The sequence below is a fragment of the Lemur catta genome, chromosome 11 (assembly GCF_020740605.2).
Source record: "Lemur catta isolate mLemCat1 chromosome 11, mLemCat1.pri, whole genome shotgun sequence".
Classification (NCBI taxonomy): Eukaryota; Metazoa; Chordata; class Mammalia; order Primates; family Lemuridae; genus Lemur; species Lemur catta.
The window spans coordinates 88,246,025-88,388,724 of NC_059138.1; the positions used below are offsets into that span (position 1 = coordinate 88,246,025).

Here is a 142,700-nt window from a genome sequence, read left to right on the forward strand (position 1 = left end):
GTGGCTCATGCCTGTAATCCTAGCACTCTGGGAGGCCGAGGCAGGAGGATCACTTGAGGTCAGGAGTTCGAGACCAGCCTGAGCAAGAGCGAGACCCCCGTCTCTACAAAAAAAAAAAAAAAATAGAAAGAAATTAGCCAAACAACTAAAAATAGAAAAAATTAGCCGGGCATGGTGGCACATGCCTGTAGTCCCAGCTCCTTGGGAGGCTGAGGCAGGAGGATCGCTTGAGCCCAGGAGTTTGAAGTTGCTGTGAGCTAGGCCAACACCACGGCACTCTAACCCAGGCAAGAGAGTGAGACTTGTCTCAAAAAGAAAAAAAAACAAAAACAAAATAAAACGTGAACCTTGACTGGACCTTGGTGTGACAGACTATCTGCAAAGATGGCTTCCAACAATTCCTCCAATCCCTGTAAACATATATTGCTCCTCCCATTGAGGGGTGGAGTCTATCTCCCCACCTCATTTAAATATGGACTGGCCCCTTGGATTGCTCTGACCAAATCAGTGCAGTGGAAGAGAAGCTATATGGCTTCTCAGCCTAGTCCATAAGAGATGTTGTAGCTTCCATTTTTCATTCTCTTGAAACCCAGGTTGCATGAGGTCCAGCCCACCAGACTGGATCAATCATTGGAATGAAACCATTTTGGGTCCTTCAGTCCCACTGGAGCTGCTCCAGCCAATACCACATGGAACACAGCTGAGCTATCCCCACTGAAACCACACAATGCAGTTATATAACTGGAAAAAAGTCAGACAGCTCTCTATGAACTGATACAGAAAGATTTCCAGGATATATTATTAAATTTAAAAATCAAGGTGCAGAAGAGAGTACATAATAAACTATCCTTGGTGTTTGTACTTGCATAAAAAAACACTGGAAGAATATATAAGGAACTAATATAAGTGGTCACAGGTAACGTGAATATTCAGCCGATATACACCAGTATGTTTGTGCTGGTTAAAATATAGAAATACTCTCCTGGTTGGTAAATGGCAACTACCAAGCCCCTGAATTCCTTCTACCTCTGCTCTCACCCTGGAATGGATACCAGATTGCCCGACGATCCAACAGGTAAGAAGTTAATCCCAGCAGGAAAGCGGTCTGGCAAGGCAACATAGAATGAGGTGGATGGTGACAGGGGTGAGGGACTTTCCAAATAAGATCTTTAAATGTATTTTTGATTCCTGAACCATAGAATGTTACTTACAAAATAAAATAAAAATTGAAAACAAAAGCAGTGCTACTGCCACTCTATCACAGTAGCCTGTTTTATGGCTTTCAAACTGTCAATTGCTACCTTGTTTGTTTACTCTAAAATGTCAGCTCCATGACAGCATAGATGATGCCTCTCTATTGTGTTCACCACTGTATCCCCAGCACCTAGAACCAACTAGTATAAATATCTGTGGAATTAATGCACAATGTATACTTTGATGAAAAAGCATACTGAGCAAAAGTTATGGGATGCAGTGAAGACAATGCTCAGAGGGAAATTTATATTTGTAAATGTCTACATTTAAAGAAGAAAAATAGGCTGGGCGCTGTGGCTCACGCCTGTAATCCTAGCACTCTGGGAGACCCAGGCGGGTGGATCGCTCAAGGTCAGGAGTTTGAGACCAGCCTGAGCAAGAGTGAGACCCCATCTCTACTAAAAACAGAAAGAAAGTATCTGGACAACTAAAAATATATATACAAAAAATTAGGCAGGCATGGTGGTGCATGCCTGTAGTCCCAGCTACTGGGGAGGCTGAGGCAGGAGGATTGCTTAAGCCCAGGAGTTTGAGATTGCTGTGAGCTAGGCCGACACCATAGCACTCTAGCCCGGGCAACAGAGCGAGACTCTGTCTCAAAAAAAAAAAATAAAAAAATAAAGAAGAAAGATAACCAAATCAATAACCTAAATTTATACCATGAAAAACTAAAAAAAAAACTGAACCCAAAACTAGCAGCAAATTAAAGTAGGGATAAGTAAAATAGAGACTAGAAAAACAATAGAGTCAATGAAAGCAAAAGTTGGTTCTTTGAAAAGATCAACAAAATTGACAAACCTTCAGCTAAACTAACACAGGAAAAAGAAGACACAAATAACTAATACCAAAAATGAAAATGGAAGCATTTAATGACCTTATGGAAATAAATGGGATAATAAGAGAATACTATGAACTGCATGCCTGTTAGATATTAGATAATTTAGATTAAACAAACAAACTCCTAGAAACATGCAAATTACCTAAAGGAACACAATAAAGAAAAGTCCAGGTATAGATCTCTTCCCTGGTGAATTAACACCAATCCTTCTTAAACTCTTCTAACAAATTGAGAGGGTGCACTTCCTAACTCATTCTGAGGCCAGCATTACCCTCATACTAAAGCCAGATAAAGACATCATAAGAAAAGAAAGAAGACCAATATCTCTTATAAATATAAAGGCAAAAATCCTCAAAAAATAGTAGCAAACCAAATCTAACAGCATATTAAGAAGATTACACATCATGACTCAGTGGGATTTAGCCCATGAATGTAAGAGTGGTCCTGCAACACAGGCTCACTGTGCACTGGTTGCCAGTTCGGCCCACCACACCTTGGGCTGCACTTTTACCACTTGCCTGAGTCCAGGGAAGCAGAACACTCACACACACAATATCTTACATGAAGCAAGTTCATTATTTATAAATAGGTAGTAAGGGACAACAGAAACCTAGGATTCAGGGTGAAGCAGTCCCCCGAGGCTCAGCAAAGGTGCTCAGGGTAGGTAGAGTCTTGTCTGCACTTGCCCCACTTGTACCACAGCTGAGGGACACTGGAAAGCAGTCTACCCCAGGTTTTATATACCAGAGGAAATATGACTTCCAGGGACAAAGCCTTGAAGGACATCCTGTTCCTAAGGGAAACTATAACAGAGTCAGGGCTGTTTGGGGTAGTTCACCCTTATCTCAGGATGCTGCATTTCCAGAACATTTTACAGTTATTCTTGAGAACTACAAGTGAGAAATGGGGGAGAATTGGGTCAGTTCAAGGTCACCTGGAGAATTGTCCTGCAGGTTCAACATAAGACAATCAATTAATGTAATATGTCACATTAATAGAAGGAATGGGGAAAACATGATTATTTCAATTAATGAAGAAAAGGCATTTGACAAAATCCAACACCCTCTCATGATTTAAAAAAGGACACTCAGAAAACTAAGAATGCGAGGGAACTTCCTTAACATGTGAAAAGACATCTATAAAAAAAAACCCATAGCAAACATCATACTCAACAGTGAAAGACTGAAATCTTTCCCCTACGCTTGGGAATAAGACAAGGATGCTCACTTTCACCACTGCTATTCAAAATTGCATTGGATGTTCTAGCCAGAGCAATTAGGTAAGAAACAGAAACAAAAGTTGTCCTAACTAGAAAGGAAGAAGGAAAACTATTTCTATCCACAGACAACTTGATCCTCTATATAAAAATCCCAAAGAATCCACAAGAAAGCTATTAGAGCTAATAAACAAGTTCAGCAAAGTTGCAGAGCACAATATCAACACCCCAAAATCAATACAGTAGTAATGAAATACCACAAAAGAAAATTAAGAGAGAAATTTAAAAATATATTGGAAAGAATAAAATACCTAGGAATAAATTTAACCAAGTAAGTGAAGGACATGGACACTGAAAACTACAAAACATTGCTAAAAGAAATTAAGGACAACCTAAATAAATGGAAAGACATCCTGTGTTTATGGACTGGAAGACTTAGTATTGTTAAGATGTCAATACTACCCACAGTGATCTATAGATTCGACTCAATCTGTATCAAAATTCCAACAGCCTTTTTTGCAGAAATGTAAAAGCCAACCCTCAAATGCATATGATATTGCAAGGGGCCCCTTGTAGCCAAAACAATCTTGAAAAAGAACAAAGTGGAGAACTCATGTTTTCCAATTTCAAACTTACTATAATGCTACAGTAATGAAAACAGTGTGGTACTGGCATAAGAATAGACATATAGACCAATGGAATAAAATTAAGAGTCCAGAAATAAACCTAACATTTATGGTCAACTTATTTTTAAAAAGGGTGCCAAGTCCATTCAATAGAGAAAGAATAGTTTTCAACAAGTGATGCTGGGCCAACTGGAGTTCTACACGTAAAAGAATGAAGTTGGACCCCTACTGAACAGTCATAAACAAAAATTTAACTCAAAATGGATAAATTATCTAAATCTTCATGACTTCAGATTTGGCAATGAATTCTTAGATTTGACATGAGCAACATCAAAATTAAAAACTTTTGACCTTTGGTGGGTAGTGGCTAACACAGAGGGAGGCCATGAAGGCCTGGGGTACACTGCAAGGGTATGAAGTGGTAGGGTGCTGCCTGCCCACCCCTAAAAGCTGCACACCAACCTTCTACTGCATACAAATCTTTGTGCCTCTGGAACTTTGTATCTCAGTTGAAGATGAAGCCTTCTGATAGAAATTGTCTCCAGTGGACAGTGTTGAGGGATGCTCCCCATTTTGGGTGAAGAACTTGGGCACCAGGCTGTGCCACCTCCCCAAGCAGCACCCACACCCTATACTGGGAACACATGGTCTAATCTGGCAGGTACCACCATTTAGTAATAGGGTGCTAGGCATGCTCCATTGAGATCATGAAGATGAAGGAGATTGCTCCAGGAAGTGCCATGGGCCAGTGGTCAATTCCACCATGCCATCATCAAGTTCCCACTGCCCCACCAGTCCTGCCATGAAAGCAGGAGCCACATACTTCACCACCAAGAGGCTCAACACCTTCTTCTAGGTGCAAGGCCCTCCCCACCCCAGGGACTGCCCAAGTAAACTCTTCAGAACACCAAAAAATTGAAAACTTTTGTTCATCAAAGGACATTGTCAAGAAATGCAAAGACTACAGTGGCATTAGATGTGGAAAGATATAATAAAAATAAAAAAGCAAAATAATAAAGATCTAAATTTAAAAAATAAAAAATACAAAAAAATAAATTAATTAATTAAATAAAGCAATGCAAAGACAACCTAGAAAATGGAAGACATTAGTTTCAAATCACATGTCTGGTAGGGTCTAATATCCAGAATATATAAAGAATTTCTACACCTCAACAACAAAAGGATAAACAACTGAATTTAAAAATGGGTAAATGACTTATATAGATAGTTCTCCAAAGAAAATACACAATGGCCAACAAGCACATGAAAAGATGTTCAACATCATTAGCCTTTAGGGAAATACCAATCAAAACCACAATGAGATAACACCTCACACTTACTAGATAGTTATGACAAAATTTTTAAAAAGAAAGTAACAAGTGTTGGCAAGGTTGTGGAGAAATTGGAAACTTTATAGTTTTCTGGTGGAAATGCAAAATGGTTTGGCTGTGGTGGGAAACAATTTATCACTTCCTCAAAAAGCTAGACAGAGTTCCCATACAACCCAGCAATTGCACTCCTAGGTATATATATACATATATATATATATGCAAACTAATTATTAATATAAATACATACCCAGATACTTATAAGCCAATGTTTATTGCAGCATTATTTGCGATAGCCAAAAGCTGGAAACAATCTAAGTGTCCAGCAATGGGTGAATGAATAAACAAAATGCTGTATGTATATATATATATATATATATATATATATATATATATATTTAATGCAATGAAATATTATTCAGCCATAAAAAGGAATGAAGTTCTGATCTATGCTACAATATGGACAAACCTTGACAATATTATGCTAAGCCAGAAATAAGTCACACACAAAATGACAAATACAGTATGATTCCACTTACATGAGGTAACTAGAGTAGTCAAATTTATAGAGACAGAGAGTACTAATGTAAGCATTAATGTAATAGAGGTTACCAATGGAGAGTGGAGAGCCGGAGGGGAGGGGGAAATGGGAAGTTATTGCTTAATGGTTGCAGAGTTTCCATTTGGGGTGATGAAAATGTTTGAAAACAGTGGTGATGGTTGCACAATATTGTGAATGTAATAAACGCCACTGAATTATACACTTAAAATGGTTAAATGGCAAATTTTAAATACATTTTACCACAACGTATAAAAAATGAAAAAAAAAAAGCATACTGAGGTTTGTTCCTTGGTCCTTTCATCGTCTCCTAGTCTACAGATCCTTGTCCCACACATCAGTCCAACTTTGTTCTTAAAAGTACTTACATTCTCTATTAAAAAAAAAAAAAGAAAACCAAAGAAAACACCTCTTACTTTGCCTTTCTCTTTTAGAAATTGCTCTAAGTCTATATCATACCGGTGGAGGGCTGGCATAGCCTTGGTTTAAAGACTGGCCCAGATTCAGATATCTGTGTCCTCTATGGGACTATCATGCTGGTCAGATTCCTGCCCCTTGTCACCCCAGTATCTGCTGCTGTGATACATGCCATAGTCCTTGTCTTTAAGTAGCTCATTATCTTGTTGGGAAAATATATCCAAGACAATATTCAAGGCAGGCTGGAACAGTTACCTTTTTTTTTTTTTTTTTTTTTGAGACAGAGTCTCCCTCTGTTGCCCCAGCTAGAGTGCCCTGGCATCAGTCTAGCTCACAGCAACCTCAAACTCCTGGACTTAAGCAGTCCTCCTGCCTCAGCTTCCCGAGTAGCTGGGACTACAGGCATGTGCCACTATGCCCAGCTAATTTTTTTTCTATATATATTTTTAGCTATCCAGGTCATTTCTTTCTATTTTTAGTAGAGGCAGAGTCCTGCTCTTGCTCAGGCTGGTCTTGAACTCCTGACCTCGAATGATCCTCCTGCCTCGGCCTCCCAGAGTGTTAGGATTACAGGCGTGAGCCACCGCGCCTAGCCTGGAACAGTTCCTTAATGCCAGTTATTTGGATGCCACCTTCCCATGCTAGTATCTACTTACTATTTTATTCAAATAGAACCACTTGTTACAAAAGAAAACTTTATCATAAGTGCGAAAACCAGTATCATGTGCCATAAACAAACTGTCAAATACCATGAAGACAATGCAGTTTAAAGTCTAGCTTTATATTATTGCCCACCGAAAGCTTTGAGCCTAAAGTCTGATCTATGTCAAAAAGGGAAAGAAGAAAAAAAGCGGAGTTAAAGACAGCAGGAAATGAGGCTTTCTCTTGGCTGTAACGAAGACCGGAAAACTGCAAGGAACTAAGTTTCTCAGTATGTGACTGAATACAACTTACCATATTACATCAACTCTTAGATACAACTTTTCCTTCAAATTTTAACATATTGAAATAGGGAAAAATCTATCAACAGGGTGTAGTTGGTTAATTAGCGTTTTATCTTTTTTGGTAGGTGGCTCTGGTAGTCAGAACAACCCAAGTGGGGTCCCAGCGTGACTTCTTGCCATCTGTAGACTGGAAATAGCAACATCCTTTTCACGGGTTGTTACACAATAGTGCCAGTGAAGCGCTAGTCAGAAAGAATGGAGCAGCCAGGCGTGGTGGCACTCTGGGAGGCCAAGGCGAGAGGATTGTTTGAGTTCAGGAGTTCGAGACCAGCCTGAGCAAGAGCGAGACCCCGTTTCTACTAAAAACATAAATTATATGGACAGCTAAAAATATATATAGAAAAATTAGCTGGGCACGGTGGCACATGCCTGTAGTCCCAGCTATTCTGGAGGCTGAAGCAGGAGGATCGCTTGAGCCCAGGAGTTTGAGGTTGCTGTGAGCTAGGCTGACGCCACGGCACTCACTCTAGCCCAGGCAACAGAGTGAGACTCTGTCTCAAAAAAAAAAAAAAAAAAGCATGGAGCAAAACAAATGCTCAGTAAAGCAGATTTTGTTATTCAAATTACTTATTTTGTTCGGTGAAAAATTTCTCATCAAGGCAACTATCACTTGATGGGTTCCTATGAGGTGTTGAACACATCTTAGTTTTATAAAATGATCTTAGAAGCCATAGGAAGTCCACAGACTAGACGTCCTCTCCGGCTGCGCAAAAAGGCGGGCTCTGGCTTGCCGCGACGCCCCCACCTGCGCGGTCACGCCCGGCGCGGTTCTGTGACGTCACAATCCCGCCTACAGCGAGATGGGCGGGCCATCTCCTCCGGGGTAGGGCTACGTGCTGACGCCACACGCCAGGGCGGGGCCGAGAGTTTGGTGCCCCGGAGTGGGGTGTCGGCGCCTCATTCGGGTGGAGCTGAGCCGGAGACAGGTAAGTGCGTGTTGCCGCCGATCCCAGCGCAGTACCAGGAGGTGCGGCGCTTGTCGGTCCGGGGTCGGAGTTCGTGGCAGAGGGCGAGGCCGCCGCGCCCTTGATGCCGCGGGCGCCGCGGTGACAGGGGAGTGGAGCTGGATGGAGCAAGGCTGACGGAGGGTGGTGGGAGGGACGGGGCCTGACGGACGGGCATGGTAGCCAATGGCGCGGCAGTGCCCGCCCGGCAGGCGGAGATTGGCGGGTACGGGCGCGCGCCGAGGTCGCGCGGGGCGCGGAGCGGGGCGCCATTGGTTGTGGGTGAGCGCGGGGCGGTCTGGGCGGCGGATGTGAGGGAGCGGGCGGCGCGGCAGCCAGGGTGACCCCAAGGGCTCGACGGGTGTCACGTGGCAGGCCGCGGTCTGACCGCGTCCTTCTCCAGCGGACCGCACCCTCCTTCCCGCCCGAGTGGTCCGCGTTGCTTTGTCCGTAAGACGCTAGCCTGCTTGGATTGCGTCCTCGCGTTCTGTGGAAGCGTCCAGCTTGGGGGTAGCCTGGCTTGGGGCCGCACGCGCGGGTTACGGCGCTGACCTTGGCGCTGTCCCCGCACCTGCTGGCCAGAGTTGGGTCAAACAGGTTGACTGAGATGAAGCCTATTTCCCGCAGAAACAGCTTTCAGGCATCTTTCCCCCTCTCGAAATTGTATCTGACTTGGATGTGAGTTGTTAGGTGCTGAGATTTAATAGAAAACTTTACGGCTGTGCCTACACCCTGACCTCAGTGTGCCCTACCTGCCGTCTCCGCCCCTTTCCCCAGAACAGAGCGCCAAGAGGACTCGGGATTTCCTTGTGCCTTGTTTTGCAGTCTGTACTTTGAAGTTGATTTCCAGGTACACTGCTTTGAGCAGCTGACCTTAGGATGGGTGGCCTGGAATTTGAAGCCTCTTTTGCAGGGCAGCTCTGTGTACCACAGTCAAACCATAGTTTGCTGTGCAGAATCACTTGATAGGAAAATACATAACACTTTTCAAGCTTTGTAAAGTAGCTGAGGACTGGTTCTTGGAAAGTTGGATAAAGATCAGTGTATCCTCATTTTTTTGAGAGTACTTTTCACATTTAAATTATTTTTTTCCCTTAAATAACAGCTTTACTGAGATATAATTCACATACCATACAATTCACTCATTTAAAGTGCACAGTTCAGTGATTTGTAATGTATTCATAGTTACACAGCCATCACTACAATTCACTTTTAAAGACTAACTTGAATCTCAGAAATACATACTCAGACATGAATTTCTGTTGCTTTTGTTTAAATTTGAGTGCACAGTTTGTTAAATACCAATGTTTACCTTATTTAATATATCTGCATCACAAAGGAGCTGCCTTTTTTTTTTTTTTTTTTTTGAGACAGAGTCTGGCTCTGTTGCCTGGGCTAGAGTGCCCTGGCATCAGCCTAGCTCACAGCAACCTCAAACTCCTGGGCTCAAGGGATCCTTCTGCCTCAGCCTCCCGAGTAGCTGGGACTACAGGCATGCACCACGGTGCCCGGCTAATTTTTCTATATATATTTTTAGCTGTCCATATAATTTCTTTATATTTTTAGTAGAGACGGGGTCTTGCCCTTGCTCAGGCTGGTCTTGAACTCCTGACCGTGAGTGATCCTCCCACCTCGGCCTCGCAGAGTGCTAGGATTACAGGCGTGAGCCACGGCAACCGGCCAAGGAGCTGCTTTTCAAACGATCTCACTCTTCACTGGCCCCATTTGAAAAAAAATACAGTACATCTACTTTTAAATTTTTCAGATAGTTTTTATTTTGAGATAACTACATATTATTGAGAAATTCATTTTGAGAATTGTAAAGTTTTAAGAAATTATACATAAAAATTTATGGCATGCAGTCATAACAAATAGTACAGAGAGATCCCATAACCCTTTACCCACTTTTCTCCAGTGGTAACATTTTGCAAAACTATAGTAAATATCACAATCAGATATTGTAATTAATAAGATACAGAACATTTCCATAACTTCAAGGATCGGGTCCTGTTGCCTTCTTATTATAGCCACACCCATGTCCCTCCTGCCCCCCCTCCCTCAACTCCTGGCAACCAGTAGTCTGTTCTCTATTTTCCTAATTTTGGTGTGTCAGGAATGCCAAATAAAGGGAATCACACAGCCTTTTAGGATTGGCTTTTTCCACTTAGCATAATTCTCTGGAGATTCATCCAGGACTGTTGTGTGTATCAGTAGTTTGTTCCTTTTTGTTGCATGCAGGCTGTGGATATACCACAAGTAGTTGGTTTTACTATTCGTCCATTGCAGGACATCTGGGCTGTTTCCAATCTTTGGCTGTACAAATAATGCTGCTATAAATGTTCATATACAGGTTTATGTGACCATAAATTGACGTTTCTCTGAGATAAATGCCCAGAAATGCAATCACTAGGTCCTACTGCCCTAGTGCATGCATCCTTTTTTTTTTTTTTTTATCTTTTTTTTTTTTTTGAGACAGAGTCTCACTCTGTTGCCCAGGCTAGAGTGCCGTGGCGTCAGCCTAGCTCACAGCAACCTCAAACTCCTGGGCTCAAGTGATCTCCTGCCTCAGCCTCCTGAGTAGCTGGGACTACAGGCATGCGCCACCATGCCCGGCTAGTTTTTTCTATATATTTTTAGTTGTCCAGCTAATTTCTTTCTATTTTTAGTAGAGACAAGGTCTCGCTCTTGCTCAGACTGGTCTTCAACTGCTGAGCTCAAGCAGTCCTCCCACCTCGGCCTCCCAGAGTGCTAGGATTACAGGCGTGAGCCACTGCACCTGGCCTGCATGCTTCCTTTTTAAAGAAATAACCAAACTGTTTTACCATTTTACATTCCCATCAGCAATGTATGTGTGATCTTGTTTCTCCACACCCTTGCTGGCATTTGGTCATGTTACTATTTTTTATTTTAGCCATTCTAATAGATGTGTAACAATGTCTCATTGTGGTTTTGATTTGCCTTTCCCTGATGGCTAATGATGTTGAACATCTTTTCATGTGCTTATTTGCCATCTGTATATCCTCTTGGGTGAAATGTCTGTCTGTATCTTTTGCCCATTCTGTGCTTGGATTTAGTTTTTTTTTTTTTTAATGTTGAGTTTTGAGAATTCCTTATATATTCTAGATACTAGTCCTTTGTTGGTTATGTGGTTTGCAAATGCAAATATTTCCTCCTAGTTGGTAGTTTGTCTTTCTTTCTTTCTTTCTTTCTTTTTTTTTTTTTTTTTGAGGCAAGGTCTCACACTGTTGCCCAGGCTAGAGTGCAGTGGCATTATCATCGCTCACTGCAACCTCCAACTCCTGTGTTCAGATGATCCTCCTGCTTCCCAAGTAGCTGGGACTACAGGTGCGTGCCAAGACGCCTGACTAATTTTTCTGTTTTTATAGAGGCATGGTATCACTACATTGCCCAGCCTGGTCTCAAACTCCTGGCCTCCAGTGATCTTCCTGCCTCAGCCTCCAAAAGTCCTGGGATAACAGGTGTGAGCCACTACACCCGGCCTGTCCTTTCATTTCTTAACAGGTTCTTCTGCAGAGCAAAAGTTTATAATTTTGATAAAGTCTGGTTTAACAATTTTGTCTTTTAGACTGTGCTTTAGGTGTCAAGTCTAAGCTCTTTGCCCAGCCCAAGTTCCTGAAGATTATATCCTGTGAACTTTTCTGAAAGTTTTATAGTTATGTTTTACATTTAAATTTGTGATTCATTTTGAGTTCATTTCTGTATATGGTATCAAGTTTAGGTTGAATGTTTCTTGGTTTTTTTGCTTATGAATATCTAACCAGTGCCATTTGTATGAGAAGACTGTTCTTCCTCCCTTGAATTGCTTTTGCACTTTTGTCAAAAATCAGTTGTCTGTGCTTGTTTTTGTGGGTCTGTTTCTGAGTTCCCTGTTCCATCACCAGTACCACACAGTTTTGATTACTACAGGTGCATAGTAAGTCTTGAAATCAGATTGATTCTTCCTACTTTTATTCTTCTTTTTCAAAATTGTTTTAGCTAATCTAGTTCTTTTGCATTTACATATATATGTCGAAGAATCTTCTACAAACAATTTTAGTGTTCACTGTTCTAATCCGTGAGCATTGTATGGCTCTCCATATACTTAGCTCTTTGATTTCTGTCGTCAGTGCTTTGTAGTTTTCAACATACAGATCCTGCCCATGCTTTGTTAGATGTACACCTAGGTGTTTCTGTTTTTAAAATTTTGCTTTACATGGGTTCATTGCTAGTATGTAGACATACACTTGGGTGCTGTATGTTTATCTTGTATCCTGTGACCTTGCTGAACTCAGTGAGTGTTTAGATTTTTTTCAGTTTTCTATGCATACTGTCATGTCATTTGCAAATAGGAACAGTTTTATTTTTTACTTTCTGATATGTATGCCTTTTGGTTCCCTTTCTTGCCTAATTGTACTGGGTACAATGTCTGTGTTTATAGGAGGGATGACGGTGGACATCCTTTCCTTGTTTTCTTAGAAGCATTTAGTCTTTCACCATGAATGTTAGCTACAGGCTTTTGTAGTTGCTCTTCATCAAGTTGAAGTTCTCTCTTCCTAGTTTCCTGAGTTTTTTTCATGGATTTATGTTGAATTTTGTCAAATGCTTTATTTGCATCAATTGATATTATCATTTGATTTTTCTTCTCTAGCCTGTCAATATGGTAAATTTTCTTGTTTTTTTTTTTTTTTTCATATATCGGAACAGCCTTGCATCTGTGGAATACACCTCACTAGGTCATGGTATACTAATTGTATTTATATATTGCTGAATTCTATTTGATAATATTTTGTTAAGTATTTTTGCATTTGTATTCATGAGGGATATTAGTCTGAAACTCTTTTGGTACTGTCTTTATCTGGGTTTGATAGCAGGGAAATAACTTCATAAAATGAATTGGTAAGTGTTCCCTCCTTTTATATTTTCTGGAAGATATGTAGAGTTGAAACTAATTTATCTACTAGAATTCATCTGGTAGAATTCTTTAATGAAACCATCTGAGCCTAGAAATTGCTTTTTCAGGAGCTTTTAAATTACAAATTAAAATTTTTTAATAATTATAAGGTTATGAATTTGTCTATTTCATATTGGATGTGTTGTGGTAGTTTGTGCTTTTGTTGAGTTCTATATCCTTGCTGATTTTATATCTAGCTATTCTATCCATTGTTAAAGGGGGTGTTGAAGTCTCCACCTATAATTGTGGGTTTTTCTCCTTTCACTCCTATCAGTTTTGTTCACATATTTAGCAGCTTTTTTGGTGCGTGTGCATTTAGGATTGCTGTGTTTTCTTGGTGGATTGACCTTTTTGTCATATAATGTCCCTCTCTGTCTCTGGTAATTTTCTTTGCTCTGAAGTCAACTTTATCCATCATAATATTGCCACTTTTGCTTTTATTTGATTAATATTTGCATGATATACTGCATTATTTTTTATTGTTTTACCTTCAATCTTATAGCATTATATAAGGATTTTTTTTCCCCTAGAGACTGCCTAATCTACTATATTATTATATTTGAAATGACTTTCTTATAGACAAGCATACAGTTGGGTCCTGTTTTATCCACTTGTCCATCTCTGTCTTCTAATTGGTATATTTATATCATTTATATTTAATGTAATTATTATTGTAGGACTTAAGTTTTCCACTTTATTCTTTGTTTTTTGCTCTGCTTTTAATTTTTCTGCTTTTTCCTGACTTCCTATGGGTTAGATGAACATATTTAGAATTTCATTTTCATGTATGATGTTTTTAGTTTTTTTTTTTTTTTTTTTTAGAGACAGTCTCGCTCTGTTGCCCAGGCTAGAGTGCTGTGGCATCAGTCTAGCTCACAGCAACCTCAAACTCCTGGGCTCAAGCGATCCTTCTGCCTCAGCCTCCCGAGTAGCTGGGATTACAGGTATGTGCCACCATGCCTGGCTAATTTTTTTCTATATATTTTTAGTTGTCCAGCTAATTGCTTTCTATTTTTTTTAGAGATGAGGTCTTGCTCTTGCTCAGGCTGGTCTTGAACTCCCGAGCTCAAACGATCCGCCCACCTCGGCCTCCCAGAGTGCTAGTATTGCAGGCATGAGCCGCCGTGCCCAGCTTTTAGTATATCTTTATACAGATTTTTTTAGTAGTTGTCTAGGTATTATATTATATAGATATAACTTATTAGTTTAATTAAGTAATTTTTCGAGATGGGGTCTTGCTATGTTGTCTATGGTGGAGTGCAGTGGCTATTCACAGCCACGATTATAGCACACTATGGCCTCAAACTTCTGGGCTACTGTGATCCTCCTACGTTATCCTGTGTAGCTGGGACTGTAGACATGTACCACCATGCCCAGCTACCCTCTCCCATTTAAAATTGTCTTAACTTCCTACGTACATTTAGAACTACATCAGACATGTTATAATTTTTGCTTCAGCCATTAAGCATAATTTAGGAGACTTGAAATAAGGAAATTATACGTACCCATGTATTTGTTCTTTCTGTTATTTCTTTCTTCATTGATGTTCTAAGATTCCTTCATTTATCATTCCCTTTCTGTTTAGAGAACTTCCTTTAGCTATTCATTTAGAGTAAATCTGCTGGCTACAAATTCCGTTAGTTTTTCTTCATCTGAGAATGTCTTGTTAGAGCCGGTTTCCCTCGGCCCCAGGAACAGAGAGGCAGAGTCACCAAGGCTGCAAAAGGCAAAGGAGTTTATTGGCTAGCTCGAGCTAGGGTCCAAGTCCCAGAGCACCAATGCAGTGGCCTCTCCACGAACTGGGACCCCGCCCTGGGGTAAAAATCAAGCTTTTATACTTTTCAGTAGGTTACATACGCTGGGCACACCATCCCCCCTCCCTACCTCAGTTCATTTGTCCCTTCAAGACTGGCTGACCGTGTCGGCTCCTGATTGGTTGGTTCCATGGTCGCGTTAACTCCTGATTGGTCGGCTCCAAGTCTCGGGATCCTCCGGTGGTCATCGGGGTCATTTCTGGGAAGGGGAGGGCCCACGCCAGGGAAACCGAAATTTAGGCCTATTCCAGGAAGCCTAGCCTGTTATGGAGTACCTTTGCTCTTACATTCCCCCCTTTTTCTTGTTCTTACAAGCATTGTTGCTTGTACATGGGGTCCCATATTTCCCCCATTTCTAGGCAGGAGTCACGACTCAGCTTGTTGGTACTGTTACCGCAGTACCATCAATTGCACGGTATTGACTCGCTCTTTTACAAAGGTCACTAATCTATTCAGCATACACGGTCCGAAAGTGAGGATGAGCAGAAGCACAGTTAGGGGTCCTAATAAAGTGGAAAGCAAAGTAGTCAGCCAAGGGGAGCTATTGTACCATGACTCAAACCATCCTTCTTTTTGTTCATGCTCTCTTTTTCACTTTGCCATTCCTTCCCTAACTTTAGCCATGGATTCTCTTACTATCCCGGTATGGTCAGTGTAGAAGCAGCACTCTTTCCCTAGGGCTGCACATAGCCCCCCCTGTTGGAGGAATACTAGGTCTAGTCCTCTCTGGTTCTGCAGCACCACTTTAGACAGTGAGGTTAGCGACTTTTCTAAATGGGAGATGGACTCCTCGATTCTGGCTATATCTTTATCTACGGCGGCCCTTAGACTGTCAAGCCACCTTTGCTGCACCGCTAAGGATGAGATACCTGTCCCTGCTCCTATTGCGCTCAGGCCAAAAAGGGTGGCTAAGGTTATTGCTGTAAAGGGCTCTCTTTTTTTCTAGCCAATCTGGCACCTTCTGTGCCCTTTGTCCATGCATCATATATTATATTTTCTTGGTGGTAAATAACCTTAGGGAATACTAGCACCATGATGCAGAATATCTCTAACTCCTCAAAGACAAACAGGCTGAGGCATGGTGTCAGACCTGTTTTAGAACAAATCCACCACCCACTGAGCGCCGGAGCAACCCATTTTGTTCCTCCAGTCCGGTCTACAGACGGGTGGACTCTGGCACAAAACTGTGCATGGCTAGGGGGCACCTTTCCGAGGCAGGTTCGGTTCCCTGTGACTGCCTGAAGCGTCAGCCCCGGGCCTTCACGATCCCACGTGCAGGACCCAGGGACCTCTTCTCTCGAACAGTGGAAAGGGGCATCCACTCCTACTGCTTCATAGAAAGGGGGGGGTCTGATATCATAGCATAACCAACAAGCTTCCGTAGCGTTGGGGTCAGATTGATTTAATGCCTCATAAGTTGCTGTCAGCATTTGCCATAGAGGATCTCCTGACTCATCTGTTCTGCGGGCTACTTGAGCTCCCGCCTCATCTGCTCTGGGGACTACTTGAGCTTCCACCTCTGTCATCGGGGGTTGTTGAAAGTGAAAGTGGGGCGACAGTCGGGCGGGGGCCATTTTGTTGTCCCCCTAGCATCTGCCCCAGCACCAGATTGGGTCCCACAACGCTTGAGATGGGAGTGACCCTTAGTTCAAGCTGTATCACTGTGCCAAAATATGGGCGCTGATAGAGTAAAACTCCCCAAGATAGTCCTGAGACCCACCATCTGTCCCTTTTTCCTTTATCTGTGAACCTTACATGTATCAGGTTACAGTCAGAGGCCTACCTGGTTTGTGAGCATGGCAGGACAAAAGACATTTCGATAAAAAGAGGCGGTACCTGCCATCTCCATGCCCCATCATTGGTGGTCACACACCTCCAGGCTGCACAGTAAAGAGACTCAATTCCCCCACATGTGCGTCTTATCTCCCCTGTCCTAAACCCAGGACATGCATAAAACCCATTTCTACTCATTGATACGCTCCGTTCCCTCATACCACTGCCACCTCCCCCATATGAGTTATTACTCCACCAGTCCCGCCCCAGTCCTGTGAATTCAGGGTCTTGGGGAATCGGGGCTATTTGTTCTAAATTGAAGTACAGATCTGGCCACCAGGTGTTAAGAGGGGCAGTTCCAAAGGTTCTGTTATAAACTTCATGGGTTTTTAGGCAGAGCCCCAGATTTCACTTTTGGTATTACAGGTGGAGGAGCACCGTATACTATCTCAAAGGGGGTTAGGCCTAAATGGTAGGGGGTGTTCCAGGCTCGGAACAGGGCAAAGGGAAGGAGGGTCACCCAGTCCCCGCCAGTCTCCAGAACCAATTTAGTCAAAGTCTCCTTTAGGGTTCTGTTCATTCTTGCTACCTGCCCCGAGCTCTGGGGATTATATGCACCATGTAATTTTTAATCTGTCCCCAGAGCCCGGGCTAGCCCCTGACTAACTTGACTTGACTTGTGAAGGCTGGCCCATTGTCAGACCCTATGCTCTCTGGCAGCCTGTACCTGGGAACTATTTTTTTCTAACATTTTCTTTGCCACTATTAAAGCAGTTTCTCCTTTAGTAGGAAAAGCCTCTACCCACCCTGAGAAGGTGTCTACCATGACCAGCAAGTACTTGTACCCATATTTCCATGGTCTTACCTCCGTAAAATCTATTTCCCGAAACAATCCTGGCCACCTCCCCCGTTTCCTGGTACCTGCATGGGTCCCTCTGATCGTCCCAGGCTGCGTAACCTGGCAGACACAACAGTTCTTGACAATGCTTTCTGCTATCTTTCCTTGTGATTTGAAACGGAGTTGCACAGTGTCTAGCAGCTGTAACATCTTCTTCTTGCTGAGATGCGTTGTCTGGTGCAAGTGTCCTGGCAGGTGGTTCCCCAAGGCTTTGGGAACTACTAGGCGGTGCTCTCCATCCTGGAACCAGCCGTCCTTACCCTGTGTCGCCTGCAGTTCTTCTCTGGCCCAGTTCATGTCCGTACTGGAATAGTCCAGTTGAGGGGGTATCTCTCCCATCCCCGGGGGCAGCAGGCTCAAGTGCAGGACATCTGTCAGTGTAGGTCCTTCTGCCACCCTCTTGGCCTCGGCATCCGCGGCCCAGTTGCCTCGAGCTTCTGGTGAGTCCCCCTTCTGGTGTCCCGGAGTGTGGACTACAGCCACTGCCTTTGGTAACAGGATGGCTTCTAGCAATTGAAGTAGTTCAGGCTTATGCTTGATTTCTTTGCCCTCTGCCGTGATGAAGCCCCTTTCCTTATAGAGGGCTCCGTGTATATGCACTGTCCCGAAGGCATAGCGGCTGTTGGTATACACCGTCAGCCTCTTTCCTTGGGCCTGGCAATGGGCTTCTGTCAATGCAACCAGCTCAGCCTTCTGGGCAGATGTCCCCTGTGGAAGGCATGTAGCCCAGATAAACTTGCCTTGTCCTTCTACTATGGCCACCCCTGCATACCTGTGTCCGTCCCGGACGAAGCTGCTCCCGTCCGTGAACCAGGTCAGGTCGCTGTTCGCAAGGGGGTGGTCTTGCAGGTCCCTCCGGGCCATCTGGGTCTCGGCCAGGATCTCAAGGCAGCTATGTTTGGGCGTTGCCGGCTCAGGATCTGGCAGAAGCATGGCCGGGTTCAGGATGGCAGGAGTCCGGAACTCGATACGAGGAGGGTCCAACAGAAGTCCCTGGTAGTGAGTCAGCCTCGCATTTGTAATCCATCGTCCTGGCGGCTGCTTCAGGATCCCCTCTATGGCGTGAGGGGTGGTAATTTGCAGACACTGACCCAGGGTGAGCTTGTCGGCATCTTTGACCCGCAAAGTAGTAGCTGCGATGATCCGCAGGCACGCCGGCCATCCTGCCACTACTGGATCTAGCTTCCTGGACAGGTACTCTACCGGCCACCTCCAAGGTCCCAGCGTCTGCATGAGCACCCCCTGTGTCTACCAGGAAACTGACTGGGCTCCCCTCCACATCTAAGGTTACCCTGGGCTTGGGGAGGGGGCCCGAACCCCATCTTCCCTATTCACTATCTTTTTTTTTTTTTTTTTTTTTTTTTAATTTTATTTTATTTCTTAAAAAATTAATAATTTTTTCTTTTTGAAAATAGAGACGGGGTCTCGCTCTTGCTCAGGCTGGTCTCGAACTCCTGAGCTCACACAATCCGCCCGCCTCGGCCTCCCAAGTGCTAGGATTACAGGCTTGAGCCACCGCGCCCGGCCCCTATTCACTATCTTCTCCTTGCCCTGCTAGTAAGACTCTCTTAGGCGATGCTCTCCTCCCTGGGCCCCCCTTTTTCTTGGGATATTCTCTAGCCCAATGCCCCCTTTCCTTGCAATATGCACACTGATCCTTCTCTAGCCTTCCCCTACGGGAGCGGCCCTTTCCTTCCTTGCTGAACTCTTTTCTCCCTAACGTGCTCCCTGTAGCTGCTAGAAGAATTTTGGCCATCTCTTTGCTGGCTTTTCTAGTTTCCCCAGCCTGGAATTTCCTATCTTCTTATCTAATTCTTTCTAGCCTTTCTTCCGGGGTCTCCCTATTATTGTAGACCTTTTCAGCCACCTCTAATAGATCCTGCAGTGTCTTCTCACATAATCTATCTATCTTCTGTACTTTCCTCCTTATATCGGGGGCTGCCTGGTTTACAAAGGCCATCATTACTGCCGCCTTGCTCTCATCCGCAGTGGGATCCATAGGCATATACTGCCTAAAAGCTTCCATTAGCCTTTCTAAATAGGCCACTGGGCTCTCCTCCGGCCCCTGGCAAACATCTCCTACCTTAGCCAAATTCGTCGGCTTCCGTGCCGCCGCTCGGAGACCGATCTTTAGAGTCTGGTGGTAGACCTGGAGACGCTCCCTACCTTCAGCCTCATTGTAGTCCCAGGGGGGTCGTTCAAGTGGTAATGCTCGGTCTTTGATCCCTGGGTTAGCGGTGGGTCTGCCGTCATCTCCTGGAACAAGTTTCCGTGCTTCCCTCTGTATTCTTTCCCTCTCTTCAGTGGTGAAGAGAACTTTTAGTAGTTGCTGACAATCGTCCCAGGTGGGCTGGTGAGTGAACAAAACAGAATCTAAGTGGTTAATCAGATCTTTAGGGTTCTCCGAGAAGTTGGCGTTTTGAGGCTTCCAGTTACAGAGATCACTAGTCGACCACTAGTCACTAGTGGCAATATTGGTCACTTACCAATATTGGTAAGCCTGCTCCCCATCTGCTTGCGGGGGCCCTATTGCACGCAGGGGAAGAGCCATCACTGGTTCTGGGTCTGGTGCCCTAGTGGCCTGCTGCCAGGTCCTGTACGCCGGGCCGTCCACCGGAGGAGCTGCAGCAGCTGGGGCTGGGGCCGCAGCGGGGTTATAAGGAGGGGGCGGATTCCACTCCTGGTCTATTAGGTCAGGATATGGAGTGGAATCCCGAAGAACAGGGGGCAAGTCCGAAGGAGCGCCATTTGTGGGTCCCGATTTGGACTCTCCTTCTTTCCTGGCACCCTTCGCTACCATGATCTTGCTGTGTCCTATTGGGGGCAGGATCTTCCTCAACCAGGGTGGGGGATCCTGGACTAAGTCCTGCCAGACAATGATGTACGGGATCTGGTCAGGGCGGCCATGGGACCCTTTATTGAAAACAATTTCTTTCACCTTACAAATAATACTAAGATCGAATGTTCCATCCCGGGGCCACCCAACCCCGAAGGGTGGCCACTCGGACTCACAAAACTTAATAAATTTGCCTTTCTTGATTTCTACAGAGAGGTTATGAGCCCGATCCCTGACTTCTTTAAAATGATCTATGAGAATAGACAGAGGCGTCGTCTGAGTCTGTCCCATTCCTGCGAATGTAAAAAGAGTTAGAATATTAGAAGGGGGGGCAGTTCTCAGCCACGCGAGGAGGACTCCCACTACGACCCAGTAGAAAAGTGTGAGAGCACACTTCTTTGGAGGTCCCCAAGATGGAGGTGTGACGGAGTATAAGCCGATACCGAATGCCAGAGCTAGTGAGCTAAGAAAGATAAGTTGCAACCAAAAAGCAGTAACTCCAGAGACCAAGGGGATCATCAAAAGGATGGCCTTAGGAGATGAGGTTCCGGGGCCTTGGTGGGGTCTCGGGCCAAGGACTGGGACAAGCTGTAGGCTGCGAAGGAGAAGGAGGAGTAACGGGATGTGGAGAATTATCAGTCCACCCTCCTCTGTCCCCTCTGCCACAAAAGGGACATCTAACCCTGTTGTTAATCAAGGAATTTTCGGGACCGGGAATCGTCTCTCTGCACATCGGATCAAGTTCGCAGTCCTATGAATGAAGAAGAAACATAAAACACAGACAAAAGCGACGAGGCGAGCAACAAACTGACACCAAAAACTCAAATACAGAACGATGATGGCGACAAGACAATAATACGGATCGACAATGACGACAAGACGTTTCACAAATCCCTGATTCTTGGCCCTGTGGCCAACTTGGTCTCCCTCCCAAATGGACCCTTATCGGGCCTGCGCCGGAAACCTACCGAGGGGGCGAAGGACGTCTCCCTCTGCTCCCAACCAGCGACCCTCCAGCTTGTCCGCCTAGGCCTTCTGCTGGTCACTTCCCAGGGCCTAGTTACCTGCACCGTATGGATTTTCAGAGTTCCAACTCCTCCTCGGGTCTGGATTCTGTTCCGGGGGTTTCGGAATTCTGGATGAGGCCCCAAAATGTTAGAACCGGTTTCCCTCGGCCCCAGGAACAGAGAGGCAGAGTCACCAAGGCTGCAAAAGGCAAAGGAGTTTATTGGCTAGCTCGAGCTAGGGTCCAAGTCCCAGAGCACCAATGCAGTGGCCTCTCCACGAACTGGGACCCCACCCTGGGGTAAAAATCAAGCTTTTATACTTTTCAGTAGGTTACATACGCTGGGCACACCATCCCCCCTCCCTACCTCAGTTCATTTGTCCCTTCAAGACTGGCTGACCGTGTCGGCTCCTGATTGGTTGGTTCCATGGTCACGTTAACTCCTGATTGGTCGGCTCCAAGTCTCGGGATCCTCCGGTGGTCATCGGCATCATTTCTGGGAAGGGGAGGGCCAGCGCCGGGGAAACGAAACTTAGGCCTATTCCAGGAAGCCTAGCCTGTCATGGAGTTACCTTTGCTCTTACAGTCTCGATTTCCCTTTCATTACTGAAGGATATCATTGCTAGATATATGATTTTGGGTTAACACTTCCTTTCCTTTGGCACTTGAAAAATGAGAAATGTTATGCCAATTCCTTCTGGCCCCCATAGTTTCTGATGATGTTGTTCAAGTGTTTTTTTTTTTTGTTTTGTTTTGTTTTTTTCTTGTATACAATGCATCATTTCTCTCTGGCTGCCTTCAAGGTTTTTTCTTTGTTTATTATGTGCCTTAGTGTGCATTTCTTTGGGTTTATTCTGCTTGGGTTTAGTTTCATGAATCTGTAAGTTCTGTCTTTTGCCAAATTTGGGAAATATTCAGCTGTTATTTCTTTGCATACTTTTTCAGCCCTTCCCTCTGTCATCTTCTGGGATTTTTTTTTGTTATAGTTCCACATTTCCCTAAGGCTTTGTTCATTTTTTTTTTCAATCTATTTTCCAGACTGGGTAGTTTCTTTTGTTCTATCTTCAAGTTCACTGATTTCCTCTGTCCTCTCCATTATTTTATTTAACCCATCCATCAAGTTTTTTATTTTGGTTATTGCATTTTTCAGTTCTGAAATTTATTTTGTTCTTTCTATCTTCTTTTCCTTTGCTGAAACTTTTTATTTTTCATTTGTTTCAGGCCTGTTCATGGTTGTTCATGGAAGCATTTTGATTATGGCTCTTTTGGAATGCTCATCAGATAACTCTAATATCTGTATCATTTTGGTCTTAGTGTCTATAAATTGTCTTATTTTCTTTGGGATCATCCTGGTTCTTGATGTGAGGAGTGATCTTTGACTGCAACAAGGTTGTTATGTTACGAGACTCTTGATCTTATTTAAGTCTCTAAGCAGAGCAGAGCAGCCTTACTTGGACTGCTGCTGCCTCATTGTTCCTGGGACGGGCTCCTTGTTACCACTTCATGGACATAAGAGCTCCCCATTAGGCATTGGTGATAGGCCTGGGAAGGGAGGGGTGCTGCCTCTTTACCGCTGGGTGCGGTTGGAATTCAGCCTCCTGACCTGGTCTCCACTGACATTGTTGTGGAGGAGGAGGGTGGGGAGGGCTTGTTATCACCAGGTGGGGATGAAAGTCCATAATGTCTACTCTGACATCACCTGAATGGAGTGAGGGTGGGGCCACAGTGTTTTCTGTGGAGTTTGGCTACAATAGAGCAATTATTTAAAAGTTTTCCATCTTACTGCCTTTTTCCTGGTTCTTTAGCTAGGGAGAGCAAGCTTTTGTTGTGGCTTTGTCTACACCTGTTGGCATTTCTAGGTTGCAGGCTTCTCTGGTACCTAGTCTGGGACATATGAAGCAAAAAGGAAACTGAGAATTCATACTCTTTCTTTGGGTCTTGAGGTCCCTAGCCAGTCTGCTTCCTTCTATCCACCTTTCAGAATCATCTTCTGTTTTGTTTTAAATGTAATGTCTCATGTTTTTAGCTAAATTTAGCAAGAACCAGAAGTCCTATATGTGCTTTAATAGCATGTTGACAAATTGGCTTGCTTTCCATGAAGATTTAATAATTTACACTCTATCAACACCTTTAAAAAGTGCCTGTTTACCTACACCCTCACTAGTCAACCTGTTCATACCAGTGCAGTCATGGCCACCTCTGATGCTGTAGGGCCACATCTAGGGAAGGAGCAAAACAGTCTTCAGACCTGTATACGGAAGCCTACTCAGGGATCTGACCTCGGCGGTGTTAGTCTCACCATGTGGTAAAGGCCCACAATTCATGAGCTAAGTGGGCTTCTGTGCTAAATGATGGAGACAGCCTACTAATGTTTCAGAAGTTAACAGTGACCGCTACTCCAAATTAGCTTAATGTTTAGATTTGTCTTGGGAACTTGAACTTTTTAGAGATATCACTAGTTGACCTTTTTTTTCCTGATAAATTGTAATTCTTTAGTCATTACAAAATACTTTTAGGTTTGCAAAATGCTTTCATATTTGTTTTGTAATTATAGAAAGACATTATGAAGGAATTAGGAGTAATTGCTGTCTCCACTTTGTGGCCCAAGAGACTGAGCACAGATCAAGTGTATGCTTAAGTTTCACACAGTGAGTTGGTGTCACACTCTATCAACACCTCTGTGCCTGCAGGCTCAACAGCTGTTTTCATGTAGCAACGACAGAATACCTTTGCAGATTATAAGTAATCCTCACTACCTCCCTATCCCTCAGCTTATGTTTAATGAGGTGTCATCAGTGAAAGATGTTAAATTCTTTGAGATTCTCAGCCAATAAAGGAGAATTGATACATGTACTCTGTCTACATATATTCTTTGTATTACTGCTAAAACTAAAATAATTGCAGGCATGAAATAACGGCCATAGGTATATAGCAAGCAGCAGGCATTGTGTTCTTGATTCATCATGAGCCCAAAACTGAAAACAAAATGGAAAATATTTTCAAAATGAGGTGTCCTTTAAAATGGTTGCCAGTCAACACACATGAGTAATGGTCACTTAATGATGCATGCCTTTTTCCCCTCAAAGACTCATTTGCCGAGAAACTGCACAGGCTATTTTGGCCTGTTAATTATCCCTCTGCTTAGCCTGTGTTGTGTTGATAGGTGTCAGTAATCAGTTTATTTCCCTCATTCTGTTTGTAGGGACTTAGAGGTGGCCCTGGGGTAGGGTGTTTCCTGCCCCACTGCGGAAATTCTAGGCACAGACCTCAAAGGCTTCATATTTCAGACAAAATCATACTTAACTATATCATTTCCTAAGGACAGGGCATTTAACACTGGAAAACAAATTTTCCTTTGGTTTTTACTTTTTTTTCTTTTTACATCTTGATTTTTTCCAAATGCCTAGGTTTATTCTTCCATCTTAAAATTAATGGTTACAACTGTGTCATTTTGTGTATTTTATTGATAATGATGGACTCACTTTATTTTCTCTTAAACATAATTTTTTATAAAACAACTTTATTGAGATATAATTCGTATACTCTACAATTCATCTATTTAAATTATACAGCTGCCTGTCAGGGTAAACTGCTCGTAAAAATATATATAAATATATGTAGAGAGAGAGAGAGAGAGATATGAAAGAAATAAATTATACAGCTGAATGTTTTTCAGTATATTAGAGTGTTGTAAAGTCGTCAGCACAATCTAGTTTTAGAGCATTTTCATCCCTTCCACCCCCAAAGAAACCCCCACATCCATTAAGAGTCACTCCTCATCTCTCCTCTTACCCTTCCCCAGCCCCAGGCAACCACTAATCCACTCTGTCTGTATAGATTTGCCTATTCTGGACTGTGATATTTTATATATATGTATCTCCATGGTTTCATGTTCATAACTCCCATAGTCCTTATTATTTCCTAAACAATAAAAACAGTAAGCATTATCTTTTGTTAAAATATTAACATTTGTCCTTTTGTCGTTAGTTCCTGAAGCAGCTTTGGAAGAGTATCAGGGTGATAAAGGTAAAAGAGTCTTATAATGTTGGGGCACTTCAGGTCCTACAAAGTAGGCCTCCTCCCCTCCTTTCACCTCCTCCGTTTTCTCCCCAAGGCAGGCCATAGAAACTAAAAAAAGGCTCAGATTTTCCTCCACCTTTGTGACTTGGAGCTGGCAGTAAAGAGATTATCTGACCTTGTCTGATTATAGGTCACAGGACCCCCATCTCAGGGGTGGTGACTCATACCGGGGAGGAAGGAATGCTTCAGAGAGGCCAGGAAGAATCTGAACTGACAGGCCTTGCTAGGTTTCCCCACTCAATCTGTTGATATTAGATCATACCCTTTTTGTCTAATCACATTTCTACATGGTTGTTCATGCTTCAGTTATGCTTATCCAGTGGAGTCTCCGTAAAAGGCCCAAGAGGACAGGGTACAGAGAGCTGGGTAGCTTGGGCATGTGGAGGTTCCTGGAGGGTGGTATGTGTGGGAAGGACACCTACACTATCTCCAGGTAGACAAGGTCAGAATTGAATTGGAGGATACCAGCTGCCGTCTTCTGCAGAATTGATTGCTTATTGGTGGGGAGGAATAGCCCTGTGTTTGGTTACAGAAGTCTTCTGTATTGATTATTGTGATGTTAGAGCAGAGGAAAAACAGTTTTGTTTTTTCCACATGCAGACATTTCATATAAATGGAATCATAATATGGGTCTTTTACATCTGACTTCTTTCACAGAGCATAATGTTTTCTAGGTTCATCCATGTCGTAGCATGTGTCAGTACTTCATTTGTTTTTATTGCAGAATCCTATTACATTGTGTGACTATACCAAATTTTGTTTATCCATTCATCAGTTGATGGACATTTAGCTTGTTTCTATTTTTTCGCTTTTATGAATGATGCTGCTGTGAACATTTGTGTACACATTTTTGTGTGGACATATGTTTTATTTCTCTTGGTTATGTACCTAGGAGTAGAAATGATGGATCACACGGTAACTCTGTGTTTACCCCTTTGAGTAACTGCCAGACTGTTTTCCAAAGTGGCTGCACCATTTTACATTCACACCAGAAAATGTATGAGGGTTCCAGATTCTCCACATCTTTGTCAACACTTGTTATTTTCTTTTTGATTACATGTAGTGAATATGAAGAGGTATCTCCTTTTGGTTTTGATTTGTGTTTCCCTAATGACTAAAGATGTTGAGCATCTTTTTATGTGTTTATTGGCTGTTTGTATATCTTCTTTGGAGAAATGTCTGTTCATATCCTTTGCCTATTTTTTGATTGGGTTGTGTTTTTATTATTGAGTTATGAGTTCTGTATACTGTATACAAGTTCCTTATCAGATAAATGACTTGTGGATATTTTCTCCCATTCTGTGTCTTCTCTTAATGAGTCCTTGGAGGCATAAAAGTTTTTATTTTGATGAGATCTTATGTATGTTTTTTCTTTTGTGGCTTGTATTTTTGATGTCATAACTAAGAATCCACCATTGTTTGAACCATGGTCACAAAGATTTAGTTTATTATAACTTGAAAGTTATAAAACCTCTAAGTGTGTCTTATAGCTTGAACTCTTTTTGATTTTTGAGACGGATTCTCTGTTGCTCGGGCTGGAGTGCAGTGGCACCATCATAGCTCACTGCAGCTTTGATCTCCTGGATTCAAGCAATCCCCCTGCCTAAGCTTCTTGAGTAGCTAGGAGTACAGGTGCATGTTATCATGCCTGGCTAATTTTTTTTTTTTTTTTTTAAGACACAGGGTCTTGCTCTGTTGCCCAGGCTGGTCTTGAACTCCTGGGCTCAAGCGATCCTCCCAGTTCAGTCTCCCAAAGTTGCTGGGATTACAGGTGTGAGCCACTGTGCCCTGTGAGTTCTTGCATTTAGGTCTTTAATCCATTTTGAGTTAATTTTTGTATATGATTGTACAGGAGTCTGACTTCATTCTTTTGCACATAGAACTCTGGTGTCCTAGCACGATCAGTTGAAGAGATTATTCTTTCCCCACTGAATGGACTTGGCACCTTTGTCAAATAGAAATATTCTTTTAAACCAAAAATCAAAACACTTGGAGTTTTTGAACAGCTCAAAGCTTTCATGAAAAGTATTTGAACAATTGAATGTCTCTACCAAATGATGTGTTATTCTTAAAGTTCACTTAGTATCAGTTAAAGAACTCTAGAATTGGATTTCAAGACCTAATGTCGACTGGCCAACAGCCTTCTTTTAAGAGAGAAAGGTTAAGGATGGGCTTTTTACCAAAGTGCAAATGTAAGTTAGTGTCAGCTCTGTGGGTCTGTCAGAGTGTGAACAGCAGACAGCTGTCCTGGCCATTCCTGGGCGCAGGGGGATGTGGAGCCATCTGCTGAAGGGCAGCTTTTCTGATGAGTCATCTTAAGGGAAGTTTAGAAATCTCTAGCTTTGCTGATAACTGTGTTGGGCAGCACTAAATTATTTATTAGATTCAGTGGCTGCAGATAACTCAACATTGTGATTTAGTAAATAGTATCATATTGAAAGGACCACTTTGGGAAGAACAGTTGAAATGGGCATTTTATGGTTGTTAGTGCAGTGCCTATTAATCGGGTTATTGCAGCAACTGAACAATAATAGTTAATGAACGTGCTGCTGTTGTTTTCTAGGAGAAAAATCCAACTCAGATTCAGTTGGGTGTTTCATGCTGCCTAGATAATGCCATCAGAGGGAAAAAAATGAGTGTTTTCCTTTGGACCTGTGTAATAAAAATTAGCATCAAATGCAGCAGTGATGTTATTTTTGCCATCAATGTTAGAGCTCTTTGCCTTAAATTTATTAGTAGAAAAATTTAGAGTATAGATGAAAGTGGGAAGAACTACTAAATTAACTTAAAACTTGATTTCTAAAATAAAAGAAAACCCAGGGGTTAAGATTGCATTCTGTAGTTATATCTAGAATTTATTGCTTGTTCACCTTAATTTGCAAGTTTTTGTTAGTTGTTTAGTTTGTTTTTAAAGAATCTATTCTGCTTTTATTCTCTTTTGCTGACCTATCTTTTCTTGGTGGAGGAGGACAGAAAAGAATGCAGGATACTCTGACCCCTCCCTCTCTGTCACTCTTTCTTAGGCATATTCTGTACATATTTGGACCAAGAGGAAGGTTCTAATGCACAATATAGAAGATACTTTTATGTTACATTTATTTCTGGGTAATTCACAGCATGTTTCAGAGCTTGGATTTTCTTCAGGTAGTTGTGGACGTGGGGCATAATTCCAGCTTTACAACCACGACACTTGCTTTGAGGCACATTCATTATCAAGTAAGCATCAGGCCAGCAAGCAGCTTTTTTTAACAGGCAGTGTCCTTGTGGGACCTTACTCCTTGTGCCATCAGGGAGATCAGCTTGGGATCTCTGCTACTAGCAGCCCTGTGACCTTGGGTGAAACAGAACAGAAACCAAGGCCATAAGGCAGAAAAGATCTACCTTACAGGGAATGTGTGGGTTAGGCACGAGTCATGTGTAGAGTAGCTCACCGTCCAGGGCACTTGGTTCACTAACACAGGCAGGTGTTACTGAACAACTGCTCCAGGTGCTCTTCTTTTCAATCTCTGTGGAACCCACGTACTCTCTTGTTCTGACTTGGCTCCCCATGGCTCATAAAAGGGGGATGAGTGCCAGAGGTGGTGGGCAGGCCCTGGATGAGGCCCCTCCCTAGCTTTTCCTCATTCTTCCTTCCTAGCACCAGAAGGTTCTGGCTCTTCCCATCTCTCTGTTTCTCCTGTGGGTCCTTCCACATGCAGTACCTCCTCTTCCTTCCTTCACATCCATGGAAATGCCCCCACCCGGAAGGAGCCCGTCCTCCCAGGGGGTTTGTTGGCATGTTCTGTGCCTCTCAAGCACTCAGTGCTTTCTCTGTAATATATATATTTTTTTTTTTTTTTTTTTTTTGAGACAGAGTCTCGCTGTGTTGCCTGGGCTAGAGTGAGTGCCGTGGCGTCAGCCTAGCTCACAGCAACCTCAAACTCCTGGGCTGAAGCGATCCTATTGCCTCAGCCTCCCGAGTAGCTGGGACTACAGGCATGCGCCACCATGCCCGGCTAATTTTTTCTATATGTATTTTTAGTTGTCCAGATAATTTTTATTTCTATTTTTAGTAGAGGCGAGGTCTCGCTCTTGCTGATCTCGAACTCCTGACCTCGAGCAATCCACCCACCTCGGCCTCCCAGAGTGCTAGGATTACAGTCGTGAGCCACCTCGCCCGGCCTTGTAATATTTTTTTATATTTGTTTCTCCTCTGCTCAAGGGTAAATTATTTTAGGGTAAGCAAGGTATTTTTCTAATTCTCTGTATTTTCTAGAATACCACGAGTACAGCAGATGCTCAGTAGTTTCTGGATTGATTAGACAATGATTTTCTCATTCTGCATTTAATCTTATTCCTAAATTAATCCTTTTTGCCTTTGTAATTGCTTTATATGATGTATACAAATAGAACATCAGATGTCTATAATTGTCTTACTCCTTAAACTAGATTTTTTAAAAAATTTCTTTATAGAGATGGGGTAGAGACTCAGGCTGATCTCAAGCTCCTGGCCTCAAGCGTCCTTTCCACCTCGGCCTCCCAAAGTGCTAGGATTACAGGGGTGAGCCCCCACATCCAGCCTTGATTTGAACATTTAAGTGAAGATGGTAACATCTACAACTGTGCACCAGCCTTCCCTGGGCTAGCGCAGGCATCCTGTCAGTTTGACATGGTCATGGCTCTGTCATGCTCTCAGGCACGTGAACTAGTGGCACCTAGCAGGTAGCACAGTGTTGCGGATGCATTTACAGACTAGAATCTTTCTCTTCAACCATGAGAGTTGGGCAAGTTTTTTTTTTTTCTAGTAGCCTTATCTCCTAAAATGCTCTTTTTAAAAAACTTTTCTTTCTTGTTTTTTTGTACAGGCAGTCGTGAAAGACTTAAGGACAAAAATGTTTCATTTAAGGACTTGCGCTGCTAAATTGAGGCCGTTGACGGCTTCCCAGACTGTTAAGACATTTTCACAAAACAGACCAGCAGCAGCTAGGACATTTCAACAGATTCGGTGCTATTCTGCACCAGTTGCTGCCGAACCCTTTCTGAGTGGGACTAGTTCGAACTATGTGGAGGAGATGTACTGTGCTTGGCTGGAAAACCCCAAAAGTGTACATAAGGTAAGGCTTGCAGGGCCGTGGGTCCACCTCGTGTTGGTGTGTTGGTCTGTGCTGACTGGCTGCCAGGTAAGTGCGTGCAACCTGAGGAGTCGGCAAGCAGGCAGGCAGCTGGAGCCCTGCACCAAACACCAAGTCACCTGCATCAGACCCAGTGTGGCCTCCGCAGAAACCACAGTCATCTTGCTTGGTGTCCAGCAACAGACACAGTGCTTAACCCCGCAAGGACATGAAGAAGCACGTGCATGACCCTCCAGGACCTACCCAAGGGCTGCTTCAGGATGAAGCCTCTGAAGAAAGAAAGAACAAACATGCATGGAAAAGAGCAGCGCTCAGGAAGCTCCTCCATCCCAACTGTCCCAAGCAGACACTTTTATATTTGACATGCTTTGAAGTCACCTCATGTAACTTCTGTATAAATGGCTGTCTAGATCATTATGTTCTTGTTTTTCTCCTGTTTCTTTTGAATTTCTCTGTGCTACCTATAAGGGTTCTTTCTAACCTTTTCTCCATATGTTTGATGATATAAGCCATGCCTATTGATGGAATTTCTTTATTCTGTTTTTGGCCAATGAATATGTATAGGTTTTGATAACTATTTCTTAATTTTCAGGGCAGGCAACCAACCTAATGCAGGAGTTGGGAAGGCAGTATAGGACAGTAAAAAGAGGGTAGATCCCAGAGTTCCTAACTTCCTGTGCTTTATCTGTAGGATTGTTGGGAGAATTAAATGAGATGATATGGGTAGGGTGGGCAGCATCTACACAGAGGGAGTGCTCAGCCAACATTGCTTATCCTCATTGTCAATTTGGCCTTTTTCCTACTCTTGAATCTTGGGGTCTTATCACCAAAAGGCAGTTTGCTTCCCTTAGGCTCCTGTGAATAAGCTCTCCCTTCAAGTGTTAGTGACATTTAAGAATGGATACATACCTGTGACTGCTGGGCCTCTAGGTCCCATTTTATCAGGAATGCCACCTTTTTGTCTCAGCCTCCTTGCTCAGCAGTGGAGGGGTATCTAGCCCAGCCCTTCCATTTCCATGACAGTCTGGGAGCTGCATTGCTCCTTGAGCCAGCTGAGACCTGGTTTCCTGTAAGAGATCTTGTGGTTTATTTTTCTAGTCTGTAAACAGATTCCCCAGAAAGAAGTGCTATGTGAAAATGGCCCCTGCTTTTGTTGCGTTGCATGTTTCTGAAGACTGTGGCTGCAGATTATTTCTGGAATAAAACTTAGTGCAGCATTTCAGAATCAAGAGCTGTCATCTGTGCCCAGGCCTGTTCCTTTGCGTGCCTTTTCTGTAACATAACCTTTTTGTGGAACCAACCAAGTTATTTTAAGTTATGTTTGCATTAGGAGACAATAGCTTCTGAATGACAATGCCTTGTGTATGAACAGTGAAGACCTGGACTCAGGGTTGTTTGTGAAGGTGTGGTCCTATGAATGGTTTGTAGATAAGAGGTGCACACCATGAGCTGTGTGGCCACAGTGTTGTGGCCACTGGTCTGACACCATCATAGCTGCTCCTGCTGGAAGCTTTTGAAGAGCATTTTTGTGGAGGCATGGTGGCTTTGTGTTTTTATCCCTGTTTCTGTTGCCAGTAATCTTCAGGGAGCACAGCATGGAAATCACACACATGCTCTGCCCTCCCAGCTGGTAGAGGGGAGAGGGCAGGATGGCTAAATCAGTGGATTTCCCTTCCAGCAATCCTGGTTGTCACTCCTCCTCTGCCATCCCAGATGGTGAGGTGGGTCTTCTTCAAGTAGGATTAAGTCCAATACATGGTGTGTGCACATTTTTCAAGGGAGATGATCTATAACTTGTGTCAGATTTTCAAAGGCATCTGTGACTCACAAAAGGTTAGCATCCACAGTCTTAGAGATAGTTCACTTTATTTGTGCTCTTGTTTTAGAACACATAATTTAGGTAGAGGTAATAAAATTAGAAGTGCTGTAAGATTTAGATAGATAATCTGTCTTATCTCTAATTTAAACATCAGAAATGTCCTGAGGTCAGATTCTGTAGTCGTTTTCAAAGAGCTTACAGGGGCTGCAAGAACCAAACTTTTCATATCCAGAAGCAATGGAACAAACTCAGCCTCTCTCCCTCGTGCCCTTCTACACTGCTTTCCTATGATAAGTTTTAAACTTTTTATTATTATAAATAATACTTTTTATTAATATTATTTTATTATTATTATTTCAAGCATGGATAACAGTAGAGAGAAGAGTAGAAAATGAACCTCATGAGGAGACCCATCACCCAATTTCAATAGCTGTCCACATTTTACCAATTTCTGAAAAAAATCTATTCCCTGCCCCACTTGTTTTTTTGTTTGTTGGTTGGTTTGTTGGTTTGTTTTGGGTTGGGGTGGGCCACTGGAATATTTTAAGGCATATTACAGACTTGTGTTAATTCTGGCATTAATGTATCAGTGTGACTGATGAGGAAATGTTTTCATAATCACACTTAACAAAATTAACAGGATAATTCTGTAATAGAATCTAATTCTCAGTCTATATTTAAATATTTGCAATTGTTTTAAAGCTGCCTTTTTACATTTGGTTTATATATATATAAAATATACATATGTATGTTTTTGTTTTTTTAATTTGAGGCAGGGTCTCTCTCTGTCACCCAAGCTAGAGTGCAGTGGCTTGATCATAGCTCACTGCAACCTCAGACTCCTGGGCTCAAGTGATCTTCCTGCCTCAGCCTCCTGAGTAGCTGGGACTATAGGCATGCACTACCACGCTGGGCTAATTTTTCTAGTTTTTGTAGAGTTGAGACCTTGCTTTGTTGCCCAAGCTGGTCCCAAACTCCTGGGCTCAAGCAATCCTCCCTCCTAGGCCTCCCAGAGTGTTAGGATTATGGACACGAGCCACCGCACCTGGCCCTATTATATATTCTAAATAGAAGTCGCTTATCAGATATCTGACAGTCTTTTAGATTATACTATAATTCTTTTAAATGAGACTTACGAGGTAAATTTTTATTCTCCTTGGAGACCTCCTTGTAGGTATGTGGGGTAGTTCAGAGAGTGATCTGTTGCCCAACAATTTCTACGTGGAAGGCCAGGCCCAAGAAAAAATGCTGTAAAGAACCTGTAAGGAGCATTTTAAGACTTGAAAAATAAAGCAGGAGGAGAGAACTTTATATAATTTGTCCATTCCCTATTGAGTTTTGTCTTTTCCTTATTGGTAGGAATTATTTTTGTAGGGATATTGAGCCATTGACTTAGATATGTGGCAGATATTTTCAGTTTATTTAGTTATCTTTGTTTTATAGTTTTTACTATACTGTTTTACATTTTTGTGTAGTCAGTATTGTCAATCTTTTTCTTTAAAAGGATTCTGGGTTGTAGTTTGGGATGTCTTAAATTATAGGTGTTCTAGAAACTGATGTAGTAGTTCCCTGGCTAGAGTGACATGCCTGGTATTATATTTTACCCTGTAGTGTTCATTGTTTCAGATAGTGATGCTTCCCTCTGTACCTTGAAAAATATGCTATAGTCTTCTTCAAATTTCTTCATTAAATTTTCTTTTCTTTTTTTTTTTTTTTTTTTTAGACAGAGTCTCGCTCTGTCACCTGGGCTTTAGAGTACAGTAGTGTCATCATGGCTTACTACAGCCTCAAACTCCTGAGCACAAGTGATCCTCTTGCCTCAGTGTCCCAAGTAGCTGGGACTACATGTGCACACCACGATGCCCAGCTAATTTTTCTATTTTTAGTAGAGACAAGGGTCTCACTGTTGCTCAGGCTGGTCTTGAACTCCTGGCCTCAAGTGATCCTCCCACCTTGGTCTCCCAAAGTGCTGCGATTATAGGTGTGAGCCACTATGCCCGGCTGGTTTATACTTTATAGTTACTTGTTATATCTATATTTTGAAAGAAAACTTTTATTTTTAAAATGTTTAATTGTGAGAATTATATTTGTGGTTAAGTATTTGAGCAAATCAGAGCTGCAAGTCCCTTTTTTACCCCAAGCCCATTCTCCAGCGCAGTATTCAGTTAACAGGCTGGCTTGGGGTCTGCCTCTGCACTGGGCCCATCCATTCCTCTTCTCCTTTTTGTTCCTAAATTTGGTCTTCTAGACTTCTGTCACGGTTCTGGTCTGTCATGTGTGCTCCTCACTGATCCCTCTTAGGAGCCTTTGGCAGTGGCCTATACTGTCAGCATGTGAAACCCTCCTCATTAGCAGCTCAGCATTTTGGGGTCGTGTCGAATGGTAACATTTTAATTTATGTTTTAAAAACACAGTCAAAACTAAATTATCCTTGTTAATATTTCAGACAAACAGGTAATTGAGACGTGCTAAGCCCCTGTCAGTCTGGATGTTGGTCTCATTTTGTTTTGTAGGGACAGGTGCCCACCCACAATTGTAGCATGGTATCTAGTTCCTCTGAAGCATCCACCAGGTTCTGTCTGTGCTGCGGAGGACCCAGGGTTTGGTCCTGAGGGGGTGCGCGGAGCTGGGGCCTATTCTCCTCCTCCACTCAGTGCCTCCAGCACCTGCTGTGGGGTGGCTGTTGCTGGCCCTGCTTTCTTTCTGGGCCTGCCTGGCTGCTCAGCTTTCCCAGAGCTTGCCCTGTACCTCAGGGCTCTTCCTCTGCCCTGTGCCTTCCTCTGTGCCTTCTTGTTTGACCTCTGCCCACTTCCTAAAGCCTGCCTTCCTGTTCTTATTAACTGATGTCCATTTCTTGTTGGTCTTTTCTTCTTGTGACTTTCACATGTCAGCTCCTAAAGTGTGCACACAGTCGCTGTAGGAGGGAGGGCCTCTGCGGATTCAGGGTACAGGTGCAGGCTATCGGCCTCACCACTGAGTCTGGCCTCACTTCTCTTCGGCCCAGATCATTCTGCTTCTTCCTTCCGTGCTCAGGAAATGTGCTGATATTTTCCGTGAGTGAACCAGCCAAGTGGAGGAAAAGCACAGACACACATACTGTCCCATTATGGGGCAACCTGGTCCTTTTCACTCTGCAGTATTGAAACTGCCTTGGCTGCACCTTGAAAAATCATGGTATGCCGGTTCTGTCCTGGCCTGGGGCTCCTCCTGGGGCAGGAGCCCTGCTCCAAGTTACCCTCCCAGCCACTGAGTGCTGGCTGCAGTGCAGAGGCTTCTCATAGTGAGTACGTGGAGGTCTGATGTGCTCACGTGACAAGGAACAGCTGTATTAAAAAATCTGAACTGAACTCTGAGCAGAACTCTTCAGTGCTGCTCAAGTGATTTATTTCCTGGAGGAATTCAAAAGGCAAAATTTTAGGTAATGACAGTTTGGTGTTTGGAATACGTTTTGAATATTTTTTATGTAGTTGATTTATGAATGACTTATCAAAAAAATACATTCAGTTATCCCTTGTTATCCCTGGGAGATTGGTTCCAGGACACCTCTTGGATACTGAAGTCCTCGGATGCTCAAGTCCCTTATATAAAATGGAGTAGTATTTTGCATATAACCCATGTACATACTGTCTTTAAATCAACCCTAGGTTAATTATACCTAATACAATGTAAATGCTATGTAAATAGTTGTTATACTGTGTTGTTTAATGACAGAAAAAATGGTTGTATGTTTCAGTACAGATAAAAAATGTTTTTTCATGTATTTTTAATGCATGGTTGAATCCATGGATAAGGACAGCTGACTGTATACCTAAAGTGCATGGTCTACTTAACAGGGATCAGGGATCAGGGCTTTGAAGTTATCCCTCGATGACCATCAGCTTCCTATGTCAGGAGCAAATCTCAGCATTGTGGCTTTTTGTGTTAAATCAGCTAAACCAGCTGAGCGTACCTTTCCCAACTTTAGCACAGTGTTTTACTCTTAAGGGTTTTGCGTTTATGGTTTAGTTAGGGAAATAAAATGAACTCCTTTGAAAACAACAGGAAACATGAAGCAGTGCCTTCACTAGCATGGCATTTTGCAGTTCTGGACAGCTTTGTGCCAGAGGAAAAGCAGTCTTGCCCTGTCGTCCTTAGGATGATTAGATAAGCTAAGTGTCAGACTGTGGAAAGAACCCATTGAGCTTCTGATGAGCGGTACATTATGCTGAGCTGTGAAGAGTAGGAAGGGGCCTGGCCAGGGAAGGTGTCTGGTCTTAGGCAAGGGCAGACAATAATGAGGGGCCCTGTGGGGGCTCATGGTGCTTAGTAGGGTGATGGGGAAGGGACTCTGGGCCAGAAGCCAAAGGCAGCAAGAGAAGACTAAAAGTTTGTGTTGTGAAGTAAATGGAGGGGTTCCAAGATCAAGCCAAGGGGCATTCATTTGTTTTGTTACCTGCTGTGGGAGTGTGGACCCCCCGTCAGCAGGTAGGAGGAGAGTGAGTTTGGGGGAGTTTGGGGACGGGGTGGAGGAGTCAGGGTCCCAAGAGCAGGAGAGGCCAAGGACAGCGTGGCAGACACACGCGCTAACTGAAGCTGGTGGGAGGACAGAGGCCTACTCTAAATGAGGATCTCGGCCTCTTTTGGAGCACGATATTTTCCATGATTATCCTTTTGTATTGTATTTTAAGCAAAAGTAATTTTTTTTCAATGTCAGCAATTAAATGAAGGAGGAGAGAGATCAAAAAAACCTTCACGGGAAAGTAGACACCAAGAGTGAAAAAGGAGAGAATTGTTTTAGCCAGTTCCATCCTGGAGCACAAATAGCCAGAAGCACTTGCCCCAGGGCCGCCTCTTTTTCCTTTGAGGAAATGAAAGAGCCACACCTTGCAAGTCAAAGGGGTGGCTCAACCTCCACAAGATCTGAAGCTGGGTGGCAGGGAGGAGGTTACTAAAGGATTAGTGCCAGTTTTTTAAGTGAACATCACGTTATAAAAACCCTGTAGCAGCTGCTTTGCATAGCTGGGCTGACGTTCCCCTAAGTAGGGCTGCACAGTTACTGCCTTGGAGGACAGAGGGGATTGATACTTGGCTGCAGGTGAGGCCCCAACTGGGTGACCACAGGTAACCACAGATGACCGCCCTTGTTCTTCCCAGCCCCCCTGGCTAGTTCTGATTCTGAGAGCCAATGAGGTGTGCCATCAGGTGCGGATCTGGCCAGAGTGCTAAGTGCCCTCATTCTCTGTCTCTCCCCCTTTTTTTGGAGGGGGTGGGATAGAGATGAGGTCTCACTATATGGCCCAGGCTGGTCTCGGAACTCCAAGGCTCTCAAGTTATCCGCCTGCCTCAGCCTTCCAAAGTGTTGGGATTACAGGCATGAACCACTGTGACCAGCCAAGTGCTCTCATTTTCTGAGAAATGTCAAAAAGACTGTGTAAGGGAGTAGTCACAGGCATCTTGGATATAATCTTTTCATGCAGTAAAAGTCAGGTTTCTCTGAGCATTTGTGTAACAAACCACCCCAAAACTTGGCAACTTGTAGCATTTCTCATGATTCTGGGGGTTGGTTGGGGCTCCCCTACTGGCTCTTGCAGTGGGCTCCCATGCAGCTGAGGCTTGGACCAGGCTGAAGGCCATGGAGCCTTCTGACATATCTGGCAGTTGGTGCTGGCTGTTTGCTGGGCCCTGCCATCCTCCGCTAGGCCAGAGCGATTCTCACACAATGCCTCAGGTTATCTCCAGACAGGGAAAAGAGAGGCTGTGGGGTCTTGGAAGTCTACGCCAAGACCACAAGCTGCCACCCCTACCCATTACGTTAGTCACAGCAAGGCACTGGGGGTGGGGGGCACAGGCAGCCATATGGGAAGGGGAGATCATGTGGCCACTGGATGATCCACCATAGTCCTTTCCATAATGATCTGATAGAGTGGCCACCTTTGGTCTAGTGCACAGTCCCAGCAAATATCATTCTAGTATCAGCAGGTTCCATAGGGCAGAGCTGAGGCAGCTTTTCTTTGCTAATCTTGGGTGTTTTTTTGATGTTTTATTTACACACCCGTACAAAGAGAAGATAGTAGAGATTGGTTTTATTGGTGGTGGTGGGTTTTTTTTTTTTTTTTTGAAACAGTCTCACTTTGTCACCCAGGCTAGAGTACAGTGGCATCATCACAGCTCACGGCAACCTCAAACTCCTGGGCTCAAGCAGTCCTCCTGCCTCAGCCTCCCAAGTAGCTGAGCTGAGAGTATAGGGATGCACCACCATGCCCAGCTAATTATTCTTTCTTCTTTTTTTTTTTGTAGAGATGGGGTTTCGCTCTTGCTCAGGCTGTTCTCAAACTCCTCAAGTGATCCTCCTACGTCAGTCTCCCAAAGTGCTAGGATTATAGGCATGAGCCACTGCACCCAACCAAGATAGTTAGACTTTTTAGAAATATTCTCTCTCCTGTAGTGACTAAAGCATTGCTGTAATGGAGCATGTATTCGTATGATTTAACTGAGGAATATCTAAATAGAACCCCGTTCTCCCATCCAAGTACTAACCAGGCCCGACCCTGCTTAGCTTCTCAGATCAGACGAGATCAGGTGTGTTCAGGGTGGTATGGCCGTAGACAGAAGCCCATTCTTAACTGGCTTCAGTATAAACAGTTTGTGGTACAAGTCATTGGGTCTGGATCTCAGTGCACCATTGTGATTTTGCTTTAGGGGCAGAATGGTGGTGGGCCATGCTCTAGCTTGGGCGTGGTTGGAGCAAGGCCAGCGTGGATGGAGGGTCCAGAATCCAGCTCTACCATCCTGTGCTCTCTCTCTTTGGAGACTTTTCTTAGCCCAACAGCAAGAATTGTTTGCTGAAGGCTCTGGAGGTGGGCAGTCCATTCACAGTTTTCCCCCACATGAGATGTCCTGTTTGGACATTCAGGGCGATCATACATTTGGGTTTGAAATCTTGTTTTTGGGATTTTGAGGAAAGGATCAGACCCACAAGTTAGGACAGTTTCATGGGCAGCATTAGAAGGAGTGGTAGAGGCTGTGCAGGCTGGCCCTGCCTTGTGCGCAGCCATTCAGCTGCATACTGTGGCTGGGAAGGGGAGATCTGCCCCTTAGAGTAGCGCCAGGCACCCTCAGGGCAGGGTGGTCACAGGGTGCCTGAGATGCTCAGGGAGCGGCTGCCTTGTCCTCCGTTTGGCTGTGTTAGAATGTGAGCCGAAAGGAGGGCCATGCATTGGTGTTCCTGAGTCACTCATAGCCCTGTAGTTCATATTTATAGCAATTAAAAAGTATTTTTAGTGTCAGAACTGAATAATCTCGGTTGCATAGATAAAGCTGTGCAGGGTCATTAACTTATCAGCTGTGTGGCCTTGGAGCCTGGGTGCAGCTCCATACAGTGAGGAGACCAGAGCTGGTCCCGCCCGCTCCCTGGATCTACAAGTCCTTGGCATGCACTCAACAGAGACAAGGTGGGGCTAATGAGATGACCAAGAGTGGCCATGTTTATGGGCTGGGCTGGGCTTGTTGCCTGGCTGAGGTGGAAGGTGGGGGGCAGCTATAGAAATGGCATCTGCAAGGGGCTGTGGATTAGGGGAACTGGTCCAGTCGGTTCAGAACCACCTGCACTCACAGAGTTACCAGTAAGCTCTTGTAACCCGATGACTGAGGATCTTTTTGTTTTTGTTTTGAGATGGAGTCTCACTCTGTCACCCTGGCTAGAGTGCAGTGGCGTCATCATAGGTCACTGCAACCTGGAACTCCTGGGCTCAAGAGATCCTCCCACCTCAGCCTCGCGAGTAGCTGGGATTACAGGCATGCGCCACCACACCTGGCTAATGTTTAATTTTTTTGTGGAGACAGTCTTGCTATGTTGCCCAGGATGGTGTCAAACTCTTGGCTTCAAGCAGTCCTCCCGCCTCAGCCTACCCAAAGTGCTGGGATTACAGGCCCAGTGGCTAAGTTCTGATGCCCTCCTAATGTTCCTCGCCTTCTTGAACAAATGCAAGTATATGTGCACGTGCTTTTTAAATTGTAAGAAGCTGTACAGAGTTTTATCAAATAGTCTGTGCTTGAGACTTTTACAGATGAGAAAAACAGGCCAGAGAGCTGAAGTGACTTCCCTGATCCTGATGTAGCCCGTGAGAGGCAGACCTGGGACTTGGGGACCCAGGAGGTGACAGCAGGCAGGCCTGCTATTGCCTGTGAGAGTGGGCACTCGGGGGCTGTAAAGAGGTATCCTGCATGACAGTTTGTGTCAGTGACAGTTGGGAGAAGGGGTATTGGATGGCATGTTTGCTGCCCTCAGAAATGGGAAGGCCTTTTTGAAGGTTTTCTTTTGAAGACTTCACAGCCAGGGACTTTGGAAGAGCTTGGCCCTCGGGATTCTCCCTCATCTCTGCTGACTCAGAGCAGAATCTGCCACATTGAGCCACCAAGCATGTGGGAACAGACAAATGCTCCTTGGTTAGCAGTCCGACACCTGTTGAGGGCAGTGCCTCTGTTGCAGTGAGGGGCAGCCCTGGACTCAGGCTTTCAGGGGTGGGACCCTGCACTTGTCAGGCTGTTCCCCCCAGGAAGGAGGCTGAATACCGTCTGGATTTATTTTGGCAAAGGTTAGTTGAGCACCTGCCATATGCAGAGCACTCAGGTATCTCCAGCCTTTCAAGCACTTCCTCTAATTGGGAAGAAAGAGCACTGGCCACTGTGAGGAATGTGTGTTGTGGTCACATGGAAGTTTGAGAGTTTGGCTGGGCACAGTGGCTCACGCCGGTAATCCCACCACTCTGGGACACTGAGGCAGAAGGATCTCTGGAGCCCAGGAGTTTGGGACCATCCTGAGCAAGATTGAAACCTTGTCTCTACAAAAAATAGAAAAATTAGCCAGGTATCGTGGTGAACACCTGTAGTCCTAGCTACTCAGGAGGCTGAGGCAGGAGGATCACTGGAGCCTGGGAGTTTGAGGATGCTGCAAGCTACAATGACGCCACTGCACTCTACTCAGGGCACCAGAGCGAGACTCTGTCTCCAAAAACAAGAAAAGAAAAAGAAGTTTGAGTTTGTGGGGAACTGTGACTTGGAAAACGGAACTTCATTTATTACAGCTAAGTGCTTTCAGTTATCTGAAATTAAAGTAGGAGTTCTAATTTCATTTCAATCAGAATGTAAAAATTATTTACACCTGAAATCTGTCATATTTTGGTTTAAGTCATCTCAGTAATAAGTTGACCTTAAACACACAATCTCCCTGATTTCGAGCGACCCTCCTTCTCTTGCCATTTGGTGGCAAACAGTGGCTACTACCCTGGTCAGGTCCTTTCTCTCCTCCCTAATCTCTTGTGTTCCTTCCATCTGCCCTCGGCCTGGTCCCAGCCCACCTGCCCCGTCTGGCTTCTTACCTTCTGCACATTCTGCATGTGGCCGTGTCATGGGTCCCAGTGCATGGTAGGTGGGTTGTGGCTTGGTGCTCCCACTGTCTGTTCCCTTCTGCCCAAAATGCCTTCTCTTTCTTCTTCAGGTCCCACCCGCCCTTCATGGCTCAGACCATAGGTCCCCTCCTTGAAGCATCCTCACTCCATATTCCACCCCGCATGTCTTATTTTTTCATTTCTCAGCACTTGTATCCATTCTGTGAATTTATATGTTTATTTGTCTTATCCTTCTTGGAGAGTGAAAAGCTCATTTTAGTCATTTTCGTATTCACAGACCTTATAGCACACTGTGTATTTTAATAGGTATTTGTTGCATTTTTTTAAAAATCATATTCATTTTTTCACATGATATAATATATCCTGCACATATCTGAGTCTCTTTTAGTAAAAATGGTTATGTGTGGTAAGAACTTTACTGGAATCCCATAGCCCCTTGCTGGGCGCGGAACTTGGCCTTCTGGGAGTGGGGACCTTCCCACACTCCTCCTCTGGTCTGGCCTAGGACCCCTTACTCCTTGAGGCTCACCTTTTTTGTTTTTGAGACATGATCTTGCTCTCTCACCTGGGCTAGAGTGCAGTGGCGTCATCATAGCTCACTGCAACCTCTAACTCCTGGGCCCCAGCCATCCTCCTGCCTCAGCCTCCCGAGTAGCTGGGACTACAGGTGCAAGCCACCATGCCCAGCTAATTTTTTTCTAGTTTTTGTAGAGATGGGGTCTCACTCTTGCTTAGGCTGGTCTCAAACTCCTGACCTCAAGCAATCCTCCTGCCTCAGCCTCCCAGAGTGCTAGGATTACAGGCCTGAGCCATCACGCCCGGCCTGAGGCTCACCTTTTCTGCCAGCTTCCTGCCCCTTGAACGTCGTTTGCAGCCATGCCCACCTACTTTAACATTTTAACCTTTTTCCTCTTATCACTGACATCATCTCTGGTGGTCAAAGAATTGACTTCATTCAAGGCAAGGCAAGGGGACAGAGGTTCTCCTTACATCATCAGTTGTGCAAGAGATGCCAATTAAGAGGTTGAAGAGGTGGATGACTTAGCAGTGGGCTGGGAACGCCCTTGTAGGTCAGTGTGACTCAGAAGTCCATGCCACCACCCTGAACCAAGTACTGAGGCCCAGGTTCCACATTTCTCCCCATAAAGAAGCCAAAGTCTGACTTGGCCTTCATTTTTCATGAGTGAAAAACCATTTCTATTTCAGGAAACTTTTCTCTTTAGTGTTTTTGATGGTGATGTGCTATTAGATTGTGGTCCTGTTAAATCCCATTTCCCCCATTAGCCAGTTACTATACTTTCTCCTTTTCACTTCTGCTTTGTCACTGGGAACATTTCTGGAAACAGCAGTTGCTGCTCCTGCCCATATCAGACCTTAGGTTCTGGGAGAGTCCAAAGAAGAACAAGGGACTCTTGGCCGGGCGCGGTGGCTCACGCCTGTAATCCTAGCACTCCGGGAGGCCGAGGCGGGCGGATCGTTTGAGCTCAGGAGTTCGAGACCAGCCTGAGCAAGAGCGAGACCCCGTCTCTACTAAAAATAGAAAGAAATTATCTGGCCAACTAAAAATATATATACATAAAAATTAGCCGGGCATGGTGGCGCATGTCTGTAGTCCCAGCTACTCGGGAGGCTGAGGCAGTAGGATCGCTTAAGCCCAGGAGTGTGAGGTTGCTGTGAGCTAGGCTGACGCCACGGCACTCACTCTAGCCCGGGCAATAAAGTGAGACTCTGTCTCAAAAAAAAAAAAAAAAAAAGAACAAGGGACTCTTAAGAATAAATTTGGCTCGGAGAAACAGAAAACTCAGTACTCAGTTCAGGCGGCTTAAACCAACAGGCTTATTTTTCTCACTTAGCAAGAAACCTGAGGTTGCTTGCCTCAGCTTAGGTTTTCAGTGGTGTCCCCAGCAACCCAGGTGCCACCTTCCAAGTGAATAGGCTTCTGCCCCTTCAGGTGTCTTGTCACAATCCAGGCTCTCTTTCTGAAGCTTTCATTTGCGGGGTGCTTCCCTTGGGCTGGCTGGTTATTCACTAGTCTCTGGCCTCCTTGTGATTTATCCCCTGAGGTGGGACAGACACTTAATTCTGACAGCAGAGGAGAGATCTCAGGTTGAGATAAGTGTGGGAGGAAACAAGCAAGGGCTGGGATTATCACAAGGGGAAAGCCTCTCCAGGAGGGTGCCAAAGCTGAGCAGCCAAGTCAAGGGAGAGGACAGCATCCCAGGGGAAGGGCAGGTAGCTGCTAGGGCCTGGGGGATGGAAGGAGCAGGGGGCCATAGAGGCAGGCAGGCAGGGAGGGCTCTGCAGGCTGCATAGAACCTAAATCCAGAGGGTCATAGAAGGCAGGTCCCATTCTGATGCAGGTATTGAAAGGGAGAGGCAGGGAGGCAAGGGCGGGTGGTTTGAAGAGCTGGGAGAAGAGATATCTCCTTGAGGAGTGGAAGACATTGGAGAGATGCTGGGTTGCAGGACGACAGGGAAGTGGAGGGAGAGATGGGGCTGGCTGTGGTGTCTGGGCCCAGGAAGGAAGTGGCCCCATCAGAGGTTCATGCAGGGATGGGTGGGATCAGTGGGTAGGTGGGGGCTCTGAGGCTGGGGCAGGTATATTCTGGCTTCTGGTGTGTCCTGCTGCCATGGCAACCCAAAAATGACCTTCATTTTCAAAGCCTTTTTAAAAAATTCAACTTTTGAGATGTAGCTTACATTAAAATTCACCCATTTTAAGTGTGTGGTTCAGTGGGTTTTGCTAAATGTATGTTGTCACTACACTCAATATAGAACATTCCATCACCCAAATCTGAAAAACCTTTTAGTATGACTCCAGGTCATGGTGCAAAGGGACTTGCTGTTGTTGGATGTGTAGCTGGCCCAGTCCCAGAGCCAGGGCATGCTCTGAGGGTGGGGCTGGGTACTCCCCCAGTGGTGCTGGAGCTGAGCGGACTGGGGAGTGAAGAGGGCTGAGGTGAATAAGGAAAAGACGATGGAAGCTGCATTCTTGACATATTCCTTCCCCGGGATTCCCAGTAGCTCATCAATACCGGTATGAACCAGTTTTTTCTGACTGCCTCCAGCATGAGCTGAATTGCTGAATTTCCATCTGTGCAGTTGTCCTCAGCCAATTGAAAATCACCTGGAGTTTATTCCAAGCACAAAAGAAGGTCAGAGAGAGGAGGCCCGATGATCATGATCGCCCTCTCTCTAGGGCCTGGGCTGGAAGGAGTCCTGAAGCCTTTGTGCTCTCAGGGACAGAGAGCCGACTTTGACCTTACCTTGACCTTAGGTCCCTGGGCTTATCGGGTGGAAATTCTTTTCATTTTATCGTTGAGCCCAGAAGCTTACAAATTGTTTTCCTGGCTGCTTTGGTGAGCCAGAGTAAGAGGCACTTTTGCTAGAGTGACTACAGTTCTTTATGTAAGGGTTGCTCTGCTATTACTCAATTAACCTGACCACCACTGTGCCTGGGGACTGCTGTGTGTAATTTCTGCCTGAGCCTAAACCTCTCCCAGCAGAGGGTATGGTCAACATTCCAAGTGCTCTTAGTGAGAAAAGCCTACGGAGAGCATCAGTAAAATTTAGCCATTCCTATCTCTGCTGCTGCTACTATTGCTTTTTTTTTTTTTTTTTTTTTACCATTTTTATTGTTCTTCAATAGCTGATTTTACTAAAGAGAGGCAAACTTGTGACTTTGCTATGACTTTGGGCTCTGGATCCATAAGCGGATATTGCGCCCCAGAATAAAGGAGTCTGTCAGCTGGGGAGGACCCTTGATCCAAGATCTTGCCCTTGGATGATTTTGCCCTGTATTTCTGGACAGTTCCTAATGAGTTCTGTGAGGTGGAAGGAAGACAGTACATTTTAAGGGTTGAAGAAAGTCTGGGTTGTGCTGCTCTCCAGTGCCTACTTGGTTTGAAAATTGTGCTCTACCCACGAGCCTTGTTGCGGCCCCATGGACCTGAGTGTCCAGGGCTGGACCGGGGGGGCGGGTCACATCGTGAGGGTAGAGATGCTAGCACAGGAACAAGTCTGGGGTAAAGAGCCTTGATTAGGTTTTTTGTGGTGGTAGCAGCTTGCTGTTGGTTCTTGCTGGGTAGGGGTGGGATATAGCTGGGCTCTCTCCTCCCACTTCACTGCTATATTGGAGGGGCTTCTCCTTTCAGGCCAGGCCATGAGTTATTGAAAACCTGGGCAGAAGCCAAGGCATGTGGTCCTTGGTTATCTCTGCTTCTAGAACAAGGACAGTGGCCAAGGCGTGCAGTCCCCAGTCATCTCTGCTTCCAGAACCAGGATGGACAGCCAAGGCGTGCAGTCCCTGGTCATCTCTGCATCCAGAACCAGAATGTTGGCTCAGCCATGTGGTCCTTGGTCATCTCTGCTTCCAAAACCAGGATGGACAGCCAAGGTGTGCAATCCCTGGTCATCTCTGCTTCCAAAACCAGGATGGACAGCCAAGGTGTGCAATCCCTGGTCATCTCTGCTTCCAGCCAGGATGGATGGCCAAGGTGTGTGGTCCCCGATCATCTTTGTTTCCAGAACAAGGATGGTGGCCAAGGCATGTGGTTCCCGGTCGTCTCTGCTTCCAGAACTAAGATGAGCAACCAAGGTGTACAGTCCCTGGTCATTTCTTCATCCAGAACCAGAGTGGTGTCCAAGGCATGTGGTCCTTGGTCATCTCTACTTCCAGAATATAGAGAGCCCTTACACCTGCTGGGAAAGCTCCAGAACATCAGAAACACTTGGTGGTGTCCAGCATGTTTGTACACAGCTACCTTCTAGATCCCTGTGTCCTTGTACAGAACCAGTCAGGGACTTGGCAGCTTTACTTTACCCTAGGGAGTCAATGCTGCAGTGTCCTCTATTTTTTTCTCATAAGAATAAGTCCATTTTTTTCCTCTGGTGGAAATACTGCCTTTTCCCGTATTAGAGAAGGATTCAGACTGAGTTTTGGTGAGAACCAGTTTAATAGAGGAAGATTGAGAGAATAGTTTGGGGGATTCCAAATCCTGGATTTCTGTAGCAAACATTTTGATAGCACTTGTTGAAAAGGAAAGTTTGCAGACTTTTTTTTCATGTTCCTGATTGTCAGGTTATGTTTGTATAAGATACTTCTACAGTAGGTTTTATGGGAGGTGCCAGAAGAAAATCCCAAATCTCTCTTCTCTTATCAGCACAAACACTGAAATTTAACCAGTAAGGTAAAAACAGTAAAACCTCAAATAGTTTGAGTTGTTAAAATATTTAAAAATTGTCATCAAGATATAATTCACATAACATAAATGTCACCATTTTAAAATGTGCAGTTTGGTGGGTTTTGGGATTTTTGGTTTTAAGAAATGAGGTCTTGGTTGGGCATGGTGGCACACACCTGTAATCCTAGGACTTTGGGAGGCCAAGATGGGAGGGTCACTTGAGGCCATGAGTTCAAGACCAGCCTGAGCAAGAGCAAGACCCCATCTCTATTAAAAATAGAAAAATTAGGTGTCGTGGTGCTTGCCTGTAGTCCCAGCTACTCGGGTGGCTGAGGCAGGAGGATCGCCTGAGCCCAGGAGTTTGAGGTTGCAATGAGCTGTGAAGATGTCACTGCACTCTAGCCCGGGCAACAGAGCAAGACCATGTCTCAAAACAAACAAACAAACAAAAAAGGCCGAGCGTGGTGGCTCACGCCTGTAATCCTAGCACTCTGGGAGGCCAAGGCGGGTGGATTGTTTGAGCTCAGGAGTTCGAGACCAGCCTGAGCAAGAGTGAGACCCCGTCTCTACTAAAAATAGAAAGAAATTATCTGGCCAACTAAAATATATATATATATATATATATACACACACACAAAATTAGCTGGGCATGGTGGCGCATGCCTGTAGTCCCAGCTACTCGGGAGGCTGAGGCAGTAGGATCGTTTAAGCCCAGGAACTTGAGATTGCTGTGAGCTAGGCTGATGCCACGGCACTCACTCTAGCCTGGGCAACAGAATGTCTTTTCTTTTCAAAAAAAAAAGAAAAAGACAAAGAAAAAAGAAATGGATGAGGTCTTGCTGTTTTGCCCAAGCTGGTCTCGAGTAGCTGGGACTACAGGTATGTGCCACCATGCCCGGCTAATTTTTTTCTATATATATTTTTAGCTGTCCAGATCATTTCTTTCTATTTTTAGTAGAGACGGGGTCTCGCTCTTGCTCAGGCTGGTCTTGAACTCTTGAGCTCAAACGGTCCTCCCGCCTCGGCCTCCCAGAGTGCTAGGGTTACAGGCATGAGCCACCTCGCCGGCCCGTAATATTCTGTAATTTTTTCCCCAATGGTTTTATTTTTAAAAATTATTTTTTTCTGAATACCAGAGGAATATGTTCTTACTGTAGAATGTTTTAAACAATCCACAAAACTCCCCTCAAAGAAAGTTTTCAGTGAGAGGCCAGACTGCCTTAGGCAAGGCAAACAGTCTAGGCCTGCACATCATCGTAGTGTGTTTTCTAGCCGGTGGCTGGCTGCAGTATACAGCAATGCTGTCAGACCACCTGAATCAGGCACATCTATGCCCTGGGCAGCATTATAGAGGAGACTTCCTGAAGAAGCCAGGAGACCTTAAGGACTAATCTTGTGGTTTCTATAGCCATCTCTACCCCTCTCATTTCCAGACATGGACAGACCCATCTGATATCCCCCAAATCCCAGACAGGGAGCACATCTGGGTAGCATCTTGGTAGAAGGTGAACACAAAAAATTAAGTAAAATTCTCCTTTCTGAATTTTTCAAGAGTGTCTAATCAGAGTTTATTGATGGAAGAGTCTTAGAAACTGGAAAATGTATTACAGAGAAGAAAGACAATGTTTTTATCTTTCTAAACTGTCTGGGTTTTTTTGGGTGGGGTAAATAGAATTTTGTAAACTTTTAGTATCTCTGATCTCTAAGATATTTTAAAAACTCACATCTTTGTATGAGATGAATAAACGATTAAAGTTCACAGTATCTATGCAAATTATGAATTATTCAAATATGAAATAAACAAAAACAGTAGGAATATAGGTAAATGAGTTAATTCATAGTAGCACTAAGGAAATTCAAACCGATAATGACACCTGGCTTTTATGAAGTACTTGTTAGCTGCTAGACCATACACTAATGACTTTCTTTAAGTATACTATTTAGTCTTTACTACAGCATACCTCTGAAGAATATATATGTTTTTGTTCTCTTAGATGAGAAAACTGAGCACAGAAGGTCAGGTAACTTGCCAAGATCACAGGGCTCAAATTTGAATTGTAATCTCTGACCCCACACCCTAAGTTGTTAGCTCCTGAGTGCCCCGCCTGAAATAAGGATGAAATTATTTCTCTGTAGGGTTAGTGCTGCCTCACAAAAAGGATCTGACTCCATTTTGTGTCCAGGGGAGTAAGAAAACATGAGTTGGCCCTAGACCCTCCAGAGGCTGTGCTGAGGGAGGTACTAAACTCCCTCAGTGTCCCCTGGGCACTCAGGTCAGGGTGTGATCATCTGGCGTCCCACCTATGAACTGGCAGGTTTGAAATCTACATAGGCCCAAGAGCTTCACCTCCCAGATGCTGGGTCCTGGAGAGAGAGGTGGGGCAGGAAACATCTCTGTTGACTTCAACTCTTGTCTGTCCCCAGGTCCCAGCACCTGGCCTGCAGGGGCAGTCAGTGGGTGGGAGTAGAGGAGAGCTGTTTGGCTTTGGTCCCTTGGGATGTGTATGTTGATGGGAAGAAGGCCACAGGGCATGTGTGTTACAGGAGTGGAGGTCAGAAGGCGCATTCTGAGGGCAAAATGAAAGGGGCAGAAAGCAGAGGGCCCTAACTCTGACAGAAACCCACTGCTTTGGGGCAGACAGGGACACAGCTGTCCAGCGCAGGAGGAAGCGGGCTCAGCCAGCCCGTGATAGACTTGACTTGCCTGCAGAGAGCAGCTCTCTGTTGCCATACATGTGTCTTGGACTTACGGGAGCAGTGAGGTAACCGTGTACCTTCTTTGTCTTTAGTCATGGGACATTTTTTTTCGCAACACCAATGCTGGAGCCCCTCCGGGCACTGCCTACCAGAGCCCCCTTCCCCTGAGCCGAGGCTCCTTGGCTACCGTGGCCCACGCACAGTCCCTGGTGGAGGCACAGCCCAACGTGGACAAGCTCGTGGAGGACCACCTGGCGGTGCAGTCTCTCATCAGGGCATATCAGGTAAGCTGGGTGCTGACTGTCCACACAGGAAAGGATGCAGTGTTCCTTGGGCCAAGCCTCGTGGCACCATCAGCCTTTCTAAGTGTATATTGTCATTTAACTTTTACCTCCTCAGATACTAGATGCTTTTTCCCTGCTTTGGGGTCTTAGGGAGGCAAAAAACAAATATACAAGAGAAAAGGAACCAGGCTAACTCTTTTTGAGAAAATTCTCTGGCACCTTTAATGTGTGCCCTATACATAGGTCCTTATTTCTTTTCCTAAGTTGGCAAGAAAGATCTGTGGGCAGGGAAACCAAGTCAGTCCTTGGGCATCAAAGAGAAGTGCTGCCCACACAGCAGTGAGCGGAGGCAGGGACCGGTGGTGCCGCTGAGTGAGTTGATGCTCCCTTCTCTGTCGCTGACAACTGAGAAATAAACCTGTAGAGTTTGGAGAATGGAGTCAGGGAGAGGCAGGTGAGGGGGGGCAGCTGAGCCTGCAGAGAGTGGGTGAGGGCCAGGGGAATTCTTGCCAAAAGCATTCTAGTCAGTGGCCTGCCTCACTGTGTGAGCATTGAGCAGAACGGGGCTTTTCCTCCCTGTCCTTTCTCAGCACAATAACCCAGGCTTTTCTAGGATGTCTGCCTGATACGGGGTTGCGGGGAGCCCAGAGTTCAGACCTTAAGGCCTGATCCGTGATAGTTCTGAGGAGTACAGGTGGAGACAAGCAAGCCCATGCATCCCTTCTGGAAGCTCAGCCAGGCCCCTACCACCTCTCTCACATAGCTGCATAGGTGACAACAAGGGGACTCATTCATGCCCCTGGATTCGCCCTCCTCTCTCATACTTTGGTTTCTGATGGCGTAGGCCATTTCCTCTGCCGGCAGGGCCAGTGGTGCAGGTGTCCTAACAGGGTGGGATAGAGAAGGCCCTGGGTCTTGGTCCCTCGGGCCATGGTCTGGCAGGTAAGGCTCTCTCACCAGGGCAAGTGTATGCTGCCTTAGAAAGGAGGTGCACAGTTTTGTAAATGCAGTAGCCCTGTACTTTAAAGTGCTATCCACAATGGACATTTCTCTAGGTAAGAGGCACAGTTGGTGCTTCCTAACCGTTGCCTGCATGCAGTTGGCCCCAGTAATAAATTTAACCTGATTTTTCAGTGACTTAGCAGCTGCTCCCTTTCTCAAATTGCTAGCAAGAAATTGTGAATAAAATACGCAGAACTGAAAGAAACTTAAAATTGGAAGGGATTTTCTTTCTCCTTATGTTTTTTAAGCAGTTTAAATTAGATGCGTTAAGTCTGTGGTGTAGCAGGGTTTTTTGTTCTAACTACCGTGTGCTGGCCTCAGCAGCACCAGGACCAGAACCCTCGCTCCTCAGGCACACATTCTCTTAGTATATGATAAGTTCTCTCAGTGTATAATAAAGGCACACATTCATCTTAGTAAGATGACTCCTTCTCTGCACCCCTCCTCCATCAAGGCCAACACCGAAGCCTTCATTTTCCTCCACAGGGAAATTTTTATGTTTTAAACCGATGTAGGCTGCACATTGGAGTAAGAATTCCCCAGCATATCTCATTTATGTTTATTATGGAAACTCTGTAAGGATCCCAAGAAAGGGATCCTTTCAGACTGCCCCAATTTATCATAACCTGAAAAGTTTATCCCTTTTTTATAAAAGTGCATTTATGTATAATAGTGCTTTTGAAATAAACTGTTCTAAGACTTTTTAAAACTAATTTTGTTGTATGGGTTCATTGGTGCTATGTTCCTCTTTGGGAAAGGTTTGCATGAAGTATAACTCTTTACCCCTCCCCACAGCTTGCTGGATCTGCTTAATAACTTGTGTTATTGCTTCTAGGTCAGGGGTCATCACATTGCAAAACTTGATCCTCTCGGAATTAGTTGTGTAAATTTTGATGATGCTCCAGTAACTGTTTCTTCAAACGTGGGTGAGAATTAATCTGTAAATGCTAATTTTAATGTAATTTTACTTTTTTTTTTTACCCCTTCCCTCTTTTTTTTCTCCTGTCCTTTTGTGTGTGTCCTTCCCTTTCATCGTTGGCCCACTCATAGATACGAGGGCACCATGTAGCACAGCTGGACCCCCTGGGGATTTTGGATGCTGATCTGGACTCCTCCGTGCCCGCTGACATTATCTCATCCACAGACAAACTTGGTGAGGGTCTGAGAGCAGTCAGCTGCGTTGCTTGAGCTCCTCTCGCTGTGCCACAGCCTGTAGTAGCCAGGATGTCCAGGCAGGAGGGAAAGGCTCTTAAGTTTCCTTTTGTTCTGATCACTTGAAATTAATTGGTATTGCAGCCTTTGTGCGTTTTGGGCAAGTTATTTTTATCCCACTTTTTCGGCCAGATTGTCTTAAGTCTTAAAATTGGAAAATAAAATTTTGGACAGAAAGGTTTGTGGCACAGGGACAAAGCTTGTCCACCTGGGGCAGGTGGATCACAGGCACTTCAGAGAATAGTTCTTTTGGCTTCAGCTTTCCAAATCTCAGTGTAGCACCGCCTTCAATGAGGCACATCAACAAGGCCTTGCTCAGGAACTGCTGTCACAGCCATCATGTTCCGAAGCCCCATGTGGCCTGCCTTTGACTGGAGGCCATTTGTGTCCCTTAGGGGGCAAATTCCAGAGCAAGTTGTATCGTTTGGGTCTCCTGATTTGTAATTGCTGGTGATCACACCAAGGAAACTTTGGAAGGCATTCCCACAGCGTCAGGAGGCCAGGGCCTTTGGGAGGTGCATGTGTGGATTATAATTCGGGTTTTGTCACAGTTGCCAGAAGATACTCCCACCTGCACCCCTTCCTTGTTATGAGGTGAGGTGGGTGTTGTGGCTGGGCTCTCACTCACAGTTGCTTTGCAGAGTTAATCTGCTTTATGTCACTGTGCTGCTAACCTGTACTAAAGAAATGATGATGTGACTAATTTTGAAATGGCCAGGGTGTTCACAACAGGCACCATGCATGCTGATGAAATTGATCACCTACTTGTCTAATACTGCTCTTCGGGAGGGAATGAAATTAGCCTTTTTGCAAGCACTTTGCAGGAATGGTACAGAAAAACAGACTAAGGCTCTGCAGTGCCCAAATGTCTTTACAGGCATTACCGAGTTATGACTAGGGGATCAGACATTAATCAGGGAAAGTTAGACACCAAACATCATTGGTTCTGGAATTGGTGTTGATGGATTGTAATTACTCATTTGTCTTGATTCAAAAATACTCCTAGGTAATATAAGGTTTCCGCCATGTCATTAGAAGATTTAGGAAAGAAGTTTAGAGAAATCCTCTTGAATATTAATGAGTCAGGCCAGTTCAGATTGTAGACTGGGCATGAGATGAACCCTTCTGCTTAGTGGTGACAACTTTGTGCTCCCAAGAAGTGGGCCTGTCTTTGCAGCGTCCCGAGGAGGTTTTAGAGCCTTTTTCCTGCTCCTCACCCCTTAGTGTAGAAACCGTCCACCCCAGAATCCCCAGTCCCATCACAGCCTGTCCACCCTGAGCCTCCCCAGCCCCCTGTGCTCACCGCCCCCAGAGCCTTCCAGACCTGCACGGTCTCCTCCAGGTGCTCAGGACAGGGCGATCCCTCCCGGCTGCTGGACTCACGTCTCTTTGATGAAAAGCATAGGGACCTGCACCTGGGAGCCACCCCTACAGAGGAAAACCTTCTTCTGTAGTCAGGCAAGGTAGGGGAGCCATGGAATGCTCGTTTTCCAACTGTAGCAAAACAATCGAACAAGAAAAGAACAAGTGGGGTGACTGGTTTGCCCTCTCCTGCCCAAACGTGCACTATCTCAGCTCCTCTTCCCAACTCTGCACATTAGAATTACCTGGGGAGCTCTAATGCTATCTTCTGTCCCCTTTCAGACCAATCAGATCAAAGGGCACACCCCCAGGTGATCCCAAACCACTGTAGTCTTTGAAGGGTGAGAAACCCCAAGGGCTGTCAGCAAACCCAGCCCCTAATTTCCCAGCTCTGTAGTGGCTGAGGCAGGGCCAGAATCTGTTTGTCCTGCCTCTGCGGTTCTTCCCAGGCCATCGCCCCCCTCATGCCTTATGGTCCCTCTGGAATAGCATCCCCAGGTATTTGTGTTTCTGTGAGATTTGTGGTTCCAGGTTCAACAACAACATGGTAGGGTGAGAGGGCCAGGGAACTTTATAAACCATGAGGCTAAAATGCACAGAAGTGGCCTCAAAGCTTCCTGAAATCCTTTGAGGAAGAGAGACTTTTGACCTCTTTGGCAGGGAACTATTTGGAACCACTAACAGTGAGTCAGGAAGTAATCTCCACCTTGTGAGACAAAGCTGTGTTTTAATCCTGTGGATTTGAAGTCCTGTGACCTAAAAATTGCAATAAATTCTTTGTTTAGGTGCAAAAAATGGAAATAGTGTAAACTCATTATACATTTGAATCTGTAGAAAAATTGGTCTTGAACTCTCACCCTTGATGTATGCAGGTCTTCAAGAAACCAACAGGTAGATGTGACCACTAGACAGTTTGTAGAACACTTGAAGATCCATCATCTCATTCCATCCTCACAGCCTGGACTCTGGAACCGTACTCCCTGGATTAGAATCTCAGCTCTGCTGTTACTGACTGTGTGACCTTGGGCTAGTTGCTTAACCTCTCTGTGCCTCAGTCATCACATCTGTAAAAGCAGGGTTGATGATACTAGCCTCCTAAGATAGTTTGAAAATGAAATAAACTCCTCAGAGTAATAGTAGTGCCTGGAGCTTTACTAAGTTCTGTGAGTGAGAGTTAACGTGCTTATTAGCAATCTTTTGAGATGAGCAGTTGCCGAACTCTCTGGTAATGAGGTAAACTCAGAAACTGAGAGGTCAAGCAAGAAGGCCAGGATCACACAGGAGTTAGTAGTGGTGAAGACTGGGCTATTCCCGAATAATAAGGAAGCAACGCAGCATTTCATACAGGAACTTGTAAACTAAGAAGGGAGCATTCTGTATGAGGGGTGGGGAGGTTTGGGGCCCACCAGAATGGCTCATCAGCTTAGGAATGGGGCAGTGAGCTACCTACCCTGCTGCACAGTAGATGGGGGTGGGCTAAGTGGCCATGCAGTGAACCTGTGTGTAGACTGGGTTCAGGGGCCATTTGTGGTGGTGTCCCGTATCGCATAACATCCTTTTAGAGAGCTAAGATTGTTCCCATGCCTCTACTTAGCCCCCTTCCTGCCTCACTGTGAATGCAGGCACAGTTTTTGCCTCTCTTTGGAGAAATATCACACCCATATGTTTGAACACAGCCCTTGGTGTTTCCAGCAAAGCATGTTCTAGCCATTGTTGGAAAAGCTCCGGGCACCGGGCGGGGGGCAGCAATGGAGGCAGGTGTCGTCGGCAAAGCCAGTCCCAAACGGCATTGAGGATACCGCCCTGAAAACACTTGCAGGGCACCCAGGTGGCAGGCTGATTTGGTAGGCAGTGCAAGCAGGCTTTTCTGTCCCCCCTGAGTTTTTTAAATAAAATGGAATAGGTTCTATGTTTGCACTGAGTTCTTGACCTTTTCTGACCAAGCTGGAATGATTGGGAAACACTGGCCTAGGGCCCCACCTGTCAATTCTCAGAAATTCTTCTGGTCCCTGAAGTAAGAGGGCGGGAGAGAGAATTAAAAATTAGGTTTTTGCTAGTTATGAGAAACTCAGCAACACAGAACTGAATAGTCCCAAGATGTTGGGATTTACTGTCAGATGTTGTGTGCACATAGAACTTGTTATGAATACAAGAAAAATATTGTTGAGATGATAGGTTATTGGTTATTTTCATTTAACATTTAAAAAATTAATTTTGGAACAGTTTCTCGGTTAGATGTGGGTTATGTTCCATAATCATGCAGGTGATAGCTGGCTGGACCCGAGATACCTTTTTCCATGAAGTGTTATGTTGGGGGCCAGGTCCAGGTGAATCCCCAGAAGCACATCTTAATTTGTGCTAGATTGTGCTGTAGGCCCTATTTCCCTTGGTAAGGAGGGTTGAGAATTCCAACATGAAATGCCTTGAGTACGTATTTCCCATCACCCACACTCCATAGTGAGGTTCCTCGGCACCAAACCTGCAGATCTGTAGAATCAGGCACCTAGTGAGGTTCAGTGGGTTCCTTTACAGTATCCTGCGTGGATCTGGTTGGGGTGGGGAGTGGTAGCAGCCCAGGGTCTCCTAGTAGGAATCCTAGGGAGGCATTTCCTGGCTGGCCTGTAAAGAAGGGTATGGGTTGGGGTGCCAAGGTGGATACAGATGTATATTGCAAAACACCAGAATCAAGGTGTTATTCATGGAAAAGTCTAGACAAGCGGTCCCATGGGATTTGTGGCCCACTCACTGCTTAATTAGAAACAGGTTGACTTGCAGACTTAACTAAGATTATGTGCTGTTTTTGCCTTAAGATTTGCATTCTATGCTAGTCATCCATTGCTTATTTAGTTCCGGTGAAGGAGGGAAAGTTTCCAGCCCAAGATGCAGAAAGTTCCCATTCACTCCTGCCCTCAGTTTTCTCTTATCTTTGAAATACAGCGTTTGAGTTAGACTCCCACTTAAAAATGCCATTGTCTGTGGTTTCTGTATAAATTCTATAGTATAACTTCTCACAATGACAAAAAATGATTGAGATGTACTTTAATGTGAGATTTAAACATAATTTAAGAAGAATTAAAAACATTCTGTAAATAAATGGGAGGAAAGTGTGAAACTTCTCTTGTTTGTCACTGATGTTTGCAAATTCCTATTACCAATTTTAGGAAATGAACTTGAGTTACATTATTAAAAAGTCAATTTAAAAGTCCCAAAATAAGGCAGAATTTCAGCCTTATTTTTTATAAGTACTTAAATGAATTCTTGCCTCTGTCCTACGACCTATTGTCGTTAACAGCACAGTAAGCAGTGACCACGGTCTCATGTGTCCCCCTGACCTTCCAGGGCTCTCTGGTTTGCTCCCTTGATGGCTGAGAAGAATAAGCTAAAATAGAGTTGTTGTTTTTAATCAACTTTTATAATTTCAGAGTGACAGAGAACAGTTCATTTAGCAAACATTGATTGTTCCGTGCCGCGTGCTTTGCTGCAGATAATTGAGGACCTGGAGATGAGGTTGCCTAAGTGACTCAGGAGGGCAGAGCTGAGCTAAGGACATACCTACAGGGGGTGGAAGTCACAGAGGACACGGTCATCCTCAAGGGGAAAGAGACCTGGACCAAGCAGACACCTGACATTTGAGAGAGTTCTTTTTCTTTCTTTTTTTTTTTAAATTACATTCTAGAGAGAGTAGAACAGGTCAGTCTCCACAAGTGGAGAAAGACCTGAGAGAGTTCTTTGACTAGATGCTCAGGAATGGGTAAACCAAGTCACACCCAGCTCCCAGTGGTGTCACATCCCTGTCTCTTGCCGGCTGTACTTCACTTAGAAGTACTGTGGCCAGATCTCTATCAGCTCTCTGTCTCCTCCAGCACAGCACCTGACTCCTCAAGAAGTAATTATTCAAAATGCTTCAAAGCACTCAGGTGCTAGAAATCTCTGTGCTTTCTGTAAATTGTGACAATCAGAATATCTTCTATTTTTTTCTTCTTTGGTTTGTATCTTTTTTTTTTCCCTTTTATTTTAAAAATAGAAAAAAGTACCACTAGAAATAAAAGCACCCGGTACCTAGAATTATAAACATTTTACCACATTGCCTTTAGATTTTTACAAGAATGAGCAATTGAGGTTCCCTTTGAGGCTCTCCCCTCTGTGGGTCCTTTCCCAGGGCTCTGGAGTGATGAGCGTACACAGTGGAGCTCCGTGGGGGGGCTGTGGCAACTTGACATGGTCTCCTGTCTTGATTCTGAAGACTGAAGGGGAAAAGTAAGATTCTTCATCCTTGCCTTAAGCAAGGCATTGACACTCTTGTACAGGACTTAAGTATTCTGTCATCTTAAGAGCCACTTGGCTCTGAGGTCTTTGGTGGATCATGCTGTTGTCCCATGGGGGAAGGAGGCAGAGATTTACCCAATGTGCCTTACCATCATGAGAGTCCTACAGCTCCCACGGGAGCCCTGGAGGGTAGGCCTGCTTGTTGGGGTCATTTCTGAGTCAGAGTTCTTAGCATTGGCTTCAAAGGAGGTACTCAACCATCAGCCCCTCCTTGCACCTCTGTTGCCACCTGCCTTCCTGACCCCGTTCCCCAGGCCCATGCACCCAGGCAACAAGGGTCAGGAATGCACTTTGTGTATCTAAATAAACATCTTGATTGTCACCCCTGGCCCAGAAGGCTTTTTGGTTTGATAGAAGTCCACTGGGAAGTTTACAGGTAGAAGGAAATGTACAGTCTGGAGATATAGCTGTGGCTCTTGAGTTGTTTTCAGCTACCAAGTTCTTCTCTTCTAGTTTGCCTTCTTGTGAGGGGAGACCAAGGACCCCTTCCATTCTTTAGGATTCTTCAGAATCTTAGGATTTAGAGTCTAATCTACTGCCTGAATCTAGTCCTGAGAAATGGCTACTCTAAAAATTAGGCTTTTTCATTTTCTTTGCCTCAATTTTTCATCCCAAAGTAGTCTAGATTGGGTGTATGCAGCTTCCCAGGAGAGCCTGTGTCAACTACTTCTTGAGGCTAGGGAGACGAGAAGCTCTCAAACGACGCTGCCTGATGGCTTCCCAGTGTCAGGGGAGCGGCCCTCCCCTCCTTCTATTCACCTTATTCCAGCTGTTCTATAAACAATTTCCATGTTTAACGAAATAGCTTTCAGGAATTGATCCTCTGACCCTGTAACCTACCCACTTCTCCTTTGGTGTGTGTGTGTCCCTGTGACAGTGTTTGTGCTGTTTCTGTGGTAATGGTGTAGGGATTTGGTGTTTTGGTTGTTTTAAAACTAACTCTCACCTGTCTTTTTCCTTCTGCGCTCACCCATGCTACCCCACTCTGCCTCTCAGATCTTGCAGTTTTCAAGGAACGACTTCGAATGCTAACAGTAGGAGGTATGAAAATAATGAGCCTTTCACCTTTCCAGAATTGAGGACTTCATTTGAATAGGATGTGCAACTTTTCCTAGCATGCAATTTGGGGAAAGTTGACACAACTTCTGCCAAGTGTTTTTAAGTTTGTTAATTGTCCTGACATATGTTTTCCCTTCATTTAGTGATTAACCAATAAGTAGAGCTACTTATGTGGTGTCATTTTGTTTCTGTCCATTTTGTGTTCTAAAGAGCATTTTTCATCTGCACTTGTGCTTCACCATTGCTTTACTGTGAGCATCCATCTTCAGCATAGCTCACCTTAAGCTTCTGCTGTAGCCAGCTGGGGACCTGAGGCCACGTTCAGCTCTGCATGGTGGCTTGTCCTGTGCTGTGGCTTTGACTGGACTCTGGATTTTTCCAGATTCTGCTTCCTCAGCATTTTGGATGAGATTTCCAAAATGTTCCGTGTTTGAAGGATGACTGAAGTATTAATAAAAACTTGCCAGGAACACTTAATGAGCCTTGCTTTTGAGCAGAACACCTTTGAGGAATCCAGAGTTGAGGTGCTGGGGGAATCATGTGCCTGTTGTCATCCACCTCAGTGGCCAGTCTCTTCTTCCACTCTGGCTACTTTAAGCAGTTTGCTTTTTCCTCTGCCTTACTGGTAATATCTGGAGACTCAACTTTTTAATTGAAATTTTTACTTGGAGATCATTATAGATTCATATGCAATTATGAGAAATAGCAGAGAGATCTTATACCCTTTGGCCAGTTTCCCCAATAGTAATCTTATAAATCTGTAGTACATCACACCAGGACACTGCATTGATTCTGAACATCCATCACAGCAAGGATCCCTCCTCCTCTTGCCCTTTTATATAACCACATCCATGTCCCTCGTATCCCACTCACCACATTTAATCCCTGGCAACCACTGTTGTGTTCCATTTCTGTAATTTTGTCATTTCAGTAATGCTATACATGTGGAATCACAGTATGTAACTTTTTGGGATTGGCATTTGTAGTCAGCATAATTTTTTAGAGACTCATCCAGGTTGTTGGTATGTATCAATAGTTTGTTCCTTGCCAGGCACAGTGGCTCACACCTGTAATCCTAGCACTCTGGGAGGGCCAGGTGGGAGAATCGCTTGAGGTCAGGAGTTCAAGACCAGCCTAAGCAAGAGCGAGACCCCGTCTCTAGTCAAAATAGAAAAAATTAGCTGGCCATGGTGGTGCGCACTTGTAGTCCCAGCTACTCAGGAGGCTGAGGCAGGAGGATTGCTTGAGCCCAGGAGTTTGAGGTTGTGGTGAGCTATGATCACACCACTGTATTCTACCTGGGGTGACAGAGTGAGACTCTGTCTCAAAAAAAAAAAGAAGTTTGTTCCTTTTAACTGCTGAGTAGTATTCCATGGTATAGCTGCACCACAATTGTTTTAACAGTTCACCTGTTGAAGGATTGGATTATTTCCATTCTTTGGCTAGTAAGGTCTTTTGCAAAGCAAAAGTTTTTAATTTTGATGATGTCTAATTTATCAGTTTTCTTACAGATCATACTTGGTTTTAAGTCTGTGAACTCTGTCCTTAGCCCTACCTAGGTCCCAAAGATTTTCTCCTGCATATTTTTCTAAAGGTTTTTTTCTAAAAGCTTTGCATTTTATTGCTTTGCATTTTACATTTAAATCTGTGATCCATTTTGAATAAATTTCTGTGTAAGGTATGAAGTTTACATCACAATTCTTTTATTGGTATTTTTATATTTTTGCCTATGGCTGTCCAGTTGTTCTGGCACCAGTAGCTGAAATGACTGTTCTTCCATTAGTGTATTGCCTTTGTACCTTTGTCAAAAATTAGCTGGACTTATTTGTATAGGTCTATTTCTGGATTTTCTATTCTTTTCCTTTCATTTGTATGTCTGTCCTTCCACCGGTACCACACTGTCTTTTTTTTTTTTTTTTTTTTTGAGACAAAGTCTCGCTCTGTTGCCCGGGCTAGAGTGAGTGCCGTGGCATCAGCCTAGCTCACAGCAACCTCAAACTCCTGGGCTTAAGTGATCCTACTGCCTCAGCCTCCCGAGTAGCTGGGACTCCAGGCATGTGCCACCATGCCCGACTAATTTTTTCTATATATATTTTTAGTTGGCCAGATAATTTCTTTCTATTTTTAGTAGAGACAAGGTCTCACTCTTGCTCAGGCTGGTCTCGAACTCCTGACCTCGAGCGATCCACCGGCCTCGGCCTCCCAGAGTGCTAGGATTATAGGCGTGAGCCACCTCGCCCGGCCGACACTGTCTTGATTACTGTAGTTACTGAACTTTATCTTCCGTTTTCAAAATCATTTTGGCTAATCCAGGGCCTTTTTCTTTCCATGTAAATTTGAGAATAAGCATGTCTATGTCTACATAAAATCTTGCTGACATGTTTTTTGTTTTTGTTTGTTTTTGAGACAGTCTTGCTCTATTGCCCAGGCTAGGGCACCTTGGCACAATCATAGCCCACTGCAGCCTCAAATTCCTGGGCTCAAGTGCTCCTTCTGCCTCAGCCTCCTAAAGTGCTGGGATTATGGGTGTGAGCCACTGCCACTGACCCCATGCTGACATTATGATAGGAATTGTGTTAAATATACACATCCATTTAGGGAGAAGCGATGTTTTTACTATTTCCTTCCAATCCATGAGCATGGTATGTTTCTTCATTTATTTCATTCATCAGCTTTTTGTAGTTTTCAGCATAAAAGTTCGATACATGTTTCTGTTAGATTTACACTTGGTATTTTCTTCTTTTAATTTTGGTGTCCACATATTCATTGGTAGTAAATAGAAATACAATTGATTTTTGTGTTTATGTTGTGTCCTGAGATCTTGATGAACTCATTTATTCTAGGACTTTTTTTTGTAGATTCCTTAAGATTTTCTATACAGTCAGGTCATCTGAAAATAGAAAATTATTTCTTCCTTTCCACTCTGTCTATATGCCTTTTATTTCCTTTTCTTGCCTTATTGCAGTAGTTACAACTCTCAGCACCGTGTTGAATAAGAGCGGTGAGAGTGAACATCCTTATGCCCTATTCCTGATCTTAGGGTATAATTGCATTCAGTCTTTCACTATTAAGTGTAATCTAGCTGTAAAGTTTTTTGTAGGTACTTTTCATCAAGTTGAGGAAATTCCCCTGTATTCTTATTTTTATGGTATTTTTTATTATGAATGGGTATTGAATTTTGTCAAACTTTTTTCTGCATCTATTGATATGGTCATATGATTTTTCTTTAATGTGGAAGATTTAATGATAATATAGTAGATTGTATTGATTGATTTTTACATATTCAACCAGCTAGAATTACTAGAATAAACTTCATTTGGTCATGGTATATAATTATTTTTACATATTGCTGTATCTATATATTTTGCATCTATATTCATGAGGGATATCGGTCTGTAATTTTCTTTTTTTGTACTGTTATTGTCTGCTTTTGTTATCAGGGTAGTTCTGTCTTCATAAAATGAATTGAGAAGTGTCGTATTCTGTTTTTTGAAAGAGATTCTATAAATTGGTGTTATTGCTTCTTTAAACATCTAGTAGGATTTTCCATAAAAATCATCTGGACTTAGATATTTCCTTTTCAAGAGCTTTTTGTTTATTAGATTTTCTTCTTGGTCTTGGGCTGTTCAAATTAACTATTTTATACTGGGTGAGTAATGGTGGTTCGTGTTCTTCTAGAAGTGGTTTATTTTATCTAAGTTGTTAAATGTCTGTAGAGTTGTTCATAGTGTTCGCTTTTTATCTTTTTGATATCTGGAGGATCTGTATTGAGATTCTGTTTCATTCCTGGTATTGATGATTTTTGTACTCTTTTTTCATTTTCAGTCTTGCAAGAGGTTTTTCAGTGTTATCGATCTTTTCAAAAAACTGGCTCCTTTATTGATTTTCCTCTTATTTTCCTGTTTTAAATTTAATTGATTTCTGCTCTTTATTATTTTCTTACTTCTATTTGTTGGTTTTTGTTTGTTTGCTTCTTGTTTTTTCCTGTTTTTCTAGGTTCTTGGGGTGGGAACTTAGATTATTCATTGGAGACTTTCCCTTTTTTTCTGATGTATGCATTTGCTGCTATAAATTTTCCTCTCAATACTGCTTTACCTGTCCCACAGAGTTTGATATGTTATATTGTCATTCAGTTTTATATATTTTTTTATATCCCGTGATGCTTGTTTAGTTTCCTATTGTTTGGAGATTTTTTTTGTTATCTTTCTACTATTGGTTTCTAGTTTGATTTCATTGTGATTGGAGAGTGCACCCAGTATGATGTTAATTCTGCTGAGTTTGTTGATATATTTTTTTTAATGGCCCAGTATATTGTCTATCTTGGCATATGTTCCATGGGTACTTAAAAAGAGTGCTATTGTTGGAATGCTGTTGTTGAGTGGAGTGTTCTATAAATGTTGATTAGATCCTGTTGGTTGATGGTTGTTGAGTTCTTCTATACCCTTGCCAATTTTCTGTCTAGTGTTTCAACCAGTTGTTGAGAGAAGGATATTGAAGTCTTCAACTATAAATTTGCAATTTGTCTATTTCTCCTTTTAGTCCTGTCAGGTTTCCGTTCACATATTTTGCAGCTCTGTTGTTTGGTATGTACACATTTAGGATTGCTATGTCTTCTCAGTAGATTGATCCTTTTATCATGATGTAATGTCCCTCTGAAGTCTACTTTATCCTATATTAATATAGCCATTGCTACTTTCATTTGACTGATGTGTGTTTACATGATATATTTTTTCCTTATTTTTTTACTTCCAACATGCTTATATTGTATTTGAAGTGAATTTTTTGTGGATAAGCATATAGTTGTTTTTTTTTTAATTCACTCTGTAATCTCTATCTTCTATTTGGTATATTTAGATCATTTATATTTAATGTAATTGTTGATATGTTAGGGCTTAAGTCTGCCATTTTATTCTTTATTTTCTGTTCTGTTCTTCATTTCTTTGCTTTCATTTTCCTGTCCCCCTGTGAATTTTTAAACCTATATGTTAAAATTTTATCTTTGTTTCTATATAGTGTTTTTTAGTATATTCTCTTGTATAGCTTTTTAAGTGCTTGCTCTAGGTATTATTACATCATATAGAACTTATCAGTGTCTACTGGTGTCATCACTTTCACAGGTCAAGTTAAGTGTGGAACCTTACCTCTCTTTACCCTCCTTCATTTATAATATAGTTTTCTTAAATAGTTTCTCTGCATACATGTAGAACCATGTCAGACAGTGTTATAAATTTGCTTCAACCATCAAACATAATTTAGAAAACCCAAGAGTAAAAGGGGAGTCTGTTGTATTTATCCAGATTTTTGCTTTTCCTGTTCTTCTTTTTTGGTATTGTAAGATTCCTTCTTTTATTGTTTCCTTTCTATTTAGAGAACTTCCTTTGGCCCTTCATTTAGGGCAGGTCTGCTGGTGACAAACTTATTTTTCTTTCCTCTTAGAATCTCTTGATTTCCCCTTCATTCCTGCAGGATATTTTTGGTGGATATAGGATTCTGGGAGACAGAATCCTTTTCTTTCAGCTCTTGAAAAGTGGTGTGCTGTTTCCTTCTAGCCTCTGTGGTTTCTAATGAGAAGTCTTCTGTCATTCAAATTGTTTTTTCCTGTAGGCAAAGTTGTCACTTTATCATGGCTGCGTTCAAGATTTTTGTTTTTAATTTTCACAAATTTAATCATGATGTATTTTGGCATGAATTTCTTTGAGCGTGTCCTGTGGATTTAGGTATTTTGCCATATTTGAGGACTTTTTAGCCATTGTCTTCCAAGTACCTTTCAGCCGCCCTCTTTCTTCTCTGCTTCTGGGATGTCATCCATGTGTATGTAAGATCTTGTTATAGTATCTGCATGTCCTTGAGGCACTATTCATTTTTTGTTTTCTTTCAGATTGATTAATTTCTATTGTTCTGGCTTCAGAGTCACTGATTGTCTACCCCTCCAATTTGCCATTAAGCCTATCCACTGAGTTTTTTTTTTTTTTTTTTTTTTTTTTAATTTCTGTTTGGCCTTTCTTTACATCTTCAGTTTTTGCTGAGGCTTTGTATTTCATGACTTACTTTATTTTTATTTGTCTCTATCATGTTCATAATTGCTCCTTGAAATTGTTTTATGATGGCTCCATTAAAAGGTAATTCTGCCATGTCTGTTACCATAGTTATATCTATTGATTACCTGTTCTCATTCAATCTGAGATATTCCTGATTCTTGTTATAAATGATATTTTATTGAAATCAAGACTTTTGGGGCATTATGATAGGATCTCATTTAAATCTTCTGTTACAGCAGACCTCCTCTGGACACTGCTCTAGGGGGAAGGGAAGGGGGGCGCTATCTTGTTACTGCAGGTGGGGATGGAAGTCCTGGTCCCCCTCAAGTCTCCACTGATACTGGGGTGGGGGGAGGGACTGGTGTATTATCTCTCATAGAGGAGGAAATTTTCGGCTCCGTCTTGGGCCTTCTCTGAAACCTCAGGGATGGGGGTTGGGGGATGGGGCTCATCATAGCCTGGTGAGGATGGGTGTGGGGTTGCAGTGATTTTTATGGTGTTTGGCTGGAGTAGAGCAGTTACTGTCTAAAAGTTTTTTATCTTTGTAGGCTGCCCCTTTCCTGGTCCTTTGGATAGAGAGCAGCTTTTGTTGGGCTTTTGTTATTGAATGCATCTGGGATATCAGCAGCAACAAGGAAACCCAGGGAACTTCCAGCTGTATTTTGCCTTGAGACCTCCCTGACTAGTCTGCATTCTTCTCTCTTTCAGCATTGTCTTATATTTGTTTTACTTACAATGTCTAAGGTTTTTAGTTGTACTTAGTGGGAGGAATAGGGAAGACAGTGTCTACTCCACCTTCCCAAAACACACATCTGAAGATTTCTCAACTGGCTAAAGAACTAGAAGTGGGCCAGCAGTTCTGAGGCTCATCAGTACAACCTGAGAACTATGAACTCAGGATGATATTGATGAAGTACTGTCATATGGTGAGGCCTAGGGATGTCTGCAGGCCTGTACTTCAACAGGGTCTTCATGCTGAAAGATCTCAACCAGTACACAGTTGGGGGAATATATTAATACCTGACCGGTTAGTTTCACAATCAAAATATTTTCCAACAAAGTGTGCACTATTTGGATCCTCTTGTCGCCTGATCTGCCCCTGGCCTGAGGTTTTTCATTAACTCATTTCATTTCTCAAAACTGAGTTTGTTTTTCCTCCATAAACACCACAGGGCAGTTGCCTAAAAGCTGGGCTATAAATGGCATGAGTCACGTGCTTTACCTAGGCCCAAGTGATTGCCATGTCCTCACTGTTGACAAACTAACAGAAGGAAATGGGTGAGTAGGTATAACTAAGCTGCTACTACCATCACCACCCTCCAGGTTAAACAAAAGCCAGATTTCCTTTTATTTTAATAAAACAAATAGGGCTTGGAAAACATAGTATGCTTTTAAGACTTAAAACTGTCCTAAAGTATGAGATAAATAAAGGCTGTGGTTCCCAAACCCAGCTTGAATCAGAATTACTTGGGGAGATTCCTGGGCCCTGCCTCAGACTGAGTCAGTACCAGGGTTGGAGCTTAGAAAATGCATTTTTACAAATCTCCCAGGGAATTCAAATACACAGTTGCATTGGCAAACTACTGCATTAATCCTATACTGGATCCTCATGTCTCATAGTGGCTCTTACTTACACTTAATTTGGTCAGGAAACAATGAGAATATTTCATCTTGTGCAGTTAGATGTTGGAGACATTGCAGAATAATTGTTTACAGGTTCACTTTTCATTCCTGAGCCTGAGAAAATGCTGGTGTAAGGTATTCAAGCGCTAGTGACTCTTACACTGTGCTCTTTGCTCTGCTGTAGCCAATATATTATGTTAGGGTAAGTGCCAAACCCGAAAAAGAATGTATGATGTCATTTGACAGTCTTCTCCTTTGACAATTATTGCAAGCTAAAACAAACAATGCCAAAGAAAGAGCCCTTCCATGGTTGTCCTTCATCAGTTTGAAAAATGCTTTCAGTGAGGAGGCATCTTTACCATAGTTAGTGCTCCAGACAACATTAGTGATTACTCAGTCAGTTCTTGCTGAATGACTGGATTGGGCAGAAGGAAGGGTTAGACCTGTGATTGCCAAGTATTGCCTGCAGAATGGGCTTAGAATGTGCAGTTTGGGAATTTCAGGAGAAGAGGACCATCCTTAATCAGAGGCCAGGGCTGTTTGCACACTGCTCCGCTGCCCAGTGTTCCACCCCTGCCCTGCAGCCCTCTAATAGACCACTCGGCTGCTAGCGACTTTCTCCCTCAATTCTTAGTCCCCTACCTTCTTACTTAACACACATGTATATGATCTGCTATTCTGTATCAGTTCCTCATTCTCTACTTTAATTCGCTCCTTAACTATTTTTGTTTGACTTTTGATCGACTTACCCCGTGCCTTTTCATGGCCTTCTCTTCCCACCCTCAAAATTGTTTTTATCTTTGGGACCTTGAAATAAATTAGTCTCTAAATTATGAATAATTGATGCACCGAACTAATATATGCCTGTTACCCAGTAATATTCTCAGCTTCATTTATTGCTAAAATTTGTGTTTCTGGCTACAAAATACTACTTGTTTTCATATATATCAGGGGTTTTTTATGTGATTTTGTTTTTCTTCTCATTTTGCTCCCCTGGGGAGTCCCTTCCCCTTTCCATAAACTGTGGTCCCTGCATAAATGTTCCCCGTCCCTCCTCATCTTGCTTGTCCTGCCTACGTCACCCTGCAGGATTCTATGGCCTGGACGAGTCTGACCTTGACAAGGTCTTCCACTTGCCCACCACTACTTTCATCGGGGGACAGGAGTCAGCACTTCCTCTACGGGAAATCATTCGTCGGCTGGAGGTAAGAACATAGTACAGTTTCCAGAAAAGTCTACTGGACTTGCTAAGAACCTGTATTGGCAGGATGGCCTCAAGACTAGTTTTTTTGTTTGTTTGTTTGTTTTTTTCTTGGCCCTGTCTTTTTAAAATATGTAATAGGCCGTGCGCGGTGGCTCATGCCTGTAATCCTAGCACTCTGGGAGGCCAAGGCAGGTGGATCGTTTGAGCACAGAAGTTTGAGGCCAGACTGAGCAAGAGTGAGACCCCGTCTCTACTAAAAATAGAAAGAAATTATATGGACAACTAAAAATATATAGAAAAATGAGCCGGGCATGGTGGCGCATGCCTGTAGTCTCAGCTACTCAGGAGGCTGAGGCAGGAGGATTGCTTGAGCTCAGGAGTTTGAGGTTGCTGTGAGCTAGGCTGACGCCACGGCACTCTAGCCGGGGCAACAGAGTGAGACTGTGTCTCAAAAAAAAAAAAAGAAATAGAGAACTTTTTCTTTGGCTGTTTTGTAGATAGAAATCTGTTTTTATGATCAGCCATAGAGAGGGAGAAAAATTATTTTAAAATCCCAGTGGGGGTTTATTTCAGATGTGTGACATTCCCCAGAGAGCTAGGTCAACCCTGAGGGACAGGCCCCAAACCAGGGATTGTTCCCTGCACAGCCAAGTGCTAGGGCTACTGGGTGATGGCCCCATCTCTCTGCCCATCTCTCTCTCTGTTTTGCTCAGATTTCTGTTTTACTTCCTTTTTTTCCTCCTTTCTGGACTCTGTTAGTACTAAGCATACCAGGGAACTCTTTTACACACACACATTATAGGCAGCAGCTAAGAATCATGACTTTGAGGTTAGGTGGCCTGTGTCTAGTCCTTCTATCCTGGTCAGATTATAGCCTCCCTCAGTACAAGGGTAGCTTCAATGCCCATTCCAGAGGGCAGAATGGATGTGAGGAGAGGTCCATGTCAAGTGTTAGCTATTAATATTACTTAATGCTGCTAGTGGTATTCAGAGCTAAAGAATCAAGGTTAAAACAGACTCAGATAATACTTTGGAGTGGAGCCCCTTGGAATTAATGTACAGATTGCCTGGAGTCTTGCCTGTCATGTAGACTCTGAATCCTTAGGTAGCGTCTGATGTTCCTAACAAGCTCAGGTTGAACCATAGTGGCCACCGGGGCTCTCTGAGACAGTCCTCTCATGGCTGGACATTAGAACCACTTAGGGAGCTTTCAGAAACCTCAGTGCCCAGACCACAGCCCAGGTCGTGTAAGTCAGAGTCCGCCTTCCACCTCAGTGATTAACCTCTGCTGCAGTAAGTGAGGTTTGATTTAAAAGTCTCTTGTCAGTGGTTCCACACTTGGCTGCAGAGTGGCATGAAAAGATCTGAGTGTCAGATGGTGGCTTTTCCTATAGTTTGTGATGAGCATCCTGCAATGTCAGCATCTCAGCCTGGAGCTGCTTCACTGCCTGCATTTCTCACTTCCAGGCTTGTGGGAGAAAAGGGGTATAAACAAGACCTACATGCCAGCATCAGAGGGAGTGGGCACCAAGGAGTGGTCAGTGGGAGGGAGTGGTCAGGGTTAGTCCAAGGTGAATTAACCTTTGGATCCTTCCTATATCGCCTTTGTCTGCACCAGCCGACCATAATCTGTAGTCCTGCCCTGCTCAACATGGGAGCTACTAGCCACATGTAACCATTGAGTACTTGGACTGTACAAAGTATCTGTGTAACTTTTTAAATATTGAAAAGATAATATGTTTGCTATATTGAGTCAAATAGGAAATTTTTTTTTCCTTCTTTGTTTTTGTTGAGACAGAGTCTCACTCGCCGCCCTGGGTAGAGTGCAGTGGTGCCATTGTCACTGCATCCTCGGACTCCTGGGCTCTAAGTGATCCTTCTGCCTCAGCCTCCTGGGTAGCTGGGACTACAGGTGCAGGCCGCATCTCCCAGCTGGGCTTTTTTTTTTTTCTTGTCTTTTTGGTAGAGACAGGGTCTTGCTCTTGCTCAAGCTAGTCTCAAACTCCTGAGCTCAAGCAGTCCTCCCACCTCGGCCTTCCAGAGTGCTAAGATTACAGGCATGAGCCACCGCGCCTGGCCTGAGTAGGAAGATTAATCTCATCTGTTTCTGTAAGGAAGACTTAAATTGCGTATTATGTAGCTCACATTATGTTTCTATTGGATGCTGCTGATCTGGAAGTTCTTGTGTTGCCTAGACCTCCACAAACGGCATCCCACATGGACAGTCCAAGTGGCCCTGCTCCCACATTACTTAGCGGCGTGTGTGTCTCACCCCATTCCCTCGGTGTATTTCCTATTTATCTGATCATATTAGGACAGCCATCTGATGAGACCAGCCTGCACTGCACTGAGAGCTGACTCGGCACTACACCCTTCACCTCAGGGGTCCCCAGTGGGGAGCCCAGCAGCTCGTCACTGGAAAGCTCCCCTGGGGTCACCGTCTCTGTAGCAGGCTGCAGTGTCTCCTCTCGGGCCCCTTCAGCACTTTCCTTCCCAAAGAGCAGAATCAGGGCAGGGGTGCTGATGTCCCTTGTGGCTAACTTCCTCTCTGAATCTTGAATCCCAAGTAGTCCTGATTCTGTCATGTGAAGGGGTTTAGAGCCTGCCCCCCTTTCAGCCCAGCTGATGCAAGAGCCCTGGAGTTGGCTCTTATTGTCTGGGACAGCTGGACCTGGACCCCTGAAGGCCCACGTCATAACCACTCCTGTCCCCGGAGTAGCCCCAGCATAGAAGACCCCATTCTCAAAACAGTTGGGAGACATTTACATAAACTCCTCAGCACCTTGCCTGATGGTGGTGCTTTACTTATGCTTTATGTGTGTATTGTTAGATTAGTGTAATCAGACAGAACTTAAGCTATTAGTCACGTGACATAGTGGTGAACTTGGAGCTCTTTTAAAAATTAGAGGAAGTGTGACTTCTTGGCTTCCTGAAATGTGTCTCTTTAGAGAGAGAAACTAAGAATCAGTCCCTAAAACTTTTTGCCCTTTCATCCTTGAGATAGAGCCAAGAACAGGAAAAACAAGACATGATCCAGCAGCCAGTAACTAACTACATCTCCAAGTTAATAGCTAACATAATGCAGATAACGTTGGAAAGATACTGATTTCTAGAGTTTTTAACTGAACAGTTTCCACTGGGCTTTTAATTGTTCAATAATAGAAATTCTGCCTCTGTCAGGTAGAAAAGGGAGAGGCACGGGCAGAGCCTTGGCAACACAGTTCTGCCACCTCTGCAATCATGGGCAGCAGTAGTCAGGAAAGGAAGAGTCATCCCTCCCTAGTGAGTCACTTGGGATTAGGGCAGCCAGTTATTGGGTTTGCGGCTCTGACATGGACCCAAGGGAGGGCGGGTCCTCTGCAGGTTCATGTGAACAGCCTCTCTGGCACTGGGCCATGTCTTCTTGAGCAGATTTCTGCAAAAATGTGCTTTCTTCTGCTGGTCAGTAGATCAGGCACTGTGGCTCCCTAAATGTAAAGGTGAGATGGGACAGTAGACTGATGTTGGCTCTAAAGTTAGGGACGGGGGCTAATGCACACTGTTTGTGGACTTCTTGTGCATCTAATTTAGAAGTTCCCCGTTTTATCATCTTTGATGTCATTGGGAAATATGATTTGTGGTTATGCTAGTCCATTTTGTGTTGCTATAAAGAAATAACCTAACACTGGGTAATTTATAGAGAAAAAAAAGTTTATTTATCTTATGATTCTGATGGTTAGAAAACTCATGATTGGGCACCTGCATCTGGGGAGGGCCTCAGGCTGCTTCCACTTAGGCAAAGGGGAGCCTGTGTGTGCACAGACCACATGGCGAGAGAGGCAGCAAGGGGCATGGAGGTTCCAGGCTGTTTTTAGCAACCACCTTTTAGAAATAATAGAGTGAGAACTCACCTCTGAGGGAGAGCGTTTATCTGTTCATGAGGGATCCGCCCCCTCGAGCAAAGCACCTCCTGTTAGGCCCCGCCTCCAGCACTGGGGATCAAATTTCAGCATGAGGTTTAGAGGGGACAAACATCCAAATCATAGCAGGGGTCAATAAAAATACCAGGATCTTTCCCAACAGCATTTTCTCTTTTTATTTGTAAGCAAGATTTTCCTTCTGTCGACTAGGATGATAACTAGAGTGTTGTGGTTGGCCATGATTTTAAGTTCAGGCAAAGTTTACTCCATTTCATGATCACGTAAGCCCGTGTGCAGGATGGCCCAACCCCCCTCTGCAGAGAACAGGGACCTGATCTCTCTCAGATCTGGCAAGTCCTTTAACTGCCCGTGCCAGCTGGTTTCCTTGTCTGTTGTGAAAACCAAATGAGGTCACAGACAGGAGCTGCTGAGCAGGACCTAACGCTGCTGAGTACTCTGGCAGCGGTAGCTGTTGTGAAGACGGTTAAAAGCATCTCTGGGGTCTTTAAAGTTTCTCTGTTGACCACATCAGGGCCTCTCTCCTTTTTACTCTGCTGACTCAGAGTTTGCTTTCAGACCTTTGTTCTGGTCCTCGAGGACAGCTGTGCAGGCTGAGCCATGGGCCTCTGCAGGAGAACTGGGCAGAGGGCAGCCCCGAGGTGGATTTCTGAGAGCCCAGAGCTTCCGCTTACTCATGGCACCTTGCTCTTCTCTTACTGTTTCTTCCCCTGAGCCCTGCAGAGCTGGTTGTCTCCTCCACTCCTGAGCTTTGGGGTGTAGACACAGTACCAGACATACTGGTCTACTCAGGACCCTGACTTTTGTCATGTGGGCAATCCTGCTTCTTTGTTGCTGAGAACAGTCAGTTGTTAAAAAGTAGACAGTGGTTTGTGCCTGTAATCCTAGCACTTTGGGAGACCAAGGCGGGAGGATCGGTTAAGGCTGGGAGTTCAAGACCGGCCAGGGCCACGTAGTGAGACTCTCTACAAAAAACAGAAAAATTAACTGGGTGTGGTGGCACACGCCTGTAGTCTCAGGTACTCGGAAGGCTGAGGCAGGAGGATTGCTAGAGCCCAAGAGTTTGAGGTTTCAGTGAGCTACGATGACACCACTTCACTCCAGCCTGGGCAACAGAGCAAGACCCTGTCTCAAAAAATAATAATAATAATTAAAAATCCTGCAAATCTTAAATGGCCTTTGAGCAGCAGGACGGAAGGACAGCCTGCCTTCCCTGGAAAGGGACTCAGTCCCATAGCTGATATGGCCTGTGCTTCTTGCCATGTAACCTGGTGGAACTGGGTTGTTCTTGGCCTGGCCTCTGGAGGGCTGGCTGTTCTGTGTGTGTGTTGATTCCAGTTCCTGAAGGAAGGATTTCATGGCCCTGTGAGAAGAGTCTCGACCTGCCACCTATTTCTGATCCCTTGGTCATACCTGGCTCAGGTGGATTTGAGAAGGAACCCCCTACTCCTGCCCTGCCCCTCCCCTGCCTTCTTGCTAATGGGAGTCAGCACTTTTCATTCAGCCAGGCTTGGTTAGAAGTCCCCCTTGCCTGTGTATGTCTGTGTGGAATAGATGGCCTACTGCCAGCACATTGGGGTGGAGTTCATGTTCATCAACGACCTGGAGCAGTGCCAGTGGATCCGGCAGAAGTTTGAAACCCCCGGGATCATGCAGTTCACAAATGAGGAGAAACGGACCCTGCTGGCCAGGCTCGTGCGGTCCACCAGGTATGAGTCTGGCCCAGGGTCACAGGGCACATGCTCCTGGGGAAGCAGTGGCCCCATCTGTGTTGTTTGGGTGTATGTGCAGCCCATCGGCTGAGGGGTAGGTGTGGTGGGGCATGGCTGCAGCCACGTACATGTGAAGGGACACCAGGCAAGTAGAGTCAGCCTCCGGAGCCCCCTCATTGTTCAGCAAAGTATGACTTTGGGACTGGCCTTGGTGACATTACTCTTCAAAGTTGCTTGTTCCCCGTGCAGGTTTGAGGAGTTCTTGCAGCGGAAGTGGTCCTCTGAGAAGCGCTTTGGCCTGGAAGGCTGTGAGGTGCTGATCCCTGCCCTTAAGACCATCATCGACAAGTCAAGTGAGAATGGCGTGGACTACGTGATCATGGGCATGCCTCACAGGTACTGTCGGGAGCGCTCCCCGCCTGGTGTCCTGCCATGCCTGTGGGCTGCGTAAGAGGCCCCGGGTGGGAGTGCTGGGTGAGCAGCCGCTCCCTCCTCTGGTGCCAGTTGTGAACCTGGGTTCCTGGGGTATGTGAAGGTGTCTTGTTTTGCAGGGGTTCTCGAATCCCTGCCTCTGGAGGACTCTGCAGAGTCACTGTCACAGCCACTGGCGTTTGGCCTTACACTGCATTTTTTTTTTATAATAGCTAAATCCTGATGTCCTTGTTGGGGTCTAACCTGGAGGAACATTTGCTCCCTGATATTGAAAGGGAGGCCAAGACCTTGGGAATAGTGGGAGACACTGGGAGTGGGGGAGGAGGCTGCAGGCTCATAGCACTTCTGCACTTTCTACTGCCCAAAACACTGTGTCCTTGGGTGCCCAGTGGGCAGGGTCTTGGTGCCCACATCAGCTCTGGGTTACAGCTATTCTTAGAGGGGAAGTGCCATGTCCTGGGTGAGGGGAAGGGCTGATAGCAGCCTTGCCTGTCGTCTGGGAGTCATGACCTGGGCTCTGCTCACCGCACCTCCCCGCCCATATGTCCCAGGGGGCGGCTGAACGTGCTCGCAAATGTCATCAGGAAGGAGCTGGAGCAGATTTTCTGTCAGTTCGATTCAAAGCTGGAGGCAGCTGATGAGGTGAGGCACCTGTGTAGAGACACATGCAGCATATTCTCAGCCTACACAAGGCCCCCTGGCTCCACTTGTTTCTCAGAACCGTTTGCCAGGGGGTCGGTTCTTCTGTACCGTTTATAGGTGGCCTTCCTTGGAAGGATTTCAATGTTGGGACAAGAGAGATGGCAGTGGCCCATCTCCTAGTCAGAGGCCCAGCAGCCCCACAGTCCTTCATGTGGGCACAAGGATGTCCCCTCTGGCCTAGGGGCTGCATGTCTCCCCATGCCCTGGGTGGGAATGATCCTGGGCAGAGGCATTCCCATCCTTCGGTAGTGGGGTCCTGAACGCAGAAATCCCATTTAAGAGGGCCATCATGGAGGGTGGGCATCTCCCCTGTTTACCCCATCAGGGCTCCGGAGACGTAAAGTACCACCTGGGCATGTACCACCGGAGGATCAACCGTGTGACAGACAGGAACATCACCCTGTCCCTGGTGGCCAACCCTTCCCACCTCGAGGCCGCTGACCCTGTGGTGATGGGCAAGACTAAAGCTGAGCAGTTTTACTGTGGGGACACCGAAGGGAAAAAGGTAAGGCCCTGGTAGAGCCCTGTGACGCAGGTCCCTGTGGCCCCACATCCCAGCACGGAGCTCCACTCACTGATACAGCCCAGAGGCCATGGTGTTACAAGTCTGGAGCTTAAAAAAAATATTCTAAACAAACTTAAAAAAGTAACAGTAAAATAGCCCTACTTACAAATATGCCTTCTTCCAAAGTAGTACTCTCCAAAACTAGGTGGGGAGTTTGCTTTTGCCTTCGTACATCTATGGAGGAGTCGGGTTTGCAGTTGCCACTGGTGAACAAAGAGGTGTTTCCACTGAAAAAGAGGAGCGTCTTTGTAAGGAAAAGGTGTGGGTAAGCCTGAAGGAGAAGCTGTGGCACTGAGAGATGTCAGGAGAGACGGGCTCGCTGCTGGCAGGGCAGGAGTTCACAGCGCCATTAAGAGCTGGAGGTGCATGCACAGGCGCCAGGTGTGGGTGGGGTCCTGCTTTGGCATTTCCGATTGCGTGACAGTGAGCAGCAAGTGTTAGCACCTCAGTCTGCCCAGGTATGAAAATCCGCAGTGGGTTATAACCGTTTGCCGTTATTTAGCCCCAAGATAGGATTCTGTCTATAACAAATTGTATACTTCTTATTACTTAATGGTGACCTAAAAATCAAGTAATCAGAAAAAACAAATATTTATAATGTCTCGTGTATCTGGGGAACATACAAAGGAGACATCACCCACCTGCTTTCAAGGGTCTCTTACTCTTTTTAGAGAAAAGATCATATGTAAGGAAGCTAATAGAACATATACAGTGTGATAGGAGACTGCAGAGTTAACTGTGAAGAGCTTCAGAAGAGGTATCTGTGGGTGTGGGCTAGAGCTGGACAAGGGATAGAAGGCAGTCACGCCCCTCATCAGCAGAGCAGGTGGTTGTCATCCTGGGGAGACGGCAGGAATTACGTAGGTGGGAAGGGAAAACATTCTCTGAAGATGAAAGGCAGGAGCAGAGGTGAAGGGTGGACTGGGGATGCAGAGCAGGGAGGGGAGGGTCCAGCCTCCCAGGTGGGTCCTGGAGAGACATTAGGTCTTTTTTAGAGGTGGAGCCAATTATTAGTTTCCTGGGTTCTGTAATTTCAAGTACTGTCAATCTACTAGTATTATGCTTAGAGGATTAGCAGAAGGGAAACCACTATCAGAGGTGATAAAGTCCAGGCTGGGGGTGCATTGAGAGCAGGGCAGGAAATGATCCCTGCATTGATCGGTACTCGCTGTAAAGAACGAATATAACCCGTGGGGACACAGAGTTCACTCCACAGCGTCAAGTTCAGGGGCTGGGACAGTGCCACAGAAACTCTAAGTAGATGCAAACAGGCCTCAGCTCTGTTGGGAGGATGTGCAGTCAGCCCCCAAGACCAATAACAACACTGAGTCTCTGGGAGAGGCTGGTCCTAGGAGAAATTGCCAAGGGGATGGGGGAAACCAGCACTGGGATGACCAGTGCCTCTGGGATTTCAGCATCCTTGGCTAGGACATTTGCCCAGGCTTTTGGGGCTGAGCAGTGGAACAAGATTACAGAAAATTTTGGATGACTTCTGCATTCATAAATTATGGACAAAAATTCACTTGAGTAGTACTTACGATACTGGAAATTTCCCAAAAGGGAAAGAAATAATTAGAGAAACAGCATAGAGTATATTTAAAATTGCTGCAAATGGTCACAGTAATTGGTCCTTTTGTGAGATGCCAGGACAAGGGAGATTGGCTAGCCTCTATTTGGTTGCCAATCTGCATGTAGCCAAGTCTGGGCTATCAGTCCCTTTGTTTTCCTGTCCACACACACCAAGCGGTCACATGTTTGCCCTTGTCCCAGTGTGGACAGCTGCCAGTCCACCCCCTCACTTTGCCCCAAGCCCTTGCATGTCCTCAGTGGGACCAGCAGCAGGCTCAGCCTTCTGCCTGTTCTTGCTGCTCTTCTGACAGCCCTAGGGAATGCTTTGATTTCCGTTAAATCCAGAATTCAGGATTCAGAGCCAGAGTGTGCATTACGTAACTATCAGCATTCGTGAAAAATTTACGTACTTTCTGTAAGTGCAGCTGAGGTCATCCCACAACCTCATGTGTGACTGTGAAACTGACCCAGTTTGGCTCAGAGTTAAATGTGGCCTTTGGGATATTTGTGAAAGCATTTCCTCAGTGCAGCAGTGCAACCTACAGCAAAAAGAAAACCTGCCACTGCCAGAGGTACAAGCCAGGCCATCAGGGTCAGGCTGTCGCACACGAGGAGATTCCCCACACGTGTGAGAGGTGATTTCTGCAGCCAGTTACCTCCCTGCAGTATGGCAAGATGGTCGCAATATGATGTCACCAGAAGATCAAGAAAAATCGCATGACGAAGAGACTAACTCCAAGTGCCCGGCAGCAGAAGACTGAGATTGTACAGAAAAGTACCTGCAGGAAGAAATGGCACACTGTGGAGATCAGGAAAAAATGAAATATCAGGGACTTAAAGCCAATGGCTTCTACACTCAACAAGGCAACCAGTCTGGGTATTGTGGCAAAGCTGTGCACCCCTCCCAGGGGTCTCCTGAGCAAACCAGACTCTTGTGCCTATGTCCTTCTGTCCTAGTGAGCATACGTCACATCCACCAAAAGGCAGGACATGTGCAGTTCCATTTTTTAAAAATTCTAGGTTTTGTCCCTGACAAGCAAATCATGGACCTTCCCTTCCTGGCAGGGAGGACTCAGCACAGTGGCGAGGACCAGGGTGGTGATGGGAACTCAGAGCCACAGGTCAGCAGGCCCATAGGCCAGGTATGCCATGTGAGAGAGGGTGTGAGGGTTCATCTCATGTCAGCTTGGCCAGCCACGGTGCCCAGTTGTTTGGCCAAACACCTGTCTAGATGCTGCTGTGAAGGCATTTTTTAGATGATTAACATTTAAACCAGTGGACTTTAAGTGAAGCAGATGACCCTCCGTGATATGGGTGGGCCTCAGCCAGTCAGTTCAAGGACTTTGAGAAAAAGACTGAGATCCCCAGAGAAGAAGGAATCTGCCTGCAGATGGCCTTTGGACTCAAGCTGTGGCAACAGCTCCTCCCTGGGTCTCAGCATACTTGCCTGCCCACAGAGTTTGAACTTGCCAGCCCAGTTCCTTAAAAATTAAGCATTCTCTCTCTCCTTCCCCTGCCACCTTATTGCTTCTTCACTCTGGAGAACCCTGACTAGGACAAGGGGTTTGGAGCGGCATAGGCTGTGTATCCAAGGAGTAGAGGTGTGGTGGGCTCTCAGGGTTGGGGCACTGGGGGCGCTGAGCAAATAGGTAAACATGTTGAAGGCAGTGGGAACAGAGTGGGAGATATTTATAGGTATGGAAGGCGGTGGCTTAGGAAAGCGTTGGATTGGAATTTGGAGGTATCAGTATGAACTTACAGTTTTATTATATATACACACACAGATACAGAAATAGCCCTGTATGTGTGTGCACACGCATATGCACACGTATTTTCTAGCTCTGTGCTGAATGGTCCTAGAAGTGATGATATCCTAGTAGTGATGAGCACACAAATATTGGTCTTAAATGCCATTCTCCGTTAGAGGAACCAGGCTCCTTAGAAAAACAGCTAATTCCAGGGCTGGGCAGGGACAGCACAACATGAGGCTGCAAAGCTGTGTTGTGCCAGAAAGCAAAGAAGTGCTCCTGAATGATGGGGACCTGTCCAGAGGACACGGGAGGCTGCTGGAAGGAGCTCCCATGCCAATTTTGGAACAGTGTAAGCTTCAAAATAACCAACAATATTGATGAGTTACATACGAACTAGTGAATAAAGTAGGAACCATGAGTCCATATTAATATAAATAAACAAATGGAGCAGGAGGGAAAGTTCTTCCTTGCAGAGAATGCCAGCTAATAAATGCAGGCGTAACGGAAATCGGTGTTTGCCATCCGTCAGCCACCTGGGGGGCCGATTCTGGTGGAGTTGTCAGTGGCGCTGAGGCTGGGGTGCAGGCTTGAGGAGGAACAGAAAATAAAGTTTCTCCTCACAAAATACTACCACTGCACCCACTGCCAAGGAGAAAATGAGAAAATTGTGAGTTACAGGGAGAATGGCAGACAGCGGCCTGTCCAGGTGACCAGAGTTAACCTGAGCTAATGTGGTGTGTCCTTCCTGGGTGAGTCCCCGCGGCCTGTCAGGGTGTGAAGGTGGGAAGACAGGGAGCTGCTCCAGGCTGGAGGAGCTGAAGAGATGTGGCAGCCGGTGCCACCCATCCCGCATGGAGCCTGGGTGGGTGGCTGAGCCAGTGCCACTCTCCTGGAGGGGAGGGCAGGGTCCGGGTGCTCATGTTGGAGAGCGACATGTGCTTTACCTCCTGTGCTCAAAGCTGTCAGTGATGGCAGCATGGTGTGGTGTGTAGGTGTGGAGAGACACACCAAGGTGCTAGCAAATTGGACTCGGAGGAGGGAGCTGGGGGTTCTTTGTACTCTCATGCTTTCTTTCGAAGTTTGAAATTATCTCAAAACAAATTATTTTTTGAAAGAAATGATGACTCATTTCCTCTGTTTGCCTGTGGACTTGGTGATTAAGATATGTTGGATTTGCGGGTCTCCTTTGGCGTCTGCAGGTCATGTCCATCCTGCTGCATGGGGATGCTGCATTTGCTGGCCAGGGCATCGTCTACGAGACCTTTCACCTCAGCGACCTGCCGTCCTACACGACGCATGGCACTGTGCACGTGGTCGTCAACAACCAGGTACCTCACACCAGCCGGAGGGGTTGCCGCTGACGTGATTCTTACTTAGAGCAACATCTCTGAGTCATTTAGCACATTTGTTGTTTTCTGATTATAAAAATACGTTATTGAGGCCGGGCGTGGTGGCTCACGCCTGTAATCCTAACACTCTGGGAGGCCGAAGCGGGAGGATCGCTCGAGGTCAGGAGTTCGAGACCAGCCAGAGCAAGAGTGAGACCCCCGTCTCTACTAAAAATAGAAAGAAAATTACCTGGCCAACTAAAATATATATAGAAAAAAAAAATTAGCCGGGCATGGTGGTGCATGCCTGCAGTCCCAGCTACTCAGGAGGCTGAGGCAGTAGGATCGCTTAAAGCCAGGAGTTTGAGGTTGCTGTGAGCTAGGCTGACGCCAGGGCACTCACTCTAGCCCGGATGGATGACAAAGCAAGACTCTGTCTCCAAAAAAAAAAAAAAAAAAACGTTATTGAAAACTTGGGCAACACAGAAAACTATTTTTAAAGTGGAGAGATTTTAATTACATTGCTTAAGATGGTGCTACTGTTTTGTAATAGAATGTTTTCTTCTAGCCCAACAGGCATGCAGACGGCTATTCTCCTTTTCTAAGAAACCGGGTTCTGTGTGCACAGCGTTATGTCCATGCTTACTTACCACAGTGTTTGCTTATGTCATTACATACCTGTTAATAATATTAATAGAAGTGTCCGTGGTGGGTTGTTCCATAAAGTAGACTTAGGAGTCTCGTTTTCTTGTTTTTGATAATGCTGTGATGAGCATTCTTTTAAGTATTTCTGCCCACACTTGGCAGTATCGCCTGTCATGCCTGTTGCGTCCTCCGCCACATCTGAGGGCGCATCTCACCAACGCTCGTGAACTTCTGTAGCAAATATTCTAATGCCCTTTAACTGTAGCTGCAGTGCTTGGTACCAGGCAGAGCAGGGGTGTGCTCCCCACCATCACAGGGCCCAGTGGCTCGTAGACGATCCCATGAGGAGAAGGGATCATGGGAGGTGATCTGCGAGATGTTGAGTTAGTTAGCAAATGCCTTTCTGAGAATTTGACGTGTATGTGGAGACACAAACATCAAGCAGGCAATGGTAGGGAGCCCCAGATCCAGGAAGGAAAGAGGTCCCAATGTCTGAGGGAGAGGACAAGGTCATGATGGCTAATGGCAGTTCTCTCTCATATTGACCATCAGCTGGCTTATAAAGAAAGCTCCAGTTGCCTTGGTAAGGCATTGGAGGGACTGACGCAAGGAAGTGACAGGATACTTACTGGTTGATTATAATGATTTGTTGCTACATGCAAAATGGATTAGAGGAGGACAGAGAAATAAGTATAGCTGTCCAAGCAAGTAGAGGAGAGGGGCCAGGCACAGTGGCTCACGCCTATAATCCCAGTACTTTGGGAGGCTGAGGCAGGAGGATGCTTGAGCCCAGGAGTTTGAGACCAGCCTGAGAGCTGAGCAACATAGTAAGACCCCATATCTACAAAAAAATTTTTCTTTAATTAGCCAGGTGCGTGGCTATTGTCTCAGCTACTCAGGCGGCTGAAGTAGGAGGATCACTTGAGTCCAGGAGTTAGAGATTACAGCAAGCTATGATCAGGCCGCTGCACTCCAGCCTGGGCAACAGAGTGAGACCCTATCTCTATAAAAGGAGAAAAAAAAAGTAGAGGAGAAGGGAAATTTTCAAGTAAATGTGATCATTGTTTAGTAAACAAAATTTAAATGGTCAGATACTGAAAGAGGATAAGAACATTATCAAGTATGAATATAACATACAATATGGTAAAAGCTACCACTTACTAAGTGCCTACTATGTGGCAGACACTGAATCAGACACATCATATATATTAACTTAATTTATAGGGTTGTTACCCATGCACTGGGTGGTATTATTCCCTTTTTCAAAAGAAAAACTTGAGGAGCAGTGAGATTGAGTAGCTTGCTTGAGATAAATGATAGAGTCAGTATTTGATCTACTTTTCTTCAAGGAGTGGTGTTAGGAAGACTTGAAAAAATACCAAGGAAAGAGAGAAGTCTTAAAAACAAACAACCCCATTATTGAACAGTATTTTATTTCAATTTTTTATTGTGATAAAATACACAAAATTTACCATCTTAACCATTTTTAAGTGTACAATTCAGTGGCATTAAATACATTCATAATGTACAACCATCATCACCATCCAGCTCCAGAACTTTATCATCCCCAACAGAGACTCCATATTCATTAAACACTAACTCCCCATTCCCCTCCCACCAGCCCCTGGCACCCACCCTTCTACTTTCTGTCCGTATGATTTTGACTACTCTAGGGACCTCATATAAACGGAATCACACAGGATTTGTCCTTTTGTATCTCCCATATTGTCTTCCAGGTCCATCCATGTTATAATGTGTGTCAGAATCTCCTTTTTATGGCTGAGTAATATTCCATTTCATGAATATACCACGTTTTGTTTATTAATCTGTTGTGAATAATGGTGCTGTTAGCATAGGTGAACAGGTGTCTCTCCAAGATGCTGCTTTCAGTTCTTTGGGTGTATACCCGAAGAACTACAGTTCTATTTTTAACTTTTTGAGGAGCCACTTATTAGTTCTAATAGGTTTTTTTTTTTTTAAGGATTCTTTGGAATTTCTTTATATAGACAATCACATGGTTTCAAATAGAGACAGTTATATTTCTTCCTTTCCAATCCATCTGTATCTGTGCTTTGTGTTTGTTTTTCTTCTTGCACTGGCTAGGACCATAATGCAATGTTGAAGTGACTGAAAGTGGACATCATTTCCTTGTTCCCTGTTTTTGAAAGCAAGTGTTCAGTATTAGCATGATTTTAGCTGTAAGGTTTTGTAGATGTCCCTTACCAAGGTAAGGGAATTCCCTTCTGTTCTTAATTTTTAGATAATATTTGTCATGAATGAGTGTTGATTTTTGTCACGTGCTTTTCTGTGTCTATTTAGATGGTCATATGGTTTGCTAATAGTGAAGTACATTAATTGATTTTCGAATGTGGAATTCTGTGTTCACAAAGGGTATTGGTCTGTAATTTTCTAGGCTTATAATGGCTTTGGCTTTGGTATCAGGGTAATGCTGGCCTCAAGATGTTAGGAAATGTTCCTTCCTGTTCTGTTTTCTGGGTGAGTTTGTACAGAATTGGTATTATTTCCTTCATAAATGTTTGCTGTAATTCAACAGTAAAAGACTTCTAGGCTTAGAGTTTTCTTTGTTGGGAAGGTTTTCTTTTTCCTTTGTCTAATTTTCAGAAGTTTAACTAGAGCGTGTCTTGGCATGGATTTCTTTAGGTTTTCCTGTTTGGGATATCCTCAGCTTAATTTTTGTTTTTATTTTTTTTTAAAAGCTTTACAGAGATACAATTCATTTGCCATATAATTTACTCATTTTAAAAGTCTGTAATTATGTGGTTTTTAGTATATTTACAGATATGTGCAATTACCACCACAGTTGATTCCAGAACGTTTTCCTCACCTCAAGGAGAAACCTTGCATTCTTTAGTTATCACACTCCTATGCCCCCATCCTCCGCAGCGCCAAGCAACCGCTAGTCTACTTTCTGTCTCTATAGATTTATCTATTCTGGACATTTCATATTAATGGAATCATACAATATGTGGTCCTTTGCGACTGGCTTCTTTCACTGAGCATGTTTTCAAGGTTTGTCCATGTCATAGCATGTCAGGATTTCTTTCATTTTTTATTGCTGCATAATATTCTATTATATGGCTATACCATCTTTTATTTATCCATTTATCAATTGATGAACATTTAGATTATTTCTACTTTTTGGCTATTAGAAATAACACTGCCATGAGCATTCATGTACAAATGTTTGTGTGTACATATGTTTTAACTTCTTTTGGTATACAAGGGCAGTCCATAGAGTATCCAGCCATTGTTTTTTTTGTTTGTTTGTTTTTTTGAGACAGAGTCTCACTCTGTTGCCCAGGCTAGAGTGCCATGGCGTTAGCCTAGCTCACAGCAACCTCAAACTCCTGAGCTCAAGTGATCCTACTGCCTCAGCCTCCCGAGTAGCTGGGACTACAGGCATGCACCACCATACTCGGCTAATTTTTTATATATATTTTTTAGTTGTCCAGCTAATTTCTTTGTATTTTTTTAGTAGAGTCAGGGTCTCACTCTTGCTCAGGCTGCAGCCATTGTTAATATAATGAGAATAGTTAGGTGGCTGGTTGCTTTCCAGACAGCCCTCGTATACCTAAGAGAATTACTAGATCATATGGAATCTCTATGTTTAGCTCTTTTGGGAACTCCCAGACTGTTTTCCAAAGTGACTGCACCATATTATGTTCCTACCGGAAATGTATGGTTCCAGTTTTTTCACATCTTCACCAACACTTTGTTATTGTCTCTTTTTTATTTTAGCCATCCTAGCAGGTGTGAGGTGGTATTTCATTGTGATTTTGATTTGCATTTCCCTAATGACGAATGATGTTGGGCATCTTTTCATGTGTTTATTGGCCATTTGTATATCTTTTGGGGGGAAATTTCTATTCAGATCCTTTGCCCATCTTTTGATTGGATTATCTTCTTATTGTTGAGTTGTAAGAGCTCTTTATGTATTATGGATATAAGCCCTCTATCAGATATATGATTTGCAAATACATTCTCCCATTCTGTGGGGTGTTTTCAGTGACCTTTGAAGCATGAAAGGTTTTTGGTTTTTTTTTTTAAACAAAGTTTATTGAGGAGAGACAAGATTTATAGAGCAAGAGCAAGATATGTTCACTACAGACAATGAACAGACCCCTCTGTTGTAACAAAAGAGCCAAAAGTTTTTATTTTTTATCAAATCTAATTTATTTGTTTTTTTTCTCTTATTGCTTGTGTGTTTGGTGTCACATCTAAGAAGGCTTTGCCTAACCCAAGGTCACAAAGATTTACCTCATGTTTTCTTCTAAGAGTTTTGTAGTTTTAGCTCTTACATCTGTGATCCATTTTGAGTTAATTTTTGTGACTGGTGCAAGGAAGGGTCCCGACTTCATTCTTTTGCACATGGGTGCCAGCTGTCCCAACACCACAGTGGAGAAGACTATTCTTTCCCCCATTGAATTGACTTGGCGTCATTCAGCTTCTTGAATCTGTAGATGACTTTTGACAAATGTGGAAAATTTTCAGACATTCATTTCAGTCATTATTTATCCAACCCCACCTTCTTTCTCTCCTCTTTCTAGGACTCCAGTGACGGGAATGTTAGGTCTTTTATTATAGTCCTGAGGCTCTGCTTATTTTTGTTTTTTCAGTGTATTTTGCCTCCATTTTTCAGATCGGGTCATTTCTATTGTTCTATCTTTAAGTTCCTGATTTTTTCCTCTCTCCCCCACATGCTGCTATAAAGCACCTCCATTGAGCACCCCTCCCCCCAGTTTTTTTGTTTGTTTGTTTGTTTCCAAAATTTCCATTTGGTTCTATCTTCTATTTCTTTGCTTGAGACTTTCTATTTTTACTTTTGTTTTGGTCATATTCATAATTCTCATGGAAACATTTTCATGGTGTCTGCTTTACAGCCTTTGTCATATAATTTTAACATCTGTGTCATCAGTGTTGGTGTCAGTTGATTGCTTTTTCTTATTCAAGCTGAGATTTTCCTGGTTGTTGGTATAACAAGTGATTTTCAAATGAAACTGGGACAGTTTGGGCATTAACATTATTAGGCTTGGAATCTTTTTTGTATCTTCTGTTGTATAGCAGGCCTCCTCTGGACATTTGTCCTGTGGGGGGTAGGGGCACCACAGTGTCCCTGCAGGTGGGGATGGAAGTCCAGGCTCCCAACTCCACCTGTGTTGGTAGCCTTGGAAAGAACAGGGTCCTCTTTACCGTTCCCCATGTGGCCCCCTGCTGGGCACTCATGTAAGTTCCAGTTCTCTACTTAGCCTCCTCCAGTGCCATCTCATGCCAGCGAGGTGTGAGGGCCTCCTGATGTAATCAACATTACTCAAGGCTCCCCACTGGGCCTTTGCTGGGGCAGTGAGGCCACAGTGTTTTCTGCCATATTGGGTTGCAGATGAGCATTCATTGCCTAAACATTTCCTGTCTTGCTATACTGCCTCTTCCCTGGTCCTTTGCCTGTGCCTGTTGGTGTTTCCAAGTTGCCCACTTCTCTACCACTCAGTGGGGAACTGTCACCGTGTCATTCCTTGGACCTGAGGTCCCTAGCTGGTCTTCCTTCTTCTGTCCAACTTCAGAATTTCATATTTGTTCAGCATGTGATGTCTGTAGTTTCTAGCTTTACTTAGCAAGAGAAATGGGGAAAAGTTTATCTACTCCACCTTCCAGAAATAGAAGTCCCTGTGGGAACTTTTTTAAACTATAAATTCAGGCATTTTTTTAGTAAATATAGGACTATTCAAGTTATCTGTTTGTTCTTGAGTGAGCTCCAATAATTTCAGGAAATTTGTCCATTTCCTTTAGGTTGTAGGATTTATGGGCATAAAGTTTATGATATTACCTTATTGGGATCTGTAGTGGTATCCCTTCTCTAATTCGTGGTATTGATAATTTGTGTCTTTTCTATTTTTCTCAGTCTGGCAATAGATTCATCTTCTTTTTCCCAGGAATAGCCTTGGTCTCATTGCATTTCTGTTTTCTATTTTACTGATTTCTGCTCTTTGTTATTCCTTTCCTTCTACTTACTTCAGGTTTAATTTAGGCTTCTCTCTCTGGTTTCTCACATCATTGATGTGAGACCTTCCTTCTTTGCGATATAAAATCATTTAATAACATTTGAAGTTCAAAATCACAATATAGGCCAGTGCAGTGGCTCACAGCTGAATGCCAGCATTTTGAGAAGCTGAGGTGGAAGGATCACTTGAAGCCATAAGTTCATGACCACCTGGCAATATAGTAAGACCCTGTCTCTACAACAAAAGATTAAAAATTAGCCGAGTATGGTGGCACACACCTGTAGTCCTAGCTACTCTGGAGGCTGAGGCAGAAGGATCACTTGAGCCCAGGAGTCAGAGGTTACAGTGAACTGTGATCACACCAGTGCACTCCAGCCCCATGACAGAGTGAGACCCTGTCTCAAAAAGCAAAACAAAACAGAAAACAGGCTGGGTGCGGTGGTTCACACCTGTAATCTTAGCACTCTGGGAGGCTGAGTTGGGAGAATCACTGGAAGTCAGGAGCTCGAGACCAGCCTGGCCAAGAGTGAGACTCCGTCTCTGCTAAAGGTAGAAAAAATTAGCCAGGTGCGATGGCGCACACCTCTAGTCCTGGCTACTCAGGAGGCTGAGGCAGGAGTATGCTTGAGCCCAGGAGTTTGAGGTTGCTGTGAGCTATCACACCACTGCACTCCAGCCCAGGGCAACAGAGTGAGACCCTGTCTCCAAAAAGAAAAAAAAAAAAAAACCCTCACATCACAAGCTGTGGTGTGCACCTGTAGTCTCAACTACTTGGGAGGCTGAAGCAGGAGGATTACTTGAGCCCTAGAGTTTGAGACCAGCCTGGGCAACACAGTGAGACCCTGTCTCTTAAGAAAAACAATCACATCACAGAAATATAGTATAGGGCCTTGGGTTCGTTTAACTTCTTTTGACAGAAAGTCAAGTATTTTGGTTGAACATAAGTGAGGCTGTGGGCAGAGGAGAGTGTGTTAGGATGGCACAGTGTCTGGAAACTATCCTGTAAAGACTGACTGACGAAGCTGGGCATGTGTAACCCAAAAGGTAAAAGATTCCTGGGAAGCATGAGAGATATTTTCAAGCATAAATGATTTATGTAGCAAAGAATGTAATGTACAGAGTCAGCACCAATGGGTGGCAGTTACCAAGAAGCAGATTTTAGTTGAGTGAAAGGAAGACCTTCCAACAGTCAGACCTGTCCCAGCAGGGGAACTGGCTTCTCCAGAAGTTCTAGGCTCCTCCTCCTTGGGGCAACTAGTGAATAAGTAGATGGGCCTCCAGCCAGGGGTGGGAGGAGAAACCTTTTGTTTCTAAGGTCCCTTTGCCTCCCAGACCAGCAGTTCCACTTTATGAGATTTTCCTACTAATCCACTCACTACTGAAAGTATACTAAGAGAGAGTGCATTGGTGGTATAGTAGGGAACATAGCTGCCTTCCAAAAGTATACCAAGAGGTGTTATTAATATACCTATAGGGGGAGAAAAGTACAGCGTAGTATTTGGAGTATATACCCCCATTATCCATGTGTATGTACACATCCACCTTGTGCTATGTAGACTAAACCTGCATTGCACATGTGTGTGCACACCCACCCATCTGTATACCTATGCTTGTAGGGTACACCTCCGTCATACATGTGTACATACCCACCCATACCCTGTGCTAGAGTGCACCTGCATCATGCATGTGTGTGTACATACCTATCCATGTAGATACCTGTGCTAGTAAAGTTCACTTCCATTGTGTGTGTGTGTGTATGTGTGTGTACGTGTACGTACCCACTTATATGCATGAAGACACAGAAGCTTGTAACAGTGATGGATATTGGAGAGGGCAAGCTAGGGGCTCTCAACCTTTCAAAGCAGTGTTCTTTCTAGGAGTAAGGAATATTATGATCATTAACTTCCTGTTACAGGCCCTCCTTTCTCTAAGTGCAGAGACCCACATAGGGGATGCTGGCTGTAGTACCAGCTGAGATTGTTCAAGGCTCTCATAAGTGTCAGACTCTGCTACATCATTTTTTAGATGTTCTCATCAGTGTCCCACTCTTTCTGATCTTTTCTTTAGACATTGTGATAAGGGAGATTATTCAAAAGCCATTTAACATAAACACAGAATTCTTACACCTCTCTAAGGACCATGATTTTGATTTTTTTTTTTAGGCATAGGGTCGGTAAGATCTATAGCAGGAGAGGAAGTGGCTGCATAGCTGAGGCTCTTGTTTCTCTCAGAATATACTTAGAAATTCACCTTCTAGAAATCTCTCCTAGGTGACAGAGTGAGACAATAAATAAATAATCAGTCGATTGATCAGTCTTTCCTAAGGAAACAATGAGATGCTAAATATTTTTGTATGAGAATATTTGTCAAAACCATATTTGTAGGCCAGGTGTGGTGGCTCATGCCTGTAATCCGAGCACTCTGGGAGGCTAAGGTGGGTGGATCGCTTGAGCTCAGGAGTTCAAGACCAGTCTGAGCAAGAGGAGACCCCGTCTCTACTAAAAACAAGAAAATTAGCGAGGTGTCATTGTGCATACCTGTAGTCCCAGCTATACAGGAGGCCAAGTCAGGAGGATCGCTTGAGTTTGAGGTTTTTGTGAGCTATGACGCCACTGCACTCTACCAGGAGTGACAGAGCAAGACTCTGCCTCAGGAAAAAAAAAAATCGTGCTACCACAAAATTAGGAAACAAACTACATCCAGCAACAAAAGAGTCTTTGCATAAAATTTGGCAAAACCACAGGAAGGGATATTATACAACCATTAAAAAGTTTAATACTCTAGGGAAATAGTTACAATGTGGTAAATGGAAAATGCAGGATATTCGTTTGCTCCTAGGAGTGTAACTAAAACAACCACTCTGGAGAACAATTTGGTAGTATTTAGAAAAATTTACAATGCTCATGCCTATGGCTCAGTTTTCCCTTCTGTGGAGTAGACTGCAGATAAACTCAGTGTTTGCAGGAGAAAACTGAAAACTTACATAAGCATGCGTACAGTGACATTATGTTAACCACAAATTGAAAACAACCTAAATGTCCACCAACAGGAGAATGGGTAAATACACTGTGATATATGTACTGTTTAGTAGTTACATTTCATTACTAAGTTCTGCTAAAGGAAGTAGAGCTGCACATTTCAACCTGGATAAATCATAAAAACAAACATTGTACAAAAAGGCAAGTTGCAAAGGATTTGTACAGTATATAGAGTATGATAACATATATAAGGAGCATAGACTGTATAACAATATGGTTTAAAAACAGAAATACTCTCAAGAATGTCAATGCCGGCCGGGCACGGTGGCTCACGCCTGTAATCCTAGCACTCTGAGAGGCCGAGGCGGGAGGTTCACTCGAGGTCAGGAGTTTGAGACCAGCCTGAGCAAGAGCAAGACCCCATTTCTACTAAAAAAATAGAAAGAAATGATCTGGACAGCTAAAAATATATATAGAAAAAAATTAGCCAGGCATGGTAGTGCTTGCCTGTAGTCCCAGCTACTTGGGAGGCTGAGGCAGAAGGAATGCTTCAGCCCAGGAGTTTGAGGTTGCTGTGAGCTAGGCTGACGCCACGGCACTCTAGCCAGGGCAACAGAGTGAGACTCTGTCTCAAAAAAAAAAAAGAATGTCAATGCCGTGAAAAGCCAAGGAAGGCAGCGTAGCCTTCCAGAATAACAGGGACTAGAGAGATGTGACAACTAAGTGCAACATGGTGTCCTGGCCCAGATACTGGACTGAAGGAAAAGAACATTGTATCGACATTATTAGGACAGTGTGTGTGGACTGTGGATCAGTGATAATTATATAAATTATGTGAGGCTGAGTGCTGTGCTCTGGCTAGGTAAGGGACTGTCCTTGCTCTAGCAAATAGGGATGGTCCACAACTGACTCCTAAATGGTTACGGAAACAGGTGGGGGGGAGTGGGGGTGTGTGTGAGAGAGAGAGAAAGAAGTGGTAAAACATGAATAAAGCAAAGGGGTAAAATGTAAATAGTTGGTGAATCTCAGTAAAGAGTGTATGGGAGTCCTTTGTACTAAGTATTCTGTCCACTTTCTCATGAGTTTGAAATTATATCAAAATTTAAGTTACCATCAAGGCTCAGAAGATACTATATGCTGTTTACGGACACATGAAATATAAACAGCAACTCATGGAAATGTCCTCTGATTTCAGGGTAGGGAGGCCTGTGGTCAGGGACACCTGTGGTTTGGGCTCTAGCTGTGACAGAAATGTATAGTAAGAAAGGCCCAGAAACAAATACGGTGTGAAACTGTTGAGATTTGTTCATGTTGGGTGATGGGCTCGTGGGTGAGCAATGTACTATTATCATACTTTATATTTGAAATATTTCATAAAATAAAATTTTAAATGCAGGTCACAAAACTATGAATATATAATTAAATTTTAGTACATCTAAGTGATGGGGAGTGTTATGAAGCCTTTAAATTTCCTTCTCAGGGAAAAAGTGCTCATGGTGTTAAATGCATAAAGTGCAAAAATGTAGAAATAATATTAGATCCTAAATTTTAAATATACATATATACATATTTACTTACTTATTTGCATACATGTGCATATGAATAAAAAAGTCTGGAGAGGAAAACATCGAAATATTTACCCAGTGGCCTATAGAATTATAGGTAACTTTAATTTTTTATACTATCTCTTCTAAATTCTATATGTTAAACATATATGAATTTTGTTTTCAGAATAGGAAAAATCAAACAAAACTTGAAGGGAAAAAGAAGAGGCTTAAATAGCTGGTCGGGGCACTTACTCAGAGTAGCCAAGTGGCAAGTGTGGGCTGTGACTGGCCCTGCCTACCGCCCTCTCGTGCCTGCACTGGCTGTGTCAGGTACCGTCTTGCCAGGCTGCCATGTTCCTTGTAGATCGGCTTCACCACAGACCCGAGGATGGCCCGCTCTTCCCCCTACCCCACCGATGTGGCCCGAGTGGTAAATGCCCCCATCTTCCACGTGAACTCAGATGACCCTGAAGCTGTCATGTACGTGTGCAAGGTGGCAGCCGAGTGGAGAAGCACCTTCCACAAGGACGTGGTCGTCGATTTGGTGAGTGACTCTAGGGACAGCGCATCCTGGACTAAGTGTCTGGCCCACCCCTCTTGCCCTCGGTACCGTTGTGTCCCAAGGAAAGGAGCTTGACTTGATGAGTCACCTCAGGGATCTGCAGTGCCAGGCCTCACACAGGTGTTTGTTTAGCTCCAGAGTATTCAGGCCATCCCTGGGCTTGTCTGGTGCTGTCATGGGACTGCTTTGTGAATAGTTTCCCAAATCACTCTTGTTTTATCTCATTTGATAGTCAAAGCAACTCTGCTGTGTGAAGGAGAGAGAGATAGAATCCTCATTCTAGTGAAGGTAAACTGAGGCAGAGCAGGCACGAGGTGTGTTGTCATCACATAGGAGAGATGAGGCAGGTCTCTGATGTCCTGTCTCACTGTTCTGACCAGGTGTGTTACCGTCGCAACGGCCACAATGAGATGGACGAGCCCATGTTCACGCAGCCACTCATGTACAAGCAGATCCGCAAGCAGAAGCCCGTGCTGCAGAAGTACGCTGAGCTGCTGGTGTCGCAGGGCGTGGTCAACCAGCCGGAGTATGAGGTGCATCCCTGCAGCTCGATCCCACGGGCCTTCCTGGAGCTGGGGAGGACTAGCAAAGGCCAGCCCCGGGGCTAGTTCTCACTTTTGCAGTTATGAGGATCCCAGTGAAAGCCTGTAAAATATTTACAACTACAGCATTTCAGTGCGTAACTTTTTGGAGGGTCTGGGCTACCGAGATGCTTTGTAAAGGAGGTGGGCCTTCAGCAGTGTTTTGGGGAGAAGAAGCGCATATTATGGAGACAAGGTAGTGGCTGTCTAATAGTTTTTCTCAGTTGACGCAAATTGTGCAGGAGTGACAGGTAGGTAGCGGGTCCACCTTGGCAAAGGGCCTGGTGTAATCTGGATGGTGAGTGCTGGTTGGTTGTGAGTGGGAAGGCCCACACAGGTGCCCCAGGGAAGGAGAGGAGATGGGGGCATGAGGAGCCATGTCTGAAGCATGGGAACAGAAGAGGGCCCAGATCAGGACAAATGCCAGGGGTGGAGTGTGCTAGGAGCCATGAGAACTGCACCAGTTCTCATGAAAAAATACTGGGGGGGGCTCAAACTCTGAGCAGGATCTTCACCCAGCAAATGTGGGGAAGAAACTATTGGGAGTGAAGAGAATAATATACTTAGGCTTCTCGCAAACCTGAGAAAGGTTATCCTGGGGAGGACTAGACCTGGAGGCCGGCGGCGTCTGAGATGTTTTGCACTCAGGAGTGTGGGGGTGTGGCGGGGCGTGCACAGTGATTGTGCACTGTGCCCGTGACTGCTATGTTGTGCCCAACCCTCCAGGAGGAAATCTCCAAGTACGATAAGATCTGTGAGGAAGCTTTTGCCAGATCCAAAGACGAGAAAATTTTGCACATCAAGCACTGGCTTGACTCTCCCTGGCCTGGTGAGTGAGGAAACGATGCCACAAATAAGCTCCTTTGTGAATCTGATGTAACCATGAATTCTCTTCACAGACAAAAACTCAGGCTCCCCTCTCTGCCCCCACAACACACAGTTGCATGTACCATTTCAGCAAAGCCCCCTGTGGACCCTGGACTCAGACCCCTGGACTAGTGCTGTCTGGGGAACATGGTCCAGGCTATGCTCTCACTCTGATTCTCCCCAGAATCATGTTCTGCCACAGTGTAGTCCCTGGAAAAGTAGAGCGGTTTCTCTGCAGTGTCTCCTTTTCTGAAGCAGGGGCCATGCTTCAGCTGTCCTTCCTCTTCTTCAGGCTTCTTCACCCTGGATGGGCAGCCCAGGAGCATGTCCTGCCCCTCCACGGGCCTGACAGAGGATATTCTGACACACATTGGGAACGTGGCCAGCTCTGTGCCCGTGGAGAACTTTACCATTCATGGAGGTAACAAGCTCTGTGCCAGCCTGTGGAAACGTTGGGGTGCAGGCCAGAGGCGACAACTCTCCAGGGCTGTGCTTGGCCTCTGTCTCATGTCCTGTAGAGATTCCCTCCCTGCCCTGCTCAAGGCCCATGGAGTGGTTGGGTGGGGCTGCCTCTCCCCGCCCCTTCAGCTTGGTCCTACTCTTGCTCAGTAGTAGAGGCTGAGGTCACAGCTTTTCCATCGAGTTGGGAACCTGCACACCGAGGAGTGAGGCCTGGGCCTGCAGCGGCTGGTGACAGCTGTGTTTCTGCAGGACTGAGCCGGATCTTAAAAACTCGTGGGGAGCTGGTTAAGAACCGGACCGTGGACTGGGCTCTGGCAGAGTACATGGCGTTTGGCTCACTGCTGAAGGAGGGCATCCACATCCGGCTGAGCGGCCAGGATGTGGAACGCGGCACGTTCAGGTAACACTCTGCACGGTTTTGTTTGCCCTTCAAGGAGTAGGAGATGGGAAGGGAGGGGCTCTGATAGGGACAGGTTTCATGCAATTTTTCTGTGGACTGGCGGTTGGGAGGCAGAGCTCAGGTGGTGATGCGAGTGATGGGGAGCGGCTGTAAATACAGATGAAGCTTCACTCGCTCCCCTGCTGCTCACCTCCTGCTGTGCGGCCGGGTTCCTAACAGGCCACGGACCAATACCGGTCTGCGGCCGGAGGGGTTGGGGACCAAAGTTCTAGAAGACAGTTTCTAAATCCCATTTGTCTCAGGCTAAAAGCTCCTCTCTCTGATTTGCTTTGGGTGCTCTTCTTTTAAGACCTGGGTGATGCTGAGCTCTGCAGCTAGCTGCCAGGCAGGAAGTCTGGGTCGCAGCAAGGGAGATCTGTACTCCATGTGGGGCCCCAGCACATTTGCTTGACAGGTCAGAGCTCTGGTTATTATCTCTGTTGTCCTGCCCCAGCCACCGCCACCACGTGCTCCATGACCAGAATGTGGACAAGAGAACTTGCATCCCCATGAACCACCTGTGGCCCAATCAGGCCCCCTACACCGTGTGCAACAGCTCACTGTCTGAGTATGGTGTGCTGGGTGAGTGCCCGGAGCCCGTGCCACCAGGCCCCCCACCTCCCTGCCCCTCCCCACCACCCACTGACTGGTGTCCTGGATGTGGCTTTCTCCTTCCTTCGTCCCTTACAGGCTTCGAGCTGGGCTTCGCCATGGCCAGTCCTAATGCCCTGGTCCTCTGGGAAGCCCAGTTTGGTGATTTCCACAACACTGCCCAGTGCATCATCGACCAGTTCATCTGCCCAGGACAAGCCAAGTGGGTGCGGCAGAATGGCATCGTCCTGCTGCTGCCCCATGGCATGGAGGGCATGGTGAGCCCCTGGCCCTTCCCTGCCAGACCTAGGACTTGGGAACGGTCTGCTTAGGACCCTGTCCATAAACACTGGCACCAGAGCCAGTGGCTCACACCAGACTTCTGAAGGCTCTGCCAGTGCTTCTCGCCCATCTGAGATGGGAATGTCACTTTGGAAGGTCACAGTAGCCCATCTGGATGTGGCCAGCATGCCCCATCCCTCCCCCGCCCTGGATGAGAAGCAGGTAGTGCTGATGGGGACCACCCAGAGGCGCAGGCGTCCACAGGACGTTCAGCACCTGCTGCCAGCGGCTCAGCCTGCTCGGCTCCCTCCCAGCCCCCACACCCTGTTTGGGGCTGTCCCACTCCAGGGGCCCCAGTGTGACACAGTTTTAAAATTCTGGTGTGGAATGAGGAGCCAAGTGCTTCCCTGGTGGGAAGGGGAAAGCATTGAGTCCTGCTATCAGGAGGAAAGATAACCAGAAATGAGCAAGTTGCTTGAGGGGGAGGAACAGCAAATGCAGCAAACATCAGCATGCAGGAGCTCCCAAACTGTAACTTGTGTGTCTGGTTCCAGGGCCCAGAACATTCCTCCGCCCGCCCGGAGCGGTTCCTACAGATGTGCAATGATGACCCAGATGTCCTCCCAGTAAGTAGAACAGGCCCTGCCCACCTGGCCAGCCCAGCTGCCCTCGGGGCGTCTGGCAGGAACCCTGGAGAGGAATGTTCTGTCCTGAGGTGTCACACAGACTTTCGCTCTGCCCCCCTTTCTCTAGCTGGGGGGCTCACATGGGTGGACAAGTGTGGTCTGTAACTTCTGGTTTGCCCGAGACTGGAGACTTCCCAGAGCATAGGAGAACGTGCGGGGCTGCCTTTATCTGCTTCCTGCTGTTGCTGAAAGCGCAAAAACTCCCAGCGAGCAGCTCACCGTGAACTCTTAGGGTGGATGCTGCCTTGCCTCGCGATTCAGGCAGACACTAGAGGAGAGAACTTTGGGGTGATTTTAGTGAAACTTCAAGAGCTCAAAAAAAACTATTGGGAGTCAGTTTCTAAGGAAGATTAGAATCGGTTTTCGGTAGAACTTGAGTCTCTTAAAATAGCATCTGCTTCATGCTGGGCAATAGCTTTCGGAGAAATAGTAGGGTTTAGTGGAACTGAGACTCTCCAGGGTGTGAGGCCAGCCAGCTGAGCCTGCTGGGCTCATTCTTGTTAGTGTCCGCTCACATCTCCAGGTGAGTCAGGCACCTGAGTGTGGGCCTGTGGTGCCTCCTGAGGCCTCTCTGCCCTGGACCCCAGAGTGCTCAGTGCTGTCACCTGGCCTCTGGCCGTTTCCTTCCTTGCTGCAGGACCTTCAGGAAGCCAACTTTGACATCAATCAGCTGTACGACTGCAATTGGGTCGTTGTCAACTGCTCCACCCCTGGCAACTTCTTCCACGTGCTACGACGCCAGATCTTGCTGCCCTTCCGGAAGCCGGTTAGTGTCAGGGCCTCTCTTGGTCAAAGTGGGCCTAGCCCTTCTCCGTTGGTGCAGGGAAGCGCTCCTCTGAGCACCTCTTGCTTGGGTTTGTATAGATGGCACCCACAAGGGGAGTGTAGACAGAACATAGCATCGGGGAGCCAGGCCTCCTCCTCCTCACTGCTGCTGCCAGGGAACTGCATGTTCTCGTCCCCCAAGTGGGACCCTCGCATGCTGCTGAGCATCATGCGCACCGTGTTCGGCTGAGGCTGTGGGCCCCAGCCCAATGAGAAGGGTGGACATTCAAGCACGTGGTCATAGAGGGTGTGCTGAGCTCTAGAAGAAAGGTGAACCCTGGTGGGGGCCAAGGGAGTAAAGAGTCCCTAGGCAGCAACTCCCAAGCTAGGTGTTGAAGGGTGAATAGAAATTGGTTGGAGGTGTAAGTGGGACAAGTACTGCACAAGAAGCAGGCAGTGGGGCAGGGGTCCAGGGAGAGTGCCCTGCTGCCCTGGGATGCGGTGAGGGTGGGAGTGTAGGACTCAGGTTCGCAGCGCCATGTGTCCCCTTCAGCACGAGGACCCACAGGGCAGAACAGCCCTGGTACCACTTGGTACTGGCTTTGTCACAGCTTTAGATAGGCTGTGGGTGCTTTTGCTCTGGGACTGCCAAGAAGAGACTCAGGGCTCTTTCCTGGGTATGGAGAGGCAGGGGGCTTGGAGCAGGCTGCCATGGGCCCTGGAGGGAGTGGGTGCTCGGCTGAGGGGAGGTGAACAGCAGGGAAATTGATGGTCTCTTTTCCTCCTCCTGCCTCTTCTGACGTCAGCCTCCCTTTGAGAGCTGGGAGGGCAGGTCATTGTGTTGCACTTCGTGAAGATTGACGCTTGTGCAGTCCCTTGCTTTTGACCTCCCTTCTGGATTTAGAACCCCGTCTATCATGAACCTGTTGTTCTATGTTTCAGTTAATTATCTTCACCCCCAAATCCCTGCTGCGCCACCCTGAGGCCAGAACCAACTTTGACGAGATGCTTCCAGGTGGGTGTGAGGGCAATGGGCATTTCCTTCGGGCAATGGTGGGTTTGGGACTTCTCTGCTGCTGCCCTGTGGTGTGTATGGGGCTGATATTTGTGACTCTCACCATGGCTTTGCCACACTTTTGGTCGTGGGGTAAAGACCCGTGACACCAGATGTGGAAGGTCACAGCTTATATGCAAGCTGATCAAATGTCACACCTCACATCCAGTCCAGGGCTGCTGCCTCTCGCGTGTGAGCGTCCCAGGACTCCTTCAGAGGCGGGAACGCAAGTCAGATTGAGAGCAGTGCCGCTGTCTGTGGCCTCCTCCAGCAGGCGCGTGGCAGCTCCCCACTAGCTCCAGGGCTCAGCCCCAGAGCAAGTCCTTCAGGACAGAGAAGACACGGGAGGGTAGGCCCTGCCCGGTAACGGGCCAGCTGCACCTGTGCGAAGCTAGGCCTGTGGCATCGAGACTGCCACGTGGATAGCGGAGTGCAGGTGGCTGACACAGCCTTCAGCTGCCCGAACGTCCCCGGGGCTCACAGGGCCAGGAAACCTGCATCCTCCCAGCTGCCAAGCCCCCTTTAGTCTTTTGTCAAGGTAAACTCTGTTCTGTTTGGGGTCTTTTCCCAATTTTTTTTTTTTTTGTGGTAAAATTCAAAACATAAAATTTACTGTTTTTAACCTTTCTTTTTTCTTTTTTTTTTTGAGATAGGGTCTTAACTCTGTCACCCAGGCTAGAGTGCAGTGGCATTGTCATAGCTCACAGCGACCTTAAACTCCTGGGCTCAAGCAATCCTGCCTCAGCCTCCCAAGCAGCTGGGATTATAGGTGTACAGTGCCATGCCCGGCTAATTTTTATGTTTTTTTGTAGAGACAGAGTCTCACCGTGTCGCTCAGGCTGGCCTCAAGCAGTCCTCTTGCCTCAGCCTCTCAGAATGCTAGGATTACCGGGCATGAGCCACCATGCCCAGCCTTTAGCAGTTTTTAAATGTATAGTTCAGTGACTCATTAAGTACATTCACATTGTTATGCAGCCATCACCATCATTCATCTGCAGGACTCTTTTCATCTTGAAAAACTGAAACTCTGTCCCCATTAAACCCTGTTCCCCTCCTCCCACCCCTGGCAACCACCATTCTACTTTCTGTCTCTATGAATTTGACTACTCTAGGGACCTCATATAAGTGGAATCATATTAATATATATTTGTCCTTTGTGGATGGCTTATTTTACTTACTATAATGTCTACAAGGTCCATCCTTTTTGTAGTTTGTGTCAGAATTTCATACTTTTTAAGACTGAATAATATTCCATTATATGTATATATCACATTTTGCTTACCCATTCATCCATAGATGAGCACTTGTGTTGCCTCCACATTTTTGCTATTGTGAATAATGCTGCTATGATATGATCATGAGTATACAAATATCTCTTCAAGTCTCTGTTTTCAGTTCTTTTGGGTGTATACCCAGAAGTGGGATTGCTGGACCATATGGTAATTCTATTTTTAATTTTTTGAAGAACTGCCCAACTTTTCCACAGTGGCTGCATCGTTTTACATCCCACCTACAGTGCACAAGGTTCCAACATCTCTGCATCTTCATCAGCACTTACTATTTTCTGAATTTTTTAATAGTAGCCGTCTTAATGGCTGTCAAATGGTATTTCATTGTGATTTTGATTTACATTTAATCATTAGCGACACTGAGCTTCTTTTCATGTGCTTGTCAGCCATTTGTGTGTGTGTATGTATAGATGTATATATATATTTTTTTTCTTTAGAGAACTGTCTATTCAAATCCTTTGCCTGTTTTTTAATCTGGTTGTTTGTTTTTTTGTTGTTGAGTCTTAAGATTTCTCTGCATATTCGAGATACTAATCCCTTTTCAGATACATGATTTGCAAATATTTTCTCCCATTCTGTGGGTTTTTATTCTGTTGATAGTGTCTTTTGATGTACACGTTTTTAATTTTCATGAAGTCTAGTTGGTCTGTTTTTTCTTTAGTTGCCTGTCCCTTTGGTGTTACATCTAAGAAATCATTGCCAAATCCAAAGAGTTTTATTGTTTTGGCTCTTACATTTAGGTCTTTGACCCATTTGAGTTAATTTTTACATATGTTACTAGGTAAAGGGTCCAAATTTCATTCTTTTGCATGTGGATATCCAGTTTCCCCAGCACTGTTTGTCTGAAAGACTAACCTTTCCCCATTGAGTGGTCTTGGTAGCCCTGTCAAAAATCATTTGACCATATATATGAGGGTTTATATCTGGGCTCTCTATTCTGTTTCATTGGCCTATATGTCTGTTTTTATGCCAGTATTATACTCCTTTGATTACTATAACTTTGTAGTAAGTTTTGAAATCAGGAAGTATGATTCCTCTAACTTTATTTTGCTTTCTCAAAATTATTTTGGTTATTTGGAGTCCCTTGAGTTTCTATATAAATTTTTGGATGAACTATCCTCTTTCTGCAAAAAACATCATTGGGGTTTTCATAGAGATTGCACTGAATCTGTAGATTGCTTTGGATAGTATTGGTATCTTAATAATGAGTTTTCCAATCTTTGAACATAGTATGTGCTCACATTTATTTCTATCTTTTTCTTTCAGCAGTATAATTTTATAGTTTTCATTGCACAAGTCTTTCCCCTCCTTGGTTAAATTAAGTATTTTACTCTTTTTGATGCTATTATAAATGGAATTGTTTTCTTAATTTCCTTTTCACATTGTTCATTGTTAGTGTATAGAAATGCAACTGATTTTTGTGTGTTGAGTTTTGCACTGTGGTACTTTGCTGAATTTATTACTTCCAACAGTTTTTTATGCGATCTGTAGGGTTTTCTACATACAAGATCATATGACCTGTAAACAGATAATTTTACTTCTTCATTTTCAATTTTGGTGCCTTTTATTTCTTTTTCTTGCTTAATTGCTCTGGCTAGAACTTCCAGTACTATATTGAGTAGAAGTGGCCAGAATGTGCATTTTAGCCTTGTTCCTGATCTTAGGGGAAAACTTTTCAGTTTTTTACCACTGATCATACTGTTAGCTATGGGTTCTCATATACGGCCTTTATCATGTTGAAATCGTTTCCTTCTATTCCTAGTTTGTTGAGAGTTTTCATGTAGACATTGTTCCACTGTTCTCATGAACACCAGCCCTAGCCTCAATTAGCTGAATATTTTCTCTGATAGTGTTGAAAGTTTTTATATTTGTAAAATTATGAGTATGAATGGAGTAGAGATGGAATGTTTTAATATACTTACTTGTTCCCGAAGTCTGAGACAAGCCGTTTTGGAGACTAACCTAAAGTTACTTGATATCCAGTGTGCCTGTCTGCTGTGTATTTGTTACATATCATGTGCTTTTCAAAGCACTCTAGGACTGAGCAAATACATGGACATCAGAGGCTAGGTGAGGGGGAAGCATCTCTCACCCTCAAAAACTACAGGTCCTAGCAGCAGCATGTGGCACAGTCCTTTCTCTTGGGACACACCACTCACACACAGTGGGACAGGCCCTGGATTGCTCTCAGCCATGTCCCTGAGAGAATTAGCCTGGCCATGGGAACCCTCTTATAGGAACCCACTTCCAGCGGGTGATCCCAGAAGATGGCCCTGCAGCTCAGGACCCAGAAAACGTCAAGAGGCTTCTCTTCTGCACCGGCAAGGTGTACTACGACCTCACTCGAGAGCGCAAAGCACGGGACATGGTGGAGCAGGTGGCCGTCACAAGGATCGAGCAGGTGAGGGCAGGTGGCATGGCATCCAGGTGCTGATATCCTTCCTGCAGGGCGTTTGGGCTCTGGTGTCTTCACAGAACCTCCAGAACATCATCGACTGAGGTAGAGTATCCCAGGTCCCTGACCTCCCCCGCCTGGAATAGCCACCATGAGACTGCCTTTCTGGAACACCAGCCTCCCTTTGCTTGACCTCGCCTGCCCTCTGAATGTCCCCCTCTTGACCTAACCCCTTCTGTCTCCTAGCTGTCACCATTCCCCTTCGACCTCCTGCTGAAGGAGGTGCAGAAGTATCCCAACGCTGAGCTGGCCTGGTGCCAGGAGGAGCACAAGAACCAAGGCTACTATGACTATGTGAAGCCAAGACTTCGGACCACCATCAGCCGCGCGAAGCCCGTCTGGTGAGGCTTTGGTCCCTGCCAGGGAGGCTGTGGGACCTCAGGCCAGTGGGTCATTATTGGGGCACATGCAAGAGAAAGATGAGACCAAGCCCACTTGGTGGCCATTGCCCTTACTGCTCCCTGTCTCTCCCTCCCCTTCTCCCTCTTTCTCTCTCCCTCTCTCTCTGTCTCTGTCTCTCAGGTATGCTGGTCGGGACCCAGCGGCTGCTCCAGCCACTGGCAATAAAAAGACCCACCTGACAGAGCTGCAGCGCCTCCTGGACACGGCCTTTGACCTGGACGCCTTCAAGAACTTCTCGTAGAGCTGTTAGGGTTGTTTGGGCTGCTGTCCTCTCCACATCCATGACTGCCCCTCGCTTTCCAACTAAATAGTGCCTCAGCGCTGCCCACACCTCTGCCCTTCTCGCTGTGCCGCGCACCCCTCCCCTGCTCTTGTAGGACTTAGGCTGTTGTCCCCTCAAGTGCTTGGCTGCCCACCGGCCAGACACTGCCAGGCTGTGCTGACTTCCGTCAAGCTGAGCAGCTCTGCAGAGGCGGTGCGGAGCAGGAAGAGCCAAGGGAGCCCTACAGGATGTCCTTGGGGAGGGTCAGCTCTGGCCGTGACCACCCCCACCTGCATTGCCCCCCAGGGTAGGGACTAGGCCTCGTGTGGCTTCCCAGTGTGTTGGCAACCTTGTCACCCAGCAAGGCACAGGCTCTTGTGTCTGAGGCCAGGGTAGTTTCATCTTGGGGCCAAGCCTTAGAATCTATGGAGGAGTCCAGAGTGAGATCTAGCCATATCTAGCAGAGGTTTCTAGAACGGGCCTTAGCTGTGGGGTGAACTGAGGACGACACGAGGCAGCTGGCAGGAGAGAGCCTTGGCCTGAGTTGGCACAGAGAGGGCAGGTTTGGTCTGTGCAGTATCCGTTTTCTGTTGCCCCTTCAAGGGTCCCGGGCTCTGCATGGGGCCAGGCATGCCCCTCAACCCTGCCTGGGGCTGGGCAGCACCTGGAGCCCACAAGGTCTGTGTGGCCAGGAAGCCTTGCTGGGGTCCCCACAGCCAGGCACTGGCTGCTCTGTCTTGGGCCTGCTGACCCTTCCACCTCCACCCACTCTGCCCGTGGCCTCCCCTCCTCCCACACCACCAACCACTCTTCTTCCTTTCTTTCTGCTATTTCCCTTTAACCCAGTGGAGACTTTCTGATGCATCGTTTTCTTTGCTGTGCCAAAGCAGGTCAGAAGGAGGGACAGGAGGGGCAGGGGTGAGGGGCAGGCTGTGGCCAAGGGGCCAGCTGCACTTCATCCATCACTTTGACCTTCACAGGGACAAATCTGATTTATTTATTTTGGTTAAAAAAAAAAAGCAAAAACAACTTTGCATTGCATTGGCTTGACCCATAAACTAAGTTATCCATGGGCCTGTCTGCAGCGTCTTTCTGTCTGTTCCGCCTTCTCCTCTCCTAACCTGCCTGAGAGGCCAGACCGTCCTCGTTGGACAGGGGCGTGATGATCACCACCTGCTGGGCAACGTGCCCGGCGCAGGCTGCCCAGGCTGAGGGCCCCTCACCCCACAGCGCTCTGCGCTCTTGCTCACAGGGAACAGCCATCGTTGTCATAAACGTGGCAGAGGCTGTTTGGGCCACCAGGGTACGTTTGGGTGCAGCTTTGTTTCTGAGCTCTCCCTGCTCTTGGGTCCTCTTCTCCACTCCACCTTGAAAAAAAAGTACTCTGCGCTCTGTGCCTCCATGTTTGAGGTTTGAGCCAACATCCCTATGGGCTCACCCTAACAACACACTTGTTAGTGGCCCCCAAAGCCTAAGCAACTCCCCCAACCTGGAGATGAGACCTCCATGCCAGCATGTGCCCTTGGCCCCTCTGGCCAAGAGCCCACTGTCTTCATCCCTTAAGCCAGGCATGGGCCTCTTGGGGATTTGGCCAGTCCCCCCCTGAGGAAGAGTTCAGGGTCCCCTGAGCCCCCACCTTGCTTTCTAGGCAGCACCTGCCTGGGTCCCTTGATTTGTCCTGCTGTCCCCTTCACAGCTTGACTGCCAGCCAGTGCCAGGTGGAGCAGGTCCTGGGGTCAGACACTCCTGCATGTGTCTACCTGTGACCAGTGCACACCTCCCTGCGCCTGACACAGTCCGCCGGGGTGGGTGGGTTAGAGCTTCAAGGAAACTGCCACGGCTTTTGGCCGTGTCCTGCCCAGAGGACGGAGCGTGCCATCAGCCTCCTCCACTGACTCCAGCTTGCCTGGCATCCAGGTGGTGAGCCAGGGCTTTATTGGTGGACCACAATCCAGAGGCCTTTTAGAAAGATGCTGGAAGCTAGGACTTGCCTCTCATGCTTCCGGGCTGGCCAGAGGCAGAACAGCTGGTGAGCAGATCTGAACAGGTCCTGAGGGCGGGGAACCCTTCCCAGAGAGTGGGTGAGTTAGTTCCTGAAGCAGCTCAGCAAGGTGACCCTTATGTCACCACGCACAGGCCCTTCTGGTGATAATTGTGACTACAGGAACAGGCATGGCTCAAATGGAAGCTGTTGAAGTAGGCGGGGGTCTCAGTAAGTCTGCTTGCAGATCTGCAGCCCTGAGCACCTGCAAGAACGGGGCCTTGTAAAGGCTCTGGAAAGACAGGCACAATGAGACCGTGCTGGACCAGATGCCACTGCCAGCTGGCATTTTACTGCTAAGTGGCGACGCGCTCACATACTGTCATACGAATGGTTCCCTAGTTAGTTTTGTTCAGCTTCAGTTTATAATTGAACACTTTCCTAAAATTGGAGAACAATCGTTAGAAGGAAGCTCCGTGCCGTCTAGGGAGCATCCTGTGTGTTTAGACGAGACTTCAGCGGGTCAGGAGCAGTGTGAGCCCTTGTGTGCACAGAACAGCAGAATGGCGTCACGTGACGGCCCTGGGGTAGCGACACGTGTGGGGTATGTGGGGTGAGGTGTGGCACCAATCCCCCTCCACACCCATCTCCCTGCGCCCACTGGGCTCTCTGGGTGAGCTGAAGGGAAACGCCAACTTGTTCTTAAGATGAGACCTGGTCCCAGTGGTTGGTGATTGGGAGCAGAGCACCTCGGTCCCTTGTCACTCTCCCCTGAGGCTCGTGAATTGTTGAGAGTGGGACAGGGCAGGCAGGGGCATCAAGAACCTGCCCAAGCCGTGTCACTGTCAGGTGGGACCAGAGTCCAGGCCCAACCTGGCTTCCTTTGCTTTTCTGGATATAAAGAACCCGAAACACCTGAGTGAGTTAAGTCAGCAACGATTGTCAGCGTGCTCTGCCCGGGAGGGAGCTTCGTGTGGTCTGAGCCAGTGCCGTCCAGGGGCGGCCAAGTGAGGGGCTGAGGCTTCACCCCTGTGTGTGTGCGAAGGCGGCACACCTAGAAGAGGCTGCCGGGCCCCCTGGGGTGACGAGGGGGCCTCATCTGAATTTCCCCCAGCAGAAACAGGGATGTGAGTAATCCCCAGTGCTCCTCAGTCCTCACCGGGCTGGGGTAGCGAGCCCCCTTTGGGTAGCACTCAGTTGGAATTGGACTGAACAGAAATAGTAGAAAATTTCCCTGTTTAGGATTCCATGGTCCTCCAACCAGTGAGTCTCCATGCAGGGACCCCACTCAGGGTCCCCCATTCTGCTGGCTCCAGTGTCCACTGTCACACCTGGCTTGCTCAGTCCCTGAAACAAGTCATCAAAGACTTCCATGAATGAGGGCCAGAGCCGGAGGTCTTCCCCAGGGCCCATTCAGGGGCCGCCCTGCTCACCACCCCCATGGCCTCGTTCCTGTCCTCCCATGGCCTCAGGCTTCTTCACAGACCCCTCTTGCTCCCTATGTCCTCACCCCTCCCGCCCCAGCCCGTGGGGGGGGTGACCTGCTTGGCCCCAGGATGCCACGGGAACCTCTGTTAACCCCCAGGTGCCCAGGTCTGCCCAGGCCCTGACCAGAGGGTTTCTCCTGCCCCCAGGGCTCTGTCCACTGGCACGAGGGAGAGCTTGTCAGCCTTGGAACCCACAGACCCTGTCTCCTCTCCAGCCCTCCCCAACACAGAGCTGGAACCCTGGCCTGCCCTTGGGGACCCTTGGCCTGGACACCCTGGTCTGAGTCCCTTCCCTGTGCAGGCCCAGGGGGCGGGGCCCGTTTCCTCTGTGTAGAGACTTCTATCTCATTTCCCAGGTGCTTCCTGTACCACCCCCCACCCCAACCCCCGTCCTGAAGTTTAGCCTTAACAGTTTAGCACCTAACATCAATTTTAGCACCTAACATCAATGGAGGGGCTGGGCTGTGGACCAAGGTACAGTTTTGCATAGTTTTGGAGTCAGCAAGGCCACAGTGCCCCCCATCTGTCACCTCCAGAGGCCAGGGAAGGAGTGTAAACTACTTCATGACCAGGTTGGCATGTCCAAAGGCCCTGGTGGTCCGTGGAAGCAGACGTTACCTGCACCCAGAGGTGTTGGAGAGAAGTGGGTGAAGCTTAGAGATCCAGGTGAGATAGAATGGGGGTCGGGGGCAGAGGGGAGATGTCAGGAAGGCGCGCTCCCTGCCTGCCCCACCACAATGGAACTGGGAGACAGCCAGTCGGAGGGGCAGGTGGAGGGAAGGTGAATTTGAAGGCTTTGTGACATCCAGGTGGAAATGTCGGGGAGACTGTTGGATACACAGAGCAGAGCAGGGAGGTGCACTCTGGCTCCTATGAGTCATCTGTGGTCGTGGCCCTGGTTCAGGGGGACTGGATGAGACAGTAGGACAAAAAGAAGGGGAGGGAGCAGAGCCAGGACAGCCAACCCTGAGCCTCTGCAGAGCAGGGGCTGAGTCTAGATTTCCAAGGGCACTCCTTTTTCTCCCCTATCCACCTCCAGATCTTGTCCCCTCCCTAGATTTTCTGTATCAGCCAGGCCAGGAACTGGCAGTACCACTTGGCAACCTGTACCCCTCATCCTTCCCCTCCTGCCAGGGCTATTCCAAGAGCCACCTGCTGGTCTCTCTCTAGGGCCGTATGGACAGTTGTTACTGCAAAATGATCTCCTTCAAACTCAGATTGGATCCTGTCTGTCCACTGTAGAAAGCCAATAGCTCACCTTGCCCAGCGGTCCTGTTGCTTAGGGGGCCCTCCTCCCTCCCCACAGGTGCTCTGGGCGGCCCAAGGCCCCGGCAGGCCTGGACGAGAACTGGGCACCCCTTCCTGTTCTCTTCATTCTCTCTGCCCGGAGTCTGTTCCCTGCCTTGTCTGCGGAGCCCACTCCCTCCCAGCCAGACCCATCTCTCAGAGCTGTGCATGTCACCATCCTGATGCTGGTGGGTTTGTTGTCCCCCGCATTGGCTGCAGTGCCTAGCACGTGGCAGGGACTCCTTTAGCCTTCCAGGATGAAGGGATGCAGGCTTGTCTGCTGATTTTCCCTCCACTGGAGGGATGGTAACTAGAGACTGGGCAGAACGGCCAGCAAGAGGGAAATGGAAGAGGACTGTGGCCACCATGTCAGGAAGCTCCTGCCTTCCAAGACTCAATACCACAGCCTCTTCAGCCACAGCGAGCCAGGTCCTGCCTAGGTTTTCCAAAGCCCGGATGGGGCTCCCTCAGCGCCCCTCCCAGTGCTTCATTCAGGACAGGTTTACTGAGCCCCGGCTCCTCGCCAGGCACTGGGGCACAGAAAGGGGCATGGGAGCGATGCACAAAGGGAGCTGCAGTGTGTTGTGAGGCCGAGCGGCCACACTCGCTCTTGGGGCTTGAGGCACCACAAATGTTGTGATCACTTTGTAAGTTGTAAGAAACTTCTCTTGACCCCCTCACCCAGTGCCGGTCACTTTTGCTTCCCCGCAGAGAACTCACAGAGTCTAAACGCTGCACTTGCTCTTCTGGAGCCTGACCCCTCAAATACCACCGATGGTTTTCTGTTCTCCAAAACCAGCTTCGCCTCTGTCACCATGTGTTCCGCTCACTGCACCCAGACCCCACCCACAGCTCATCTTTCACTCTGCCAGCAGAAAGACGCATGGCATTGCTCATTGCTTTGTTTGTATTCATAGATTCCCTAATGATCACCCAGCCAAGATTTAGGATTGAGACGTCACATATCAGTTACTGAACAGGCAACAGTTACTCACTGATTAGCAGAGTTAACTAGTCATTAACTTTTTGAGCGTGCTGGCAGATGTGAGACAGTGAAGGAATGGTACTAAGGAGAAGGTAACGCCCTTGCCCTTGGAAACTTCACAGTGAGGCCAGACAAGGCTCTACACACACACACATGCACACGCATACACACACCGCAGATTGCACATGCTGGACCAGTATGGAGGATGGTTCACCAGTAAAGCCCCACATGGTTCCAGCACATGCAGGTTGGTTAGGGACTTTCACAGAGCAAGTTTTTAATTTTGACAGTGTCTTGGTTCATTTTGTGCTGCTGTAACAGGATACCACAGACTGGGTAATTTATAAACAATAGATGTTTATTTGGCTCTGGTTCTGGAGGCTGGGAAGTCCAAGATCAAGGAGCTGCATCTGGCTTCGTGCTGCATCACACCATGGCTGAAGGCATCACGTGGCAAGGGAGCGAGCACACAAGAGAGAGGGCAAAAGGAGGCTGAACTTACTTTTTTATTAGGAATCTGCTCCTGAAATAACTAACCTACGCCTGCAGTAACAGCATCAATCCATTCATGAAGGCAGAGCCCTCACGACCTAATCACCTCTTAAAGGTCCACCTGTCAACACTGTTGCACTGGGGATTAAGTCTCCAACACATGACCTTTGGGGGACACATTCAAACCATAGCAGATAAAGTCCAGTTTATCATTATTTCCTTTTATGAATCATACTTTTGGTGTCAAGTCTAAAAACTCTGCTTAGCCTTAGATCCCAACTATTTTCTCCGATATTTCTCTAAAAGTGTTATAGTTTTGCGTTTTACATTAAGTCTGCGTGATAAGGCCGGGCACGGTGGCTCACGCCTGTAATCCCAGCACTCTGGGAGGCCGAGGTGGGAGGATTGCTTGTGCTCAGGAGTTCAAGACCAGTCTGAGCAAGAGCGAGACCCTGTCTCTACTAAAAATAGAAAGAAATTATATGGCCAACTAAAAATATATATAGAAAAAATTAGCCGGGCATGGTGACGCATGTCTGTGATCCCAGCTACTCGGGAGGCTGAGGCAGGAGAATCGCTTGAGCTCAGGAGTTTGAGGTTGCTGTGAGCTAGGCTGACGCCACGGCACTCAAGCCCGGGCAACAGAGTGAGACTCTGTCTCAAAAAAAAAGTCTGCGTGATGGTTAATTTTACATGTCAACTCGACTGGGTTAAAGAATACCTAGGCCGAGTGCAGTGGCCCAAATGATTGCTCGAGACCAGCCTGGGCAACATAACAAGACTCCATCTCTACAAATAAACAAAAAAGAAAAGAAAGCCTAGAAATTTTGTAAAGCATTATTTTGGGGTGTGTCTATGAGGGTGTGTCCAGAGATGAGCATGTGAGTCTGGATGAACTAGGTGGGGAAGGTCTGCCCTCAGTGTAGGGAGGCACCATCCACTCTGCTGGGGGTCTGAAGAGAACAACAACAAAAAACAACAGAGAAAAGGTGAATATATGTCAGTCTATCTGCTGGAGCTGGAATACACTCTTCCTCTCCTGTCCTTGGATGATAACTCAGGCTCCTCAGTCTTTGGACCCTAGGACTTACACCTGTAGTCCCCCTGGGTTCTCAGGCCTTTGGCCTCAGACTGAGTTACACCATCAGCTTCCCTGGTTCTGAGGCCTTCAGACTTGGACTGAGTCATGCTACCAGCATCTCAGGGTCTCCAGCTTGCAGATGGCCTGTCGTGGGACTTCTCAGCCTCCACAATCACATGAGCCAACTGCCTTAATAAATCCTCTATCTATATCCTATTGATTCTGTCTCTCCGGAGAACCCTAACACACTTTGTGATTCATTTTGAGTTGATTTTTATATAAGATGTGAAATTTAGGTTGAGGTTCATTTTTTGGGCCATCTGCTCCAACACCATTTGATGAAAAGACCATTGTTCTCCCACTGAATGGCTTTTGTACCTTTATCAAAAATGAGTTGGGCATTATATATGTGGGTTTATTTCTGGGCTTGCTATCCATTGATCTTTGTGTCTATTCCTCCACCAATACCACATTGTCTTGATAGTTATATAATAAATCTTGAAATTAGATAGATTGATGCTCTTACTGTATTCTTTCAAAATTATTTTAGCTAACAACAATGAGATACTAAATACCTACTACAATGTCTGAAATCCATAAACACTGACATCAAATGCTGGCGAGGATGTGGAGCAACAGGAACTCTCATTGCTGGTGGGAATGAAAACTGGTACAGCCACTTTGGAAAACAGATAAGCAGTTTCTTACAAAACTAAACATTCTCTTACAATACAACGCAGCACTCACATGCCTAAGTATTTACCCAAATGAGTTGATGTTTACACAAAAATCTGCACATGAATGTTTATAGCAGCGTTGTTCATAATAGCCAAAACTTGGAAGCAACCACAAGATGTCCTTCAGTAGGTGCATGAATAAATAAACTATTCCACACAATGAAATATAATTCAGTAGTAAAAAGAAATGAGCTATCAAGCTACATAAGACATAGAAGGGCCAGGCACAATGGCTCATGCCTGTAATCTTAGCACTCTGAGAGGCTGAAGCGCGAGGAATGCTTGGGGCCAGGAGTTCAAGACCAGCCTGAGCAAGAGTGAGACCCCATCTCTACAAAAAATAGAAAAATAAACCAGACATGGAGGCATGTGCATGTAGTCTCAGCTACTTGGGGCAGGAGGATCAATTAATCCCAGGAGTTTGAAGCTACAGTGAGCTATGATGATACCACCACATTCTAGCCTGGGCAACAGAGCAAGACTGTCTCAAAAAAAAAAAAAAAAAAAGATGAAGCAGAACCTCCGATGTATGTTGCTAAGTGAAAGAAGCTAATATGAAAAGGCTACATACTGTATGATTCCAACTATATGACATCCTGGAAAAGGCAAAACTATGGAGACAGTAAAAAGATCAGTGATTACCAGGGGATAGGGGAGGGAGGGATGAGTAGGCAGAGCACAGAGGATTTTTAGGGCTGTGAAACTAACTATTCTGTATGATATTATAACGGTGGATACATGACATGCATTTTTCAAAACTGTGCAGAACTGTATAACACAACTGTACAACACAATGAGTGAACCCTAATGTAAACATGAACTTTAACTAATAATAATGTATCAATATTGGCTTATCAATTATAACAAATGTACCACAATAATACAAGATGTTAATACAGGAAACTGTGTACAGACAAAGGGTGTAAATGGGAACTCTGGGCATGATTTTTCTGCATATCTAAAACTGCTATAAAAAAATAAAGTGTATTGCTTTAAAAATGCTTTAGCTATTCTAGTTCCTTTGCTTTTCCACATAAACTTTAGAATAGTCTTATCTATATCTACAAAAAACTAAGAGTTAGATAGGAATTGCATTAAACCTGTATATAATTTGGGGAAAATTGACATCCTCAATGTTGAATCTTCTAATCCATGAATGCCCAATATCTCTTAATATATGTTAAATGTTTTTCTTTCATCAACATTTGATAGTTTCAACATACAAGTCCTGTACATGTTTTGTTAGATTTACACCTAAGTATTTTATGAGGTTTTTTTTTAGTGATTTTAATATTACATTTTAAGTTTTAGCATCCACATGTTCATTGTTAGTATACAGGAATACAATTGATTTTTCTATGTTTATCTTGTATCTTGCAACCTTGCTAAACTCATTAATTCTAGGAGTTCTTTTTTTTTTAAATAGCTTCCTTGGAATTTTTTACATAAACAATCACATCATCTCCAAATCAGGACAGTTTTATTTCTTCCTTTCCAATCTCTACGCCTTTTCTTGCCTTATTACAATGACTAGAACTTATGCACTACATTGCATAAGAGCAATAAGCACAGACATACTTGCTTTGTTTCCAGTCTTAGGAGACTACATTCTGTTTTTTGTCATTAAATATAACACTAGCCATAGAATTTTTTGTAGATGCTCTTTATCAAGTTAAGGAAGTTTCCCTTCTATTACTATTTTTCTGAGAGTTTTTTTTTATCATAAATGGGTGTTAAATTTTGTCAAATGCTTTATCTGCACTGATTGATATAATCATGTAATTTTTTCCTTCATTCGCCTATTACACTGATTTTCAAGCATTGAACCAGCCTCGGATTCCTAGATGGTCATGATATATAATTCTTTTTATATATTGCTGAATTCCATCTGATAACATTGTGTTAAAGATTTTTGCATCTCTATTCATAAAGGATATTGGTGTGTAGTTTTCTTTTTCTTGCACTATTTTTCCTTTTTTTATCAGGGTAATACTGGCTTCATAAAATGCATTGAGATGTAGCTGGGAATAATGGTGTACAACTATAGTCCCAATTACTATGGAGGCTGAGGCAGGAGAATTTCTTGAGCTCAGGAGTTCAAGGCCAGCCTGGGCTACATAGTGAGACCCTCATCTCTTAAATAAATAAATATACCTTCCTCTTCTGTTTTCTAGACGTGATTGTGTAGAATCAATATTAAATCTTCTTTAAATATTTGTTAAACATAGTGAGACCATCAATTTTCTTAATAGTTATAAAGCTACAGAAATAACTATTTCATATTGGGTGAGTTATGGTAGATTGTGCTTTTCAATAACTTGATCCATAGTTAACATTAATCATTTCAAAATAGCTAGAAGAGAATAATTCAAATTTCCTAGTGGACATCCTAAGGTGGTAGATATCCCCATTGCCCTACTTTGATTATATGAATGTATCAATTTATCATGTGTACCCAGTAATATGTACATCTACTATATATCAATTTAAAAACCAAAAAATAAAAATTAAAAGAATAATGAAAAATTTTTTTAAATACATACAATAAAAAATTGGTCCATTTCATCTAAGTTGTCAAACTTGTATGTGTAGAGTTGTACAAAGTATTTTCTTATTATCCTTTTGATATCTTCAGGGTCTGTAGTGATATACCCTATTTTATTTGTGGTATTGGTAATTCATATCGTCTTTCTTTCTTTTTCAGTCTTGCTAAAGGTTTCTCAGTATTATTGATCTTTTCAAAGAACTGGCTTTTTGTTTCACTGATTTTTCTTTATTTGTTTTCTGTCTTCAATGTTGATTTCTAGTCTTTAATATTTACTTCCTTCTGCTTGCTTTGGGGCTTATTTTGCTCTTCTTTTTCTGGGTTCTTGAGGCGGGAGCATAGATTATTAATCTGAGATCTTTTCCTCTTTTCTAATGTATGCATTTTAGTGCTATAAATTTCCCTCTCAGCACTGCTTTAGCTACATCTTGCAATTTTTTTTTAAAGTTGGACATGACTAGATCATGAATTCTTGATACATTGTATTTTGATTTTCATTGAGTTTGGTATTTTTTTTTACCTTGAAATTTCCTCTTTAATCCATGGATTATTTAGAAGTATGTTGTTTCCTGTTATCTTTTTTTTTTTTTTCTTGAGACAGAGTCTCACTCTGTTGCCCCGGCTAGAGTGAGTGCCATGGCGTCAGCCTAGCTCACAGCAACCTCAAACTCCTGGGCTCAAGCAATCCTTCTGCCTCAGCCTCCCAAGTAGCTGGGACTACAGGCATGCGCCACCATGCCTGGCTAATTTATATATGTATGTGTATATATATATGTGTGTGTGTGTATATATATATATGTATATATATATATTTAGCCGTCCAAATCATTTCTTTCTACTTTTAGTAGATATGGGGTCTCACTCTTGCTCAGGCTGGTCTTGAACTCCTGACTTTGAGCGATCCTCCCGCCTCAGCCTCCCAGAGTGCTAGGATTAGAGGCGTGAGCCACTGCGCCTGGCCCTGTTTCCTGTTATCTTTCTGTTACTGATTTTTAGTTTGATTGCACTGTAGTCAGAGAATTCACTCTGTATGATTTCAATTCTACTAAATTTCTTTTTTTTTTTTTTTTTGAGACAGAGTCTCACTTTGTTGCCCGGGCTAGAGTGAGTGCCATGGCGTCAGCCTAGCTCACAGCAACCTCAAACTCCTGGGCTTAAGTGATCCTACTGCCTCAGCCTCCCGAGTAGCTGGGATTACAGGCATGCGCCACCATGCCCAGCTAATTTTTTCTATATATATTTTTAGTTGTCCAGATAATTCTTATTTCTATTTTTAGTAGAGATGGGGTCTCGCTCAGGCTGGTCTCGAACTCTTGACCTCGAGCGATCCACCTGCCTTGGCCTCCCAGAGGGCTAGGATTACAGGCGTGAGCCACTGCGCCCGGCCTCTACTAAACTTCTTGAGATTTGCTTTATGGCCCATGATATTGTCTACCTTGGTATGTGTTCCACGGTCACTTGAAATTTGCATTCTGCTGCTGTTAAGTATAGTGTCCATATGAATGTTATTAAATATAGTGTCCATAAAACCATCCATCAGATCCTGTTGGTTGATCATATTGCTGAGTCCGTCTATATTCTTGCTGATTTTATGTCTAACTTTTCAGTCAATTGTTGAGAGAGAGGTATTGAAGTCTCCACTTATAAGTGCAGATTTGTCTGTTTCTCCTTTCATTCCTATCAGTTTTGGGTTCACATATTTTGTAGCTCTTTTATTTGGTACATACACATTTAGGATTGTATTTTCTTCTAGGTAGACCCTTGTTTTTTTAATGAATGTTATACCTCTTATAGGTGGATCCTTTTATTCACCCTTTTATCATTATAAAATGCTTCTCTCTGTCTCTGGCAATTTCTTTGCTCTGAAGTCTACTTTATTTGAACATATAGCCATTCCTTTTCTTTGCTTACGATTTACATAATAATATTTTTCCACCCTTTTACTTTCAACCTGCTTATATGTTATTTTTTTAAGTGAATGTCTTATAGACTGCATATGGTTCAGTCATGTATTTTTTAAATCTGTTCTTCCGGCCAGGCATGGTGGCTCATGCCTGTTATCCCAGCACTCTGAGAGGCTGAGGTAGGAGACTCTCTTGAGGTCAGGAGTTCAAGACCAGCCTGAGCAAGAGCAAGATCCCAGCTCTACTAAAAATAGAAAAAGTTAGCCAGGCCAATCTTTGTCTTCTTCTTCTTTTTTTTTTTTTTTTGAGACAGGGTCTCACTCTGTCACCCAAGCTATAGTGCAGTGGCATCATCATAGCTCACTGCAACCTCAAACTCCTGGGCTCAAGTGATCCTCCTGCCTCAGCCTCCTGAGCAACTGGGACTACAGGCACATGCCACCATGCCTGTTTAATTTTTCTATTTTTTGTAGAAATGAGGTCTTGCTCTTGCTCAGCCTGATCTTGAATTCCTGGCCTCAAGCCATCCTCCCATGTTGGCCTCCCAGAGTGCTAGGATTACAGGCACATATCCGGTTCTAATCTTTGTCTCTTAATTGATACAATTAGACTATTTACATTTAATATAATTGTTACTATGTTAGGGCTTAAGTGTGGCATTTTTTTGTTTTGATTTCTGTTTGGTTTCTCTGTTTTCCCCCTGCTTTCCTGTGAGTTAAACATTTTTTATAATTCCATTTTTATTTATCTATTTTGTTTTTTGACCATGGTTATTTATTTATGGCATAGCTTTTTTATATTATACCATACTTAGTTGTTGCTATAGGTATTACGTTACATACACATAACTTATCACAGTCTACTGGTGTTTTCATTTTACGAGTTCCTATGAAGAACTGGTAAACGCCTTTGACATCATTTTATCATTTTACCCTACTCCATTTATAAGACAATTTTCTTAAATATTTCCTCTACATATATTTAAGACCACATCAGACAGTATATAAGTTTTGCTTCAATCACTACACATAATATAGAAGATCCAAAAGAAGAAAGTCTATTGTATTTAACTGCACTTTTTCCTTTCTGTGTTATTTTTTCCTTCCTGTTGTTCTAAGATACCTTCTTTTACCATTTCCCTTCTCTGTACATAACCTCTTTTAGCTGTACTTTTAGGGTGAGTTTGCTGTTCCTTCATCTGAGAATGTATTGATTTCCTCTTAATCCCTGAAGAATATTTTAGCTGGATATAAGATTTTGGGTTGACAGTTCTTTTATTTCAGCACTCAAGAAAAATTGTGCCACTTTCTTCTGGCCCCCCTGATTTCTGATGAGAAATCCTATCTCATATTAATTATCCTGCTGCTTTGAACAATTTTTGTCTAGGTTTTACAAGTTTACTTATGATGTGTCTTGGCACTGATATCTTTGGATTTATCCTTTTTGGGATGTGCTCAGCTCTTCAATCTGTAGGTTTATGCTTTTTGTCATATTTGGGAAGTTTTCAGCCATCATTTCTTTGAGTGCTTTTTCATCTGCCCTCATTTGCCTCTCCTTTCAAAACTCTGATGACACAAATGCTGGATCTTTTGCTATAGTCCCACATGTCCCTGAGGCTGTTTACTTTTGTTTCTGTCTATTTTCTCTCTGTTGTTCAGGTTGGATAATTTCTATCCTTCTGTCTTTCAGCTCCTTGATCCTCTGTCTCATTCATTCTGCCAGTGAGTCTATCTACTGAGTTTTAAAATTTTGGTTATTGTATATTTTAGTTCTAAAATTTCCATTTGGTTCTTCTTTCTATCTTTTTTTCTTTATTGAGGCTTTCTAGTTTTTAATTTGTTTCAAGATTGTTCATAATTGCTTGTTGAAACATTTTTATGATGGTTAATTTAAACTTTTTGCCAGATAATTCTAACATCCCTGTCATCATCTTGGTGTTGGTATCTATTCATTGTCTTCTTAAATTTAGTTTAAGATCTTTTTAGGTCCTGGTATGACAAGTGATTCTTGATCAAAAGCCAGACATTTTGGGGGCATTATGTTATGAGACTCTGGATCTTATTTAAACCTTTTATTTTAAATAGCTTCTTTTGACACAACTTCAGCAGCAGATAGGAGAATGCCTCCTCATTATTGCCAGAGTGTTCCCCACTGGGCCTCCTGTGATATGATACCCTATGCAGAAGGTCTCCTTGTTGCTGCTGGGTAAGATGGGAGTTCCTTCTCCCCACTAGGCTTTCACTGGTATCTCCCTGACTGGACATGAGCATTTTGCTATTGCAGCCTATGTAGTCTCTACTGACATTTTGGGGGAGGGGACAGCTTCATTATCACTGAGAAGTAGTCAAAGTCCTGACTCTTCACCAAGCCTCCTTGTGGGGAAGGCTGCCACATTAAAGCCCGCTGAAGGTAGAAAGTCTAGGCTCCCCATTCAGCATTTGCTGGGATGAGTGTGAATGGTGCCACAGTTTTTGCTATGGTGTTCAGCTGGAGTAGAGCAATTTTTGTCTAAATGTTTTCTGTCTTGCTAGGCTGCCCATTTCTTGGTCCTCTGGCTACAGATATCAGGCTTTCTTGGGGACTTTTTGGTCTGTATCTGATGGTATTTCTAGATGGCCAGCTTCTCCAGTACTCAGTCTAGGATCTCTGAGGAAAAAAAAAAAAAAAAAAACCACCACCACCACCAACAACAACAACAACAAACTCAGGGAATTTACTGTGGTATCATTCCTTGGATTCTGAGGTCCTTAGTTGGTCTTCATTATTCTCTCCACTTTTCAGTCTTCTTATTTTTTATTTATATGTAATATCTAGGGTTTTAGATGTACTTAGTAGAAATCAGGGAAATTACATCTACTCCATCTTCCTGGAAGCATAAGTCTCTCTCAATCGTGTGTGTGTGTGTGTGTGTGTGTGTGTGTGTGTGTGTGTGTGTGTGTTTGAGACAGGATCTTGTTCTGTCACCCAGGCTAGAGTTCAATCATGTCATCATAACTCACTGCAACCTCCAACTCCTGGCCTCCAGCAATCCTCCTGCCTCAGCCTCCTGAGTAGCTGGGACTACAGGCATGTGCCACCATTCCTGGCTGATTTTTATATTTTTTTAGAGACAGGGTTATACTCTGTTGCCCAGGCTGGTCTCCACTTCCTGGGCTCAAGCCATCCTCCCACCTCAGCCTCCTGAGTATCTGGGACAATAGGCTTGTGACCTCACCGAGTTTGGAATTCTTCATGTATTCTAGACACAATCCCTTACCAGATACATGATTTGTAAATATTTTCTCCTATTCTGTGGATTGTCTTTTCACTTTCTTGACGGAGATTAAAATTAAATTTAAAACTTACAAAGTTTTTCATTTTCATTAAGTCTATTTTTTTCTTTTATTGCTTATGCTCTTAGTGTTTTATATATACCTTGCCTAATCCAGGGTCATAAGGATTTATATCTATGTTTTCTTCTAAGAGTTCTATAATTTTAGCTCTTACATGTAAGTTTTTGATCCATATGAGTTAATTTTTGTATGTAGTGTAAGGTATGGGTCCAATCTCATTCTTTTGCATATAGATATCCAGTTGTGACAGCACCATTTCTTGGAAACACTATCATTTCCCCATTGAATGGTCTTGGCACCCTTGTCAAAAATCCTTTGACCATAAAGTGAATGTCTATTTTCATACTCTCAATTCTATTCCATTGATCTATGTGTCTGTCTTTATGCCAGTACCTCACTGACCTGATTACTATAGCTTTGTAGTGAGTTTTGAAATTGGGAAGTGTGAGTTTTCTAACTTTATTCTCTTTTTTCAAGATTGTTTTTGGCTCTTCTGGGTCCCTTGAATTTTCTTTTTAAAAATTAAATTCATTGTTATTTTTAGACAGATTCTTGCTATGTTGCCCAGGCTAGATAGAGTGCAGTGGCATAATCATAGCTCACTGCAACCTCCAGCTCCTGGGCTCAAGCAATCCTCCTGCCTCAACCTCCCAAAATGCTAGGATTACAGGCATGAGCCACCACTTCTGGCCTCTAATTTAATTTAATTTAATTTTTTTTTGAGACAGAGTCTTGCTCTGTTGCCCGGGCTAGAGTGTCGTGGCATCAGCCCAGCTCACAGCAACCTCAAACTCCTGGGCCCAAGCAATCCTTCTGCCTCAGCCTCCCGAATAGCTGGGACTACAGGCATGCGCCACCATGCCTGGCTAATTTTTTCTATATATATATTTTAGCTGTCCAAATCATTTCTTTCTATTTTTTAGTAGAGACAGGGTCTCGCTCTTGCTCAGGCTGGTCTCGAACTCCTGACCTCGAGTGATCCTCCTGCCTCGGCCTCCCAGAGTGCTAGGATTACAGGCGTGAGCCACCATGCCCAGCCTAATTTTATTTTTAATTGACAAATAATAATTACATATATTTATAGGGTACAATATGATGTTATGATACATGTATACACTGTGGGATGATTATATCAAGCTAATTAACATATCCATCAATTAATAAAATGTGGTATATGTATACCATGGAGTACTACTCAGCTATAAGAAACAATGGTGATATAGCACCTCTTGTATTTTCCTGGATAGAGCTGGAACCCATTCTACTAAGTGAAGTATCCCAAGAATGGAAAAATAAGCACCACGTGTACTCACCAACAAATTGGTTTCACTGATAATCACCTAAGAGCACATTTAGGAATAACATTAATCGGATGTTGGGCACACGTCGGGGGGGGATGGGTGTATACATACATAATACATGTGATGCACACCGTCTAAGGGATGGACATGCTTGAAGCTCTGATTTGGCGGGGAAGAGGGGCAAGGGCAATATACGTAACCTAAACTTTTGTACCCCCATAATATGCTGAAAATTTTTTAAAAAGTACAAAAAAAATATCCATCACCTCACATACTATTTCTTTAAGGTAAGGACATATAAAAATCCACTCTTTTAGCAATTTTGAAATATATATTATTATTAACTATAGTTGCCATGTTGTACAATAGACCACTAGAATGTACTTTTCCTGTCTAAGTGAAACTTTGTACCCTTTGACCAACATCTCTCCTTTCCCCATGTACCACCTCCCCTCCCCCATTTGGTAACCACTATTCTACTCTCTACTTCTATAATTCTGTAAGTTTGACATTTTCAGATTTCACTTTTTTAGATTTCACATTAAACGAGAATATGCAATATTTATCTTTCAGTGCATGGCTTATTTCAGTTAACATAGTATCCTCCAGATTCATTCATGTTGTCACAAATGATAGAATTTGCTTCTTTTTTAAAGCTGAATGATATTCCATTGTATACATATATGACATTTTCTTGATCCATTCATCAATTGGTGGACGTTTAGGTTGATTCCATATTGTGACTATTGTGAATAGTGGTGCAATGAGCATGGAAATGCAGACATCTCTTCAACATACTGATTTCAATTCCTTTGGACATATACCAAGAAGTGGGATTGCTGAATCATATAGTAATTCTATTTTTAGTTTTTTGAAGAACCTCTGTACCATTTTCTAAAATTACTGGGTATGGTGACTTATGCCTGTAAGCCCAACACTTTGAGAGGCTGACGCAGAAGAATCACTTGAGGCCAAGAGCTCAAGGCCAGCCTGGGCAACATAGTGAGGATCCATCTCTGGGGGGAAAAAAACTGGCCTGTAGTGGTGCCATATACCTATAATCCCAGCTACTCAGGAGGCTGAGGCAGGAGGATTGCTTGAGCCCAGGAATTTGAGGCTGCTGTGAGCTATGATGGCACCATTGCACTCCAGCCTGGGCAACAGAGTGAGACCCTATCTCAAAAATAAATAAATAAAATGGCTATACTAATTTATGTCCCCACCAACAGTGTATAATGGTTTCCTTTTCTCCACATCCTCACCAACACTTATCTTTTATCTTTTTGATAATAGCCATTCTTACCAGTGTGGGGTGATATCTCACTGTGGTTTTAATTTGCATTTCCCTGATGATTAGTGATGTTGAAGGTTTTTTTCATACATCTGTTGGCTATTTGTATGTTTTATTTTGAGAAATATATATTCAGGTCTTTTGCCCATTTTTAAATTGGGTTGTTTTCTTCCTATTGAGTTGTTTGAGTTTCTTGCACTGTTTGGATATTAACTCCTTATCAGATGTATAGTTTGCAAATATTTTCTTCCATTCCATAGATTGTCTCTTCACTCTGTTGATTGTTTCCTTTGCTGTTCAAAAGCTTTTTAGTTTGATGTGATTCCATTTGTCTATTTTTGCTTTTGTTGCCTGTGATTTTGGGGTCATATCCAAGAAATCATTACCCAGACCAATATTGTGGAGCTTTCTCCCTATGTTTTCTTCTAGTTTTATATTATAGTTCCAGGTTTTACATTTCAGTATTTAATCCATTTTGAGTTGATTTTTGTACATGGTGTGAGACAAGGGTCCAAATTCATTATTCTGCATATGGATATTTAGTTTTCCCAATACCATTTATTAAAGAGACTGTCCTTTCCCTATTGTGTGTTTTTGGCATCTTTGTTAAAAATCAACTGACTGTAAATTTATGGGTTTATTTCTAGGCTCTATTTTGTTCCATTGGTTAATGTGTTTTTTTGTCAATACCATGCTATTTTGATTGCTACAGCTTTGTAATATATTTTGAAATCAGGTGTGTGATGCCTCCATCTTTGTTCTTTTTGCTTAAGATTGCTTTGGCTATTTGGGGTCTTTTGTGGTTCCATATAGATTTTAGCATTGTTTTTTCTATTTTTGTGAAAAATGTCTTTGGAATCTTGATAGGGACTGCATTGAATCTATAGATCACTTTGGGTAGTATGGGCATTTTAACAATATGAATTCTTCCAATCTCTGAATGAGGTATCTTTCCATTTATTTGTATCATCTTCAATTTCTTTTATTAGTGTTTTATTGTTTTCAACCTACAGATCTTTCACTTCCTTGGTTAAATTTAATACTAAGTATGTTTTGATGCTATTGTAAATGGGATTGTTTTCTTTTTCAGATTCCTTGTTACTGGATAAAAACACTGCTGATTTGTGTATATTGATTTTGTGTCCTGCAACTTTACTGAATTTATCAGTTTTAACAGATTTTTTGGTGGCGTCTTTAGGATTTTCTATATATAAGATCATGTTATCAGTGAACAGAGACAATTTTACTTTTTCCTTTCCTATTTGGATGCCTTTTGTTTCTTTTTTCTTGCCTAATTGCTCTGGTAGGACTTTCAGTACCATATTGAATAGAATTGGTGAGAGCGGGTATCCTTGTCTTTTTTGTGATCTTAGAGAAGCAGCTTTCAGTTTTTTACTGTTGAATATGATTTTAGCTGTGAGCTTGTGACATATGACCTTTATTGTGTTGAGCAACATTCCTTCTATATCTAATTTTTTGGGAGTTTTTATCATGAAAGGATGTTGACTTTTGTCAAACCTTCAATTTTCATATAAATTTTAGGATCAGCTTGTCAATTTCTGCAAAAAATAAAAATTTAGGATTTTGACAGGGATTGCACTGACTCTGTAGATCAATTCAGGTACAATGCCATCTTAATCATATTAAGTCTTCAAATCCGGGAACATGGGATATCTTCCCATTTATTTAGGTGTTCTTTATTTTTTTCAACTGTAGTTTATAGTTTTCACAACATAAGTTTTGCACTTTTCTGATAAACATATTCCTGAGCATTGTATTCCTTTTGATGCTATTATAAATTGAATCTTTCAAAAATTTCATTTTCAGTTTGTTCATCGCTACTGTGTAGAAATACAACTGATTTTTGTATATTGATCTTTTACCCTGCAACCTAGCTGACGTCATTTACTAATTGTAATAATTTTTTAGTAGTTTACTTGGGATTTCCTATATAAAAGATCATATCATCTGCAAACAAAGATAGTTTTACTTCTTCCTTTCCAATATGGATGCCTTTTATTTCATTTTCTTTCCTAATTGCTCTGGCTAGTACCTCCAGTACAATGCTGAATAGAAGTGATGAGTCTCCCTGTCTCTGCACTTACCTCAAACAAAGTAGCCAGACGAGCCCTTTAAAAAGTCATTGTGTGACACACCTCTCTCAGAACCCTGGAGCGGTTTTCCATTGCACTCACAAATAAGACCCCTGTTCTTGTAGGGTCCTACCCACTCTGGCCCAGCTGTCTCCCTCCTTTCATCTCCTGGTACCCTCCTTGCTCACATGCTTCAGGCACACTGGTTGACTTGGTGACTTCCAAACCTCTCCAGACTCCTTGTCTTTCCACTTCCTGGACCCTTTCCTGGGCTACTCCTTTCCTGGGTTTCCACATGGCTTATTGCCTCATTTGTACCCATGATACTTGAGTTTCCAGAGGTGTCTAGGTGACAACACAAAGAGGTCAATGCCACTCAAAAAAAAAGTTTAATGTTACTCACAGTGTTCCTAGGAACAGGAGGTACTGCATGCCATGCAGGGCCACATGGAGAAGCACCAAGTTTGGTCAGGAGGCAGAAGCAGGAGCTGGGGAAAGCTTGGGCCAGATCCTTTATTGGGGTTTCTCTGGGAAAGGTGAGGCATTGCGGGGTGAACAGTTTAGGACTGGCTAGTTTGAATAATTCTGCTGAGCTTTGGGGTATTGGGGTTGTCCCTATTGTCTGGTACCTCACCTCACGGTTTGCCGATTTAGGGTAGGGGAAACATTTCCTTGGAGTGTTCGATAAAGGAGATGGTTGGGTGAGTGGGTACTAGTCTGGCTAGTTTGCATACAAAAGGTGTGTTCTCGGGATCCCTTTGCTATTTATACGAATTGCGTAGCCCTAGGAGGGGCAATCTTTCTCTAGCCAGCAAGATCACAAATGCCAGAGTGTTAAGAATAGAGAAAATAAGAAAATATGGTTAGGCAAGGCGCAGTGACTCACACCTATAATCTCAGCACTTTGGGAGGTTGAGGAAGGAGAATCACTTGAGGCCAGGAGTTCAAGACCAGGCTGGGCAACATAGTGAGACCCCCATCTCTACAAAAAGACTTTTAAAAATTAGCCAGGTGTGGTGGTGTGCACCTGTAGTCACAGCTACTCAGGAGGCCGAGGCGAGAAAATTGCTTGAGCCCAGGAGTTCATGGCTGCAGTGAGCTATGATCACTCCACTGCAGTCCAGCCTGGGTGACAGACACCCTATCTCAAAAACAAAAAAAAAAAAAAAAAAGAAAAGAAAATATGGTTAATACAATTGGCCCTGTGATAAACAGATGCCAAACAGATAAATTCAGAAGCTAAGAAAACATAGTTAGAACACTTATTTCCTTATTTCATATAAGGCAGTGGTTCTCACATTTTTTTGTTCTCTGGGACAACTTTGCACTCTTAAAAATTATTGAGAGAGGCTGGGTTGCAGTGGCTCATGTCTGCTGTCCTAGCACTTTGGGAGGCAGGGCTGGGAGGATCACTTGAGGCTAGGAGTTGTGACCAGTCTGAGCAACCTAGTGAGACCCCCATCTCTACAACACGTATGATAGAAAAATTAGGCAAGTGTGTTGGCCATGCCTCTGGTTCCAGCTGCTTAGAAGGCTGAGGCAGGAAGACTGCTTGAGCCCAGGAGTTCATGGCTGCAGTGGGCTATGACTGTGCCACCGCACTTCAGCCTGAGTGACGGAGCGAGAGCCTATCTCAAAATTAAAAAAAAAAAAAGAAAGAACCCAAGTATCTATCAACTGATGAACAGATAAGCAGAATGTGGTCTATTCATATAATGGAATATTATTCAGCCACAAAAAGGAACAAAGCCCTGACACATGCTGCAACATGGTTGAACCTTGGGAACATTGTGCTGAGTGAAAGGAGCCAGATACAAAAGACCATATATTGTGTGATTCCATTTCTATAAAATTTCCAGAATAAGTGAACAACAGGAACAAAAAGTAGATGATTGGTTTCCAGGCGCCGGGGAGGAGGGAATAAGCAGCGATTGTTAATGGGTATGGGATTTCTTTTGAGGGTGATGAAAATGCTCTAAAACTGATTGTGGTGATATTATGTAACATCATTGAATCATATACTTTTATGAGTGAGTTATAAGCAATGTGAATTATATCTCAATGAAGCTACTATTAAGAACAAAAAGAGCTGGCGAGGGCTGAGGCCAGAGCAGCCACAAGTGAGTGGTGAGAAGTGTTTGGATTTGGACCAGCAGTGAGTGCAGGAGGACAGCAGCGTCCTGGAGCAGGGAAGGGCACCAGGGTGGGCTGAGCCCATGGGCCCACATAAAACTTGGTGGGGACCTGGGAAGGGTGCCTGTTGAAGTTCCCTCCCACCACTAGTAGGGTCTCAGTGGAGTCAGGAGGAAGGTCATCACAGAGTGAGCAAGGAGGCGGGAAACTGTGGTCCGTGTCTGGAAGCACAAGGTGCATTGACAGGGTAGGGATCAGTCCACAGTGACAACACCTAGAGCCCACCTGGGGTCAGCGGTCAGGAAGGTGAGCGAAACCAGGCAGCAGGGTGAAGTGCTGCTCCCAGCACTGCCGTGGGCTGCTGGTGTCTGGGTATGGAGAGGGCGGGGTTAACAGGGCTTGGAAGCAGACACTTAGAAAATATTACAAATGCTAAGTGGAAAACAAGTGGCACAATTTCCACAGTACATCTCACCTCTGTCAGCGTATCATACATGTGTGTTACAGGCATTCTGGGGACTGAGCTCATGTGGACACTGCCCCTTCTCTCTCCCCTGCCCGCCTGCACCGACTGAGCCCAGGGGCACGTGCTTCTGCCCCCAGGAAGGACTGGGCTGCAGACCGTTTCAGGAGCCCAGTGCCTACAGAGGGCCGATGGCAGCCGGGGGAGCATCGGTGGAAATTCGTCCCTTCCGTGACCAGCCAGCAGGGTTTGGGACATAGCTGACTTTTGTCCTCACCTTGAAGGTGTTGACACCTTACCTGGCTCAGGCTTCAGAGGTTTGGAAGTATCTGGAGAGGATGCCTGTGGCGTGGACACGTCAGGTGGGGCCACAGCCAGGGGCTTGCTGGTCACGGGCGATTGGGAGACAGAGGCAAAGGGAGGTGTGCGGAGGGACTCCCCAAAAGAACATGCCTGTCAGGCCCATGGAACAGTCCCGTCAGCCCCCAAGAATGCTGGGGGCCGGGAGGAGGGGGCGTTGGGTGATGGAGCTGAGCCAGTACCACTTGTACAAACACCTGCAGTGGGGTCTCGGGCTGCTGGAATGGTACACTTGGGACACCAAAAGAACATACACTAAAATACACTAAAAATAGTTTTTTCTGGAAGGTAGGATCAAAGTAAATTTTATTTAATTCTATTTACTTATTTTTGTATTTTATAATAAGTATGGACCAGGCACAGTGACTCATACCTGTAATTGCAGCACTTTGGGAGGCTGAGGCAAGAGGATTGCTTCAGCCCAGGAGTTAGAGATTACAGTGAGCTATGATGACACCACTGCACTCTAGCCTGGGAGACAGAGCAAGTCTCTGTCTCAAAACAAAACAAAAACAAGTATGTATTACTTTTGTGACAAATAAAAAAAACAATAAAAACTATTTTTAAAATTCTAACACCATTTGCCAAGTCTGGGATGGGGGCCAGAGTTGGGCCTGGGTGGAACCTGGGGCGGGGCCTGGGCAAGGCCTGGGGTGGAGCCTGGACGTGCCAGATGTGGGACCTTGGAGCCTGGGGCAGAGCCTCAGAGGAGCCTGGGGTCCTGGTGGACCAGTGAGGGCTGTGACTGACTGAGCCCTGGCCTGTGCAGTGCTCCGAGCCAGGAGCAGCAGGGCAGCCAGGCTTTCGGGCATCTGTGTTGGGCAGTGAGTGTGGAGGGAAGGGAGGCAACAGGAGACCTGCTGGGAGCCACTGTGCTGGTCCCAGGTCAACGTGGCAAGGTGGACGGGGACAGAGCAGTCCTCGGGCCACGTCCAGCTCGCCTCTCCCGACCTCTGACCCTGCACGTTGGCGTGCCCGTTAACCCCCCATGCCCACTGTCCCGCTCTTTGCCCCTCCCCCTTTGCTGCTCCATGTCGGACCAGCTCAGAGGAAGACCCTTGGCCTGGGGGGAACCAGCCAGCTGAGCAGCCACAGATTCTCTCAGAACTTGAAGGAACATGGAAAGATCGAGCCAGTTAGCAAGGAGCAAAGGTGAGAGAGTTGCTTAGGGTCATGAACTTGGCCAGCCAGGCCAGGCCAGGAGCCAGACTACAGGGGAGTAGCAGCTTCAGGAGGTGGAGCTGTGGGAGCAGCTGAGAGAAGACAAACGGGGAGGACAGGGAGGACGGCTTTTTCATAAACAGATTGGAGAAGATCCCCAAGATCCTTGCAACCAAAAGGACAAAACTATGCCCAGGGGACCCTGGTGTGAAGTGGCCATCCCCCCTCCCAATCCCACCCTGCTCTGCCACCTGCCTGCTGGTCACCCTGCAGGGAAGGCATCAGCACCTGCCTCTTTGCCCCCAAACCTCACCCATGGCCAAGTGGACCCTTGTGGGAAGGTGGTCTTGGCGACTCAGTTGCCCAGTAAGACCTGCAGGGAGAATGGCCAGAGCCACCGCTCCCTCCAGCCCTCTCTCTGCTGCACCTGCGCCGTCGCCAGGTCTCCACAGTGCGTTTTTAGACATCTCCATCCTCTCTGCCCACAGCCCGTTGCTGAAAAACAAAACTTGAACAAATTTAGTTTAAAGATCACATTGGCTTTTATCAGTGATCTATGAATCAGGCAGCGTCTCACCTGGAGATTCAGAAAAGGCACTCCGATGAGCCGGGCAGAGGAGCTTGGCTCTGTAGGCAGAAAGGGGCTGAAGAAAGCAGAAACAGGGAACAAAAGGGGTCATTTTAAAGCTACTTTCTTTTTTTCTTTGTTTTTTCCAGGCAGGGTCTCATGCCGTTGCCCAGGCTGGAGTGCAGCGGCAAACCTCAATAAAGTTACTTTCTTTATAGGGTTAAAACAGGGGACTTTCTTGTCATGCCAGCTCAGGAAAACTGGGACCCTTCTGATCCGCTGCTGTGATCTCCTGTTTTTTGGAAAACCGGCCCTTTCAAAGTTCACTTGGATGATGTGGCACCAGTGTTGAGTGACTCCATTCTGCTTTGGTCTGGTCTGCTGGGGCCCAGCGCAGGAGCTCAGTTCAAAACAGGGGGCTCCCACCAATCGCATGTGACACCCCCTGGCTGGACAGCCTGCTCACTCTGCATCTAACCACAGCTCCTGTCCTTGGCCCCTCAGTCCAGCGAGCCCCAGACTCGCCTCTCACACTCCTCGCCCTACATCATCATATGCTCATCCCACCTGCTTGATTTGGGGTTTGGGGGCTCCCTACTGCCTAGAGTGTAAATCATGACACATCTATAGAACAGGCAGTCATTAAGGATATTTTAAAGACTTTTAAATCATTTTTCTGAATCCACAAATAATGCATGATTTGGTGCATTTCCTTCCTGTCATTTTTTATGCCTTTTAAAATACTTTTTTAGATTGTAGTGCCCCAGGGTGCACTATCTACACACACACACACACACACACACACACACACACACACACACAGTCTCTCTCTTTGTAGTTTTGGTTTAACTTTGTGAATCTTAATTGCCAACCCATGACCCTCCATCTGGAAATGCTTCCCTTTGACAATCTCCTAAGAGCAAGGGCATTCTCCCATGTCCCCAGTGTGGTTATTTAACAGCCATTCAATGTTATAATATTATCTAATCTCTAGCCCATAATCAAATTTTCCCAATCATCTCAACAATGCCTCCCCACCCAGTCTAGTTGTGTCATTTACTTCTCCTATGTCTCTAGTCTCCCTACTCTAGACATGTCCCCAGGCCTGATGTGCTCTGGGTCGGTTCTGGAGACTGAGCTTCTGTCTGGGTTCACCTGGTTGTTTTCTCATGACCAGATTCAGATTGAACATTCCCAGCTGCAACTTCCACGCAGGGGATTCTATGTCCTCTTTCTGAGCATCACATCGGCAAACAGGATGCTGCCTGGTCATGCTCTTGATGGTGTTGACTTTGGTCATTTGGTTAAGGTGGTGTCTGACCAATGCCATTATTATAAAGGTTCTTTTCTCCCCTTGTAATGAATTAGAGGCTTGTGTGAAGACTGTATACTCCAAACATGCTTCTTTAGAAATGAACATGTTGGCATCATACAACTTTGTATCCTGTTTTCATTTAGCAAATTGTGAATGTCTTCTCATACCATTAAATATTCTTAAAAAACATGATTTTGGGTGCTGTGTAGACTCCACCTTATGGGTGTGTTCTACTTAACTATCACCTACTAGGATTCAACTGTTAGCTTAACAGAAGCTCCACAGCAGTGAGGATTTCTGCATTTCTCACTGCCATATTTCCAGCACTGAGAATGGAGTGTCTGGTATACAATATAAGTTCAACAAAAATTTGTTGAATGGATGAATACAGTGTATGTCTAGTTTTTCAGTATCACAGATAATGTCACAACAAACGTCCTTGTAAATAAATCATTGAAGTATTTATTTTATGAGGATTACAGATGATGCTTATAAGAAAGGAAATGTTTATGTTGATAATGTGAAAAAATAAGAATGCAAAAATCATATATAGGCATAATCTCTACAACATAAAGATATGCAGAGAGAACCATCTGGAAGAAAATAGAACAAACAATTAACAAGGACTATCTCTGAACATTCAGTGAAAGGTTTTAATTTATTTTGAATATTTCTCTGTGTTTTCCACAAGGAGAATATGTTACTTATATGCAGAGAAGCAGCAACAACTGTTTAGCTTTGCAATGGAGAATAGGTAAAACTATGCATGCTTAGCAGCCAGCCATAATAACGAGGGATACTGGTTAAAAACCAAATTCAGGTTTAGGGCACAATGACCTTTGGAGAGTGTCAACTTGCAGGAGCCCCAGGACGCTGTGCTAAGTTGACTACATTTAGGATATTAGGTTCCCTTCCTGGTGTCACATTTTAAAAGGGATATTGTCTAACTGGTGCCTGTCTAAAGGACAGTGGCCAGTTGGTATGGGGTCTGGAAATCATGTTACCGTTAACACTTAAGGAACTGGGCACATTCGTTCTCTAACAGATGACTAGTGGGGAATGACAAGTTTCTTCTAATATTTGAAGAGCTGTCAAATAGGGAAGTGGGGATTCTTATTTTATGCCATTTTAGAGGGAAGGCTTCAAAAAGGCAGATTTTCTAGTAAATAAGGAAGACTTTCCTAACAATTCAAAAGGTAAAAAATGAAAACACTCTCTAGAAAGGTGTGGACACCAGACAGTACCTCCCAGGGGTGTCAGGCAGGAGTTGCTGAAGTAGGTGGGGGTGACAGAGCTGCCTGTACTGGGGACACCCAGGACCCTTGGTGTGGCCCCTTCTGGCCTCCTCTGTGAACCTGCCTGCAACCCGGGCAAACACACAGCCTCTTCCGAGACAGAGGAAGAGTCAGCGTCCCCTGGGGCCCTCGTCCCCCTGCATTCAGGTCTCTTCTTCAGGACCAGTTCCCCAGAGAATTTTTCCCTCATTCCCATCACCCCCCATCCTCTGGTCTTGCTTTATTTTTCTTCTTAACGCTCTCCCTGATGGACACATTGTTACCTGTTGAGTCATTTCCTTTTGTTTGTCCCCTCTAGCATGCATGTTCCAAGGGTGGAGGGGCCTCACTGTCGTGGTCCCTGGGCACAGACCAGTGTCCACAGAGCCCAGACAGGTGACTGTCATGCCACAAGCCTGCTACATTCGCTCAATGAACTAACGATTCCTGAAAGAAACAGAGCACAGAATTCAGGCACAGCCTTCAGGGAAGAAATTTCAGCGAGGTCAGAAATTGTGAAGTGTCCATTAACTGATGAATGGACAGGGTAAATGTGGTATACGCACACAATGGAATATTATCCAGCCATAGAAAGTAAGGAAATTCTGACACAGCTACAACATGGATGGACCTTGAGGACATTATGCTAACTGAAATAAGGCAGTCACAAAGAGATAAATCCTGTATGATTCCACTTACCTGAGGTCCCTAGAGTAGTCAGATTCACAGAGACAGAAAGTGGAGTGGTGGTTGCCAGGGGCTGGAGGGAGAAGAGAATGGGGAGTTAGTGTTTAACGGATATGGAGTTTCAATTTGGGAAGATGAAAAAGTTCTGGAGCTGGCTGATGGTGATGGTTGCAAAACAATGTGCATGTACTTGAAAATGGTAAAGATAGTAAATTTTATGTTATATGTATTTTACCACAATAAAAAAAAATTAGTCTCAGCTACTCGGGAGGCCGAGGCAGGAGGATTCCTTGGGCCCAGTAATTTGAGGCTGCAGTGAGCTATGATCATGCCATTGCACCCGAGCCCAGGCGACACCCAGGCTGTTTCATCTGGCTAGAAGAGCTCAGTAGTGACTTTAAGAGTTTTCAGGAGGCGGACCTCTGGGAAGCGAGAACTCAGCTTGTTAGGTTAAGTCTGGCTTTCCGTTTCAACGAGGGGCCACTTTAGTACCTATGGAGACCCCCTTCCCTAAACGGCAGCCTCAGTCTCAGCCTCCCTGCCGTGACTCGGCCCACCAGGCTGGGGCAAAGGACTCCCCAGGAGGCAGCGACGACACCACCAGCGGGGTCCGAGAGCGAAGCAGCTGCGGGCTGGGCAGAGCCGGGGAGGGTGACTCCTCCGCCCGGTCCCGCGTGAGTGTCCAGACCCGGCCACCTCCGCCGGGCCTCGCACGGGCGTCCCGGCCCCGGTCCCCGCTCAGCCCCCGCTCAGTGTCCGCTCGGCCCCGCCCCCGTGGCCCCGCCTCTTCCCGGGCCCGCCCCGCCCTGGCCCCGCCTACTCCGCCCAGCTCCGCTCCGCCCCGCCTTGGCGGACAGCTAGCAGGAAGCGCGCGGTGGCTCCGCCGACGCCGCGTTCGGAAAGGTGTGGAGGGGGCGTGGGGCGCAGGTCGCGGTCAGGCCGCATCTCCCGACCGTCCGGCTGCCGGCAGCCCCGGCTCCACCCCGCCGCCCTTGGCGGTGCGGGCCTGCGGCTCCCCCTGCCCCGAGCGCCAGCTCGGGGCTCCGCTGCTCTGGTCTTGGAGGCGGGGCCGGCGGCGCGGCGTCATGCATATGCATGAGCGGCGCGGCGGCGGCTCCATTGTGCCCTCGGAGCGGGCGGCGGCGCGATGGCGCGGGCGGCCCCGGGGCGGCGGGCGGCGCGGAGGGCGGGCTGAGCGCATGGAGCGGCGCGGGTCGAGGGCCGCCGCGGCGAGGGGCCGGGCCGGGCCGGGCGGAGGTGAGCGGGGTCCTGGGAGGTGGTGCCTGGCAACGCTGCCCGCGGGCAGGTGCGGGGCGGCGGGGGTGGGCAGGTGCGGCAGGTGCGGGCGAGCGGGTGCGGGCGAGCAGGTGCGACCTGTCCCCCGGGATGCCCCTGTCCCACTGCGGCGCCCACGGCGGGCTTTGCGGCCGGGCTGGGGCCGGGGGCTCTGCCGCCCACCTGCCAGTACCTGCCACGCGTGCGTCGTGGTCTCTGGCAGACACGGCCCCGTGGGTGTCGAGGTCTTCCCACCCCTCCCCTGGGCCTTTGTTGCGGGCTGACCGAGGCGTGTAAGCGGCCCTCGAGGTCCTCCTGAGCGGTGGAGGCTGGCCGGGCCTTTGCCCCCACCTGGCGGTTCCTCGCTCTGGGGCCAGACGGTCTCACCTTCACCGTGCGCCCCTCCGCTCCCGCTTACTTGCCCACCAGCAGCAGGGTGATGTGGGGGCCCGCGGAAGCCATCACTGGCCCCAGGAGCCGCGTCGCTCCCTGGCTGGACGACGCTGACCTGTTAGTCTCCAGCCGTGGGTTTGATGGGGATACCTCTTTCCAAACCAGACATAGCTGGTTTGGAAGCTCAGGCGTGGGGATGCCTTGTCCTCCCCCGGGGTGCCTTGTCTTCCCTGGTGCCCTGTCCCCCCCACCTGGTGCCTTGTTTACCTCTCCACCTGCTCTGACACCAGCACCGCCACCCCTGTGCCCAGTGGGGACACTCTGCCTTGGACCTTCCCTGCCCATCAATGCTGTGTCCCCTCTTCTTCTCTGGGTACCCTCTTTCCAGTAGTTACAGAACATCCGTGGTGGTGTCTTTAAGTCATTTGTGTCATCGTCACAGAAGATTTCACAGGGACACATACAGAACATGTGACTTGGTTTAAGACCATGATGGATATGGATAAAATAGACTCACACCGAGTCCTGAGCCTCAAGAGTGGAAACAGGACAAGCGAGGGAATTTTGACTTCACCCAGCTGTACTGACCTCAAGGCCCTTGTCATGCCCGGGGGTGGGTGCAGACTGGAAGTATGAATGAGGAGAAGAAGCAGGTGAGAGAATTGCAGGTGTAGACTTCTAAAGGACAGACCCAGTATTTGGGGAGCATCCTGATTATTGGGACTGATCTCCAAGGCCTGATGACATGAAGGCGGTCACCTGTTCTCAGTCCTAGTGTGTCACCAGATACCCATCTTATATACTATAAACTGAGGCCAGGTTAGAGTTGTCCCTTCAGCTGAAATATTCCACCTGCAGGCCATTGCTTATTCCTGGACTTTTTGATGAACGCCAGCATCCTAACTTAGCCCCTCACTTAGGCTGGTCAGTGTTGTGGCCTCACAGGTAGAGGGGGCAAGGACTTATAGCCACCTGTGCACGTGAGCAACGCACCTTTTCGTACCAAGGATCCCGCTCCTGCCCCACTCCTGAGCCATCACTTCTCTGAGACTCTGACCCCAACTTCCCTTGGGTTGGGGCCTGACCCCGCATCCTTGGAGACAGTGAGTCCCGATTTGTGACTTGTTGAGAAAGGTTGCCTCCTGTAGGGCTGCCCTCCTGGAGTCTGCCCCACTTGCTGGTCCTGCTCCTAGTGACCAGGCAGGCAGAGAGGTGGCAGTGGTGTGCAGCTCAGGTTGACCAGGAGACTTGGGGGTGCAACTGCTCTGGGACAGCTGGGGAAGTTCTCTGTAGCTGTTTCTGGAGGAAGATATGACCTGACCCCCATAGCGCTGTGTGGCCTTCTAGACTGACCTCATGCCAGAGCTGTTCTGTCAAGGGGTCCTGGCTTCCAGCTAGAGTTGGGGTACAGGGAGAGCTCCAGGCAGGAAGCTCCCAGATGGGCATGGGCCTTGCACAGTCTGGGATCTGGGCCCTGGGTTTCTTCCCAGCCCTGCCTCAGAGCCAGGAGGTGGGAGGAGGGTCTGTACCCACAGAATGCCTCCCTGTGGTCAGGAGCGCAGGGTCAAGGATGCTAGACCTGGGGAGTGGAAGCTGAGAGCCTTGCCCTCAGAAAGGAGACCAGAGCTTGGTAGGAAATCCCCTGTGCAGTGAGGAGTGAGCTTGGGGGAACTGGAAATGTTTGTGGTTTGTCCACAGCAGAGAAGCATCAGGGTGGAATTCCCCAGGCCCATGTGACAAAGGAGGCTGCTGTGGGCTCCCCTCCCTCCTCCTGCCCTGTCTCCCTTCTCCCCAGCTCTCTGCATTTCCTACATCTGAAGCTCTCAAACTGTGGTCCCTGGACCAGCAGCAGCATCTGCAAACTTGGTAGAAATGCAAGGCTTAGGCCCCAGCCCATCGGCTGACTTGGGTTGGGGCTGGGCTGCCTGTTGTCAGCAGTTCACTGGCTGATTCTGATGTGTGAAGTTGGGGAGCTGCTGCCCTAGGTGACCTGAAATGAGGCAGTTCTGCCTGGAACACCGCCTGCCCTTCAAGTCCTCTGACCTGGGGGTTAGGGGGTTGTCTGCCTGCCTTCCTGATTCCCTTCCTTTGTTTCTTGGTATAGCAGAATGGGCCAGGCCAACCCAGCCAGCCTTCTGGTGGGAAAAGACTGTCACGGCAGGTCTGAGAAGAGAAAGAGGGCTGTTGCTGGTAGTTGTTTTGTAATTCAACTTTTTATTTTGAGCTAATTGGAGATTCCTATGCAGTTGTAGGCAGTAACACAGAGAGGTCCCTTGTATCCTTTTCCCAGTTCCTCCAATGGTAACATCTTGCAAAACTGTAGTAACAGTATCACACCAGGACACTGCATTGATACAGTCAAGAGGCTCTGTCTTGTTGCCTTCTCATATTCACACCCACCTCCCTCCTGCCAAAATTACAGAAATGGAGGAGAGATTAGTGCCTTTCTCTCCTCTTCTGACATTTAACCCCTGGCATCCACTAATCTGTTCTCCATTTCCCTAATTTTGGTGTGTTAAGAATGCCAAATAAAGGGAATCATACCGTCTTTTAGGATTGGCCTTTTCCACTCAGCATAATTCCCTGGAGATCCATCCAGGTTGTTGCATGTCTTAGCAGTTTGCTCCTTTTTATTGCATCCAGGCTATGGATGTACCACAGTTGGTTTAACGATTCATCTATCGAAGGACATCTAGGCTGTTTCCATTCTTTGGCCTTTACGAATAAAGCAGGTATAAACATTCATGTACAGGTTTTTATGTGAACATAGTTTTCATTTCTCTGAGATAAATGCTCAAGAGTGCAGCTGTCGGGTGGTAGTGTGGTAGCTGCATGCTAAATTCTATAAGAAATGGCTGTACTGTTTTCCAGAGTGGCTGTACATTTTGCATTCCCACCAGCGACGTGTGAGAGATCCAGTTTCTCCTTGCCAGCATTTAGTGATGTCACTATTTTTAATTTTAGCCATTCTGATAGATGTGTAGTGATAATCTCATTGTGGTTTTAATTTGCATTTCCCTCCTGACGAGTGATGCTGAACATCTTTTCATATGCTTATTTTCCATCTGTATATTCTCTTTGGTGAAGTGTCTCTTCATGTTTTGTGCTTATTTTCTAATTCAGTTTTTTTTATTTTTCTAAATACTACTCCTTCGTTGGGTATGTGATTTGCAAATATTTCTCCTGGCCTATAGCTTATCTTTTCGTCTTCTCAGCAGGGTCTTTTGTAGAGGAAAAATTTTTAATTTTGATGAAGTCCAGTTTATCAGCTTTTTTTCTTTTATGGATCATGTTTTTGGTATCAAGTCTAAGAACTCTTTGCCTGGGCCAAGCGAGGTGGGTCACACTTGTAATCCCAGTGCTGTGGGAGGATTGCTTGAGGCCAGGAGGTCAAGGTTATGGTGAGCTACGATCGCACCCCTGCACTCCACCCTGGGCAACAGAGCAGGACCCTGTCTCTTAAAAAGAAAAAAAAAGTTTATGAAAATACATAGGATCTTTCGGAATTTGGCCAAACAAAGAGTTCTTTCTCCTTTTTTTGTAGCTCACTGCAGCCTCGAACTCCTGGCCTCAAGCGATCCTCCTGCCTCAGCCTCCCAACTATCAGGGAGTACAGGCATGCACCACCACACTCGACTAATTTTTTTTTAATTTTTTGTAGTGACATTGTCTCACTGTGTTGCCCAGGCTGGTCTCAAACTCCTGGCCTCACGTGATCCTCCTGCCTAGGCCTCCCAAAGGGATTACAGGTGTGAGCCATCACACTCAGACTCCTAAACATTTCATAGTTTTATGTTTTACATTTAACTCTGTAAGCCATTTTGGGCTACCTTCTATATAAAGTGTGAAGTTTAGATATTTTTTTCTCTTTTTTTAGCCTGCAGATGTCCAGTTGTTCCAATATCATTTGTCAGAAAGGCAGTCCTTCCTCTGCTGAATTACTTTTGCGTCCTTGTCAGACATCAGTATTTGTGTGGGTCTCCTTCAGGTTCTCTAGTCTCTTCTCTTGGCCCACAGTCTGTCCGTCTGTCAATACCACACAGTTTTGATTATTGTATCTGTCTTCTAAGTCCCGAAACCCATGCCTGGCTGCCCCAGACCCCACCTAGCAGGTCTGGGGAGGAATTTCTGGCTGTTAGCAGGACCCCCTACCCACCAGCGGCCCCATCCCAGAGTCAGGCAGTGGGACTGGGGTTGCCAGCCTTCCCTTGCCCTGCTGGGCCGTCTTGGCTCCCAGGCCTGTCTCTGCCCAGAGTCCAGGTGCCCCAAGCCATCAGTCCCTGCTTTTTCTGGCCTCTGCTTCTCAAGCAGGACCTGCTCTGGGGGAGGAGACTAGACTAGCCTGCCCTAAGGGTGTTCGGAAGCCCAGACCCCTTCCAGTGGTGGGAAGGTCCAGTGGAAGAGCTCTACCTCCCGCCTGCTCTGGGGCTCTGGGCATGGCTCACTCTGCAGAGCCCCTGGGTCTGTATTTGCAGAGGGAATGAGGCTGTTCCCATGTCCGTGGGTGTTGAACTATCGGTGAGGCTCCTGGTTGGCACACAGGAACGTCAGCCTTGGAGTTAGGTGGGTGCTGGGGCTACCCTTGTGAGGGCTGCGGTGGCAGGATGGAAGCACCAGAGGTCAGCATGGCTCAAGTGTCGTATCTGTGTGTGTGTCAGCCTTGCAGCCCCTAAGAGGCAGGGCCGTCCAGAACAGAATGTGCCTTGGCCTCCCCTGGGGACTCCTGAGAACCAGCAGAAATGGCCTCATACACCCACCGCTTGGCCTGTGCTGCAGCCAGTGTGCCTCTCTGTTCAGACCAGGCAGAGATGGGCGCCGAAGGTGGCCCTGGGGGCATCAGGACCTAAAGCAATGCCAGTGGGCTCTGAGGGGACAGCCCAGGGGCAGGGCCCCAGGAGATGTCTGGGCCCACTTCCATATGGGGCTTGCTTGTGGCAGTATTGGAGGGCATGGTGACACTCAGAAGCAGCCTGGAGGTGTGGTCACTTCTACGGTCATGTACCAAATGGAGAGATCAAACCCAGCATGGTGGGTGGGAGTCCATGGTGTCAGCAGCTGGTGCCACGAGCATGCACCTGCTGCATTCTGTCCTGATCCACCACCCTCTGCTGCCCTATCCTGGGGACGCCCCAGTGTCCACCCAGCCCCAGTTTACAGAGTTGGTTCAGTGCCCCCCTCCCATTATAAAGACTGGACAGGTCACGTACCCTTGCCATGTCTGCGGGTGTCCATACTCCACCTATTGTGCTGTGTGTGTGTCCCTGCCCTGTTGAGAACTCACTGAGGGTGTCACCAGTAGGCCTGTGGGGACAGGTCTGCCTGCCTGGCTCCTATGTCCACGTCAGCCGCAGGCAGCTCCCCCCTTGGTGGGGTGTAGGCCAGTTCTGCATTCTCCCTGATCTGGAGCCCTTCCCCCCTCAGGAGCTGTCCTCTTGGAGGGAAGGGCTGCCAGCGGGGCCTGGGGTGCTGCCCCTCATGCCCCTCCTCCAGGCCAGGCTGGGGGGGGGTCGCCACACCCCTGCACTCCCCCTCTTGGTCTTCCTGGCCCCTGGCCTCCAGAGCCACCTACGCCCGTCCCCAGCTACCTGGACCATACAGGGTAGGCAAGACCTCAAGCAGGGGTGTCCCTCCCGCTGGCCCTCTATCCTCCCCTAGGACCTATTGAGGGGTCTTGGCAACCAGGTGCCATGGGGCTGCCAGGGTTCTCCCTGGTTTTCTGTGGACATCTAGGCCTTGGTGTGGGAGGGAGCATGTGGAAAGTATTTGGGATCAGGAAGTCTGTTTCCAGGGTTGAGCCAGGGGCTCTGAACAGCAAGGCCTGGGTCAGAAAGGGTTCATGCCGGCTTCTGGACTGGGTCTGCAGGGCAGCCGGCTCCACTGCCCGGCCCTCCATCGGAGCCCAGAGGTCCCTTGCAGAGGAAGGGGTGGGGCCTGGTAGCCCTGGGCTCCCTGCACCCTACTGAAAGGGGCTCCTGGCTGCATCTCAGCTAACATCCTTTCCCTTCTGTCTGGCAGCCAGAGCAGCTGAGTCCCAGATAAGCACAGTCAGACCTGGCCTGTAGGCTGCTCTGTCGCCAATGAACTCCATGAACCCCATGAAACCTGCCCTGCCCCCCACACCACACGGGTGAGTGTGGGCTCCTCTGCCTGCCCCCTCAGGCCTTGGGTGGGGTGGTGTTTCTGGAAGGTCCTGGGCTTTCAGGCACCTGTGGCCTCCTGACCCAGGCCTCACCGGCCCCTCTCCCTGTAGTGATGGTTCATTTGCATATGAGTCTGTGCCTTGGCAACAAAGTGCCACTCAGCCAGCTGGATCGCTGTCCGTGGTCACTACCGTGTGGGGAGTCGGCAACGCAACACAGAGCCAGGTGAGCCCCCATCTGGGCCCCACCCCTGAGCAGCCAGAGCCTCGGCAGCGCTTAGTACCTTCCTAGAGCTCAAGAGAGACAAGGTGGCCAAGAGGTGAGGACAGGGAGGCGGAGGCATGAGGAGAGGGCCTCCTGAGCCTCCCAAGTCCTGGGACACTGGCTCTTCCACGCCTGCTGTGGGACATCCCTTTGTCTTCTCCCGGCCTCCACAGACCACCCTGACCTGACCTGTGGGCAGCTGCTTCCCCCCTTCCCATGCGGCTCCGCCGCCCTCCACACTTGCCCGCCTCTTAGTTTCCGTCACTTTAGAGCTGCTTCCCTTTGGTGATTCCTGCTTCCTCATAGGTTTTGGGGAACCCCATGGGCCCTGCAGGGAGCCCCTCTGGAGGCTCCATGATGCCTGGAGTGGCAGGTGGCAGCTCGGCCTTGACCTCCCCGCAGTGCCTGGGACAGCAGGCATTTGCCGAAGGCAGCGCCAGCAAGGGCTACGTGCAGCAAGGCGTGTACGGCCGTGGGGGCTACCCCGGGGGCCCCGGCTTCACCACGGGGTAAGCAGGTTCCTTCACCTCGCAGGTGTGCTAGGAGCAGTCAACGTGGTGGGCACCTCAGAACCGTGACACGGGCCATCTGGACATTGCCTCTGTGGTTTCCGCTGGCTCCAACAGCCACAGTGGAGGGTCTAGGAAGACTGGGCTCCCCCATGGGTGCTGCATGCCCCTGGGGTGAGCATGGTCCTAGCCCTCAGGAGCACATGCAGAGAGTGTGGCAGTTCTGTGTCTCTTGCAGGTATGCAGGCGGCCCAGGGGGCCTGGGCCTCCCCTCACATGCCACACGACCTTCCACCGATTTTACGCAAGCAGCAGCTGCTGCTGCTGTGGCTGCTGCTGCAGCCACGGCCACGGCCACGGCCACGGCCACCGTAGCTGCCCTCCAGGAGAAGCAAAGCCAGGAGCTGAGCCAGTACGGAGCGGTGAGGCCACACCCCCTCCACCAGCTCCTCCCTTTCAGCAGCCAGCATGCGGGGGACCGTGAGGGACACTCCGGGAGGCAGTGGGGAGCCAGGGACAAGCACAGAATGTGCCGGGGGCTCATGAGGCTAGTGAAAGGTGGGCGGGAGGGAGAGAGGGTCTGTTGGGATAGGGCCCTGGTGCCCACAGCGGTGGGTGGGCAGGGTGCCCATCTTTTGGAGCCCTTTTATGGGTGGGGCTTGGACCATTTTTCTTTTTTCTCTTCCCAGATGGGGGCCGGACAGTCTTTTAACAGCCAGTTTTTGCAGCATGGAGGTCCCCGGGGGCCCAGTGTTGCCCCTGGCATTAACCCTACTGGCTTGGGAGGGGTGATGGGCCCCTCTGGCCTCTCCCCCATGGCCATGAACCCCGCCCGGGCAGCAGGACTGACGCCCTTGTATGCAGGGCAGCGCCTACCCCAACACGGGTACCCTGGGCCTCCCCAGGCTCAGCCGCTGCCCCGACAGGGGGTCAAGAGAGCCTACTCCGAGGTGAGTGTCCAGGTCACCCTGCTTGGGGCCTTGAGTGCCAACTCCCTCACCCAAGCACCCTTCAGAGCTGTGGTAAGAGGAGGCTTCTGCACGTGAGAGAGAACCACCTGTGCCCAACAGGGCCATGGCAGAGTTCCCAGGGGGACCAGGAAGTCCCCACCCCCCACCCCACGGCGCAGGAGACGCTGCTTTCCCGCTGGAGCTGCTCCCCTGATGCCTTTCTCCCCTGGGCGTTTGCCTCTTCTTCAGGTGTATCCGGGGCAGCAGTACCTGCAAGGAGGCCAGTACGCACCCAGCACTGCCCAGTTTGCGCCTGGCCCCGGGCAGCCCCCTGCCCCCTCCCCCTCCTACCCCGGGCACAGGCTGCCCCTGCAGCAGGGCATGGGCCAGTCCCTGTCCGCGCCCGGCCCCGCGGGACTGCACTACAAGGTAGGGCTGGCTCCTCCAGGCCCTGTGCTGGGCCCCATGCCGAGTGCTTCAGGACGCAGGGGACCTTGAGGCAGTCCTGCCCTGAAGAGCAACAGGCTGGCTGGGGGGTGGGCTCCCAACCAGTGCAGGAGCTGCTCCTGGGGTGGGAGGCCCCGTTCCAAAAGGAACCTCTGTGAGATTCGTGTATCTCAGTGGAGATTCAATGCAGGGAGCAGCAGGCAGGCACCTGAGACATCTGAATGTCCTTTACGGAAAAGTGTCCTCATTCCCTCTGCTCACTGCAGAGAAGCCCAGTGAGGGGACAGGCCCTCACTGCCGGCCATGCACCCTGTCTGGGCGCGGGGGCAGGGGGTGGGGTGTACCTCGCTGGGAGCCTGGGCCGGGGGTGCTGCAGCTGGAGGGAAGGAGGGGGATGGTTGAGTGCACCTGTGTCTTTTCAGCCCCTCCCACGTGTGGGGCCGCTTCTTTCTCTGTAGTGGTGATTTTTTTCCATTATGAAGTCATCAGTGTTCCTTGTTGATTATTTGGAAAATATGAGAGTGTGTAAAGAAGAACATAAAGACCAGCACCCTGTGTGCGGTGGCCTTCCAGGGTCAGGTCCAGGGGGCCCAACTGGGGGCAGGCTGGAGCCCCAGGCGCATGCGGTTTTCTCTCCCGCAGCCCACAGAGCAGTTCAACGGGCAGGGCGCCAGCTTCAACGGGGGCAGCATCAGCTACAGCCAGCCCAGCCTGAGTGGGGTAGGGGCCCTGGTGGGCCGGGAGGCTCATGGGTGGGCACACGGAGAGAGGGTGCCCAGGCAGGCATCCTTGGGGCTGCCTCCTACCTGTCTCTGTTCTCGTGGTTCCCAGTGGGTGCTCTGTGAGCAGACACCACCCCCACCCACCCTGCCATTCCGCCTTGACTGTTTGTGCTTAACCCCTACAGCCTGCCCGTTCCATCCCGGGCTACCCCAGTTCCCCTCTGCCGGGAAACCCCACACCACCTATGACCCCCAGCAGCAGCGTCCCCTACATGTCCCCAAGCCAGGAGGTCAAGTCTCCTTTCCTGCCCGACCTCAAGCCCAGCCTCAGCTCCTTGCACCCGTCACCCTCCGGTGAGTCCGTCCACTCTCGGGACAACAGTGGTGACAAGGCCAGGTGGGGATGGGGAATCCCGGGACTCCAGTGAGTCTTGCAGGGAGCTTGGGGGCCAAGGGGTGGCTGCCAGATTCCTAAGAAAAGCCAAAGATTCCATCTTACAGACAAATCATTTCGTTCCTGGCCTTCTTTTTTTCTATTTGTGGCCTTCTTTGCAAATATGTTGGAGCCTGTGGATCTTCTCTTTAGAAAAATAGCCACACGCACACCTTGGCCTCCCAGTCTCTCTGAAAGCACTAGAAACATCTTCTGTCTGGGTTGGGTTCATGTTTCCCTGTCATAGTTTAGGGGACACTGGTCCCGGAGGCTGAGGCAGGACAGAACATCGGGAACGCTGGCTCAGGGTCTTAGGAGAGATGTTGCCCGCGGCCTCAGCCCCAGGGCACCTTCAGGCCTGCCAAGCAGTGCCCTGCAGGAGGGGCTGCCTGTGCCAGGGTCCCCGCATCACGGGCAGCTGGGGGGCAGCCAGCGTCCTCCAGTGGCCATGAGACCTTCTGGGCTGGGCAGCCAGCTCACAGCCAGCTTGGGCTCTGCTCCCAGGAAGCGGCCCTTGCGATGAGCTGCGGCTGACCTTCCCCGTGCGGGATGGGGTGGTCCTCGAGCCCTTCCGCCTGCAGCACAACCTGGCTGTGAGCAACCACGTCTTCCAGCTCCGAGACTCCGTCTACAAGACCCTGATGTTGAGGTGAGCCCCGGCCCCCTCGGCCCCTGCGTGCCCCCGTGCCTCCTCCTGCACTCTCAGTGCCGTCTTCCCGAGCAGGCCCGACCTGGAGCTGCAGTTCAAGTGCTACCACCACGAGGACCGGCAGATGAACACCAACTGGCCGGCCTCGGTGCAGGTCAGCGTCAACGCCACACCGCTCACCATCGAGCGCGGTGACAACAAGACCTCACACAAGCCTCTCTACCTGAAGCACGTGTGCCAGCCGGGCCGCAACACCATCCAGATCACCGTCACTGCCTGCTGCTGCGTGCGTGCCCCTGCCAGTCTGTGGCGGGTGGGGCCGGGGAGGGGTTGGGCCCAGTAAGCAGGGGTGGGTGGGGTGCCCAGGTGCCCCACCCTCAGACCCTGCCACTGCCTGCTGCCTGCTGTGCCCTGGTGTCCCCTGTGGTGGGGGGCAGGGCAGGACTGGGCTTTATCCTTTGAGAAAAATGATTCTCCTCATTGCCACCTTGTAGTTTGCATTTTAATCTGTTATCCTCGCCCTTTAAGAAAAGGGATCCAGTTAAATACACCCCAGCTGTTTTCCAGTTAGAACAAATTTACTAGATTTGGTGCTCACATTAATTATGTAAGAGCAACCAAGCTGTGCTGAAAGCTCACGGAGTTCAGAGTCCCCAGTGGACCAGGCATCACCCGGTTCTAGGAAGCGTCAGAATCGCAGGCAGGCCCTGGGCTGGGAGAGAAGGAAACCG

At 46.0% G+C, this 142,700-nt stretch overlaps 2 protein-coding genes across 9 annotated transcripts in view; both read left to right on the top strand.

Annotated features, from left to right (window-relative positions):
* Positions 1–8,014: 8,014 nt before the first annotated feature.
* Positions 8,015–102,783, top strand: OGDH (oxoglutarate dehydrogenase). Of its 5 annotated transcripts, none has more exons than XM_045565216.1 (23): positions 8,015–8,168; positions 30,389–30,637; positions 49,833–50,024; positions 51,862–51,952; positions 67,736–67,851; positions 73,322–73,476; positions 73,729–73,875; positions 74,463–74,553; positions 74,939–75,118; positions 79,698–79,826; positions 91,378–91,557; positions 91,956–92,108; positions 92,883–92,985; positions 93,316–93,444; positions 93,735–93,885; positions 94,379–94,506; positions 94,615–94,793; positions 95,352–95,423; positions 96,121–96,249; positions 97,191–97,263; positions 100,829–100,992; positions 101,233–101,387; positions 101,569–102,783. In XM_045565216.1, exons 2-23 carry the CDS (start codon positions 30,416–30,418, stop codon positions 101,687–101,689), a joined length of 3,060 nt encoding a protein of 1,019 aa, XP_045421172.1. In that variant the 5' UTR covers positions 8,015–8,168; positions 30,389–30,415; the 3' UTR covers positions 101,690–102,783. The 5 variants fall into 5 exon arrangements, with proteins under 5 accessions (XP_045421172.1, XP_045421171.1, XP_045421170.1 ...); XM_045565215.1 differs by lacking the exon at positions 51,862–51,952 and adding an exon at positions 52,077–52,179; XM_045565214.1 differs by lacking the exons at positions 8,015–8,168; positions 30,389–30,637 and adding an exon at positions 45,509–46,356.
* Positions 102,784–131,009: 28,226 nt separating this feature from the next.
* Positions 131,010–142,700, top strand: part of ZMIZ2 (zinc finger MIZ-type containing 2) — a 17,474-nt gene continuing 5,783 nt past the window's right edge. Inside the window, exons 1-11 of one of the 4 annotated variants that reach the window (XM_045565218.1) lie at positions 131,010–131,090; positions 137,871–137,982; positions 138,106–138,220; positions 138,566–138,768; positions 139,007–139,190; positions 139,458–139,718; positions 139,968–140,147; positions 140,808–140,885; positions 141,073–141,241; positions 141,825–141,969; positions 142,045–142,255. In XM_045565218.1, coding sequence (XP_045421174.1) covers positions 137,933–137,982; positions 138,106–138,220; positions 138,566–138,768; positions 139,007–139,190; positions 139,458–139,718; positions 139,968–140,147; positions 140,808–140,885; positions 141,073–141,241; positions 141,825–141,969; positions 142,045–142,255 — 1,596 coding nt within the window. In that variant the 5' untranslated portion in view covers positions 131,010–131,090; positions 137,871–137,932. Of the gene's footprint in view, positions 131,091–131,362; positions 131,445–137,391; positions 137,455–137,870; positions 137,983–138,105; positions 138,221–138,565; positions 138,769–139,006; positions 139,191–139,457; positions 139,719–139,967; positions 140,148–140,807; positions 140,886–141,072; positions 141,242–141,824; positions 141,970–142,044; positions 142,256–142,700 lie in introns of those variants that run through there. The other 3 variants (XM_045565219.1, XM_045565220.1, XM_045565221.1) reach the window with 3 other exon arrangements.

Excerpts from the sequence above, each read along its gene's own strand:
- OGDH (XM_045565213.1), top strand. The coding sequence starts at position 46,057 with ATGTGGTCCTTGGTTATCTCTGCTTCTAGAACAAGGACAGTGGCCAAG. Across the intron at positions 91,558-91,955 it reads AGGACGTGGTCGTCGATTTG|GTGTGTTACCGTCGCAACGG; the intron begins GTGAGTGACTCT and ends TGTTCTGACCAG. Across the intron at positions 94,507-94,614 it reads GTCTGAGTATGGTGTGCTGG|GCTTCGAGCTGGGCTTCGCC; the intron begins GTGAGTGCCCGG and ends CGTCCCTTACAG.